This window comes from Schistocerca piceifrons, chromosome 1 (genome assembly GCF_021461385.2).
Source record: "Schistocerca piceifrons isolate TAMUIC-IGC-003096 chromosome 1, iqSchPice1.1, whole genome shotgun sequence".
In the NCBI taxonomy this organism is placed as follows: domain Eukaryota; kingdom Metazoa; phylum Arthropoda; class Insecta; order Orthoptera; family Acrididae; genus Schistocerca; species Schistocerca piceifrons.
Genome location: NC_060138.1, coordinates 529,788,618 through 529,932,796, shown reverse-complemented (window position 1 = coordinate 529,932,796; position 144,179 = coordinate 529,788,618). Strand labels below are relative to the sequence as shown.

The window sequence follows — 144,179 nt, the reverse complement described above, 5'->3', positions numbered from 1 at the left end:
TTTTTATCGAGATGTTCGTTTCTATATAATGTCATCATTGACTGTCCGTTTGATGATTGATTCTATACTGCACTATACCGACACCTAGCGAGACTCTAATAAATTATTACCAATGTACTCGCCAACGTAAGTGCTACTTGCGTTATTTTTTTCATTTTTTTTACAAATTTGCAGCTACCATTTGTTTCACTTTTATATCAGAAAAATACACAAGCAATGTCCCTCTTAAAGTAGTATGCATACTACCACTAGTTTGACATCTTCAATTTTTTTTTTTTTGGTCCTGTCCTCCTCAGTTGCGCGTAATACTACGGTATGTTGATGATTTTCACTTATGGACCGTCTGACAGCAACTGAATAAAACACAATTTTAGTGCCATACGCGTTTCGCCTTTATTTTCTGCAAGGCATCATCAGTGGCAGGTTGCGTAGACAGTTTCTTACATATTACGCTCCTGTTGCATTTTTGGTCTTGTTCTTCTTCCTATGAGCGCCAATTTGCTGCTTTTTCCTGCATTCCACAGCACTATGCACTGAATGCTTTTTTTAATGCATTAAATGCATTAAAAAAAAGCGTTCAGTGCATAGTGCTGTGGAATGCAGGAAAAAGCAGCAAATTGGCGCTCATAGGAAGAAGAACAAGACCAAAAATGCAACAGGAGCGTAATATGTAAGAAACTGTCTACGCAACCTGCCACTGATGATGCCTTGCAGAAAATAAAGGCGAAACGCGTATGGCACTAAAATTGTGTTTTATTCAGTTGCTGTCAGACGGTCCATAAGTGAAAATCATCAACATACCGTAGTACCACTAGTTTCTTAACCAGAAAGTTCGCGTAAAAGTGTAGGAGGTACTTTCTGTTCGCCACCTTCTCTGACGCTAGAATATCGCCCGTTGAAAGTTGTAGTTTCGATGGAACAATAAAAAAAATGGCGTTCTTACTTCTCTTGGTGAAATATATTTCCCTGTTATCCCTAAGCCACAGTGTTGTCGAACGCAAATTAATTAGAGGCTTACGTCTTCGCTGCGAGTTCAAGCGACAACAGTCGCTCACGTCGACGTGAGTGGGGCACTCAGCTAATTGAAAAAAATGTTGCCCGCCCAGGAAACTAGGCTGTCGGGCTGTTGTGACACCTACTCAATCAATAGAAGTGCCGATAAACAGCTCTACCGTTGCCCTACATAACAACCGGAACGCTGATACGTCGAGCACGAAGACACTAAGGCCACAATTACTTTGACATGGCGAAAGAGTGTCTCACACAAGCCGCCTGCTAACACTGAAAATTCTATGCTTTAGATTCAAAACTATGCAAGTGGTTAGAACCCTGAACTGAGTACTACAAGATTTATTGACATAAATAAGTTACACCTTGTAACAACCACTTGAATACATAGAAACTATTCAAATTGACCACCGCCCCTCTCAGTGAATGAGTTAAGTCGTTACCCATCGGCAGAAATAAATTATGCGTTCAAAATCATTCGCCCCGTTTGCTTGCACAACATTCGGAGTATGATGATGCATTAGCTCCATACTTAAGAATCATATACAACCGTTCGTTCGACGAAATATCCGCACCAAAAGTCTGGAAAGTTGCACAGGTCACATCAATATTCAAGAAAGGTAGTAGTTCAAGATTTTAAACATGGCTGCAGCAGCAACTGTTAAAATTCTTCACAATAAAGGATGGCAGCCAAAAACAGTTGCAGGATAGAATTTTTTTATTAAAATTCTTGACCAAGGTTTCGGTACATATAAATATACCTTCATCAGAAGTAAAACTTCTAAAATTACATCATGCACTGGAGAATAATAAAACAATTATGCCAAAAGGCGTCGTCAGTAATTAAAATATCATCTCCATTTGTACAACATATGTAATGGGCACAGGTACAAAGCGAACAGTTTAACAATGTTACTTCGCCTATGAGCTATGAGCAGCTCATAGGCGAAGTAACATTGTTAAACTGTTCGCTTTGTACCTGTGCCCATTACATATGTTGTACAAATGGAGATGATATTTTAATTACTGACGACGCCTTTTGGCATAATTGTTTTATTATTCTCCAGTGCATGATGTAATTTTAGAAGTTTTACTTCTGATGAAGGTATATTTATATGTACCGAAACCTTGGTCAAGAATTTTAATAAAAAATTTCTATCCTGCAACTGTTTTTGGCTGCCATCCTTTATTGTGAAAGGTAGTAGTAGTAATCCACTAAATTACAGGCCCATATCGTTAACGTCGATATGCAGCAGGATTTATTGTGTTCGAACATTATGAATTCCATCGAAGAAAACGGTCTATTGACACACAGTCAACATGGGTTCAGAAAACATCGTTTCTGTAAAACACAACTAGCTCTTTATTCACATGAAGTGTTGAGTGCTATTGACAAAGGATTTCAGATCGATTCCGTATTTCTGGATTTCCGGAAGGCTTCTGACATTTTACCAAACAAGCTGCTCGTAGTGAAATTGCGTGCTTATGAAATATCGTCTCAGTTATGTGACTGGATTTGTGATTTCCTGTCAGAGAGGTCACAGTTCGTAGTAATTGATGGAAACTCATTGAGTAAAACAGAAGTGATTTCTGAAACTTCCTGGCAGATTAAAACTGTGTGCCGGACCGAGACTCGATGGTAGAGCACTTGCCCGCGAAAGGCAAGGTCCCGAGTTCGAGTCTCGGTCCGGCACACAGTTTTAATCTGCCAGGAAGTTTCATATCAGCGCACACTCCGCTGCAGAGTGAAAATCTCATTCTGGAAACATCCCCCATCTGTGGCTAAGCCATGTCTCCGCAATATCCTTTCTTTCAGGAGTGCTAGTTCTGCAGGGTTTCGCAGAAGAGCTTCTGTAAAGTTTGGAAGGTAGGAGACGAGGTACTGGCAGAAGTAAAGCTGTGAGGACGGGGCGTGAGTCGTGCTTGGGTAGCTCAGTTGGTAGAGCACTTGCCCGCGAAAAGCGAAGGTCCCGAGTTCGAGTCTCGGTCCGGCACACAGTTTTAATCTGCCAGGAAGTTTCATATCAGCGCACACTCCGCTGCAGAGTGAAAATCTCATTCTAGAAGTGATTTCTGTCGTTCCCCGAGGTTGTGATATAGGCCCATTGCTGTTCCTTATCTATATAAACGATTTGGGAGACAATCTGAGCAGCCGTCCTCGGTTGTTTGCAGATGACGCTGTCGTTTATCGACTAATAAAGCCATCAGATCATAACAAACTGCAAAACGATTTAGAAAAGATATCTGAATGGTGCGAAAAGTGGCAGTTGACCCTAAATAACGAAAATTGTGAGGTCATCCACATGATTGCTAAAAGGAACTCGTTAAACTTCGGTTAGACGATAAATCAGTCTAACTAAAAGCCGTAAATTCTGCTGAACACCTAGGTATTACAATTACGAACAAGTTAAATTGGAAGGAACACATAGAAAATGTTGTGGGGAAGGCTAACCAAAGACTGCGTTTTATTGGCAGAACACTTAGAAAATGTAACAGTCCTACTAAGGAGATTGCCTACGCTACACTTGTCCGTCCTCATTTAGAATACTGCTGCGCGGTGTGGGTTCCTCACCAGATAGGACTGACGGAGTACATCGAAAAAGTTCAAAGAAAGGCAACACGTTTTGTATTATCGCGGAATAGGGGAGAGAATGTCACAGAAATGGTACAGGATTTGGGCTGGACATCATTAAATGAAAGGCGTTTTTCTTTGCGACGGAATCTTCTCACGAAATTCCAATCACCAACTTTCTCCTCCGGATGCGAAAATATTTTGTTGACACCGACCTACATAGGGAGGAACGATCACCACGATTAAATAAGGGAAATCAGAGCTCCTACGGATAGGTATAGGTGTTCATTCTTTTCGCGCGCTATATTGTAATAATAGAGAATTGTGACGGTGGTTCGATGAACCCTCTGCCAGGCACCTAAATGTGATTTGCAGAGCATCCATGTAGATGTAGATGTGGAGGTAGATGTAGATGTAGATGTAGATGTCACAGCTGTCACTGCAGCTGCACCACTTACCTCCACATTAGACCATCTGGTCAAAAGACATTAACATGCAGTGCATCTACCCATCTCCTCTCTGTCAGCTTGAATTCTGCTGGGGCACTTTCAGTGATATGCCTGAGCATGGCAGCCTATTATTCCTCAAAAGCCAAAACCAGAGACGTTAGTGACGTTAGACGCAGAAGACTGGTGCGAAATCGGTGTTCTATCTCATCATAAAAGTGGATTCAGTGTGGACTATGGAGACGCCAGTCCATCTCACAGGAATGCTACTGTCTACAAAGCATTGCCTCACAGATGTTGCTTCATGATAAGGTGCACTGCAGAGCTGATACCGACTATCATCATGTCTGGACTGTACACAATGCTATAAAACGTGTTCATATCCTTTCACATTTTGCGTTTTCTCCGGAGCAATAAGATGACCACAGCCCAACCATGAAAAACATCCCGACACCATAACAATATCCTCTTCACTGTTGGCACTACATATGACAGCAGGTAACGTTCTGGAGGCATCCGCCAAACCCAGATCCTTCCATCCAGTTGCCACAGGGTACAGCGTAATTCCTCACTCCAAACCACTCGTTTGAATTCAACCACTGGCCACTGGCGTCACTCTTTGCACCACCTCAAACGTCGCTCGGCACTGACAACAGAAAATAAAACGTCTACAGCCGTCCTTATGCTCTTATTTATTGCGTAGCTATCAGTTTCGGTGCTTCAACGCACCATTTTCAGGCTTTATTTGATGTTGAAGGGGTTATCACGAGCCATAATATGAAGCATCACTGACCAACAGTTGATGGCTGGAGAGACGACATCTCAGTTACAGATAGTCTGCGTAAACAATTATATTGGTCACTTGTGCATCGCATATATGGGTTGTGATAGACCCTTCAGCATGAACTAAGGCCGCCTGAAGATGGCGCATTGAAGCCCTGAATCTGGTAGCTGCACCGTAAACAAGATCATAACGACGGCTGTAGGCGATTCATTTTCTTACAACAGTGAATGGCCGTGGTGCCCCAGGCCTCCAGTCGAAAGGATGGACATACAAAAACAGAAACATGTTTCTTATGACGAGCTGCTCAACCATTGTTCCCCATTCTTTTGAACTCCCTAGACGTAGTTAACGTGCTAGCTGATCTATTGGCAGCACTTTGGAACTTAGTTCCTTCAGATGATTTCACGCTCGACGGTCCCTGCCTAACGGTACATGAGATCTTCTTGGTCTGATCTTAATTGTGATCGTTCCTCCCGGTTTTCACTTCACAACCATATCGCAAAAATTGAACTTAGAGAGCTGTAGAAGTTTTGAAATGTCCCTCATCGATTTGTTAGATTTGTGCTCAGGTGACTTCCAATGAGTAGTCCACGTTCGAAGTCCCTGAGCTCTCCTGAGAGACCCTTTCTGCTTTCACTGCTTCTCGACAGACAACACGCTACTCCCTGCCTCCCTTTACGAGGGATGTTCAATAAAGAATGATCATAATTTTTTTGACAACATTACTCATCCTCATAATTTTGATGGTCCTTCTCAAAGTAGTCTCCCATGAATGCGATGCACTTGTCCCAGCGTTGCTGCCAGTCTTCAAATATATGCTGGAAACCATTTTTTTGAGAGGTCCTTCAAAATCGCCTGCGTAGCCATCACCGCTGCTTCTGATGATTGATAATGCCTCCCACGAAGGTGTTTCTTCGTGTTAGGGAATATAAAAAAGTTACATGGGGCTAAATCCGGACTATAGGGATGGTGAGGGATGCACTTCACGTTTATTTTTGCAAGATATTCAGCGGCAACGTTGGCAATATGCGGCAGCGCATTATCGTGGTACAGCATCAGGCTTGCTTCACGGAAATGTGGTCTTTTGCGCCTGATATGGGCTTGCAATGCTTTCAGGACATCCCTGTAGTATTTTCCAGTTACTGATGTGTCTGCAGGTACAACATGCTGATGAACCATTCCATGACTATCAGAGAATGAGATAACCATAACTTTCCCAGCAGAAGCAACCACTTTTGCATTTTTGGGGGTTGGTGATGAAGGGGATTTCCACACTGAGTTTTGCTGTTTCCTCTCAGGATCAAAATGATGTAGCCAAGTTTCATCAGCAGTGATTAAATTTGAAAGAAACTCCAGACCTTCCTCTAACATCAACTTAAACTGCATGCAGATCTGGACGCGAATGTCCTTTTGTTCGGGAATCAACAGTCTTGGAACCCATCCCGCAGAAACACGTTCATGTCTAATTTTTCTTCACCAACGTATGGTTGGCACCCAGTGAAATGTTCAGTATTTCAGGAAGTGATCTTACGGTAATTCGTCAATCCTCTCTCACAATGACAGGAGCAGTGTTGATGTTTCCTTCCGTAAGAGTTGTAACTGGAGCACCGGGTCCACCTTCCTTTGAAATTGGTTGTCTCCCCTCTTTAAACTTTTTAAACCACCTTAGAGCTGTGCTGTAGGGCAGAACAGACTCTCCATAGGCCTCCTGTAACATTGTATAGGCCTCAGCTGAAGACTGGTTGAGACGAAAGCAGAACTTCAAAGCCGCATATTGTTACTCGCATGTTACTCCCACTGCAGCGATAGGCCATACTGAACATGTCTGACTTTGCCTGCCTCTCACAGGCGGGAACCGGGAGTTTGATGTGTGCGCCTCTGGTGAGTAGTTCCGCATTACATAAGGGTTCTGGATATTTTTGATCAGACATTGAATATTCTTTGAAGTATGCACTCCGTAGAGAATTTGACGGATACGTACTGACGAATCTTCGACCACACACCCCACATTTTCTCCTCGAATCCCTCTGTGTGAACAGTTTCATCGAGAATATTAGTCTTACGTCTGTGGCTTGAAACACCGAGTTTCTAGTAACTTTCTATTCACGATGATATTTTTTTTCTGCATAGGTGATACCTGTCTCGAAACTTTTCTCTGTACTTTTCAGCTCCCCAGCTACAACATCGTGCTGCACTATACATCAATTAAACGTCTTCAAGTATCCGTAAATAATAATTCTAAATCTTCGAGAATCTGTCATGAACTGAGTTTTATGCATCCTCGGTTGAAACAAAGGGAGCGTTGGTACTGTAATACACTTCAGTACAACATCTTTGCTTCGCTGTGCGTCTCATGACGTTACGTCAGAGGACTTCCACTTTTCGTACAGGGATGAACAGAAAGCGTTTATACAGGCCACTCTAGCGTGAGCTTCTGTCGGATCCAGTTGCAGACAGTCGTGTGAAGTAAACAACACATGTCGCTGGATCGGTAATCTTCGTCGCTCAGTTTCAGCTATGTAACTCTTTGAACTAAGTTCAACTCATTTCACACTTGATTGAGGTGATTTCATTTGTTGCAGTTTGACTAAAAATTGCGATTTTCACACCCACGCTATCTCACGACGTGCGCGAGTTCATTGCGTTGGTTGTCCTTACACGGTTTCTCGTGCGATGTGTTTCTTAAAAGTAGCAACATTTGGTCAAATGCCATCGCCTGTATCCACTTGCAAGTTCGATAATTCTTGCAACTCATAGTATAAGGGACAATCAGATGAAAGTAGTACGGATGAAAAAAAGCAAGTAAACTATTTATTATTTCAAAACTGCCAATACATTTATCCCACTATGGGATAAATGTTCACGGAAAAATGTTTACCGGTACTTACGGAACCATGATTGTATCCAGGTGTGCACCTCTTCGTTCAAAGCAAATCTACGGTCATAAATGTCTTTCTTCAAGACTCTAAGAATATGGAAACCGCATGGGGAGAGGTCGGAAACTGTGCGGAGGTTGTGTAAGGCTTCCCAGCGAAACTTCTGCAGCCTAGTCGAAACAACAGGCACGCCAGCTCCAGGAAGACGTTTTCTTTGAAATTCTGGAACACGGTGACACAGTTTATGCACAGCGGCAAGTAGGAATCGTGCAAAAATTGAAGGGAGCCATCAAGTCTAATCCGAAAGAATGTTTACGCACGGCATAATTCTTTTGAGGGTAATGCCCATCTACATTCGTCAAGGTTCTGTCTTCGTTTTCGTTTGACTGCCCCTTATATTTCTTGTGATTATGTTGCTGTGAACTGTGTAATTTGGATGAAAAACCCGCAGTCTCCGAGTCACAGCGATCTTGCGTTAGAACCCATGTGACGTAAACAGCTTTACCTACATTGGTAACAATTTCATTTCTATTTCTTAAACGTTTAATATTTGTTTTATGTGCTTATGGGATTGAACGAGTGAACTTTCAGTTGATTTAGTTGTCGATTTAGGGCCCCAACACGTGGTGTTTGATGTGAGCCGTCAGCTGCTGACTACACATACTTGGATTTTGTCTTATGCATTTTAGTTGGATATCTCGGTACACCAAGATTTTCTTTGAATATACGCTTATTAAAAGAAAGTGCCAGATTTTGGTATAACATTAACCAGAGATTACTGTGCTTCCAGGTTCCCAAAGTAACTACTTCTCTTATTTCATCTCCTTTCTTTTATTTGAAGATTCATATATACTCAGCTATCAGATAGGCACATGTCTCTGAATAGATTCGCAGATGGATCCGTTACGCAACTATTTGATTTAAAATGATCTAGGCAAAACATCATTCACGTGACATTTTGTGTTAGTGTATTATGCAGGAGAAATTTTACTGTTGGTCACAAATGAATGGTGCTCAATTTCAGGTATGTACAATAGTTGTCCATGCTAAAAGTGAGATTCTAGACCCAAACATTCTGTTTTACTCTAATACATACATTTCGTGTAACTTAGTATGTGCTTCATCCTTAATCCATAGAAGTAATTTTGATGATAGTAGACTGGTATGGGTGAACGAGTGTTCACCATTAATGACACACATGCATATTGCACATGATAATGAGCTCAGGATTGAGTGCACACAATCACCGTGCACATCACCACCCGATTATTAGTAGAAGAAGTAAGAAAAGAGGTAATAGACGAATATCAGTGTGTAAGGAACGAAACTGACAGAAAGTGCAAAAGGGAAAAGTGACTATGGCTAGAGGTGAAATGAAAAGCCATAAAATATGCTTGAGCATAGGAAAGGAAGCTGCTACATTCAAGAAAATTAAAGAACCTTTGGATAAAAGTGAAGCAGCTACGCAAATATCAAGAGCTCAGGTGGCAAGGCACCGCCGGCCGAAGTGCCCGTGCGGTTCTAGGCGCTGCAGTCTGGAACCGCGAGACCGCTACGGTCGCAGGTTCGAATCCTGCCTCGGGCATGGGTGTGTGTGAGGTTGGTTAGGTTTAACTAGTTCTAAGTTCTAGGGGACTAATGACCTCAGAAGTTGAGTCCCATAGTGCTCAAAGCCATTTGAGCCATTTTTGGCAAGGCACCATAAACGACTACAGAAGAGGATGTATATGAAGAGGGGTAATGGATGCGTCACTTCGAGATGAATTGCAGAACACTGAAAGACCTAAGTTGACGACATTGCCTCAGAATTATAATGGTCCTTGGGAGAACTAAACATGACCAACCTATTCCTCCTGCTCCTGGTAGAGGCGTTCACGAGACTTAGGTGGCTGTTTGTATCATATTCAAAAAGAAAACCTGTGAAGGGATCGTAACGCCATTGCCTATGGAAGAATATGTGGGTTCCGTAAGAGTGTTGAGGCCCCAAACTCACCACTAGAGGGACACGATCGCACGCCCACGTGATCACAGAGTGAGCACCTGCACACGTCGACTGTCCACTACACTCAGTCGAGCTGGAAACAGAAAAATGAGGGCTTCGGAAGAAGATCAAACGGGTGTAGTTGGTTTCCAGTGAGCCGTAAAAGTGTTGGGAACGGAAATTCATCAAAGACTGACACAACTGTACAAGGAGCACTCGTGTCCGTTGCTAGGGCCAAGGCGTGGTACAAGCGATTCAATGAAGGACGGATGCCGTTAATAATGATGCACGATCTGGCACGCCATACTGCATTACCAACATCATTGTACCACAGGTGGATGCCTTCAATAATGGTGAGCTACAATGGGAGCCATGGGTCGCACTGACTTGCAACGGACATCCACTGCTCTCCGCACACTTGTGCCATTCTTCGATGGATTTCCGTTATCAGCACTCCTTCGGCTGTAAGCAAATGCACTACATCCCTTTCCACTTCTTTTGAAGTCTCCATTTCTCTGTTTTCAACACGTGCAATGCAGGGGACGGTCGAGATGTCCACGTGCTCCCTCTGTCGTCATGTGGATGTACGCCCGTGTCTCTCTAGCGGCGAGTTTGCTACCTCAGCGCTTTTGTAGGGATCACATCTTCTGTCGTAGACAATGGGATTAGAGTCCCTTTAACGGTTTTAATTTTACACACTCCGGCTCGTTTCTTTATGAATGCACCTTACGTTTTGTAGGTACATGCTGCTGTCTTATAGTCAACATTTCCAAAGTGATTCACTTTCCTTTCCAATTGGTAAGTCTTGTGTATTGCTTATGGTTGAAGCTCACTTTTAGTCTGTGTTCGCTCTCAAATGTATATTTCCCGAAATACGGTTCTTCTTTGAGCAAACAACTTCTAAACAAATTTCGGTAGAGTTTATAACAAATGGTTCAAATGGGTCTGAGCACTATGGGACTTAACATCTGTGGTCATCAGTCCCCTAGAACTTAGAACTACTTAAACCTAACTAACCTAAGGACATCACACACATCCATGCCCGAGGCAGGATTCGAACCTGCGACCGTAGCGGTCACGCGGCTCCGGACTGAAGCGCCTAGAACCGTACGGCCACATCGGCCGGCAGAGTTTATAACAGTGAGATCATTTATTTTCTTAGTACCACATATCGATGTTTATGTGTCAGCCTGTCATTTGCAGTACAGCTCATATTTTGCTACAGTTTGTTTTTTTCGTGGCCTCCATTTTTTCGTGCAAAAAGTACCACCTAACATGCACTATGTCACTGCTTATTGGGTATTAACCCGTTCCTGTTTTGATGCTGACGACTAAGAATTTGTTGTAAAAATCTGGGCAGAAGAAACAGTTGAAAAAAAGATGCTAAGTATGCTACGTTTATTTACTACATTGCGCAGCCCCAATCTCAATAAATGGGGGCGGGTACCGCCTAGGTTATTGGTGAAGTGGGGAGTCTTAGAGGATCTCTGCCCTTCATTTGCCGTTTTATGCACCCACATGTTAACGTAGCAACTTCCCCCCTCCCCCTTCCCGCGATCACAACACATGAAGGCGCGAAAAAGAAGCGCTTAAAAAGACACAATACCTCTCTGGTCCTTCGGATCACATTAAAATTTCGTCGAATCCTTTTGAACGTCTCATAGTTTTCCCACCATGAATACAAGTGCAAAGATTGCGGTCGCGCAACCCTCCAAAAGGGTCAGATCACGTTTAATGGCTTTGAAACCCTGTGCTGTTCTTGCACTACGTTGTTCTTAGAGTAAGGCTGAAATACCCATACCCAGGGGATGGCTGCAGTCCCGAACATCGTCAAGAACCTTGTAGAGGGGGCAACCACAGCTATGAGTATTCATCTTGAGTATTAATAACCGGTTCAGCTGTATTTTGGTCTTTTATTACCGTAACACTAGTGGTTTCGTGGCGTTAAAGCCACGTCTTCAGGTGACATATAATTAAAACATTGGAATTTGGCACTTTTTAATCCTTGACATACCGTCTTTTAGCGGTGTCTTGTATTTGATGGGCAGCGAATGTTGGAAAAAAGGTTCCTAGCTATTCCGCCCTAATGTTTTGATCATATATCATCAGAAGAAGTGGCTTTAACGCCTCGAAAACGGTAGTGGTAAGTAATAAAGGACCAAAATACAGTTCAAGCGGCTATTAATACCCAATATGTCTTCAAGAACGTTGTTCTGTTGCTTATCGCACTGCGAACAGTCGTTTTCCACCGCGAATTGCGTGGGAATCAACACACCAAGTGAAGGGGTGGTTTCATTTACTCCATTTATGCCACACCACTAGGCACTTTCGTGTCGATTCTGAGCATCGGTGAGTCCGAAATGTTTTCCTCGGATACCCACAAGAAAACCTCGTGATTTCAGTGCTGCGTGTCACAGTTCTGATCTCCATCGCAGAGGCGGCGAAAGAAAGGATGAAATGTGGGTAAGAGGGGGTGTGATGATTATCCCATAGTCCACGCTGTCGCTGGGAATAACTTACGCGCCATCATTTGTGACCTCCTAATTTTTATTAATGATATGTTGTGTTACCTACAGTACTGATTACAGGTGCATTACATGTAACGGCATATTAGCAACCAAATGCTTCACAGTCACTTCTCAACACGCAGTAAAATCTCCATTTAGCTCAGAGGCTGCCACTGGGCCATTCCAAAGCACGTTAAGTAATACGTTGCGAAAAAGAATGCCACTCAATCACTCATATGTGCTTCAATAGTACTGTGTGACTGCCAGTCCCACCATCAAAAGGACTATCTAAGTTGCTGGAGGAAGTGTCGAAAGTAGCAAGAGACCTCTATATGAACTTAGTGGGAGCTTACTTAGAACGTAGAGGCTGCGATAATGTACGGTGACTCAAAACGACTCATCCAGTACGGTAAGACTATAGCCCTTCAGTCCAACAGCTTTGAAATTGGATTTAAAAAAAAATTAAAAAATTAAAAAAAGAGAGATAGAGAGAGAGAGAGAGAGAGAGAGGAACTTTAAGATGGTGTATTTAATGCTTCATGTGTTCAACATAGTCATCCCTAACTTCAGTATAACGCACAGAACGTTCAGAATCGTCTGAAAAGTGCTCCAAAGTCCTCCTTCTGGATACTGTTCAACTCGTACGTCACAGTGGTTTAAGTTTCGGCTACGACGTCAAAGCTTTGACCATTTATGTGGATGCTGCACTCCCTCGTTTTGTGGTAGGTCGGTATTGACAACAGTCACTCGTAACGATTTTTTTGAAGGAAAGAAATGTGCGCACTTTGCATTTAAAGCAAGTCCACTACTTAGCGATGTCTGCTTAGAAGTGACTGGTCGAATGGACATATGTTGGCTACAGTTATTAGTCCAAGCTGCCAACGTAATTACTTGCGCTGACGTCGCTTGTATGCGAAAAGTAAAAGCATTCTCACAACTTTTGGAACGGATGGTCTATCTTCTAAATCAGGGATCCAAAGACCGCGTCACGCCATTGATCTCATGGCGGGCCGCCTTTTTTTTCTTTTTCGCTCGTCTTTTCATTTCCTCCCGGAAAGGAGATGGCGTTCCCTTGAAGAGCTTAGTTCTTTCGTCCCACGCGAGTATATCTGGGGCATTGGGCTAGCGTGATTCCAACGCGGAATAATAACTTGTGTCACGGCACGTTATTTTTCATCTTGCACACTTGCTCAATAATGCACTCGCGGCAACCAGAGCCGGGTGTCAGCCTGCAGGAAACAATATTGATAGTTGTCAGTGCTTTGTGTGTTCTGCAGTGCATAACTTACGTCAGTGAGTTTATTAGCCTACACATTTGTGTGTTGAACTTTCTGCGACGAAGGTAAGAAACAGTTTCATGTATCTCTGTTAAACAGCATTTACTTCACAATCATCGATCAACAACATATAAGAAAGTTTTATGCAGTAACTTAGGTTTGGGTACGAACATTTTTATTTCTCTCTTCATAGGCTCCTTTGCGGAGATTTACTACCGTCCCTTCGAGAGGGTCTAAAATTAAACCTATAATGGATAAACCAGGACCGAGCAGGAAGCGCGAATTACAGGCAGTGTGTTCCAGGACAGCAGGACTGAAAAATTTTTTATTTTCTGTATATTCGCTGAGTAATACAGTCTAAGAAAAAAAATATGCACCACGTAGGTCGGAATGATGTGATGTATATATACGGACAAACAAATGATTACAGTTTCAGAAAAATTGGATGATTATTCAACAGAAAGAGCTACACAAAGGGCTTTCAGCATTTGAACCCTGTGTGGTTTGAGATAGAAACGGCGTTGCAGAACAAGGGAGACAGACATGTGAGGAACAGCTATCTCTCTTCTGCCACAACCAGATTATTTCTGAGGACTACTCACAAAACGATGTCGAATGCGCTTCTGCGTCTTGAAAGAGCACACGATGTAGATAACCAGTGCCTTGACACCGCCGATGCCATCGTCGAATGCTTTGAGCTGTGGTAAGCGCAGGGCCATATTCCAGCCGAAAATCACCGAGTACAATTGTAAAAGAACTGGGTTTGTTGAAACGGAGATTCCAAAACATCTTACGTTGGTGAGTTATCGCCATCTGAATTCGCGTACTTCGTATAATGAACGAGTGAGCGCCTTATGTGCATCAGGCAGACACCTGTCGGCAACAAGAACTTACAACTGGTGCTAATCTAAGCTTGTACTTTTGACAAGTTTCTATCTTCATTCATGTAGAACATATAGTTTCATGAAATTGTATGGATCTTTTTGAAGCACACTGTTTTGAAGGAAGTTCCGTATTATACTGACATTGTAACACTCTAAATGTAAAACTTTTCTGTAATATACTGCCTTTCAGCACGTTGGTTGTATGAAGCGGTAACACGCAGTCACCCGATCACGATGATAGGATTACTGTAACGCGTGTGCTTGCGTGTCTATGTAGATACCTTTACTTGAACATTTCCTGCAAAACAATCTCTTTAAAATAAAAAGAATAAAACTGTCAAGTGTTTAGCACACTAAGCATTTGACATATCGAAAGTGGATTATTTGTAATTATGAAGTTATAATTGTGAAAATACATAGGAGCGAAAGGTTATCAATAACTTCTATTGGTAGCTGACTTTAGCTACACATGCGTTGGACAAAAATATGGAAACATGGTGTACCCAAGCTGTTGACATTCAAAACAATTTCCAGTCGTCTCAGAATGGATAAATACAGATCCGGTATGATTTTCGAGGGAATCTTATTCGATTCTTTCGCAAAATATTGTTAAGTTCAGGTAACGATGATTGAAGTGAATATAGACCTGTAAAAATACCGTAGGCTACCGTAGATTATCACAAGTAAGCGTGGACTACGGCAGTTTCCCTAATAGAAAAAATACCGTAGGCTACCGCAGATTATCACAAGTAAGCGTGGACTACGGCAGTTTCCCTAATAGCTCTGGTCAGTTAAGACCACAACCGTATTACCTGCACATTGGGTTTGTTGCATACCTATTATGCGGTACATCATTTCCATCGCTGTTTGCGTTAGGTTAGGTTAGGTTCAGTGTCTTACTAGGTTCCCCTAGAAACCGGAAGCAGTGAACAGTCTAGCAACTGAGCAAAGATATTTGAAGCACCGCTTAACCAACAGACCATATTTGTTCTACATAGTCATCCTCCTGCCTGTTACTTAAAAATGAACAGTGTTTATAGCAAAATTGCAACTACCAATATTTAATTCAGCTTTCATTCGAAAGTTATCAATTTGCAATGTGAAAGACAAGAATGCTGTACCAAAGATAAAAAACCAAAACAGGTTTGTCACAAAGTGCTAGAAAATGCAATTACCTCAAAAAAGCATGATATATAAACAAATCAAACACCTTTTCAGTACTTTGTCAGGCTTACATAAAAAAAGTTTATATGAAAGAGGTTTTTCATGTTCATAAACAAGTTTTGCACTCATCGCTAATAACTGGAAACTCTTGACTTCAGTCATCATCAAGAACTTTCTAAGGACAACAAAAATATACTGCCCATGTGAACTGTATGTGGATCGAAATTAATTCCTTTGATTACATAAGAGCACAGAAGTTATATGATCAGCTAATTGTCATTGGTTATAACATGCAATTTCAGTTTTGTGTGGATATAGAATACACAAAGCAAAAAAAAGAAGGACTAATAGAAGTCTCCAGCTCCAAGTTTTTCTCACACAATCATTTCTGTTTCTTTCTCTACCAATCGCTTATGTCTCGAACCAAAATTTCCAAACCGCAGCTTTTGTAGAGTGCAACTCTAACTGGACAGCTATCACACACACTTTTCTCGAAAGTAGACCACTGAGGTTCAACAGCATTCTGATGTGCTGTTTGCAGTGCCAAGGGGAGATGTGACAATTCATCCTCATGCTCACAAAAACCAGGCCTGGCTGATGCGAGCTGTGTGAACAGGGACGCTGTTGTCTTAGAACACAGCATCACCATTGGGGAGCAAACATGGTACCATGAGATGGACCTGACAGCCAAAATAGTCACATAATATTGAAAGTAACTCGACCATACAAAGCAGCCATGGGATCCATGGAATACCATGATGTGGCTGCCCAAATCATCACTGAATTCCTGCCATGTTTCACTCTTGAGATGTAAACTCGGCCAGAAGTTGGAAACAGTGTGCAACAAGACTTATCTGACCAAACAATTTTTTCCATTGGTCCATAGTCAAGGTTTGAGGGCACAAAGAAAAAAATTACAGAAACAGTTATACAGAATGAAGATAGAGATCCAATTTGTGAAGAAGTGTTAAGACTTAATTACATTTCTAAAACAGTAAATTTATACCAAAGAATGTAGGAAACTTCAAGAATTATTTGTTGGCATGATTATTTACATATTTTAAATGACTGTATGCAAGAACAATTGATAAATGCTGTAATAACTCTTCACCAAAATTGAGTTTATATTTCATTATTTTCCTCTAACCATTCATCAACACATTCTCTATGAAAAAAGTGATTACGTTTCATTTTTATAAATTGATGATTTTCGTTGTTTAAGCACATAGAACAACATCAAATACATTCCGAGGGATCTATTAGATGTCATTACATCTTGTATGAAAGATTCTGATAAACTTTGACAACTTAAAATACATTCCCAATGAACTTTATTTTTAAATTCTCCAATAAAATCGTCGAATAAGTTTTGATTACTTGATATTCCATCCCAACTAATTTTGTCTTGAAATTTTCTTATAAAAACCTCAGATAATTTCAGACAGATTGAAATAAGATCACAATTCAATTATCTTTGAACTCTCTAAGAAAATATTCAGACAATACTTAATCACTTGATATTCCATCCCAACCTACTATATCTCGAAATTCTCGTATAATATATTCAGTCAACTCTTGATAACTTGATATTTCTTCCAAATCTGTTTTGTCTCGAAATTCTTTTTTAAAATTTTCAGACAATTTTTATCTATGTGGTATTCTATACAAGCTTACTTTATACTTAAATTCTCTTATTAAATCCTTAGATAATTTTTGGATCACAGATATGTAATACCAGTTTACATTATCCTGGAATTCTCTCATAACATCTTGACATAATTTTTTGATACCTTGATGTAATATTCCAATCTAGTGGATGCTGAAATTCGCCTATAAAATCTTTAGATATTTCACGACTTTTTAGTATATATTGCCAATTTAATTTATCACAAAGTAAACTAATAATTTTTTCAGGTATATTATAATATATTGAAATTGAATCTTTCCATTCATATTCAAAAATTAGATTTTCCTTTATTATATAATCAAAAACAATTTCATTGTATGTTTCATTAAAACTTTACTTTTTATACATAAGATGAATCACTTGAATAATTTGTCATTGTTTGGTTTTTAATTCACTCAGTTCATCATTAATATTATTGTTAACTTCTTTGTTTATCTTATTGATCACTTCTTTGTTAATATTATGGTTATCAATAAGATCAATAAGTTGTTGTTCTCTTGGTTTCAAATAGCCTTTAAGCCCTAAATCTTTTGCTCCAGTTTTTAATTTGTTTACTTTTAAACTATTTATTACAAATATTTTTATTAGATTTGTAAAAAGTGAAAATTCAAAAATCTGTGTAAACCGAGTTTCAATCTGACTGTATGTTAAATAGTAAAACAGGATATAAAAATATAGAACAAATTATGATGTGTTCAATCACTGACAGCTAGTTTTATAAAATTAAATTAAGTTAAAAAATCTAATAAAGATTATTTTTCTTTAAATGAAGGCTATTTTAAGTACATCTAATGCTGAATCTCCTATGATGAAGCGACTGCTTCAGCAGCCTTTTTGAATGAACACACTGCTATTTGACTGTATTGTTGTTTATTTAATTACATAAATTCAATCACTTGAAAATGGCATAAAAGGCTGAAACCTGGATTATAATGAAATAAAAAACAATACAGTAAAATGGTGGTTTGTTCATTTAACAATTATTATATGACAGTTGCTCAGTTGAACCAAAATCAACTTCAGCGGTCTTCAGACTGTGTCAATATTTTTGAATTTATTCAGAAAAACTAGTATTAATTAACATCAGGCACTTGGTTTAAAATGTGTGACAAATAAAAACTGGAACTTCATTTTGTTAGGAGTGATGGAATGCACATTTGAATATTGTATAAACACCAAAAGATTATTTTATTTGGGGCCATTATACATTGTGATTTGTCACCTACTAATTTTAAAATAGAGATAAAAAGATGTAATGTTGATGAATTGGACAGTTTATATCCAACCAATTCAATAATCCATGACTTGAAATGAAAATAAAAGATAAAATATATATAAGTGTAAATTAGTGTGTTAAAACTATTCTTGTTTCAGGCGAATTACTTATTTTTGGTGAACGTATTTTAGAATCGAATATTGATCAAAGATTGGAACAATAATTTAAAACATATCAAATTTTTATCAATATAAGTGGAAAATCATATCTACTGTTTGAAGGGTAAAAAGTTTCATAAACACACAATCATCACAGAGTAGAAACAAAAAATCGAAGACAAAGAATCGAAGTTCTTTGCACAAATGTAAAATTAAAAAAAGCGAGTCAATTAAAATAATTTTAAAGGTTAAGGTTATAAAGAAATAATTAATGAATTACATAAAATGATGAGAAAAATTTCTTTTGGTATAGATTCTAGTATAAATTTTGGTATATATTTTGGTATAGATTCATTCTTTCCTGAAGATTATTCAACTGATGTTTGGGTTATTCTCCCTATCAGAAGTAATCTGAAAAAGCTTTAGCTACCTCCTTTTTTGTAAAGTATTTAGTTGGATTAGTTTAATTAAGTTGATTAATATTTTCAATAAAATGTAATGTACTGACATAGTTACTGAGCCATGTTAGATTACTTATGTATTCAGGTTTTGTAGAAAGGTTGGTCATCTGATTTCCTGTAACTGCATCATAACCACTTATAGGATCTTATAGATCTACTAATCTTCTACATTTAAAATAAATACATCCCTCACTTAGTTTTAAAAAAAGTTACATAATTTCTTATGAACCTGTTTATTTTGGGATCAATTTTTTCTTCTAATTACTTTTTTATGTTTTCTAATTTTAGACAGATGTAGTTTATTTCCAAGAACCTCCACTTGTTAAACTTAAAATGTCATTAACATTCGATTTATTGGACAACAGTTATAAAACAAATAAACATAAAGGACCACAAATAAATTAGTTGAAATCTTGTAGCTCTCAATGTTCTAATGTAAGTCATTTTTCCTAAATAATTTACTGTTCTTTTCATATATTATCATCAAGAATTATTTTTTATTTTATCAAACATTTCTGTTTCATCAAATCTTTATACTTTTTACCTCTACTTGATTTTGTTTTATTAGAATTATTATCAGAATATAATGCTCCTAATTGTACAAAATATCTGCATACTTACGTAAATCAGCACCATCAAATTTTCCATCCACATCATCTATAGTAATACGTTTTTTAGTTAAAAGATTCATTAATTCATCTATAGCTTCAGGTTATTTATGGCCTATAGTTATTTTACCATAACTGAATTTAAGTAGTAAACTACTAACAGATTTAAACTGGTCAACAACTCTTAATCCAAAAGTTGTATCTTCAGAAATGTTGATAGATTATAACAGTATCTTGTGTATATTTATCCTTTTAGAATAATCATCATCCTTTATTTTTTCAAACATCACTCTCCTTTATTTTTTCACTGCATCCTGAGTTTGGGCTATCTTTTTTCTTTCTTCTTCTTACTTATTCAATGCATCTTGTATTCCTGATTCAGTTAATCTATAGTCATACTTACCAATACCATCTTCAGACCAATTGCGCAGTTGTCTGATTGGTGATAAACCTCCAAAATCTTGTGTATGATGACAATAGGAAATCATCTATTTATCAGCTTCTTTATGTTCTTCAATAGCTTTCAGAATATTATCTCCTAAACCCTTGATTTCTTGTTTGATTGCAATGATAACATGTTGACCTTCTTCTTTATATTTTTAATATTCTGTTCTTCGCTGTTTTTTCCATTTTTTATACTCTTAATTGTTCTTTTACTCTTCTATTTCATCTGGCTTTTTCAAAAACCTCTGGGTCATAGTTTGTACACAATAACTAGGCATTAATAAATTATTTTTAAATGTTTGCCATTCTTGTTTAACGTTTATGTCACTTTTGACCTTCTTGTTCAATATTTTTGAAATGTCGTATTTTATTTCTGAAGTTGCCTTCATTTGGTTTCCTAGTCATACCTGTTGTAAAATATCCAAACTGATCATTCCAGCATTTACTACATGTTTTTTTAAATTTGTCTAACTTCTATAAAACTCCACCAACAATCTCACAATGAATATGATTTAAATTTGTGTCATTTTGTCTGAAAATATTTTAAAAATTAAGATTTTTTTCAAACTAATTGGTTTGGTATTTTAGAATAGGGCTGAGCTAAGTAAAAACAATCTATTGCTTTATAGCTATCTCTAGAAAAATAGTCTTTAACTACACCTCCAAGAAGGAAGTCATCAAAAACTACAACTGAATTATTTTGATAGTTATCTCAAGAATAATTTCTTCATTGTTTCTGATAAAAGTAGCAATTTTTCGTTATGTTTGTCTTCAGTTTTTCAAACATTTTTTTATAAATTCTCAGCATTTTGATTGATCTAAGCTTTTAGAATAAATGTAGAAATCATTAATTTTAATGTTAATTTCCTTAATAAATCATGAACAAAATCGAGAGTTATCAGTTTCAGTCATTCCCTGTGAATGAGAAAAGTAAAATTAATTTCAATGTAACCAACAAGAATACAGAAATTAATGTAAATATAGGTGATAGGAGGTTACATCCTCACCATGCACAATTACACATGAGTTTCAGTATTACTGGTGTTAATGGCACAGATTATCGACCAATGTTGAAAAATCCAATAAAAATTAATCGATAATCATGTGGCAAAACTTATATTATAACCATACAGAAAGGAAATTATATTTTATCTAGAATTGAACATAATTTTATTTCTTCATAGTTCTATTGAATTTGACTTCAACTGTTACTGATAAGTATGGAAGGTCATATTCTTAATAATGGGAAAATACATAGTAAGAAAAATAAAATACTTTATCCACTTGGAATACTTGAGGGATTTTTTAAGGATTATAAGGGAATTATGTAGGAAGGTGATTTGATTGTATTTTTTATTTGGAGTTCAAGTGTTGGAAATGCTATTTCATGAAGGTCTGATTTCAACCAAGCTGAATTGAAAAACGAGAAAATATACTGAAAAATCCGAAAATTCTAATACCTTGTTATGAACTTCAAACTGTAAAAGTTGCAGGATTAAGTGCTAAGAAGGTTATTGAGTTAGATACAAATTTCTATAACTCTACAGATTTTGATATTTCATATTTGCTAAATTTCAGATAAATCGTAAAAATAATCAGTTACTTGACTCTTCATTATTCAATCACATTAAGTTACAGAATATATACCTGAAAATGGAAGAAACGAAATTTTCCCATAGGAAATGTGTAATACTAATCGTCCAAATAATTTTCTGAAAGCTTGTGATGCATTTCCCGATTTTAAATGAGTTACATTACTTAAAGCAGACGCAGACATAATTCCACATAATTTCATAACGAACTATTCTATATGATTAACATGACTCATATAAAAATGTTGTTACAGCTCAGAAGGCAATTATGAAAATTTTACAACTTTTAATGATAAAATTCCGAATGACACACTTGTATATATAGTAAAAAAATGGTTCAAATGGCTCTGAGCACTATGGGACTTAACATCTGAGGTCATCAGTCCCCTAGAACATAAAACTACTTAAACCTAACAAACCTAAGGACATCACACACAACCATGCCCAAGGCAGGATTCGAACCTGCGACCGCAGTGGTTGCGCGGTTCCAGACTGAAGCGCCTAGAACCGCTGGGCCACGTTGGCTGGCTATATATAGTAATGTATACACTTTTTAATGATAAAATTCCGATGATATACTTGCATATATAGTATTGTGAAAAGAATTTGATTCATGATGTAAAGAACAGAATTTTAACTGAGAGTTTTTAATAGATTATGACAGCATTTTGAATTTTTAAAATCGGTTAGTTAGTTATTGCATGAATTAGCAGTTTCCTCAGCATGAGCAGTAAAGGAAGTTAAAACCCATCTATTGGCTCAAGGCCAAGGCTGTGTGAGGCAAGATAGTAGCTCTGCTTCTGCAAAGACTGACGATACACTAAGCACAGCGCAAGTTGACCGAGCTCAATGTGAGTTCATCCTGCGGCACTTCATCAAACCATAGTTTCCTGTTTACTCCATCTCTCTCATGCAAACACAAATGTATCTCTCTCTTCTCTCTCTCTCATGTGCCATTTCTTTACTGAATAACAGATCGCTCTGATGTAAGTTCCATTGACTTTAATATGGGAGCATACTTCGTTTTGAAACGAAAATTATTCTCTTTGAATAACAATTTATTTGTTGTCATTGATATTTCTGTGTTGTTCACAACTCGCCTCTCCAAATAAATGTAATAATGTGAAGAAAATAATTTATTTTACATGTGAAATAAACAGATGAAAATGGGTGAATTAGAGTCGACTTCATTGCTCGAATACCAACTATACATACAAATTAATGACCTATGTGTTCTGTCGAACTCTGCAGGAGTACTTAGACTGAAGGACGGTGGTCATAGATCCGATGAAATCATAAGTGCTTCAAATGTGGGAAGAGCTCGCCATTTGACAAAGTGTTATCTATCCACGCATGTGGACTTGATGACTACCTACAAAATGAAGCGGTTCAGTTAATTCTGAACTTAGTCTTCGTGACACGTCGTGTGTACTGGGTTAGAGGCCTGAAACTTGGAAATAGTGGAAGGTGTTCAACAGGAAATGTTTTTTTTATAATAAGTGAACAAAATAAGAAAAATCATTCATTACTATTAATTTTGTATGTATTTATAATAAAATATGCGTTTTTCAATGAAAATAAGTGGGTTAGACATGAAATTTTTACGACAGCATATAAAATCAGCAGGACCTAGAACCTAGATAATTTATGTACTCATAAATATTGCGGAAATATAAGGGATTATTGATCCCCTGAGGTTTTCATAGAATGGAATGGTAGTCAGGGGCTTGTACTGTTGGCCATTGCTGTTATATTTGCTTACAGTATGCTTGTGTGTTCGTTGAGTGCACTGCAAGTTGGTAGTCAGTATAGTATGTGACAGTCCAAACAGTAAGTCGTGAATGGACGATGGGATTTACCAATGCAGAAAAAGCCGCCATGCTCATGGTGGATGGAGAGTGTAGGAAGAATACAGTTCGATAGAATGTGGAGTAAGTGATGAGATATCCCAACAGACGTCAACCATCTCGGCAGTTATTTATCAGCCTCTTCTGCCAGTTACGTGAGAGTGGTAGTGTAACGCCTAGACAACGTAACAGAAGGAAACAAGAGACGACAGAAGAGGGGGCAATTAATGCTCTTTCTGCTGTTGCAGTTGATCTGCACCTTAACTCGCATGAGCCAGGCAAGTGACGTACACAATCTCCATCGACGTAGGTTATATCCCTATCACATCTCTCTCCATCAAACTCTACATGCAAACCATTCGGAAAATCGTATTAGCTTCTGTACATGGGCATGAAGACCGGATACTCCAGATGGATCATGTATCTTGTTTAGTGATCAACCCACATTTACCAACCATGACCAGGTAAACCACCGAAACATACACTGTTGATCTGTTGACAATCCTCATTGGCTTCGCCAGGTGGAACATCAGCATCCGTGGAGCTTAAACGTGTCGTGTGGGATTGCGAAGCATCAGCTCATAGGCCCATTTTACGTAGACGGAACACTGATCACGCAGAAGTATCACAGCGTTCTAACAGACCATCTACCACAGATCCTAGAAGACGTTCCTCTGCAGAATAGGAGGAACCTGTGGTACCAACTTGATGGCTGTCCAGCCTATAGTGCACGAAATATTATTTATAGCATGTCTTCCCGAAATTTTTCAAAATTGTTGAATTGGTTACAGAAAGTACAACCTTAACCAGCTCGTTCCCCGGATTGGACACCTGTGGACTTTTTCCTGTGAGGAATGCTGAAAGACGCTGGCTACAATCATACACCAATTACACTCGATGATATACAACGACATGTTACTGCAGCCTGCTCGGACATCTCCACTGAAATACTACCACATTTGCAGCGGTCGTTCCATACCGGAATGGAAGCACGTACTGTCGCTATTGGTGGTTATTTTGAATACAAACTGTGATTGTCTCACTACTAGTCAGAATCCACATAACTAGTGTATGTACTTGTGTTGTTCTTTACTGTGTGTTGCCACAGATATTGTACAAGGATCGGTGCAGGAACTTTTCAAAATAGCGCTTCCCCATTTCACAATATTTGCAGAGCAAGTTTTAGGTGATTCATTCTATATAAGGGTCAATACACGGGACAGGAAGTCGAAGTCAACATTATAGATGTAGAAGAGAACGTAGATGAAGGTGATATGGGAGATATGGTACTGCGAGAAGAATTTGACAGAGTACTAAAAGACCTAAGTCGAATCAAGACCCCTGAAGTAGATAACACTCCGTTAGAACTGCTGATAATCATGATACAACCAGCCATGACAAAACTCTTTCATCTGGTGTGCGAGATGTATAAGACAGGCGAAATACCCTCAGACTTCACGAAGAATCTAATAATTATAATTCCAAAGAAAAAAGGTACTGATAAATGTGAATATTGCCGAACTATCGGTTTAACAAGTCATGGATGTGAAACACTGACAGGAATTCTGTACAGAGGAATGGAAAAACCTGTAGAAGGTGAACTTCGAAGGAGGTCAATTTGACTTAGAGAAAGCTTTTGTTGATGTTAAATGAAAGATTCTCCTTGGAATTCTGTAGGTACCTGGGGTAAAATACAGGACTCGAAAGGCTATTTACAAGTTGTAAAGTAATCAGATGCTAATTGTAACAGTCGATGGTCAGGAAAGGGAAGCATTAATTGAGAAGGGGGTGAGACAGGGTTGTAGCCTATCTCTAGTGCTATTCAGACTGTACAAGTTCTATGAGTTAGGGCGTGGAATGTCAGAAGTTTGAACGTTGTAGGGAAGATAAAACATCTGGAAAGGGACATGCTATGGCCCACGCTGGGTACAGTGGGCGTCAGTGAAGTGAAAGGATTTCTGGTCAGACGAGTATGGGGCAATATCAGAAGCAGTATAAAATGCTGTAAAGGGAATAGGATCTGTTGTAAATAGCGAGGTAGGACAGAGATTGGGTGAGTTAATGTGAACAGTTCAGGGATTGCCTTGTTTCCACCAAATTGACAGCTAAACAGCACCGACAACAGAAGTTCAGATATACATGCCGTCGTCTTAAGCAGAAGATGAAGAGACAGAGAAAGCATATGAGGATGTTTAACGGGTATTTCAGTAACTAAAGGGAGATGGAAATTTAATAGTCATGGGGGAACTGGAATGCGGTTGTAGGTGAAAGAGTAGTAGAAATGGTACAGGAGAGTAAGGGCTCTGTAGTAGGAATGCGGGAGGAGAAAGACTAATTGAGTTCTGCGGTAAATTTCAGATGGTAATAGCAAATACTCTGCCGAAGAATTACAAGACGAACAGGTATACTTGGAAATGGCAGGGAGAGACAGGAAGATTTCAGTTAGCTTACTACATGGTCAGAAAGAGATTCCGAAATCAGATATTGAATTGTAAGGCGTACCCAGGTGTAGATATTGACTCGGATTACAATTTGGTAATGATGAAGATTACGCTGAAAGTTAAGGGATGACTCATGAAGAATCAGTATGCACAAAAGTGGGATATGGAAGTACTAGGGAATGAAGTTACTGAGATAATAAGTAGCTCAGTAGGCACTCCAGTTGAAGAGGCAGTGCAGTTGAAGAGGGATGAATATCTCTAAAAAAAGTTTCTGCAGTTGGAGAGAAATACATAGGTACAAGGAAGGTAATTGCGGAGAACCCATGGGTAACAGAAGAAATACTTCAGCTGATCAACGAAAGAAAGAAGTACAAAAAAGTTCAGGAAAATTTAGGAATACAGAAATACAAATTACTTAGGAAAGAAGTGCAGGGAAGCTGAGGCGAAATGGCTACATGAAAAATGTGAAAAAATCAAAAATGAAATGATAAATGAAAAGCACCAGTTTGCTTTTGTTCTACAATATTACTTTTATTGCTAACCGGTTTTCGGCTTACAAGGCCATCTTCAGACACGTAAATGTCTGAAGATGGCATTGTAAGCCGAAAACCGGTTAGCAATAAAAGTAATATTGTAGAACAAAAGCAAACTGGTGCTTTTCATTTATTATAGTGTTGTTCTACCAAAAACCGACGGAAGATTCTGTTAATATGAAAATGAAATGATTGTCGGAAGGACTGTCTCAGCATATAGACAGTCAACACAGACTTCAGTGAATTTAAAAGTAACGACAGTAACATTATCCAGGTGGGAGGAAGCGCCGCTCCCCGGTGGATTTGTGTTGGGGTCCAGTGAGCTGGCCAGTCTGTGGATGGTTTTTAGGCGGTTTACCACCTACCTCGGCGAATGCGGACTGGTTCCCCTTATTCCGCCTCAGCTACACTATGTCGGCGATTTCTGTGTAAAGTTCTCTGAGTACGGGAACACCACCATTACTGTACCAACCAAACATAGGGGTTACACTCATCTGGTGTGAGACGTTCCCTGGGTGGTCCACAGGGGGCCGAACCGCACAATAACCCTGGGTTCGTTGTGGGGCGACGGAGGGGTGAAGTGGACTGCGGTAGTCGTTATGGGGTTGTGGAGCACTGTGGCTGCGGCGGGGACGGAGCCTCTCAGTCGTTTCTAGGTACCCGGTTAACATAACATAACATAACATAACAGTAACATTACGAGCGTTATGGAATTTCACGAGCGCCTGTATGAAGATCACTTAACGGATGAAGTGATAAAAGAAGAAACAAGACTTGATAGGGAAGTTCTAGGGAATTCAGTATTAGAATCAAAATTTAGAAGAGCTTTGGAAGACTTAAAATCAAATAAAACAATAGGGATAACTTTCCATCGGAATATCATCAGGGGAAGTGGCAAACGAACGATTATCCACGTTGGAGTGTAGAATAAATGAAGACATGCGCGGAAAAATGAGCTAATGTAAAAGCTTAGAGATAAGTGTTTCCAGCTGTTAGTCGGTACGGTAACTATCAAAATTGACGTTGGTCTCACCCCAAAATATCATTTAGGGATGAGACCAACGTCAATTTTGATAGTTCCAACACCCTGCAACAAATGGCAACACTTATCTCTAAGTTCTTACATTTCAGGTTTAGCCCATTTTCCTCTCACGTCTTCATATGACTCTGGGGATATACTAACAGATTTCCGGGAAAAAAACAACCACACAATTCCCAAGATGGCAACAGCCAACAACTGCAAGAATTATGGCAGATTCACTTAATAGTTCTTCCATCCAAGTTGCTGCCAAGAGTAATACGCAAGGAGAATGGAAAACGACAGTGAGAATCTTAACATCGGTGATGACGAAGTAGATGAAGTTAAGGAATTTTATTATCTAGGCAACAAAATAAGCCATGACGGACGGAGCAAAGAGGATATAAATAACAAACTAACACTGGGAGAAAGCGCATTCCTGGCCAAGAGAAGTCTACTGGTGTCAAACGTAGGCCTCACTGTGATGAAGAAATTTCTGAGAATGTACGTATGGTGCACGGAATTGTATGGTAAGGAGACATGGACTTCGAGGAAACTGGAACAGAGGAGAATAGAAGAGTTTTAGATGTAGTGCTACAGAAAAATGTTGATAATTGTGTGGGCTAATAAGGTAAGTAATGAGGAAGTTCGCTGTAGAATCGGAGAGAAAAGGAATATAGGAAAACACTGACAATAAGAAGTGAGAGGAAGATCGGGTATCTGTTAAGACATCAGGAAATAACAGCAATTGAATCAGAGCGGCAGATAGAGAGTACAAAACGTAGAGAAAGACAGAGATTGGTATACATCCGGAAAATAACTGAGTACATAGTTTGCAAGTGCTATTGTGAGATAAAAGAAAAAGAGATCACAAAAACAAAACAAGAATAATGGAACGTAGTCGAATTAAATAAAGTGATACTGAAGGGATTATATTAGAAAATGACACATGTAAAGTGGTTTATGGGTTTTGCTATTTGGGTAGCAAAATAACTGATGGCCGAAGTAGAAAGGATATAAAGTGTAAACTAGCAATGGCAAGAAAAGTGTTTCTGAAGACAAGGAATTTACTAAGATCGACTGTAGATGTAAGTATTAGGAAGTATTTGCCTGGGGTGAGGCCAGGCATGAAAATGAGAATGCAACTTGGACGATAAACGGTTTAGACACAAAGAGAATAGAAACTTTTGAAATGTTGTGCTACATAAGAATGGTGAACATTAGATGGGTAGATCATGTAACTAACGAGGAGAAACTGAACAGAAATGGGGAGAAAAGAAATTTATGGCACAACCTGAGTAGAATCGGTTGATAGGATGCATTCCAAGACATTGAGGGATCACCAGTTTAATACTGAAGGGAAGTGTGGAGGATATAAATCATAGAGGAAGACCAAGAGATGAATACAGTAAGTAGATTCAGAAGGATGTAGGTTTTTCGGATATGGAGAGGCTTGCAGAAGATACAGTAGTATTGAGAGCTGCATCAGGAAAGTCTTCACAATGTACGAAGAGCACGAATGAACTCTTACTCTAACAAGTATATTAAATCAGTGTGGAGTAAGACAATGGTGAAAAAAAGAAATTGTTTCTCAACTCTCAATTTTTTTACTGCGATACTTGAAATCCCCTGCTCCAACATCGCTTAGTTGACGTCTCGAACACAGCAGTACATTAACTGGACAAACCACTCTCCTGGACACATCCAAACACGTTCGCTGACGATACAAACTTCCACCCACTCGTCTCTGATTGGCCATCATTTTACAGCTACAGCTGCACAGCGATGAATTTCCGAACGTAGCCTATCTGAGTAGTTTTTTTTCTCCACCCGGTATATTAGTGACAGGAAACCTTTTCTGAAAGTATCTTTGTGTAACGTAGTTTCATAAGAAAGAGAAATGTGAAAGATAAACAATACAGACAAGGAGAGAAAAGATAGTTTCAAAATTTGATAACTAGAGAAGAGAGCTGAAGATTAGACGAGTAAACTGAGTAATTAACGTGGATGTACCGAATCGCACTGGGGAGATATGAGCTTAATGGCGCAATGTGACTAAAAGAAGGGATAGAGTGACAGCACACATCCCAATACATAAAGAAATAGAAGGGAGGAACCAAGGTATGGAAACAGTAAGTAGGTTCCAACGGTTGCAGGGTATCGTAGTTATGATAGACATGGGAAAGGTTACACAGGATATACTTGTATGGTGAGCATCAATCTGACTTTCGGACTGATGACTATGTCAACAAGTTAATAAAAACTTAAGAATTTTATTCAAAATTTTTATTTGTGGAAAGAAACTGTACAAATTAATTAAAGGCATATTTTCATTGTATCTTAAATAAATAAGGATCAGAAAAACGTCTCTGACCACTTTTAATCTCTGGTGTATGGAACCTTGTAATACATGGGGAGTTGGCTCGTTCTGTGCAGGGAACACAGCGTGTTGGCAAGCAGGAGTCCGTCACGAACGATCGTCACAGGGAGAAGAGCAGTGCGACGGTGGTGGCCAGCATGAGTGTGACCGCAGGACCCAGTGCAGCGGCGCCATCGTCGCTGTCCTCTTCAACTTGGCAGCCGTTGGAGTCCTGAGGCGTGTCTGTGTACCGGCTGCGAGGGAGTCCTAGTTCCTCCAGCTTCGCATCCACTTGCTGCGTCAGCTCCGCAGACATGTCACTCGTCCGTGAGAGCAGCCACGAGTTTTCTGAAAAAGTGTACGAGGTGGCGTTACGACAATCACTTGAAAACTTTAGCATATCAGGTGTGTAATTACCAGTGGCATAGCTGTGAAGTAACCTGTGTAAGGGGCTGTGCAAGGGGGTGTGGGGTTCCCAAGCCTATAATGCTCAGAACAGTGTGTACTGTTTATAAACCTCAATAAGTCACTACTGACAGAGAAACAGGGTACCCCAACGCTGAAATTGGTCTGTGATGTCTAAAAAGAACAGTAAATCACAGTATTCCAATTATGGTAAGAGCAATGTATAAGTCCTGTTAGGCACATCAGGGGGAGTAATGTGAAACCTTCATACATACCTGTATTCATAGCAGTGCATGGAGAGAAGGGTCACTAAGAGACACTAGGTAATGAAATGGGGACTCCATGTTGATGACATTGGTATGTACAGTCTAAAAACCTCAGTAAGGCACACCAGTTGGAGCAATGGGGGAGTCTCATGCTGAGAGTGGTATCCGCAGTCCAGAAATCTTAGTGACACATTTGAGATGGAGGAATGAGGGCGCCCATAGTGAGAATGGTATACACAGGGGCTGAGTAAGGCACACTAAATGGAGAAATAGGGGCCGTCCATGCTAAGAGTAGCATAGATTGATCGGAAAGGTCAGTAAATTACATTAAGCCAACAGTGGTAAGCACAGTGCATAGTCTTAATAAGGAGGCACATTAAAGGGAGCAATCAGGGATCCTCATACATACTCAGCGTGTTATGTAGAGGGCTAGCACATCAACATACACCAGATAAATCAATGGAGACCTACCATGTCAAGAGTGGATTATGAACCTCAGTAAGTCATGCCAGGAAATGAGTTTTGTAGGGACTCAAAAGCTCGACCTGAATTACTTCAGAAATAACACCCAGTCGTAGAGGAATGATATCTGTTCACTGGTTTCAGTGAATTCCCTTCTCTCTTAGCGGACATGTAGCAAAAAGGCTACAGTTAATGGATTGCCTATACCTTCACAGCAGGTCACTTTCTAGAAATGAAAAAGAGTGCATCACCATGCTTTTGAGGAGGCTAGAGACGTGGCCTACTGCCTAATAGGTCTTGGGGGATACTATGTGTTGATGTGTTGTAAATAACGACTAAAGACAGAGATGCAATCCGAAAAATAGCCTCAAAAAGTAGTATCAGGTCAGATGAACTGTCGTGGCACACCTGAAGGCCGAAAACTGCATAGCATCAAGGCCTACTAGTGCTTCAAAAATGGTTCAAATGGCTCTGAACACTATGGGACTTAACATCTGTGGTCATCAGTCCCCTAGAACTTAGAACTACTTAAACCCACCTAACCTAAGGACATCACACACATCCATGCCCGAGGCAGGATTCGAACCTGCGACCGTAGCAGTCGCGTGGTGCCTACTAGTGAAACTGTCCCATACCACCTTTCATGCACATTACATACTAGTCTTGGCATGGTGGTCACTCATTCATTCAACTGTATGCCTTACTGAGCATACCCACTACTCCAAGCATGCAGACACCATTTCATCATATGATGTACCTTATTAATGTTTATAGACTGTATGTACGAGTCTCGGAATGGACACCCACATTGCTATAACCCATGCCCGCTACTGAGCTTGTACACTGTGCGTACTTCACTTAGGATGGCGTTCCCTGTGCCTTACTGAGATTTATAGACTGTATGTACCACTGTCCGTATGGGCTGCCTAGGGCTACACCTCATGTGTGTTATTGGGCATGTACACAGTGCAATGTGAATACCAATCTAGGCATGAGGATCATCAAGTGCTCCTTCTGATGTGCCTTAATGAGCTTTGTAGGATGTGCATACTCTCAGAATGGGGCTTCCCCATTGCTCCATCTGGTGAGCCTGGGGTGATTTATAAATTGCATATACTAACATCAGTACAGGGCATGTTCTAGTGTTCTCATTTCATACTATCGCAAGTAACTTCTCCATAGAATTCTTGTTATTTTCTTTTCACTGGTCTGAGTGAAGATAGCGAGATCGTCTGCAGAAGCTAGGCACTTTACTTTGAATCTCTGTCCTAAGCTCCCAATTCCTTTCTCCCATTCTTTGATGTCTTGATTTAAAACTATATTAAACAGAAGTGGTGAGAGGGAATCTTCTTGTCGAACTTTTGTGCGTACTTCAAAAGCCCCAAGTATTTCACCAAGGAACTTCACTTGAGATGATGCGTCCATGAGAGTCCGTCACATCATTCGCCTAGTCTTGCTGTCTACTCTGAGTTCTTCTGAAGTGTGCAGAATGGTTTGTCCGTCAACAGAGCCATATGCCTTCTTAAAGCCCACAAAGGTGACAAACGTGTCGCACTTCCACATATCCATAACATTGTCTTCAGATACCAAATCTGCTCAGCACACCATCTACCTTCACTGAAATTTGCTCGGTCTTCACCAATCAAATTATTTGCTTGCTGTTCAACCATGTTACAGAGAGCTTTGGATAAAATCCTTTACTTAAATGGTAGAGGAGATAGGCCTCTTGTTGAGGTCTGCCCTATCACCTCTTTTATAAAACGGACGTATAATAGCTTCCTTCCAGTCCTTTGCAATCGTTTCAGTTTTCCATATTTCTTTTAAGAGTGCATAAATTCTTCTTATAAGGTCACGTCCTCCTACTTTTAACGTTCCTGAAGTCATGCCATCCCGTCCAGGAAAGATGTGTCTCTGGCTTGTGATTAGACTATTACTACAGAATATGAATTAACAATAAAAATAAACTCCACTCAGGGCCAAGAGGGAGGATAGCAGATCGACAGAGGGGTGGGAGGAAATGGACATAGAGAGGGGAAAGAAGGAGATGGACCTGAAGACCTGAAGAGATAGAGAGAGAGAGGGGGGGGGGGGGGAGGGCAGGGAGTTGGAGAAGATGGTCAAAGAGATGGGGAGGAGATGATGGAGAGAGAGGAAGAAGAAGGAGGAGACAAGCATAGAGAGAGGGAGGAGGAGACAGAGACAGGACGGAGAAGGAGATCAGGATGTATATACAATTTCCATATATATTAGAAGCCTGTATTTTCTCTTTTATTTATTTTCCATTAAGCTAGACTGAGCCACAGTAACACGTGGCTGCATACAGCTAGTGTATACACGATCCAGTCACATTAGTGCGACTACAGCCTAACGTCAACGTGGAATAAGGTATCACAGACACATGTGACAGTGACAGCAGTGGAGGCTATATTAGGAATGTCGGAAGGACGCAGAAAACACTGCATTAGTTATCGTAATGCGGAAATGGAGCCATTTCTCTGACGTCCAAAAGGGCATGATTATTGGCCTTGAGGCGAAGGGTCGAATCGTTTTGGAAGCGGAAAAGTTAGTAAACTATTCGTGTGCCGCCATGATTAAGGTATATCTTGCATGACAAAATGGTGCTACCCAGAGCTGGCGCTGAGGCAACTGTGGTGGGCCACGGGTAATAGATTACAGTGGTGACTAATGGCTGCAGAAATGTGTAAGAGTGAATAGATGTTAACTGTTGGGCAATCCCAGATGAACCTATGGGCTACCAACAGTGTCTCCTCAACGACCGTTCAGCGAACATTACTGTGCATGGGTCTCCTTAGTGTAGGAGATCATGCAACCACACTGACTGCTGTTCATCAGCGACAAGGACTGGAATTTGTACGTCAGTACTGAAAATGGACGGCCACTGAGTGGCGACAGGTGACCTTTCCATATGATTCACATTTTATGCTCATCAGACAGATAGTCAGTCGTTGGTGTACACGGCCCTGTAACAATCGTCGGAAGTGTCCAGGCCAGAGGAGGGAGCATTTTGGTCTGGGGAACGTTTCCATGGCATTCACTGCATGATCTGGTCATTCAGGAAGGCACAGTGGGTCAACATAAGTATGTATCTATCTTTGGGGACCACGTCTATTCAGTACATGCAGTTTGATTTGTCCTCGGCATGATGGCATCGACCAGCAGGACAATGTAGCACGTTGCACAGCTCGCAGTGTACGTACTTGAGTCTAAGAGCACCGGGATGAGTTTAGTATACTCCCATGACCACCAAACTCCCCGGATTTAAACCGAATGGAGAATCTTTGGGACCACCTCGATTGGGCTGTTCCTGCTTCTTATCTGAACCGAGAAACCTATCGCAGTTGGCCACAGTCGGCATGGCTCCACATCCATAGCGGTACCTTCCAGAACTTTACTGAGTCTCTTTGTGCTCAACTGCACTGCAAAATATGGTTATTCAGGCTTTTTTCAGGTGGTCTTATTTATGTGACTGGAACATGAATATCAATATTGTGAAAATTAACTACCCTCTAACATTCCGTTGTGTTATACTCTACGTTAGTTTTATGTCTAAAGATTTCTATCCGTTAAGAATGACATACTCTGCTCTGTTTGCTATGAAATCATCAGTGCAGTCACGTAGCTAGTTTGATGCGCTAGCACTTTGTTCATTTGGCAGCAATGCGCAACTGTATTAAAGTCCGGGGACATGATATCTCCCAGAGCATCGGTATATACGGTTTTCAGGAACATGAAGACAAACACGGCAATCTGATTTCACACTATCGCTGTTTTCGGAAAGCATGTTGATCCCTTCAGGGGAGACAGTCAGTGTTCAGAAAAGTCATAAAACAACAGCATGAAACATCCGAAACTCTACTGCAGAACGACGTCAGAGCAGTAGGCGTGAAGTCAACCACCATCCTTGAAAACGGGACTGATTTGTTTTTCCTATCACAGGGAATACTTTGGGTCTCCAGCGATCTACTCGACACTACTGCTAGAAGAGAAGCAACTTGTTTCATATGTAAACAGCACTGGATAATAAAGGATAAACACTTACCCGTTATGTTGGAGGTTTCATCTGTAGGCTCCCTGCAGGCCCAGACAATTGAGTAGCTGTCGTAGTCAGTATCCAGTACCCAATACGGACCTGTCACTGTCAACACACATGAAATAAGCAAGTCTGGACACAAAAATACAGGGTGTTACAAAAAGATACTACCAAACTTTCAGGAAACATTCCTCACACACAAATAAAGAAAAGATGTTATGTGGATATGTGTCCGGAAATGCTTAATTTCCATGTTAGAGCTCATTTTAGTTTCGTCAGTATGTGCTGTACTTCCTCGATTCACCGCCAGTTGGCCCAATTGAAGGAAGGTAATGTTGACTTCGGTGCTTGTGTTGACATGCGACTCATTGCTCTACAGTACTAGCATCAAGCACATCAGTACGTAGCATCAACAGGTTAGTGTTCATCACGAACGTGGTTTTGCAGTCAGTGCAATGTTTACAAATGTGGAGTTGGCAGATACCCATTTGATGTATGGATTAGCACGGGGCAATAGCCGTGGCGCGGTACGTTTGTATCGAGACATATTTCCAGAACGAAGGTGTCCCGACAGGAAGACGTTCGAATCAACTGATCGGCGTCTTAGGGAGCCCGGAACATTCCAGCCTATGACTCGCGACTGGGGAAGCCCTAGAACGACGAGGACACCTGAATTGAACGAGGAAATTCTTCGTGCAGTTCACGATAACCATAATGTCAGCGTCAGAGAAGTTGCTGCTGTACAAGGTAACACTGACCACGTCACTGTATGGAGAGTGCTACAGGAGAACCAGTTCTTTCCGTACCATGTACAGTGTGTGCAGGCACTATCAGCAGCTGATTGGCCTCCACGGGTACACTTCTGCGAGTGGTTCATCCAACAATGTGTCAATCCTCATTTCAGTGCAAATGTTCTCTTTACGGATGAGGCTTCATTCCAACGTGATCAAATTGTAACTTTTCACAATCAACATGTGTGGACTGACGAGAATCCGCACGCAATTGTGCAATCACGTCATCAACACAGATTTTCTGTGAACGTTTGGGCAGGCATTGTAGGTGATGTCTTGATTGGGCCCCATGTTCTTCCACCTACGCTCAATGGAGCACGTTATCATGATTTCATACGGGATACTCTACCTGTGCTGCTAGAACATGTGCCATTACATGTGGTTCACGCACGATGGAGCTCCTGCACATTTCCATCCTCCACGCTCTCCTGACCTCAACCCTCTTGACTTTCATTTATGGGGGCATTTGTAAGCTTTTGTCTACGCAACCTCGGTACCAAATGTAGAGACTCTTCGTGCTCGTATTGTGGACGGCTGTGACACAATACGCCATTGTCCAGGGCTGCATCAGCGCATCAGTGATTCCATGCGACGTAGGGTGGATGCATGTATCCTCGCTAACGGAGGACATTTTGAACATTTCCTGTAACAAAGTGTTTGAAGTCACTCTGGTACGTTCTGTTGCTGTGTGTTCCATTCCATGATTAATGTGATTTGAAGAGAAGTAATAAATGAGCTCTAACATGGAAAGTAAGCGTTTCTGGACACATGTCCACATAACATATTTTCTTTCTTTGTGTGTGAGGAATGTTTCCTGAAAGTTTGGCCGCACCTTTTTGTAACACCCTGTATACATGTAAGTTTTCTACATCTTCCAGTGTAAAAAGAAATTTCTTTGGTGTACACTTTAATCGAATGGTATTTAGAAATAGTGTACCATTTCATCTTTTAAACAATATTATATGCTCACTGCCACTTCCGTTATACATCCACTAGTGGAATCAATACCTTCTTGAGGTTGCTGGTGTATGTAGCAGACGTCACATGCAAATTACATGATACTGACCTGTCACACCTGGGAAGTGCACCGTGAATTTGGCCTCTCCGGAGTCAGGGTCGTCCAACTCGGCCCAGCCGATGATGTCGTTAAAGGTCCCAGTAGATGCGCTGAACAGTCTGTTGTGTACGGTCACGTTGTTCTCGCCAGCCACTGTGTACTCCGCAGTGATGCACTGGCCGCCCTCCTCGAACGGAGCCTCTCCCAACCTGGCGATCTCGTACCACACGCCCTGATACTGCGCAAACATACAGGAGGCAAAGTGGTCAGTAGCATGTCAGTAGTCAGAAGTTCACAGCTGCAACCGCCATAACTACATCGGGAGTTACCTTAGAAGTGTCAAATTCCGTGGCAGCCGGCTTGTCGCATGTGCTGACTCTGACAGTGCACTGTTGTGGATCCTGTGGGGTGTCTGTGTAGCGGCTCCGTGGCAGATCCAGCGCCTCCAGCCTGTCATTCACCTGCTGCTCCTGCTCTTCTGTCAGCTGGGCTCTCCGTGACAGGATCCAGGAGTTCTCTGCAAAACATACCGTACGGCTTGTTAGCATTTGCCAATTTTGCTACTTTCAAATTCAGATTCGCAGATTTCGACAGTCACTTTCGACTGTCTATTCTTTCTTGTCGAACGACATATAGCTGACTAATTGATGAATACTGTGTGCTCTAGCATATTTTGTTCACTCATCTGGCCCTGAGAGAAATTCAATAAACATAGTTATTGCATTACACTTGATTCACATACGGACGATGTACGAAGATGGTTCGTTAAGTGAAAATAAATTTCTTGAGTGGACATTTCCCTACTATGATATTTACGTCTAGCCCCCTTCAGTTGAAACATAGTGCAATACATTACAATGTGTGATGATTTACAGTCATGGTTTGCACATATAAATGTGGATATAGCTTCGATAAAGACTCTGGCCATTCCTCACCGAGTAGTGTAGCAGTCTCGTGAGAGCTTTAGGAGGAACACGTTGGTACTGAATCCCGTGCAGAATCACGACATTGCTCCATCAGTCTGTCGTTGTGACGGTCAGTCATTGTAGTAATATTTTATCAATATATATTGTAACCCTGTTGACGTTAACGATCGGTGCCGCCTTGTGATTCTGCTATAGAAATTGGTCGATCCAACACTATTCTCGTTAATCAATAGAACTGTTATCAAAGTATCTCCAAATCACGCAGTTATTCACTTTTTTAAATAAAATATACGCGTCAGAAGCTATTTCATGCTTAAACAAGTTATCATTTTTCTTGTACTGCGCAAAAATTTCGCTGATAACAGCGCTTTTTACGTATGTTGACTGGATATTACCTGAGTTATTTAATTTGTGTAAAAGAATTCTATAGCATATAGATGGTAATAGCGTAGTCAAGTCGCGTCTGAAATAGATTGCATACAATTTTTATTTGCTAGGACAAGCAAGAACACGCATTCTAATAGATTTATATCAATTATTCGTTTGTAGGGAGTCCTTGACATAAATGCTGCAATATTTATGTTCCGACCTAAATCCTCAGACTGTATGCAAAGGGCATAAGCGAGTTAGCAATAAATTGTACTTCTTCAAAATAAAATCCAATGTTACCGTTCTATCAGGTTGGTGTGTATATTCGTTGCGTTTTCCCAAAAGTTCACAACAGATACGAATAAAAAGGTACTCTGGTCATGAATAATCTATTTTTCTTCAGTATTTACAACAGTTTGTCAACGCTAGGGTAACTCTTCGATTCCGCGACCGTAGGAATCACGTGGTTTTCAGGCTAAGAACTCATCCAGTCATGTTCGGAGCATATTTTCATCTGGCATGATGTTCGTTGGAGGTTGTTCGACAGAGAGCGGAAAAGATGAAAATCTGATGGCGCAAGATTAGGTGAATAAGGTGGGTGCGGAACGACTTCCCAACGCAGTTTCAGTATAGTGTCTTTCTTGACAGTCTAGCAGAATGCAAGTGGGCATTATCATGGAGTACCATGACTTTACGCAGGCTTCCTGGTCATTGTTCTTTGACTGAGTCTGCAAGACGTCTCAATGGTTGACAGTACGTATCAGCAGCGATGGCTACATCTCGGGGAAGCAATTCGTAGTACAACATACCGTCGCCGTTCCATGTTATCTTTTGTGGATGTGCGAAGGTCTTTGTAAGTGGAATTTCTGCTTTGCTTGGGCTCATCGATTCCTTTCTTTTCCTTCTGTTGGCGTAAAGACACCACGCCTCGTCACCAGTAACGAAACAGGATAGGAATGGCAGGTATTGTTCACAAGCCAACTGAGGACGAGAAAGCAGAGATGCACATACAGCTGAGCCGTGGCTATTTTTATCTTGGCGGCATGCAATTTCACTGGCGTCACTAACGACTTTGGTTGCCAATGTCGATTTGATCGTGTGCCGCGAGCTAAGGTCTTTGGTCGAAGTGTGTATGTTGTTGGTTTGGTGGGGCCTGGAGAGGGAGTTGGCTGAAGGGCACGTGATTGGAAGCGGCGAATGGTTAAATTGGTCAGGGACAAGCCATGCCGGACCGCTTAAGGATTGGTAGCGGCGAGCTGTGGCAAGACCTACGGACGTCACACGCAAGCTGTTCAGTAACTTCCAGGCATACTCTGCAAGCTCAAATGTTATGGCACCTCGACGACCACTTGTACCTATTGGAGGCAATAACACCCTGGCTGGACGCTTGCCAAGTCACGGCTCCTTCGAACATGAGTGAAGTTAAGTGTTGTTTTCTTATTTCTGAGTAGTTGATATTGTAAGGCCACGTCTGTGTTATGTATGAAGATGGTATCTGTTCTTTTGGACATGTTCGAAAGAAACAGATACCATCTTCATATATAGTTAAGGCTAACAGGCCATTGACCTTCTCCTTCTGTGCTGGATGCACACACATTGCCCGAACTCTTACGAGACTCGGTAAAATTGTCTGCCTTGAGTAATGAGTGTAATGGGCAGGGGCACTACGAATGTAGTGTGTGGACATTAAGTTGGAATGTGGGTTTCACGTGGAGCGTGCAAGGGATAAATCCCTGCAGTCGCACTATCCTTTGTACCCTCAGTGACTCAGACTGATAGAGCATCAGCCATGTAAGCAGGAGGTCCTGGGGTCGATTCCCGGTCAGGGTACACATTTCCAACTGTTCCCATTCATGTATGTCCGCAGCTCGTGGTCGTGCGGTAGCGTTCTCGCTTCCCACGCCCGGGTTCCCGGGTTCGATTCCCGGCGAGGTCAGGGATTTTCTCTGCCTCGTGATGACTGGGTGTTGTGTGATGTCCTTAGGTTAGCTAGGTTTAAGTAGTTCTAAGTTCTAGGGGACTGATGACCATAGATGTTAAGTCCCATAGTGCTCAGAGCCATTAGAGCCCCCATTCATGTATATCAACGCCTGTCGACAGCTTAGGGTCTTGATTTAATTATCATTTCATTTTGTGTTATGTAGAACTGGATCAGTTATGTAAACACAACTATGAGTGACTGAGTGCATGATCATTGGTGAGTGTTACTGATTGCAATTTGTGTTCCGGGCTATATGCCATGCAAGTGTATGAGTGTTCCCTGTTATAAGTTCCACAGATGGAATTGCATTATAACATAATCTGTGTGGGAGGCAAAGCAACCTTTGTAGATGAGTATGCTTGAGTTATTGCATCAGCAGGCGCTGGTATTTTCACTTCTGAATAATAGTAATTTTAAGGAGAGGTAAACTTGTATCGGTAGTCGCTTGTGCGATTATTTCAAATTTTCTGCGCCTCAGGTATTTTTGTGTGTAGCCTTATTTGTGCAGATTTCTGCACAACCTCATGAATCCATGGACCCTGCATGTCATGAGGGAACTGTTCAAGCTAGTGGAGGCTCTGTAATGACGTAGGGCGTGTGCAGTTGGTATGATATGGGACACCTGATACGTCGAGATACGGCTCTGGCAGGTGACACGTACATAAGCATCCTGTCTGATCACCTGCATCCATTCAACTCCATTGTTCATTTCGAAGGACTTGGACAATTCCAGCAGAATAATGCGAAACCTCACACGTCCAGAATTGCTACAGACTGGCTGCAGCAACATTCTTCTGAGTTTAAATGCTTCCGATGACCATCAAATTTACCAGACATGAACATTAAAGCATATCTGCGATGCATTGCAACGTGCTGTTCAGAAGAGATCTCCAACCCCTCGTCGCCTCCGGATTTATGGGGAGCCTTGCAGGATTCGAGGTGTCAATCCCTCAAACACTACTTCAGACATTGTTCGAGTCCATGTAACGGCGTGTTGCGGCACTTCTGCACGTTCGCTGGGGCCCTACACGATTAGGCAAGTGTACCAGTTTCTTTGGCCCTTCAGTGTAAATTCAAATAGTCGCAGCCCTTAGGCTCCTTAATTGTATTGGTAAATAAATGTTTGTAATGTGTTTTCTGACATCAAATATCTTAAAGTAGTAGGGAGGTGAATCTCTGTAAAAACATTATACAGGGACATCAGGAGTGACTTGAAAAAGCAAATGCGTTATTTCTTACTCTTTTGGGTTTGTGAAAATAAATACGCGTAAAAGCCAAGTTAAGGAACATTGGTTTAACATTCTGAAACAAGGACGTAACTTTATTAGCTACGACGACTGTCAAGAAGCCTAAAAGGCAAAATCATTAATGATCAGCAATGGGGATCTACAGCGTGTCACTTTTAACTCAGAAGTGAATATTGGTGCAATAGCGATATTTTCTTATCAGTTTGTATTAGTCTGTCACAGTAAGACCGCTGAGCTTAGGAAACGCGGCATGTTGAAGTGTCACTGCGCGAAATGTTCTGCACAGTCTTTCACCACAATGAAACTGAACTTACACAAGTGCAGACATGTAACTCCTAAAGTGAAATAGTGGAATTATTTGAAAAGAACTTCAATTGTGCGTACAATCATTCCCTGCATGAACAACTACGCTGAAGAGCCAAAGAAAGTGGTACGCCAGCCTAGTATCATATAGGGCCCCCGCGGGCACATAGGAGTGCCACAACAAGACGTGGCATGGACTCAAGTAATGTCTGAAGTAGTGCTCGAGGGAACTGACACCATGAATCCTGCAGGGCTGTCGATAAGTCCGTAAGAGTACCAGGAGGTGGAGACCCCTTCTGAAGAGCACGTTGCAAGGCATCCCAGATATGCTCAATAATGTCCATGTCTGGGGAGTTTGGTAGCCAGTGGAAGTGGTGAAGTGGCGCCCTCCGTCGGTAATGCTGGAATTCAATATGGTTTTGGCCCACCCTTAGCCTTGATGACAGCTTCCACTCTCGCAGGCATACGTTCAATCAGGTGCAGGAAGGTTTCTTGGAGAATGACAGCCCATTCTTCACAGAGTGCTGCACTGACGAGAAGTATCGATGTCGGTCGGTGAGGCCTGGCACCAAGTCGGCGTTCCAAAACATCCCAAAGATGTTCTATAGGATTCAGGGATTCAGGTCAGGACTCTGTGCGGGCCAATCAATTACAGGGATGCTATTGTCATGTAACCATTCCGCCACTGACGTGCATTATGAACAGCAGCTCTATCGTGTTGAAAGATGCAGTCGCCATCCCCCAATTGCTCTTCAACAGTGGGAAGCAAGAAGTTAAGTAAAACTCAATGTAGGCCTGTGGTGGAATTTTTTTTTGGAAATATGTGGTAAGGTCTTATGGGACAAAACTGCTGAGGTCATCGGTCCCTGAGCTTACAAACCACTTAATCTAACGTAAACTAACTTACGCTAAGGACAACACACACTCGAACCTCCGACGGGTGAGCCGCGCGGACAGTGGCAAGGGGCCTAATACCGCTCGGCTACCCCGCACTGTTCCTGTGCTGAGACAATGCGATGGGAAACAAGGAGTGCAAGCCCACTTCATGAAAAACACGACCACACCATAACACCATCGCCTCCGAATTTTACTGTTGACACTGCACGCGCTGGCAGATGACGTTCACAGGGCATTCGCCATACACACACCCTGTGATCGGATCGCCACATTGTGTATCGTGGTTCTTCACTCTACCCAACGCTTTTCCGCAGTTCAATCGTCCAATGTTTATTCTCCTTACACCTAGCGAGGCGAAGTTTGGCACTTACCGGCGTGAAGTGTGGCTTATGAGCAGCCACTCGACCACGAAATCCAAATTTTCTCACCTCCCGCCTAACTGTCATAGTACTTGCAGTGGATCCTGGTGCAGTTTGGAACTCCTTTTTGATAGTCTGGATAGATGTCTGCCTATTAGACATCACGACCCTCTTCAACTGTCGGCGGTCTCTGTCAGTCAACAGACGAGATCGGCCTGTACGCTTTTGTGCTGTACGTGTCCCTTCACGTTTCCACTTCACTATCACATCGGAAATAGTCGGCCTAAGGATGTTTAGGAGTGTGGAAATCTCGCGTACAGACGTATGGCACAAGTGACACCCGATCACCTGACCAAGTTCGAAGTCTGTTAGTTCCGCGGAGCGCCCCATTCTGCTCTCTCACGATGTCTAATGACTACTGCGGTCGCTGATATGGAGTACCTGGCAGTAGGTGGCAGCACCAGGCACCTAATATGAAAAACGTATGTTTTTTGGGGGTGTCCGGATCATTTTTATCACATAGTGTATATAGGCGTTGCCGACCACAGTGCCGTATTCTGCCTGTTTGTACATCTCTGTATTTGAATGCACATCCCTATACCAGTTTCTTTGGCGGTTCAGTGAACATCTACATACGTACTCCGCAAGCCACTTTATGGAGGGTACTTTGTGCACCACAAACAATTGCAACACTTCCCGTTCCAATCGCGAATGGTGTGCGGAAAGAAATTTTGTTGGTCACCTTCCGTGCGATCTAGAACGTTTCTAATTTCATATTCATAACCCTTTCCTATAAAAACGTAGGACGATCCAAGATGTTGATTTACGCTTCCAATAACATTATCTCTCGAAAATTTGATAGAAAAATGCACAGCGCCTACTTTTAGCGTCTGCCTCTAAAGTTGGCTCCGCATCTCCGTGAAATCTTCGTATTTACTGAATAAACCTGTAATGACACACGCTGCTCTTCTTTAGATCTTTCGTAGTTTGTGTATCAGTTCGGTCTAGTACGGATTTCGGAAGGAAGAGCAATATTTAACTTCAGGATCACGGCATCTACTTGGGCGGCAGTACTTAGTGCTTTCTCGATGTCATGGAGAAATAGATCTGTTTTCGGAATCCATACTGATCCCTACAGAGCAGATTATCGATCCGCAGAAGTGCCATATTACTCGAGCATGAAACTTCAAAAATTCTTCAATAGGCTTGGTTTTCTTTGTCAAATCTAAACACCCTTGAAGCAAGGACTGGCCTGAACTTTTTTCTTATCACTAGGAATGCTGCAGGTTTCCTGCGACCAAAGCTACGCTTCTGCTAGAAGAGGAGTAAGTTATTTCGCCTACATATAGCAATGGACACCAAAAGAGAAATACTTACCCGTAATGTTTGAGGTTTCATCTGTAGGCTCCCTGCAGGCCCAGACAATTGAGTAGCTCTCGTAATCAGTATCCAGAACCCAATATGGACCCGTCACTGACAACACACGAAAAAACAACGATTTTTGAACACTGAAATGAGCATATAAGTAACTGTACAAAAAAAAATTAATTTCGTTCTTTACATTTAAATAGAGTGATCCTCAGAAATAATGTATGTTAGATCCTATCAGCGTTATTCAATACTTTATGCTCACAGTTACTTCTGTTACAGATCTAGTAGTGGAATCAATAGCTTGTTCAGGTGGTTAATGGATGTAGCCATTGTAACTTAAAAACCACGCCATACTGACCTGGTACGCCTGGGAAGTGCACCGTGAATTTGGCCTCTCCGGATTCAGGGTCGTCCCACTCGGCCCAGCCGATGATGTCGTTGAAGGCCCCCGCAGCCGTGCTGAACAGTCTGTTGTGTACGGTCACGTTGTTCTCGCCAGCCACTGTGTACTCCGCCGTGATGCACTGGCCGCCCTCCTCGAACGGAGCCTCTCCCAACCTGGCGATCTCGTACCACACGCCCTGATACTGTACAGACGCACGGGAGGTATAATGGTCAGTAGCTGTTCACAGCCACAATCACAACTGCCATAACTACATCCGGTGTTACCTGAGAAGTATCAAATTCGGTGACTACAGCCTTGTCGCACGTGCTGACTCTGACACTGCACTGTTGTGGGTCCTGTGGGGTGTCTGTGTAGCGGCTCCGTGTCAGACCCAGGGCCTCCAGCTTGTCATTCACTTGCTGCTCCAACTCATCTGTCAGCTGGGCACTCCGTGACAGGATCCACGAGTTCTCTGCAAAACGTACGAAAGGGCTGTGTTAACGTTTGCCAATTTTGCTACTTTCTAATGCAGAATTTGGAGATTTTGACGGCCACTATCGACTATCTGTTCTTTCTCGTGGAAGGATATATCTCTGACGACATGATGAATACCGGAGTGTTCTAGCGCACTTGGTTCGCTCGTTTGTCGAGCTGAATGAAATTCTGAAGGTAAAGTTTTTCCATTACTCCCATTTCGCATATGGAAGAAATACGAAAACGTTTCGTCATGTTACATTTAATTTTGTTATCGATATTACCCTGCAATGATATTTACATCTAGTTCCTTCAGTTGCAATATATTTCTTTTTGTAAACTCTCATCGCCAGTTTTGTAAAGGCCTCGTCGCTACGGCTGTGGAGGTCGAATTTGTGAGTTCGTTGAACGGCTTCTGGTTCAGTACACAGCTAAGACAATTTCTCTCTGCCACTATTACACACCTATGTCCCAGGGTCAGGTAACAGGATAGGAGAACGAAGGTTCTACAACACTCCAACCAATCAGTAACAAAGTCACAGAAATGAGTTAGAAGGGTTACTTATTTTTGTGACTGGTTGAAATATGAAGTCTGTAACACTGCTGGTAATATAACAAAATAAATGCTCTCAGTGCTTAAGTGCAAATAATCGTGGGCAGACTTCAATTTACAACAACTGTCTGTTCACTTCTAACAGTTCACTTAACCACGTTCCCAGTCTCAGTCACCTCTGGACGATGACCTATAACCAAGTGGGCGAGAGCTGCTCGTCTATCTTCCGAGTATGCTTCTGTCCGTTGCGGTCCGGTCGTTGGCGGATTGTACTCGGCTGGCAATTGACCGAGGCGAAGTCGATATCTTCATTGTTAGCGCCGCCCTTGGCGCTGGTGGAACTCGCGCAAGTGGCGAGTCTCTATGGCACTGGCACCAGCTCTCATCTCTGCACCTGTGGTGCTATTTCTCTGGCTGTGTCTTGTTCGGACGATACAGCAATTTTTGTGATGGCTACAAATGGAATTTGTCAAATAGTATGGTGACTATAGTTTGAATAAAGTGTGTCAACATTCTCAAAATGTTCAAATATGTGTGAAATCTTATGGGACTTAACTGCTAAGGTCATCAGTCCCTAAGCTTACACACTACTTAACCTAAATTATCCTAAGGACAAACACACACACCCATGCCCGAGGGAGGACTCGAACCTCACCACTCTCCGTTATTAGTATACCATACCTGTGGGAGCTTTAGGACTGAACACCTTTGTTCCGAATCCAGAGCTGAATTACAACCTTGCAGCATCAGTTGGACTGTCTGCGCTGTAACATTTTATCAAGATATTTTGTGAAGCTGTTGAAGATCAGTGGTTTCTCCTTGTGATTCCGCTATACAAATTTTATAGGTGTAAAGCTATTCTCTCTCGCTAGTCAAATGGACTGTTATAGGAGTATCTCAGCTTCAAGGACTCGCTCACTCTTCTTCAGTACAATGTATGCATCATTAATTACTTCATGTTTCTCACTGTTATGATAGTGCTCTTACTGCGGCAAAATTTCTAGAATAACGGCGCTTTTTCTTCCTTAAGTTGAGTGGACAGCGCGTGAGTTATTTGTTGAGAAGGGATGCGTAGCTTCGAAATAGATTAGCGTATTCAGGTCGCGACTGAAACATACCAAATGAAATTTATCCAATTAAAATTATCGACATAAAGGTTGCAGGAAATTGTATTCGAATTTAGATTCTCGGAGACTGTGCCAGATGTGTAAGAAATACAGGCTATTCAAAAAGAGGGAACAGATTTCAAACATTTAAATCCTCCAAATTACAAAAGGTAGCACCATAATTCCAATGTTCCTGGACAGATAACTGTTTAAAATTGGGACAGTGCGGGTAGACGTTCCAGTGTTGGCCGCATTGGCGCTGTCGTTTTCGTCTTCATGGAGAAAACTGTGACAGAACTAACCTATTAGGCACACTTCAAAACTGATTATTTCCTCACTTAAAGACGATTCAGATGACTTCATTTTCATACTAGATGGTGCTGCGCTTCATTTCTCTAAGCGCGTCCGACGTTACCTGAATGACATCTTTCCGGAACTTTAGACTGGAGGAGGAGGAGCAGAAAATGTACTTCATCGCCGGCCGCCTCCCATCGCCCCCCATGTCTCCAGAGCTCACACCTTCTGACTTTTGTGTGTGGCGTTACGTAGACGAACCCATATTTATCCCCCCCCCCCCCACCCCCCTCACCCTATGCCTGACGCTCTTTAAAGTTTGCGACCTCGCATTGTTGAAGCTGCTTGGTGTGTGGCAGGAAATGAGCCACTGTTTTGATATATGTCGTGTAACACATGGTGCTCACATTGAATGCATAAATAATAACTTTTTTCTTTCCAGGAACGTTGGAATTGTGTTTCTATCTTTTGTAATTTGGAAGCAATAAATGTTTGAAGTCTGTTCCTTATTTTTTAATGGGCCTGTATTACAATAAATCGTACATTTTTTTGCCATTTCTAGTTATAAAACCCCCAGAAAACGAAATATGTGAGCAACTGACGAAATTCTTGGTCTATTTGAATAAATTGTCAGTTGAATGGTTTAAAATGATTAAATGACAGTTTTCATAAGCTAAAAAAGGATATGGAAATTAATTATTCCTAGGAATAAATAAGAAAATTAAATGAGAAGCAGGAGAAAAGAATAAAAAAAGAAACCACCCCTCAAATTCGGAAAAAATATGTTATTTGAGTGTATGATGCAATTTCATAACAGATTATCTAAGCAGCGTCGTTCACGACACCTAACACCAAACCATTTGGCCGTAACCAAAACTTACATCAAGAGAGTCCACTTTTTTCTTATAGACAAGACATATTTGTGACAATAGGACAACGTTAATGATTGTTCCCTGATTCAATTGTAACCACCCAATCGTTCTGAAATTATTGTATGATTATTGTAAATAATCCATATTTCACATCTAGTAAACACTTTAATTCGTTATCCCATATGAAACAGGCATCGGTTACTGCTACAGACCTTAGTATCACAACAGGTCACATGGGAGACCTACTCGTTTGGCTAATTCCAAAATTATGTCTCAAATGAATGAAGAGAGTTGTTACATAGGTTTCGCACTGAATTAAAAGATTGTTTTGCAAAGTGACATTTATTGAACAGATTTTGGATGAGAAGATATCATATTATATACGCACACGTCCTGTGACGGTCTAGCTGATAGCTGACTAGACTCTGGTCGAAAAGATCTCGTCTTCAGTTCCAGGAACTGTTGGGGATTTGCCAATGTTCAGTCCCACGAGCAAAGCCCAGTTCCATTCAACCTGCTATCAAACTGAGTAGTGGAGGTCTTTCCTGGGGATACAAGGGGGCCAAGAGGATGGTATCGCCACCCTACCCCTCTTTGTGTCGTGGCAAATGGAAAGCTGCAGTGAGGCATGAAGTCCGTTCACAGATACAGTGCCACAGATTTTAGCGTTACGTTTTACACATTCAGCTGTAATCCACAAGCATCAGCTGAATACCAAATTCTAGAGTACTTTGGAAATATTACATGCTAGCAAAATCTATGACCTGTTTTGAAATCAGTTCGAAAATTAATTTAACATGAGACAAATTGTACATAAATTGTCAGTCGTTTTTATTTTGGGTAAAAATGTCCTTAATATCATTTTCGTACACCGGTGGACAGGTTTGCCGAACGACTGTGAACTCAAGTGTGGTTTCTAACACATTAATATACATTATAACCAATTCAGTGTGCAACAGAAAAAACTTTTATGTTATGGGTTATGTATTTATTAAGATAGTGCAGGCAGCGTAATTCTATTATTAAGTACATGTTTATACTTTACTTTGTGACATCATATTCCTTAAGGTTGGAGGGGAGATGAATGACTTTAAATACATTTTAGAGGGACGTCAAACGTCACTTAAGAAGGAGTTGACGTTGTTGTAGGTCACGTAGACCTGCAACAGTTCTAATTTTACAGTATGTCAAAGAAACTTAGGTTCGCAACACTGCAAACACATGTCAGCTGCCGGTCGTGAGTATCTATCGTTTCTTTTTTTAATTTTTTTTTTACAGATCCCTATCTATGACGATCTGCATTATTTACATTGCACATAGTTACAAAAATTGGCCCGATTCGAGAGGGCAACAGGGCTCTGTACAAACTTGGTTATGCGTATAGACAGTGCAGCCATTCCCAGTATGCAAGATCTCGACGGTTTTTTAACACTGGCGAGATATCAGCCACGGAGATTTCAAGACTTCGGGGGATATTTTAATTTCAAGTCTGAAATCACATAACAAATTAAGAAGGAAGTATATTTTTCGTATCATATAAGTACAGATTAACAATTTTCGGATTTTTTCCTTTATGTATACTGTGACACCTTGCTTGTTGCAAAATTTCATGAATCTAGATCAATGGAAAGTACTCTTTCGTTTTGATGAGTGAGTTTGCGAGTATCGAAATATGCCCCATTAAATGGCCGAATATTTTGACTGCAATAGTTGTAATGGAGAGTATTTTGAAGGGAATAACGTTCTTTTATAAAAAATTTGAAAAATATAGCTAACAACCAATAATTCCATTTCTTTGGGTACCCCTCGTATTATAACTTATTATGGTTGCATATGTGTTAACTTCCTGTTACAAACTACACACTTGCAGCGTTATCCATGTTTGGGGTCGTAAAAAGTAATATCTGAGCCCGAATTCAATGCAGCAAGCCCCAAATGCTACTTGATTATTCCATGTGATGAATTTAATAGGTGCACCCGATTACAGTTCCTTCGTTTCGAAGTTCACTAGCGCTGTCAGTATTTAGGGCTCCGTACCAAAGTCGGTGAAAACGGAACTCTTATGAGATCATTCTGTTGTCTGCCTGTCATTCTGTCCGACGATTCAGAACCCTTTTTTTCAGAAACGAGCAGACGTATCAAGCTGAAATTTATGTCACATACTAACTTCTATTGTCCCTTGGCGGTGTAATAAATGTGTGCAGGTGCGTTGTCCTGGTGGAAGAATCAGTCTCCTGTCTCTCATAAATCGGGTCCTTTTCGACGAACACTTGCGTAATCTATGACAGTTGTGTGTCATTGGTCTGTGAGCACAAGCTCTTAAAATTTTTCAATGTTTTCGTCGATTCGGGCAGTTGATGAACGTCCTGAATGATGTTTGTCAGCAATCTACATGTCGCCACTTTTAAATCGAGCAAAACACTTGGACACTTGAGTTTCTTCCATAGCGTCATCTTGGTAAGCTGTTTTCAACATTAAAACAGTATCAGCAGCATTTTTAACGAATAGAAAACAAAACTTCACAGCAGCACGTTGTTCACTTAAACTTACCGTCATGAAAAACGAAACAAGAACAAAACAGCCCTAGCAAAAACAATCATTGCAGATGAACAGAACAAGCCAAGTCGACAACACAGCCGGCTCTCAACTGGCAATGAGTTACGGTACTCCCGCCTAGCGTCAGAAATGCGTACTACACAAGCTCTCCCACGGCAATGTTATTCCGAATTTTTTTCTTTTATTTTTGTATCCCCACGTAACGCACTCTACCAGAAACAATTTTGTTTTTCTTAGCAGGAAGTTTACATGATAATTTTCATTCTCGAAATTCAGTCAGATGCATTGTTTTTAGACTCTTTCGGGTTTATGAAAATATGTATACGAAAAAGGGAGAGTCAGGTTTGGGATTGCTGATTTAACATTCTGAAACACGTATGTAGCGTGTAGCAATTTGATCCCAGTCCGCGTAATAATTCTCGTTTGCCCGCTCGCCAGATGAATTCTGGTTCGTAACAAATTTATGCTGTACTAGCTACGACGACTGTCAAGAAATGTAGAAGCCAAAATAATTTTTGACAAATACTGGTTACTTTGAGTCTATAACTGTTAACAAGGTAGATAATATTGGTGCAGTAGCGGTATTTTGTTATTAGGTTACATAGATAGGTATGTCGTAATAAACCCACTGAGCTTAGGATCATCACTGCGGAAGTTTAACTTCCACAAGTCCGTATTAGTTTTTTTTCGTGTAACTGCTAAAGTAAAATAGTGTAATTATTTAACTAGAACTTTAATGTAGACACAACTCATCCACGGATGAACAACCATTACAACTAAGTCTTCCTGTTACAGTTGCGAAAGGTATGCAGAAAGAACACTTGTTGATAAGCGTCCGTGTGAATTCCAATGTGTCTAGTTTTATATTCATGACTTTTTTCTAAAAATACATAAGAGGAAACAAGATGTTGGGTGACGCTCCCAGAAACATAAGCTCTCGGAAATTTAATAGCAAAGTACACCACGGTGCACAACGATTATCTTACAGCGTGTGCCACTGAAGTTGGCTTCGCATCTTCGAGGCTTTTGACATTTACTGAATAAATTTATGACAACACATGCTGCTGTTCTTTGTATCTTCCGTGTTTACTCTAACCTGCCCAGTTTGGGTTTCAGGCTCAAGAGCTATATTTAAGCATTGATAGAAGGAGGTTTTGTAAACTACCTCCTTTGTTTATGGATAACACATCCCGAAAATTCTCTCACGAAATCGCAGTCTCTCATTTGCCTTAGCTGAGATAATTTTATGTGCTCGTCTCACATTAGATTGATCTGTCTAAACAGTCTTAGATCACAACATACTGTATTGGATTGTAAATATGTAATGATCTTCTGCCTCTATGTAAGTTCAACCACAGGTACTAGTTTAGGCTTATTATACAGTTTTCAGTGATAGGTAGACTGATTTACGTGGAAGGTTTGTGCTTATAGTTTATCAATATCCCGTGCAACTTGGCGGAATTTCTATGATCTTTGTCGATATCATTGTGCCTCCTGAGAATTTGGAGTTAGTACGCAATTACTTACGGTTGTTCTCTGAATTTTAATCAAACTCAACACAGTAACCCGTAAACAAAATTACCGTTATTCGATGCAAGTTTTCCGGCTATGATTACGTAGTACTGCCGGTGCAAATACAGGCAGACCACTGGTACTCCATAAATGTGCCTACGAAGCCCTATAATCATAAAATAACGGCTCGTTCTGCATATTCATGAGCAATCGTTTAACTTTGGATACTTCGAGACAGCTGCCAATGCCTACACCAAGTGTGGATCTTACGTACATCAACCTCCATTTCGCTAGAATTTTCTCGCATTGTGACTTCACTATACACCTCAGCATCATCTGCGAAAATATAATTCAACTTCCGACGTTGTCCATTAGGACACGTAAATAGAGAAACTCTCCTTTTCTTTATGCTCTAAGTTACTTTCGCGTCTGAAGATGTCAGTAAATTGTTCCTGACACATTCAGCAATGGACACTAAAAGAGAAATACTTGCCAGTAATGTTGGAGGTTTCATTTGTAGGCTCCCTGCAGGCCCAGACAATTGAGTAGCTGCCATAGTCAGTATCCAGGACCCAATAAGGACCCGTCACTGTCAACACACAGAAAAACAAGCATGTGTGACACTAAAATGAACATATGGGTTTCCTGCAACATGTAATGTAAAATGCAGTTTCTCTGGTGTATATTTCAACAGAAAGATTCTCAGAAATAATGTGGATTATGTTTTTTCATCGCTTATCCAAGATCCTGTGCTGACAGTCACTTCTGTTAGATTTCAAAAAATACCTTGTTGATATCGTTAATGTATGTAGCCATTGACACGTACAAAATACACGATACTGACCTGGTATACCTGGGAAGTGCACTGTCAATTTTGCCTCTCCAGAGTCAGGGTCGTCCAACTCGGCCCAGCCGATGATGTCGTTGAAGGCCCCCGCAGCCGTGCTGAACAGTCTGTTGTGTACGGTCACATTGTTCTCGCCAGCCACTGTGTACTCCGCCGTGATGCACTGGCCGCCCTCCTCGAACGGAGCCTCTCCCATCCTGGCGATCTCGTACCACACGCCCTGATACTGTACAGACGCACATACATCATGGTCAGCAGCAGCTCAACAGTCATAAGTTCGCTGCAGCTGCCGTAGCCACACCGTCTTACCTTAGAAGTGTCAAATTCTGTGACAGCCGACTTGTCGCATGTGCTGACTCTGACAGTGCACTGTTGTGGGTCCTGTGGGGTGTCTGTGTAGCGGCTCCGTGTCAGACCCAGTGTCTCCAGCCTGTCATTCACCTGCTGCTCCTGCTCTGCTGTCAGCGGGGCACTCCGTGACAGGATCCATGAGTTCTCTGCAAAACGTTCAATATGGCTGCGTTAGCGTTTGCTATCTCTGATATCACCTAGTTCATAATTCGGAAATTTCAACGGCCACCTTAGGCTTTCCGTTCTTTCTGAAGGAATGACATAAAGCTGATGACGTGAAGTATTCTACACTGCTCTAGCACGCTGGTTCACTCATCTGTACAAACAGCTACTGCATTACCCTTTTTTACGTGTGGAATAAATACGTAGATTGCTAATCACGTTAAACTTAATGGTCGTATTTACGTCTAGACCTCTTCAGTTGCAATACAGTATACTAAATTTACAGATACTTCTCAGATAGGATAATGGCTGTATTTTGAATAAAATCTTTCGCTATTATGCTTTGAGTAGCGTACCAGTTTTGTTAGAGCTTTAAGAGGGAACACATTTTTTACGGAATCCAGAGCCGAATTAAGACTTCGCTGTATCAGTTGGTTGATGGGACAGATAATCTTTGCAGTAATGTTTTATCAAGCTGCAATGTAAATCTTCTGAAAATTATCATCGGTGCCGCCTTGTAGTTAAGCTATAAAAATTAGATCTATTGAACTCTGTTCCCGCTAATCAAGTGAACTGTTCGTGAAGTGTCTCCGAATTACGCACTTACACAGTTTTCTTAATACAATATGCTCATCAGAAATTTCTTCATGCTTACAGAGGTTATGAGTTTTTTGTACTGCGGTAAAATTTCGTGAATAAGAGCACTCCTTTTTCTCTAAGTTAAGTGGGTAGCGTCAAACATGTTTAATTTATAGAGAAGAGTTGCGTAGCTTTGAGATGGGTTAATGTAGTGATGTGGCGCCTGCAATGCATTTCATGAAATTTGATTATTGTGTCTTAGGGAACCATTGATAAAAAGGTTGCAGGTAATTATTTTCTAACTTAGTACTTTTGACACTATGCCATAGGTATAGCAGATAGTACAAAATGTTATAAATATTTTTGAAGCAAATCTCGTGATGGTATTGTAGTTAGAAGCCCCCCCTCCCCCACCCCCCCCCCCCCCAACAAAATATAAAATGTGTGGATTTTTGACGACATCCTGGACCTGTCCGAACAATTAATGAGTTGAATGTTTTAAGATGTTTTATCCAGAGACTTTCATAAACTAAACAAATGGTAGTTAAATTTATTATCTCCATGTATGAATACTGAGCAGAATGAATGACTAAATGAAGAAACCACCCCTATATTACTCAAATGCGTGATATAATTTTCTAATAGATTATCAAAGCCGACTGTTTTAGGATGCCTAGCACCAAACACATTAATCCCAACCAAAATTTACATTAAGAGAGTCCATATTTTTGTTATACATAAGGCGCAATTATGAGAATAGAACAAAACAGGTAATCGCTCATTGATTACATTGATACCGTCCAGACCTTCTCAAATTGTATGATACGATGAATGTAAACAACCCATATTCATATCTTAATATCACTATAACATGATATGGCATATTTTGTTATCATGGAATGACGATTGGTTACTACCACAGACATTAGTAGTATAATAGATTTCATGGGAGACACTCATTTGGAGGTTTCCAAAATTTTATTCAAATTGAACAAAGGTAGATGTTGCTTCAATTTCATATTGAACTAAGAGACTGTTTTGCAAATTAACATGCATTTAGCAGATGCTGGAAGATGAAAGATTATCTTTTACACAGACACGTAGCAATGGTGAACTAGCAATTTGGTTTTTATGGAAATATTTCACTAAGAATGCTTCTTTGAACGTAAATCTATGAAAATTTGTATCTGGCTCCTCGATTAGAAAAAAATATGTGTTTCAGTGTTTTGAAAATTCAACCCCTAATGGTCTGAAATGGAGGATGAAAATTTTTGTGAAAGTGTTTCATTATATTAAAACATTTTGAATCTAAATCTATGAAAATTGCTATTTGACTTCTCGGTTAGAAATAAAGAAATGTGTGTTAGGAGTGATAGTTTCTGTGGAAATATCATCGCGAGAATTAAACAGGCAGGATTAGTAAAAACCTTCGACTCCGGCTGCCAGAATCGCTTTTGGTGAGAAATACATTTGGAAAAGATCATGCTCCTATGGCCTTAATTAGCGTAATAAGTTTAGAAGGTGTTACGACTTGTGAACTAAATCAAAGAAAGCTATGTAAAAGACACCAAGACAAATGGGCGCTGTCAGAATTCCATAAAAAAAGAATTGGATCTTTAACACATTAAGTTTCCATCAGGCCTAATATATGTTCATCAAGTAACTTTTCTGTGATTACTGCGCAAACTAATCGTTACTGATAATGAGATAGATACAACAATTAAACGCAATTAAATGATAAGGAATATCTTTTTGAGTTAACTAGGCACACTGTTCCTAGGTTGTCGATTTGGCCATAAACAATGTGCATAAGAGTATATAAATTCAATCCAATTTTCAACGAAAGTGCAAATCTCGTATGAAAAAATGCTTTCTTACATCTAAAAACTTTGTCTGCAACTTAGTTTGCGCAGACAAGATACATCGTTTTCACAGTGTGTAGATTAAAAGTGCAAATCTCGTATGAAAAAATGCTTTCTTACATCTAAAAACTTTGTCTGCAACTTAGTTTGTGCAGACAAGATACATCGTTTTCACAGTGTGTAGATTTACACGTGACCTGTGGATATAACAATACACAATTTCGATTAAGGAAAAACGACATAAATCTGTGGAGTCCACAGAATCTACGCGGACGAAGCAGCAGGCATTAAGCTGTTTTTTATATGTAGTGAAATTTAATTACACTATGTGATAAAAAGTATCCTGACACTCCCAAAGACATTCGTTTTTCATATTAGGTGGCTCTCGGCGGAACTCACGGACTTCGAACGTCGTCAGGTGATTGAGTGTCACTTATTTACACTTTTGTATGCCGGGTTTCCACACTCGTAAACATTCCTAGGTCCACTGTTACCGATGTAATAGTGAAATAGAAACGTGAAGGGACAAGTACACCATAAAAAACGTACAGGCCAATCTAGTCTGTTGACTGGCAGAGACCGCCGACAGTTGAAGAGGTTCGTAATGTGTAATGGGCAGATATCTATCCAGACCATCACATCAATCCAGACCATAACATCCATCAGGATCCGCCGCAAGCAATATGACAGTTAGGCGTGAGGTGAGAAAACTTGGATTTCATAGTCGAGCGGCTGCTCATAAGCCACACATCACGCTGGGTAATGCTAAACGACACTTCGCTTGGTGTAAGGAGCGTAAACATTGGACGATTGAACAATGGAAAAACGTTGTGTGGAGTGACGAATCACGGTACACAATGTGGGCGATCCCATGGCAGGGTATGGGTATGGCGAATTCCCGGTGAACTTCATCTGCCAGCGTGTGTAGTGCCAACAATAAAATTTGAAGGCGGTGGCGTCATGGTGTGGTCGTGTTTATCATGGAGGGGGCTTGCACCCCTTGTTTTTTTGCGTGGCACTATCACAGCACAGGCCTACATTGATGTTTAAAGCACCTTCTTGCTTCTCACTGTTGAAGAGAAATTCGGAGATGGCGACTGTATCCTGCAACACGATCGATCACTTGTTCATAATGACCGGTCTATGGCTGAGTGGTTACACGACAATATCGTCCCTGTAATGGACTGGCCTGCACAGAGTCCTGCTCTGAATCCTGTAGAACACCTTTGGGATGTTTTAGAACGCCGACTTCGTGCCAGGCCTCACCGACCGACATCGATTCCTCTCCTCAGTGCAACACTCCGTGAAGTATGGGCTGCCATTCCCCAAGAAACCTTCGAGCACCTGTTTGAACGCATGCCTGCGAGAGTGGAAGCAAGGCTAAGGGTGGGCCAACACCATATTGAATTCCAGCATTACTGATGGAGGGCGCCACGAACTTGTAAGTCATTTTTAGCTAGGTGTCCTGATACATTCGATCACATAGTGTATATAGCGGTTCTTCGTGGTGTGTACGAAATTACTTACGTCTCTAAAGATTTCTGTCCCTAAAGAATGACATGCTGTATTTTGTTTCATAGAAAATTTTCGATGTAGTAACACAGTTTTACATTTTGTTCATTAGGCTACAGTTCGGAACTGTAACGAATGCTTTGCGGAGGTCCAGGAACAGGCCATGATCTGCTGCTTTTTCGATCTCTTGGAGAGTCAGAGCGAAATTTTTTCATATGTCACTGTTTTCGGAATCAATGTAGATCGCTACAGATGAGACTATCGATCTTCAGAAACGCTATAATACATCACCATGAAATATCCAAATATCCATCGTCGGGTTAGTAAGCCTAGTGTTTTGCGCATCAAATCGACAACCTTTCTTGAAAACTTGAGAGATCTCAACGTTTCCCAAGTACTAGGAACGCTTTATGTCACGAGCGACCGATGATACAATACTGTTAGAAGAGGAACAAGTTGCTTCGGATACATGCAGCAATGGACACTAAAGGGGAAATACTTACCCGTAATGTTAGAGGTTTCATCTGTAGGCTCCCTGCAGGCCCAGACAACCGAATAGGTCTCGTAGTCTGTATCCAGGACCCAATAGGGACCCGTCACTGTCAACACACGAAGAAACAGTCATGTATGAACACGGAAATAGGCATATCAGTTTTCTACAACTTACAACCCAAAAAGGCATATCTTGAATTACATCTAACAAGGGAAACTCCACACCACAACCCCATAATATTTAGTGGTAAGATGGTCCATTGGATAGCCCGTCTAAAACTGAACACAGATCACACATGAAAACAGGAAGAAGGCGTACTGAACTGTGAAAGATCAAGCAAAATAGAAACAATGAACGATCCACGTTCAGGATGCGCAACATCGAGCCAACTTCGGTAGCCACGGCGTCGTGGAAAAATTTGGAAATTTGTGGTAAGTTACTATGGGACCAACTGCTGAGGTCATCGGTCCCTAGGCTTACACACTGCTTAATCCAAATCAAACTAACTTACGCTAAGGACAACACACTCATCCATGCCCGAGGGAGGACTCGAACCTCTGACGGCGGAGCCGCGCGGCTCGTGGCAAGCGCCTAAGACCGCGCGGCTACCCCGATCGCCTCGGCGTCATGGTTCTGTGGTCATACTCCTGAACTAGAAGGGGGAATCTGTGTTCAAATCTCACTCTTGCCACGTATCTGCTTTTGTTTAGAAAATCTTGAATTTTCCGTACAGTCATTTCACTATATTCGAATTTGTGTCTGTGCCGTGGTGTCACGCCCGTTTGGAAAAGCGAAAGGCAGGAACCTCCACTCGTGCGTGCCTCCTATTTGTTCTACACAAGTATCACATGTTATGACCCATGCATTATGTTTTTGACTCTTGAAGTTCTTTGTTGTAATGCAGTTCACAACCGTTTATTTGTTGTTTTCACTTCTGTGAGAGGTCTATCCGATGTCTCGCCTGCTGTCACCATTCATCATATTTACGTCCGATGCAAAAAAATTATTACCGCATGACTCGTTTTTATAACCAATATATAATAGGACAACTGCCAAGACTGTAGAAGGAGAACAGATACGTCAATGACTGAACAGAAAGTACTAATTTTTGTGGAAGAAAAGGGCATGCATGTGATTTGAACGCGGATCTCCCGCTTTGCAGTCCAACACCAGGACCACACAACCACGAAGCCGCGGTTCTCGCAATTTGCTCGAAGTTATACATCTTGAGCTTGGACTGTTCACTGTTCCTATTTTGTTTCTTTCTTCACAATTCAGTACACTTCCTTCTTGTTTTCATGCATGATCTGTGCCCAGTTCTTGATGGGCCATCCACTGGGCAACTTTATGAGTAAATCTGAGGGGCCTAGGATGGGAAGTTTCCCTTGTAAGTAGAAACATTCTTAGAATTATTGTATTTTAAGCTATTTCATCATTAATATTATATGCTGTTAACTACTTCTGTTACACATCCAATAATGGATTCAATACTTCGTTGAGGTCGTTAACGGATTTAGTCAGTATCCCGTACAAAATACACGATACTGACCTGGTACGCCTGGGAAGTGAACCGTGAATTTGGCCTCTCCGGAGTCAGGGTCGTCCCACTCGGCCCAGCCAATGATGTCGTTGAAGGCCCCCGCAGCCGTGCTGAACAGTCTGTTGTGTACGGTCACGTTGTTGTCGCCAGCCACTGTGTACTCCGCCGTGATGCACTGGCCGCCCTCCTCGAACGGAGCCTCTCCCAACCTGGCGATCTCGTACCACACGCCCTGATACTGCACAGACATACAGGAGGCACAGTGGTCAGCAGTAGCTCAACAGTCTGAAGTACACGGCTGCAGCTGCCACATCGGGTGCTACCTTAGAAATGTCAAATTCCTTGGCAGCCGGCTTGTCGCATGTGCTGACTCTGACAGTGCACTGTTGCGGATCCTGTGGGGTGTCTATGTAGCGGTTCCTCAGCAGACCCAGGGCCTCCAGCTTGTCATTCACCTGCTGCTCCTGCTCTGCTGTCAGCTGGGCACTCCGTGACAGGATCCACGAGTTCTCTGCAAAACGTTCGATATGGCTGTGTTAGCATTTGAAATCTTTGGTAGCAGCTAGTTCAAAATTCGGAAATTTCTATGGCCACCTTAGACTGTCTTTTCTTTCTGGAGGAACGACGTGATGAAGTCTACAGTGCTCTAACACACTTGGTTCGCCCACCTGTATACATTGTTATTGCAGTACGCCTGTTTTATGTGTGTAAGAAAAACCGAAGATTATCCATCAGGTTAAATTTAATGATGATATCTACCTGCGTCAGCAATGATCTACGGCATCAGGATGTAAAAGGCAACGGAAAGCACCGCATTAAAGACATATAACATGTATCCACAGGACATGTAGCCTGCAAGTGAAAAACTGTCGTGATTATCCCTCCATTTCAAAAGATTCCGGAATATTCCCGCATTCGGATCTCTGGGAAGGGGATGCCAAAAGGTGGGTGACCATAAGAAAAAGATTGAATAACCAACGAAAGCATAACGTTTTATGAGTTGGGGCGTGCAATGTCAGAAGCTTGAGCTTGGTAGGGAAGCTAGAAAATCTGAAGAGGGAAATAAAAAGGCTCAATTTAGATATGGTAGGGATCATCGACCTGAGATGGAAAAAAGACAAGAATTTCTGGTCAGATGAGTCAAGAGTAATAACAACAGCTCCAGAAAATGGTATAACAGGAGTAGGATTCGTTATGAATAAAAAGGTAGGGCAGAGAGTGTACTACTGTGAACAGATCAATGACAGGGTTATTCTTATCAAATCAACAGCAAACTAACGACGACAACAATAGTTTAGATATACATGCCGACGTCGTAAGCTGAAGATGAGATAGAGAAATTATATGAGGATATTGAAAGAGACATACAGTATGTAAACTGAGATGAAAATCTAACAGCCATGGGGAACTGGAATGCAGTTTAAGGGGAAGGAGTACAAGAAAAAGTTACATTGGAGTCTGAGCTTGGGACATTGAATGAGAGAGGAGAAAAACTAATTGAGTTCTGTAATAAATTTCAGCGAATATTCTGTTCGAGAATCACAAGAGGAGGAGGCGTACTTGGACAAGGCTGGCTGATAAGCGAAGATCTCAGTTAGATTACATTATGATCAGACAGAGATTGCAAAAGATACTTTAATGTAAGGTGTACCGAGGAGCAGATGTGGACAGATCACAATGTAGTAGAACGAAGAGCAGGCTGAAGTTTAAGAGATTAGTCAGGAAGAATCAATACGCAAAGAGGTACGACGTAGAAGTACTATGGAATGGCGAGATGCACTTGAAGTTCTCTAAGGCTATAGATGCAGTAATAAGGAATAGCTCAGTAGGCGCTACAGTTCAAGATGAATGGATATTTCTAAAACGGATAATCACAGAAGTTGCGAAGAAAAACATTGGTACAAAGATGGTAATGCGATGAAGCCATGGGCAACAGAAGAAATATTTCAGCTGATCAATGAAAGAAGGAAGTACAAAAATGTTCATGGAAATTCAGGTATATAGAAATAAAAGTCGGTGAGAAATAAAATAAATAGGAAGAGCAAGGAAGCTAAGACCGAAATGGCTGCATGAAAAATGTGAAGTAATCGATAAAGAAATGATGGTCGGAAGAACTGACTCAACATACAGGAGAGTCAAAACAACTTTCGTGAAATTAAAAGCAAGGTCGGTAACATTAATAGTGCAGTGGGAATTCCACTGTTAAATGCAGAGGAGAGAGCGAGTAGATGGAAAGACAACACTGAAGGCCTCTATGAGGTTCAAATGGCTCTGAGCACTATGGGACTCAACATCTGTGATCATCAGTCCCCTAGAACTTAGAACTACTTAAACCTAACTAACCTAAGGACATCATATACATCCATGCCCGAGGCAGGATTCGAACCTGCGACCGTAGCAGTCGCACGATTCCGGACTGAGCGCCTAGAACCGCTAGACCACCGCGGCCGGCGCCTCTATGAGGGTAAAGGTTTGTCTGATGTGATGGAAGGAGAAGCAGGAGTCGATTTAGAGGAGATAAGGGAGCTAGTATTAGAATCAGAATTTAAGAGAGCTTTGAAGGAGTTAAGATCAAATAAGGCAGAAGGGATAGATAACATTCCATCATAATTTCTAAAATTATTGGGGGAAGTGGCAACAAAAAGACTATTCACTTTGTTGTAGAATGTATGGCTCTGGCGACATATCATCTGACTTTCGGAAAAATAACATCCACACAATTCCAAAGACTGCGAGAGCTGACAAGTGCGAGAGTTATCGCACAATCAGCTTAACACCTCATGCACCCAAGTTACGGACAGGAAGAATGGAAAAGAAAATTGAGGACGTGTTAGATGACGATCAATTTGGCTCTAGGAAAGGTACAGGCACCAGAGAGGCAATTATGACGTTGCGGTTGATAATGGAAGCAAGACTAGGGGAAAATGAAGACACGTTCATAGGCTTTGTCGACCTGGAAAAGAGTACGACAGTGTAAAATATGTTCGAAATTTTGAGAAAAATAGGGATAAGTTATAGGGGGAGGCGGGTAATATACAATATTTAAAAGTGCCAAGAGGGAATAATAAGAGTGGACGATCAAGAACGAGGTGCCCATATTAAAAACGTTGTAAGACGAGGATACAGTCTTTCACCCCTGCTGTTCAATCTGTACATCGAAGAGGCAATCATGGAAATAAAAGAAATGTTCAGGAGTGGAATTAAAATTCAAAGTGAAAGGATATCAGTGACACGATTCGCTGACGACATTGCTATCCCGAGTGAAAGTGAAGAAGAATTATATGATCTGCTGAATGGAATGAACAGTCTAATGACTAAAGAATATGGATTGAGAGTAAATCGAAGAAAGACGAAAGTAACGAGAGCTAGCAGAAATTAGTACAGCGAGCAACTTAACATCAAAACTGATGATCACAAAGCAAATGAAGTTAAGGAATTCCTGCTACCTAGGCAGCAAGATAACCAAAGACGAACGGAGCAAGGAGGACATGAAATGTTTTCCAAGCAGCCTAACATGACTGTTTCCAGTCAATGGTCGTCTCAGTTGAACCAGAGGACCCATTCTAATCCAAGTAAAGACAGTGCACACTATTATGGAGCCACCACCAGTTTGCACAGTGCCTTGTTGAGAACTTGGGTCCATGGCTTCGTGGATGAGCGCCACACCCGCGGCCTCCCATCAGCTCTTACCAACTGAAATAGTGACTCATCTGACCAGGTCACGTTTACCAGTCGTGTAGCGTCCAACCGACATGGTGATGAGTCAAGGAGAGGCGCTGCAAGCGATGTCGTGCTGTTAGCAAAGACACTCCCGTCGGTCATCTGCCGCCATAGCCCGCTAACGTCACATTTCGCCGCACTGTCTTAGCGGATACATTCGTCGTACGTCCCAAATCGGTTTCTGCGGTTATTTCACGCAGTGTTGCTGTGCTATTAACATGTAAACGCCTCTGCTCAGGGTCGTTAAGTGAAGGCCTTCGGCCACTGTTTTGTCCGTGATGAGAGGTAATACCTGAAATGGGGTATTCTCGGCACACTCTTGATACCGTGAATCTCAGAATATTGCAATCCCTGGAGATTTCTGAAATGGAATGTCCCATGCTTGTAGCTCCAACTACCATTCCGCAGCTGGCCGCTGTGGCCGAGCGGTTCTTGGCACTTCAGTCTGGAAACGCGCGGTCGCTACGGTCGCAGGTTCGAATCGTGTCTCGGGCATGGATGTGTGTGATGTCTTTAGGTTAGTTAGGTTTAAGTAGTTCGAAGTTCTAGGGGACTGATGATCTCAGATGTTAAGTCCCATACTGCTCACAGCCATTTGAACCATTCCGCGTTCAAAATCTGTTGATTCCTGACGTGGGGCCATAATGACGTAGGAAACTTTCTTACATGGATCACCTGAGTACAAATTACATCTCCGTCTGTACACTGTCCTTTTATACCTTGTGTGTGCGATACTACTGTCATCTGCATGTGTGCAATCCCACGGCTTTTGTCACCTCAGTGTACGTGTATCGACAGTATTTTCCGATAAGCTTTAATCGGTTTATCGTACTAAGCTTACTGAGCTTAGGAAACGCAGCTTGTTGAATTGCCGTTGCTCAAAAAGATGGGACCCAATAGCTGCCAGTTCTTCATTGCCTTTCACCACAGTTAAACTTAATTTACGGAGGTACAAATCGAGTTTTTCCCTTGCAACTGCTACAATTAAAAAGGTGGAATATTGATTAGAACTTTAAATGTGCATACAACACTTTCGTGGATGAACAACAACTACATCTAGGTCTGTTCTCCACAAGCTACTTTGTGGTCTGTGGCGAAGCATACTTTTTGGATCGCTGTCACGTCCCCCTTTCCTTTCCCAGCCGCGAACGGTCCGCGGGAAGAACTATTGTTCAAATGTGTGTAAATTCTTCAGGGACCAAACTGCTGAGGTCATTGGTCGCTACTTAAATTAACTTAGACTAACTTACGCTAAGAACAACACACACACCCATGTCCGAGGGAGGACTCGAATCTCCAGCGGGAGGGGCCGCGCAATCCGTACATGGCACCTAAAAACCGCGCGGCCACTCCACGCGGCGAAGAACTATTGGTTGACACATAACTTTCTGGTCGCGCAGTGGCTAGCACACTTGACTCGCATGCGCGAGGACGGCTGTTTAAATCCATTTCCGGACATCCAGATTTAAGTTTTTCACGATTTCGCTACAGGCAAATGCACGGACGGTTCCTTGGAAGGCGCATGGACGATATCCCTCCCCCAATCTCAAACAAACCTATTCGAAATTCTGCTCCGTCTCTACTAGCCTTGACGTCGACAGACCGTTGAACCCTATCTTCTTTCCTTCGATTCCCCCTAATTTTACCTTCATGGTCTATCTGTCGTACGTAGGAGGAGGCACTACATTGGATGACTCCTCTAGGAATGGAAGCTCTCCGAATTTTAAGCGTAAACTGCAGCATGATTCACAAAGCCTCTCTTGTAGCGTCTAGCTCTGGAGTGGAATAAACCTGTAACGAAACACTCTGCTGTTCTTTGGACCTTCTCTGTTTTACCAATCAATTATCAATTCTGTCTCCAGAAATTGCGCTTGCCAGACTGGTGAGCAATATTACAGTCCTGGTCTAACGAGCGTTTTCTAAGCTGCCTCCTTTGTGGATGGACTACATGTGCTGACAATTCTCTCAATCTCGCATCTGCCTTATCTGCGATAAGTTATATGTGGTCGTATCACATTAAATCACATTGTACGCAAATTTCCAGACTGCTAGGCCTTGGCGGGCCCGTCAGTATCGACTGACCGTCATGTCATCCTCTGCCAATGGCGTCATTGGATGCGGTGTGGAGGGCCGTATGGTCAGCACACCACTCCCCACCCGTTGTCAGTTCATGTGATCTGGAGCCGCAACTACTTGGTTAACTACCTCCACAACTGGCATCGGAAGGCTGAGTATAGCCTGTTCCAGTCTTCCACCTAGGAAAAATCCCTGACAGTTGGAGGAATCGAACCCATGTCCTCCGGATGCCAGTCAGCTGCACCAAGCCCTCAGCTATGGGGGCAGACACATGTTGTAAATATGCTGTCATTTTTTGTTTGTATGTAAAGGGTTCTCATAGGAACTAATGAAAGAATGTTGGCACAGTTTTCAGAAACAGATAGACAGAGTCACAAGAAAGGTTTGTGTATAAATTTTATAAACAAAACGGCTGAACTACTAGGCCTCATCGGAAACTAGGATCTGATTTGGCGCAAAATGGAAACCACAATGAAAATCCAATGAAGCTTTGCATATATCTGTTGGACAGTGTCTCTAGTAGGCCCATCGATCGTGTCAAGTTGCTCTTTTTAGTTCTGGGCGCGTAGTGAGCACTTAAAGATGCCTAGGTAAATATAGCCTCCCACCAAATATGACAAGGTGGTGAGAGATTTCCCCTGCTGTCATGCAGCCCACATAACACAACTGTCATGCGTTTCCTTCTTCATTAGACTTCTCGACCGCACTCTGAAGGGGCAATGAAGATGCTCCGTCAGTGTTTTCAATGCGAAGTGTTTGGTCACGCACAATATAGCCCGCAATTGGCTACCCTGCGTTTCATCTCTGCTCAAATGAGCCGCCTCCCGTGAAGACAACATTCTGACACGGGTAACGAGTTGTAGACCAGCGTAAAGAATTGGCGGAAAATACAAGCGGTTGCCTTCTATGACGAGGGTACTGGAAAGTTGCCGCAACGCTACGACAGACGTACAACTCGGAGCGGCGACTGCGTAGGGAAGTAGCTGAAGGGTTATTTGTCTTTTTTTTATGGCGCTGAAAAACTAAGATCATACGCGCTCATGTCCGAACCTTCGAACACTAAGACAAAAAAGGAATTAAAAGTGGCTACCCTTTAATCCCGATAGATGGAAGGAAAAACAGCTAAAAATTAAGACTTCCTCTTGGAGAAAAGGCCTCAAAATACGCAGTAGAGACAATGGAGGTCCTGAACTAAAGACTAAGATCTCCTTCACCATATTGCTACGACGGATGAAATATAAAACGCCGTCGACAGCCCGCGTGTCGTTCGCTAAAACGGCAGATACTCAGACGGCAACCGTACAGTAGAACGTAAGTGGTTAAGAAAAGGGCATATGGTCAGTAAATGGCGAACCGTCAAAGGTCGATGACAATGAGAACAAAGTAGTGGGGGAACACCACTTAACAAACGGCAATGCCTAAAAGACAGTAGCCAATACGTAGCCTAGCTGAAATGATCTCCTCGCGGCGAGAGGGCCAAGAGGAGGTCACCCAAGCCAGGAGAACAGGTTTAACTCCCCGGAGCTTATTCCCATGAAGAGAAGACCATTGGTGATGACAAAGCGACACCACCTGCTGACAGACTTTACCAATAGCTCACCTACAGTATGTTAACGTTTTTTGATGAAGTCGTGTCTCCCGAGAATTTTCGTGCCGTGCACTGTTTCAATCGTTTAAGTTATACTAGGATAATCTGTTACTCAACGTTCGTCTCTGAACCACAACGCTATGCAGTGACTCGTGAACCAAATTGCCGTTATGCCAGACAAGACTTCAGGCCATAGATACATAGTGCTTCCCCTGTGAAGTCGCAGTAGGCCGCTAGTATTTTATGAAAGTGACTGCTTGTAGCGACTGTTCTGGAATCCTGTAATCATAAAATAATGACACTTTCAGTTTATCCAGGTCCCATCTTCTTAAATTTCCACATTTTTGCAGTTTCTTCGCTTTTAATCTACTGTTGATAAACAATAGATTGTGGTCAGAGTCCATATCTTCTCCTGGACATGTCCTACAATTTAAAACTTGATTTCTAAATCTCTGTCTTACCATTATATAATCTATCTCAACCCTTCCATTGTCTCCAGGCCTCTTACACGAATATAGCCTTCTTTCTTGAGTCTTAAACCAAGTGTTAGCCATGATTAAGTTATTCTTTGTGCAAAATTCTACCAGGCGGCTTTATCTTTCGTTCCTTACCCCCATTCCATATTCACCTACTACTTTTCCTTCTCTTCGTTTTCATACTATCGAATTCCAGTCCCCCATGACTATTAAATTTTGGTCTCCATTCACTATCTGAATAATTTATTGTATCTCATCATACATTTCCTCGATCTCTTCATCATCTGCGGATCTATTTGGCATATAAATTTGTACCACTGTGGTAGGCGTGGGCTTCGTGTCTATCTTGGCTACAATAATGCGTTCACTATGCTGTTCGTAGTAGCTTACCCGCGCTCCTATTTTTTATTCATTATTAAACCTACTCCTGCATTACCACTATTTGATTTTGTATTTATAACCCTGTATTCACCTGACCAGAAGTCCTGTTCCTCCTGCCACCGAACTTCACTAGTTCCCATTATATCTAACTTTAACCCATCCATTTCCCTTTTTAAATTTTCTATCCTACCTACACAATTAAGGGATCTGACATTCCACGCTCCGATCCGTAGAACGCCAGTTTTGTTTTTCCTGATAACGACGTCCTCCTGAGTAGTCCCTGCCCGGAGATTCGAATGGGAGACTACTTTACCTCCGGAATATTTTACCCAAGAGGACACCTACATCATTTAACCATACAGTAAAGTTGCATGCCCTCGGTAAAACTTACGCGTGTAGTTTCCCCTTGCTTTCAGCCGTTCGCACTACCCCTCCGTTATGATTGCACCTACGGTACGGCTATCTTTATTCTTTATCGCTGAGGAACGGAAGCCTCCACACCAACGGCAAGGTCCATAGTTCATGGGGGGGGGGGGGGGGGGGAGGGGGGGGAGGGGAACTCAACCAGTAATAGAGTGAATGTGGTATGAAAGTTTTTATGAAAATATTTAACTAAAAAGCATTTTTGAACCTAAATCGATGAAAATTTGTATATTTCTCTCAATTAGAGATAAAAAAATACATATTTCAGTGTTCTTGAAATTAAGCTCCTAAGGGGGTAAAATCGGGAATTAAAATTTTTTCGAATTACTTCGTCGTATTGAAACATTATTGAAGCAAAATCTACGAAATAAAAGAAATATATGTTAGTGGATGAAAGTATCTATGGAAATATCACCACAAGAACTCAAATGCAGGGTTAGCGAAATCGTCCACTCCAGTTACCAGAATCGCCTTTTGGTCAGGAGCGCATTCGCAAAAGACCATGCTTCCATAACCTCAATTAGCATGAAAAGTTTAGGTGTTACAGTTTATGAACTACGTCAGAGAAAGCTATTAACAATCACCACAACAAACGGGCTCTGTCAGAAGTGCATGGAAAACTGAAACGGATCTTAAATACAGTTGTATTCAGTAGGCATAATATGTGATAATAAAATAGTTTTGTTGTGATTAGTACGCAAACCAATCAATGCTGATGATAAAATAGATATCATTTTTAAATGTGATTCGATGTTAAAGAATATGCTTTTGAGACGACAAGGTACACTGTTTTTAGATTGTTGATTTGTACATGATCAATGTGTGTAAGAACGCACAAGGAGAATCACCTAAAACTTGCACCACAGCTATTGCAGGAATGGTAAGTGCTACTGAAGTGCAGTTTTCACAGAATGGATTGGTAGTCATGGGCTCGTATTGTAAGCCAATAAGCTGAGTGTAATGATAATTACATATTTTGTTCAGACATATGGTTTTTTTTTTAAATGGAACAATTCCTGTTGACAGTAACAAACCAAAAGAGGGGTAAATTAGAACCTCAGTGGTGTTTGATGCAGGATTCTAGTGCGAGTCTTTTACAAGGTATCTCATTTTTAAAAGTTCCTGCACTTGTACAACAGCTGTGGTAGCGCCCACTAAAGAACAAGACAAGAGCGTACACCAGTTAGGTTCAAAATGACCACCGGCAGCGGCAATACGCGCTTCCAGTCTGGTATTGAATGACTACTGCACACGTGCTATCTTTTAAGCGGAGATGTCCGAGTAGGCTACAGGAATACGTCGTTACATATAATCCAGTGCAGTTGATGCGTCGTTTTAGACAGCGTCTTTCAGCTTTTCCCTCAAAAAAAATCTACAGCCGTACGGGAACGAGCTGACAAGGTAAAAGCTTCTGCGTCCAATCCGCCGATTTGGAAACGAGTCGTGAGGACAGGCTGTAGAATTTCGTGCGCTATGGGCAGGGCAGCTATCATGTTGATACCACAGGTTCCTCATAGTCTGCAGAGGAACGTCTTCTAGCATCCATGGAAGATGGCGTGTTAGGAGGCTGCAATAATTGTGCATGTTCTGTGTTGCATCTACGAAAGTCGGGCCTATGAGCTGATGGTTCACTGTCACACGCCACACATTTACACTCCATGGACGCTGACATTTCACCTAACGAAGCAAATGGCGATTTTCTACGATCAGTAGAACATGTTTCGATGGTTTACCTTCCCGTGATTGGTAAAAGTGGTTTCATTACTGAACAGGATACATAATACATGTGGAGTATTCTGTCTTAATGCCCATCACTATCGCTTAGTAGCGGGAAGGTGTCAGGACCAGATGAGGTACCTATAAGATTTTACAAAGATTATGCGCAAGAACTTGTTCCCCTTCTAGCAGTAACTTACTGTAGAACGCTTGTAGACTTGTAGACCTATATTGCTGGCGTCAATCTGTTGTAGAATTACGGAACATGTTTTATACTCAAGTATTATGACGTTCTTGGAGAAGGAAAATCTCCTCTGTAAAAATTAACAAGGGTTCCGCAAACAGAGATACTGCGAAACATCTCGCTATGTTTCTCCGTAGACAAAGGCGCTCAGGTTGATGGCATGTTCCTTGACTTCAGGAAACCGCACTGCCATTTAGTGAAAAAAATAGTGTGTTTTAGAGTATAGAAGCAGATTTCTGACTGGATACAAGAATTCCTCGGGGACAGAATTCAACACGTCACTCTTAATGGAACTAAATCGTCATATGTTAAGGCAATTTCCGGTGTACCCCAAGAAAATATGATACCAAAGTGACAACGCCAGAAGATAGTAACTATTGCCGGTTCACCTTCAGAAAAATGATGAATGGTGCAGGCTCTGGCAGTTAACCCTGAACGTAAATAAGTGTAACATATTGCGTATACATAGGAAAAGAAATCCACTACTGTACAGTAACACTATTGATGAGAAAACGTTGGAAACATCATCTTCCATAAAATATGTGGGAATAAGTACCCGGAGCGACCGTGAGTGGGATGACCATATAAAAGAAATAGTGAGAAAAGCAGGTGCGAGACGAAGATTCATAGGAAGAATCTTAAGGAAACGTTTATTCATCCACAAAGGAAGTGGCTTATAAGGCGCTTGTTCGACCCATTCTTGAGTATTGTTCATCTGTCTGGGAGCCCTACCAGATAGGACTGACTGAGGTGATGGAGAACATCCAACTAAAAGCGGCACGTTTCGTCACGGGTCGTTTAGTCTGCACGAGACCGTTACGGAGGTGTTCATCAAATTCCAGTGGCAGACGTTACAAGAGAGGCATTGTGCATCATGGAGAGATTTACTATTGGATTCGAGAGAGCACTTTCCAGGAAGAGTCGGACAATACATTAATTCCCTCTGCATACGTCTCGAGAAATTAGAATCAATACAGAGGCTTACCGACAGTCTTTCTTCCGCAACGTTGTTCACGAGTGGAACAGGGTTGGAGAGATCATTTAGTAGCAGAAAAAGTACCCTCCGCCACACACCATTAGGTGGCTTGCGGAGTATGATGTAGAAGCAGATGTGCATAAGTTCTCATAGGCGTTCCCATACAGCTCTTTATGGAGAGAGATGTGAAAGGGATAGAACCTATGTCAATGGAGAATGCGCTGGCCTCTTGCCTGACTCATGCCGCTTAATTGTGCGATTGCGCGGTAGTCAACTTTAACAGCAGCAAGAACATTAATTTCCCCCTCTTCTCTCATCATTTATTTCCTTCTGTTACGTTGTCTAGGTGTTACACTACCATCTTCAAGTAACTGGTTAAAGAGTTTGATAAATAACTGCCGATGTGGTTGACATCTATTGCAATATCATGCCGCATACACCGTGCGAGAACGAACTGCATTCTGTCTACACTGTTCACACACTATGAGCATGTCGGCTTTTTCTACACTGGTAAATCCTATCGTTCACTCGCGACCTACTGCTTGGGCTGTTACACACAAACTGACTAGCTTGTCTGAATGCGCTCAAGGAACACACATGCTTACAGAAGCAAATATAAGAACATCGTACCTAGCAAATGTGCAGGTTGAATGGCACAAACAAGTGTCGATGTGGGAAATCTTCAAAATATGATATCTCGTAAACGACCCGCACTAAAATCCTGCAAAAAATACTACTGACGTACTAGTTTACCCTAATTTTAGTCTGTTATTGTTCATAGGCATAAACCATTTAAAAAGTGTATGTTGCACAAAAAATACACTTTAAAACTGTTACTACAACTGTTTATTGGCTGACAATACAACCCCTGACTACCAATCCATTCTCTGAAAACGGTACATTAATAGCACTTCCAATTTCCGCAATATTTGCGGTGCAAGTTTTAGGTGATTCTCCCTGCATAAATTCAATTAAATCTTTAAAAAATGTGTCCAAATGTTATACAAAAATTTGCTTTATTAAATTTAAAAACCCTGTCTGCAATTTATTTTGCGTAGACAAGAGACACTGATTGGACCATGTGTAGCTTTACACATGAGCAGTGGGTGTAACAACAATTGTGGAACATCACTGCTGTGTATTCAAAATATTAATATGTCTATGTTCCTCAAATAACCGACGGAAATTCCATAAATACATACAAATACAGCTAAAGGAAAAAAAAGGGATCCCTGCAGCTAATACAGTCCACAACATTACTTAAAAGTTACGACGTTACTTATGCCTCTAAAGATCACTCTCCCTCAAGAATGACATGCTGTATTCAATTTGCTAGAAAATTTTCAATATAATCAGGCAATGCTTCCTTGACGTCCAGAAACACAGCGTACACCTGGGTGCCGGCATCTACTGCTTTCTCAATCTCGTGGAGAAGCAGGGCAAAATGTTTTCACATGATCATTGTTTTCGGAATCCATGTTGATCTCTACAGAAGAGACTGTCGGTCATCAGAAATTATATGATTCACCAACGCGAAATTTCTAAAATTCTACTATATTTCAACGACACATGCATAGGCATGAAATCGACGACCGTTGTTGAAAACGTGAAAGATCTCAACCTATCCCGAATCACTGAGAAGGCTTTGCATCTCTAGTGACCTGCAGCACAATAACGCTATTAGAGGAGCAAGGTGTTCCACAAACATGTAGCAATGGACGCTAAAAGAGAAATATTTACCCGTAATGTTGGAGGTTTCATCTGTAGGCTCCCTGCAGGCCCAGACAATCGAGTAGCTGTCGTAGTCAGTGTCCAAGACCCAATAGGGACCCGTCACTGTCAACACATAAAGAAAGAAGCATATGTGAACACTGAAACGTACTTGTAAGTTTCCTACAACTTACAACCCAAAAGAAATATACACGCATCAATAAAGGTTTTGCATCACCCCGGTTCCCAAAACTTCTGAAGATAGACGTTGACTCTGGATATTGTATTACAGACACAGTCTATTTGACTGTTCAGTGATGTCGCTAAACCCACCCAAAGATGTAAACAACCATGCATTACCAGCACCTATTAGACGGTGGAGTCCGATCTGTTCCAGTGTTGTTTGGATATGAAGCAGATACACAGAGACAGGAACTGTCGATGACGGGCCTCGCTCAGGCCGTTCAAGGGCTACTACTTCAGTGGATGACCGCTACCTTCGGATCATGGCTCGCAGGAACCCTGACAACAACAACACCACCATGTTGAATAATGCTTTTCGTACAGCCACAGGACGTCGTTGTACGACTCAAACTGTGCGCAATAGGCTGCATGATGTGGAACTTCACTCCCGACGTCCATGGTGAGGCCAATCTTCGCAACCACAACACCATGCAGAGCGGTACAGATGGGAAAAACAACATTTTGAACTGACCGCTCATGACTGGCATCACGTTCTATCCACCGATGAATATCGCATATGCCTTCAATTAGACAATCGTCGGAAACATGTTTGGAGGCAATCCGGTAAGGCTGAACGCATTAGACACGCTGTCCAGCGAGTGCAGAAAGGTGGATGTTCCTTGATTTTTTGGGGTGGCATTATGTGGGGCCGACGAACGCCGCTTGTGGTCATGGAAGGCGCCTTAACGGCTGTACGATACGTGAATGCCATCCTCCGACCGATAGAGCAACCATATCGGCAGCATATTGGCGAGGCATTCGTCTTCATGGACGACAGTTCGCGCCCCCATCGTGCACATCTTGTGAATGACTTCCTTCAGGATAAGGACATCGCTCGACTAGAGTGCCAGCATTTTCTCCTGACATGAACCCTACCGAACATGCCTAGGATAGATTGAAAAGGGCTATTTATGGACGGCGTGACCTACTAACCATTCTGAGGGATCTACACCGAATCGCCGTTGAGGAGTGGGACAATCTGGACCAACAGTGCCTTGATGTGCTTGTGGATAGTATGCCACGACGAATACAGGCATGCATCAATGCAAGAGTACGTGCTACTGGGTATTAGAGGTACCGGTGTGTACAGCAATTGGGACCACCACCTCTGGAGGTTTAGCTGTATGGTGGTACAACATGTAATGTGTGGTTTTCAAGAGCAATAAAAAGTGTGGAAATGATGTTTATGTTGATCTCTAGTCCAATTTTCTGTACAGGTTCCGGAACTCACGGAACCGAGGTGATGCAAAACTTTTTTGTGCATTTGGTGTATATTTATGTAGCATGGGCCTTAGATATAAAATCCTTTAAGATATTTCGCCGGTTTTCAAATATTATATACGCTCGCAGTCAGTTATTTTGCACATGAAATAGTGAGACCAATACTTTCTTGGGGTCACGTGCGAATTACGCTATGCTGACCTGGTACACCTGGAAAGTGCACCGTGAATTTGGCCTCTCCAGAGTCAGGGTCGTCCCACTCGGCCCAGCCGATGATGTCGTTGAAGGCCCCCGCAGCCGTGCTGAACAGTCTGTTGTGTACGGTCACGTTGTTGTCGCCAGCCACTGTGTACTCCGCCGTGATGCACTGGCCGCCCTCCTCGAAGGGAGCCTCTCCCAACCTGGCGATCTCGTACCACACGCCCTGATACTGTACGGACGCACAGGAGGCACAATGGTCAGTAGCTGTTCACAGCCACAATCGCAACTGCCATAACTACATCTGGTGTTACCTGAGAAGTATCAAATTCGGTGACAACAGCCTTGTCGCACGTGCTGACTCTGACAGTGCACTGTTGTGGGTCCTGTGGGGTGTCTGTGTAGCGGCTCCGTATCAGACCCAGCGCCTCCAGCTTGTCATTCACCTGCTGCTCCAGCTCATCTGTCAGCTGGGCACTCCGTGACAGGATCCATGAGTTCTCTGAAAAACAAAAGATATGGCTATGTTTGCATTTGCCATTTTTGCTACTTTCTAGTCCAGAATTCAGTGATTCACTTTCGACCGTCGATTCTTCCTATGGGAACGACATATGACTGATGACACGTTGAGTTCTACAGTGCTACAGCACATTTGGTTCACTCATCTGTATACAGTTACTGCACTGCACCTTTTCCACATGTGGACGAAATACGGAAATGGTTCGTCATGATAAATTTAATTTTATAATTGGTTATTTTCCTGCTGTGATACTTACATCTAGTTGTATGTTTGTTTGATGGTTTACAGTGGGAAATTGTCAGATTGAATAGTGGCCATAGTATGGATACTGTCTCACGCCGTTCTGCAGCGACAAGTGCAGCAACAATGTGATAGCTGTAGGAAAGAAGATTTTTATCCAATCCAGAGCGAAATTACGACAATGCTGCATTGGTTGGTCGTTTGGACAGTGATTACGTGCAGTAAAATTTTGTCAAGACGTCTTGTACGCCTATTGTAGATGGTCATCGGTTTCGCCTTGTAGTTTGTCGCAACACTGTTCTCGCTAGTCGAATGCACTGTTACCGGAGTATATCGTATTATGCTCTTTGTCACTTTTTCAGTACCGTATTCACATCAGCAATTTCTTCATGCTTACACAATCTATTATTTTGATTGTGTTGCAGAAAAATTTCTTAACAGCTCTTTTCCTTCTCTAATTTGAATATATAGGATCTAATTTATTTAATTTGTAGAGTAGAGTGATGTAGCTTCTATATGGGAACGGAGTAGCCATGTCGCGCCTGGAACAGATTACAGACAATTTTTATTTTTTATGCGGGAAAAAAGAAACGCATTCAGATAGATTTGTTTTAATTATTGTTTTGAAGGGAATCATCGACGTATAGACTTGATGTAATAATATTCCGACTCACAGCCTTGGTTACTATGCTACAGATCTAAGCGATGTGTAGAATAACTCATAAATTTTTTTAAACAAAATCCTTGTTTTGATAGAAGTCCCCAGAAAGCATAAAGTTTATGAGCAATTAGCGATATCCTTGTGCCACTTGAAATATTGGTAGTTGCTTGTTACACAGCAGTTAACTGTATATTCTTTCTTTTTGTGAATTGCGATACATATTTCACTTTCTACTGGGAGTTGTTGCTCTAAACCTGTTCTCGTATGTCGATAAAAGCTTTTATGCAATCCCTTTGCTAAGCCACTATGTCATTCCGAACTCTTTGAAGAGTTGGTTTGTTCTAGACAAATAGTGATTGTTCGTCGGTTACAAACCATGTGGATCTCTGTTTTTGAAGAGTATTAGCTATTCTAGTTTGTTCCAGTTCTGAGTTTCATTCAAGGCTAGGCAGTGTTGAGATGGCCTTCATGTGTTGGAGATACGTGCTGTTAAGCAGAAATTATCATGTGCAAGGAATCATGTAAGATCAGTCCAACTTATGTTCGCTGGCCAAGTTTAATTTTTCAGGCGAGATTAGCTTGGGAATGTTTATTGGTATGATTCCACGCTCAGGTATTCGATTACGTGTTTCCGCGCATTTAAATAGGTGACGATAAGCTGCTAATTCAGGGTAACCTGGAAGCTGGCGATAGCAAGATATATTACTTTATCCACTTCCTGGTATGATAAACTAAAAGATGTGACCCCTCTTCTGAAATAGGTAGGTTTGTTTCCTTGAATAGTTATAATTGCAAGTTTGTAGTCCTCAGCTGTAAACAATGTTAAGGGGCACTGGATGGGAAGGGAATCTATTGCATATGTGAGAGATAGTCAAGTGAAAACCGGAGGCCCGCCAGAACGAGACCATGGAACGGTTCCATTCAAAAGTAATCACCACATGCGTTAGGACATTTATGCCACCGGGATACTAGACGATCCGTTCCCGTTTCGTAGAATGCGGTCGACCGCTGATGCATTTATAGCTTTACTCCTGCACTTCCTCGTCATATTGAAATTTACGTCTACGCCTGTCTTTCATCACGTCGCCTAAGATGTGAACATCATACGGTGAAAGATCCGGCTACACAGAGGATGTCGCAGTGTTTCACAAGCAAATAGCTGAAGCGTAGCCTTCGTCCTACTGAAAGTGGGCGGATGGACGTTATCAAGCAACAGGATGATTACGTCCGACAGCATTCCTGGGCGTTTCGACTTAATGGCACGTCGCAGTTTCTGCAAAGTGTCTTGACATCGCTGTTCATTGATAGTGTTTCCATGCTCAACTAACTCTACGCGGAGAGGGTGATGATGATGATGTTTGGTTTGTGGGTTGCGCGGTTATCAGCGCGCGGTTATCAGCTCAGTCCAATCTCGCCACTTCCATGAAAGATAATGAAATGACAGGGACAACACAAACACCCAGTCATCCTCTTGCACGATAACGCCCGTCCCCAGACTGCCAATCGGACGATGGGTACGATTCAGCGATTTGGTTGGGAAACACTGCAACATCTTCCATACTGTCCGAATCTTTCACCGTGTGATTTGCACATCATTGGCGACCTGAACAAAGGTATTCGTAGACGTCGGTTTCAGTCGGACGTGGAAGTGAAGGTGTCAGCGTCCGATCGCTTCCTAAACAGGGATTGATCGTCTTGTCTCCCAGTCGCACAAATGTCTTCACACGTATAGTGATTACGTTTGTTTAGAACAATTCAATGGTCCCTTTGTGGTGGGTGTTCGGTTTTCCTTTGACTGGTAACTTATAAAACATGGTAGTTGGTGTGCTTAATTCACGTTAGTTGATAGTTCCATGATAAAGTGAGATATGTTAATCAGTTTCTAATTTCAGATTCTCACTAATGGTAACTTTATCAAGAAATGTGCATGTAAAGAGTGGTGAGTACCAAAAACACGGCTGCTAGTAGCAATAACACACGCGATTTTCGTGCTAACAAAATGCTTCTCAGGAATGATTTGTACTAATCTATGATTGATGTAGGTAACTGTGATTAAGATAAAGTTCTTAAACAAGTGCCTGAACGCAAATGAGCGTCAAATGTTGTTGCAAGTAAACCGTGTTAGGTCGTGTCTATCACCATTGCTTACATGAGTGATCGTAGTAGTTTACGTGGCGTCAACAAAACTGATTTTATATTGTACTGTACTATAGATTAACTTTTGAGGTTGTCGTGCTTAATTGTTTCAAAAAAATCGCATGGTCAAGTTTTAGTAACATAAACTGAACAGTTCAGATTTCTTAAATCTGCATTTCTGAACGGCTTCATAGTAACATTCCATTAATTCTCCCAGCAAGTAAACAGTGGTAAATAAATGGTAAGTGACGTTAAGTGGACAGAGTTTGCAGGTAAATGAAGTTAAGTAACCAGCGGGATATTTTTAACAATCAAATTTTGGGTAGAATTTACGATTTTAAAAATGTGCCATTACTCTAGGAGTATAGGAAAACAATTCTCACCTGAATAAAAACTCACATTGCATTTACTGAAATCTCTTATTTATGAGATTTCATAGAAATTTTACTGCGCTGTTTCCCAAAACATTCTACTGAACCCTTAAAATTTTGTTACAGCTGATGACGTCATTTCATGACTGATGTTACATACGCTTATGAATCTAATACTTGGAACTGTAGGTTTAAATATCCTTACAAGGTTGTAAAGTTTATTTTTGCGTACCTTTGATAATACAAATTGACTCAACTCAATTCTCACCATTTCATTTTACCAAGAACCTTATCATTCTTTGTATCCTAACCATTGGAACACGCGATGCTGGTTGGCTCCCATCTTGTTTTGTCTCGTACAGGGTGTTACAAAACGGTACGGCCAAACTTTCAGCAAACATTCCTCACAAACAAAGAAAGAAAATATGTTATGTGGACATGTGTCCGAAAACGCTTACTTTCCAAGTTAGAGCTCATTTTATTGTTTCTCTTCAAATCACATTAATCATGGAATGGAAACACACAGCAACAGAACGTACCAGCGTGACTTCAAACATGTTAAAGGAAATGTTCAAAATGTCCTCCGTTAGTGAGGATACATGCATCGACCCTCCGTCGCATGGAATCCCTGATGCGCTGATGCAGCCCTGGAGAATGGCGTATTGTATCACAGCCGTCCACAAAACGAGCACGAAGAGTCTCTACATTTGGTACCGGGGTTGCGTAGACAAGAGCTTTCAAATGCCCCCATAAATGAAAGTCAAGAGGGTTGAGGTCAGGAGAGCGTGGAGGCCATGGAATTGGTCCGCCTCTACCAATCCATCGGTCACCGAATCTGTTGTTGAGAAGCGTACGAACACTTCGACTGAAATGTGCAGGAGCTCCATCGTGCATGAACCACATGTTGTGTCGTACTTGTAAAGGCACATGTTCTAGCAGCACAGGTAGAGTATCCCGCATGAAATCATGATAACGTGCTCCATTGAGCGTAGGTGGAAGAACATGGGGCACAATCAAGACATCACCAATAATGCCTGCCCAAACGTTCACGGAAAATCTGTGTTGATGACGTGATTGCACAATTGCGTGCGAATTCTCGTCAGCCCACACATGTTGACTGTGAAAATTTACAATTTGATCACGTTGGAATGAAGCGTCATCCATAAAGAGAACATTTGCACTGAAATGAGGATTGACACATTGTTCGATGAACCATTCGCAGACGTGTACCCGTGGAGGCCAATCAGCTGCTGATAGTGCCTGCACACGCTGTACATGGTACGGAAAGAGCTGGTTCTCCCGTAGCACTCTCCATACAGTGACATGGTCAACGTTACCTTGTACAGCAGCAACTTCTCTGACGCTGACATTAGGGTTATCTTTAACTGCACGAAGAGTTTCCTCGTCCATTTCAGGTGTCCTCGTCGTTCTAGGACTTCCCCAGTCGCGAGTCATAGGCTGGAATGTTCCGTGCTCCATAAGACACCGATCAATTGCTTCGAACGTCTTCCTGTCGGGACACCTTCGTTCTGGAAATCTGTCTCGATACAAACGTACCGCGCCACGGCTATTGCCCCGTGCTAATCCATACATCAAATGGGCATCTGCCAACTCCGCATTTGTGAACATTGCACTGACTGCAAAACCACGGTCGTGATGAACACTAACCTGTTGATGCTACGTACTGATGAGCTTGATGCTAGTACTGTAGAGCAATGAGTCGCATGTCAACACAAGCACCGAAGTCAACATTACCTTCCTTCAATTGGGCCAACTGGCGGTGAATCGAAGAAGTACAGTACATACTGATGAAACTAAAATGAGCTCTAACATGGAAATTAAGCGTTTCCGGAGACATGTCCACATAACATCTTTTCTTTATTTGTGTGTGAGGAATGTTTCCTGAAAGTTTGGCCGTACGTTTTCGTAACACCCTGTATAAAGTAACTGTGGTAGTCACGGTCACTGTGATAACTAAGTATAAGTTTACTGAGTATGCTTGAGACACAATAGTAATAAGTAGAAATTTTATGCATGTTAGGTAAGCTTACAGGAACCGAAAGTGGTATGGCTACGTATGATTTAATGCTGGACACTATTACGAGACTTGTGGTTGTGCTGCCTCGCTGAACTGGTACAGTAGTATGTATGCCGGGAAGTTGGGCTTTTTTAAATGATTTTTGGCTACAGGATGAACTATATTCTGGATTACCCATTTATGTAGTGGCCGACTTACATATAGGCCCACTAGGCTCGGGCCTAAGGGCGGCACCTTAAGGGGGGCGGCATTTATTGCTCTGCACTCATTTTACCCTTTTCCGTTTTAAAATAACTGCGCTTACAAACTACAAAATTTTTTAATATTGTTAAAGAACTTGCTAGTTTAAATAAGCATTAAGAAAGCAATTCGGCAATACAAGCTTGGAAATATACATAGTTTAATTGGTGACTGAGTGGAAATTTAACAGTGGGTTTCTGTCTGGCATCATCTTCATGATGGTTCAAAATATTTTTAAGTAAGCTGTAAGGACGGCAATCTACATTACAATGTTTGAAACGTTATTATTCCGAGAATGTTGTCGGCTTCTACTTAACCCTACCATATTTTCCCCATGAAAATATTGGGACCCCTGAAAAGCAGTGATAAACTAATCAGCAGTTTCTTAAATACTGTAACAAGTGTGGGACTCAGTACGTAAAACCGGACTCTACTTAAATTTCTTGGAGAAATTACGGGTAAGTATCGAGTCAACCCACTATTACTGCAATTAATGTGAAAGCTCTGTGGTCTTCAATATCTGAGCTTTGGTTTAATGACACCCGTTTAACAGAACATGTTGATACTGAGAATGTCTTATATTTTTAAACACATGTTTATGCGAAACGAACATAAGCAGAATATCTAATAATGTGTGAAATACACTCCACAACAGTTTAAAAATTTTATTTATTTATTTAGTTACTTTTTTTGACGAAAAAAGAAGAAACCAACTTTCCTTTGTCTCATTTATTGTGCTGCACCCTTCACGATATAAAAGTTCCCACTCTGTGCAATCAAATAGCACGTGGCATTGTAAATTTTATATTAAATTTTTTAACTAAGCTTTTTTATCTTCGAGGTAAGGTCATTTTTATTTTATGTTGGAACAAATGGTGCATTTGCATGTAGACATGACAGCACTGTTCACGCAAAATGACAACACATCACATCAACTGCCAACAATACTACTTAAAGTTTATACTCTGTCTTCTCTGCCCACAGAAACCGCTAAAATTTTATAAGAATAAGTGGGATAAGAGTCGATCCAGCACATCCCATTGCAAAAAATTATTCGTTTTTTAAATTAGAAAGTCAGTGTCAAGAACATTCAGAATATATTTGCGTCCCAGCTAAAATTCCGGCGACGCAGGAACCAGAAGCCAAAAATGGCACAGTCCCATTTTCTTTACGATACGAATTCCAGCCGACAAGTGTGCTTCTACTGCTCACTGACAACAGAGAAACAGGCGACAATGAAACTAAACTATTCTGCACTGTCTTTCTTTCATAGCACAGCTACGTCGAATAGTCCGAGTTGGTCAGTTGATCGCTCCATGTTTAAAGGAAAAATCTTTGTACTCGTTTGCCGTGTTTAAAGTAAAATGTTTTGTGCTCGTGTGCGGTGTAGTTCGACTGGAACTGGATACTGTCTTTCTTTCTTTCCTTTTACAATTTTTTTTTTTTTGTTTGACTGTGGTTTGACTCTTTTGGAAGTGCCTTAACACGAATAACAGTGAAAAAAGCAAACGTGCAAAATTTAATGGGGCGGCATTTCGGAAATTATCGAAGGAAAGGCGAGAACGAGAAGCCAGTGTTCTAAAAACGCTTGGCAGAGGAAATAAATTTTTCGCAAAAAATGTTGCTGGTTCGACTTCAGGTAGTACGGATGATATTTCTGGCACTGCAGCTGTTGTAAAACAAGTAAATACAGACGAAACGAAAGTTAAAAATGAAAAAAAAGCGAATTGTTCCTGATTTCGAGCTCCGTAAAATACTAAGTGTCGAGTCAGACATAACAAGAAGAAATAACCTCGTTAGTGATGATCCTACAGAATGGTGTATAACGAATTAACAATCGCCATTCTCTTACAACGTGGCATTAATCAAAATTGTAACAGTGATTTTTCTAATTTAAGAAGATCAATAGCCGATAAAACCAGATATTTGAACAAAAATGTATTTTATCATAAACTTTAAAGTGGTGAATCAACTTTGCGTGATTTCCTAGTATACTCCTTCCGGTAGCACCGGTTTTTTGTGCATCATGTAAATTGTTCGGAGGTAAGGCAGTGATTGCTGAAAATGGTGTTGCAGACTGGAAAAATATTTCTAATATTTTACCTCATTATGAGAATTCACTTGAACACAAAAATTCTGAGTTATCACTCTTAACGAGAAAAGTCACTTGGAAAAATAGATAACCACTTCGAGTCATATGTTGAGACAGAAAAAAATGTACTAGTGCAGTGTGTTGATTAGGGTGTTTGCAGTAGTGAAGAACCAAACAAGTCGTAGACTTCCCCTACGTGGACACGTTGAGAGATTCCATTCATTACCTATTGGTCAACTTTAAAAATGGTTCAAATGGCTCTGAGCACTATGGGACTTAACGTCTGAGGTCATCAGTCCCCTAGAACTTAGAACTACTTAAACCTAACCTAAGGGCGTCACACACATCCATGCCCGAGGCAGGATTCGAACCTGCGACCGTAGCGGTCGCGAGGTTCCAGACTGTAGCGCATAGAACCGCTCGGCCACTCTGGCCGGCTTATTGGTCAATTTATGATGTCTCTTGAACTTACAGCCGAGTTTGATCTTTTTCTCGCAGATCTCATTGAACGATATGGAAATCCAGGGCAGGAACATACAATTTAGCTTTCTTCAACAATCTGTGACGAAATAAGAGGGCTTCTTTCTGAATGAATAAAAATAATTATCATAAGTGAAATAAAACAGGTCAAATATTGCTCTATAATAGTAAATTCTACTGGGGACATTTCACATATTGATCAATTGTCTTTCGAATTAAGATATGTGAACGAGAATGGCTAACCTGTTGAACGTTTCCATTCCTTTTTACCAAACACGGGTCCGAAAACTTTGCTGAGGTCGTACCAAAAGTCCTGTCTACAAATTCCATCGACATTACTGACTGTTGAGGCTAGTCATATGACAATGCAAGCAATATTCAGGAACCTACACTGATTTGCAGGCACGCATTAAAGAACGCAATCTGAAAACGCATCATGTACCTTGTGCAGCACATTCTTTGTATTTAGTGTAGTGCAAAACCTTAACAATTTTTTCTCTGCTTCTACGCAGCGCTGGGATAAACGTCTTTCATGAAACAAGGAAGCAAAACGGTCAAAGGTTTATCAAAAACACGTTGGTCAGAAAGAGAGGAAGCGTGTGTAAGTCTATATGAAAACTAGGGGAGGGGGGCGTTATCAAAGCCTTCACACATATGGCCAATAATACGTTTGAAAAACCATTTGTGCGAAATGGGGCTGCAGCTTTAATAAATCAACTCAGCAGACTAGAAACAATATTCATGATGACAGTTTGGAAGGACGTACTCCAGAGATTTAATAGTGTAAATCTGAAACTTCAAAGTGTAAGTATTGAAATTGAAATAGTAAATGAATTATATGAATCACTTATTGCATCTATTCGTAGCATGTTCGACTATTACGAAAATAAATCCATGGAGATTGTGAGATATATAGGCTATGAAAGCATCTATCTATAAAAGATCACGAAAACGCAAACTTCATGATGACGAAGAAGCGGACTCTGAAGAAGTTTTTCTGACTAGAAGGGAAATATTTAGAGTCGAAACGTTTCTCCCAGTACTCCACAACTTTTACGCCGAATTATTGAGGAGGAAGGAAAGCTATACAACACTGTTGCACTCCTTCACAGTTTTCAGTAACCTTAAAAACAGTTCACCTGACGATATTGCTGAAAGTGCAGCAAAACTCCAAGCGTCATACGACACACATTTAGACACACCCTTCCCTAGTGAATGTGTACATTTCGCTGAACTTCTGAAATCTTCTGAGATTAATGATATACCAGTCGAAATGAGTATATTTTTTCGAAAAGAGGGGTTACAGTCTGTGTTTCCGAATGTTGACATTGCTCTTAGGATATTTTAATGTATGGCACTTACAAATTGTTCAGTAGAACGCTCGTTTTCGGCTCTTAAAAGACCTGCGTTCTACGTTGTCTGAGGAGAGACTGAACGCCTTGTCCACTCTTCACATGGAAGCCGACCTCCTAACTGATAACCGTTTGAACTATGAAGATATGATCAACGAGTTTTCTGCCGTCAAAGCCAGACGCAAACTTTGCTGAATGGTGAGTTTGTTTATTTATTCATATTAGTTTTAAAAATTTAAGATTATAATGTGATTTTTATTATAACTTAGAGCACATTCATTTGATTTACAAACTACGTATTAATTACCTGTTTATTTTACAATTGTCGATGGCAGAACGCGGAACTAAACCTCGTTTACATGCAGACGTGACCGAAGACGCCCGACAATAATAAACAATAACCGAATGACCCAGGCCGTTCGGCACTGTACAGTCAAGTCATACTGATAATGTAGTATATTATAACTGATGCGTATTCTTGGCGTCTGCTGAAATGTGTAGTTATCGCGGAAATATACGTTATCGGACAGTACTCTCAGATGAAAAAGTGTTAGTAAATAACGCAGTTCAGATCTGTCGATAAATACGTAAACGCTTTGCTAATACCATTAGAAAGAGCTATAGTGAGAGCAGTAGCTGCAGTACGAAACTGTTCAGCCCATACATGTATTATAGGTAGTGTGTACACTTATTATGCAGCATCTGGTTACACAGACCCTAATGCTTTACACGTTAATTATTAGATTATAAAACAAATTTGATTTTTCCACACTAGTCTATAAAATTATGTAATAGCAAATCCAGTTTGGTTTGTTCGTCTGTATTTAGTTATTAGTTCATGCACCAATATCTATTTTATTTTTTATTTTCATTTCTTGCGCTTACCTATAGATTCACGTATTAATACCGAAAGTGTTTTTTTTTTTATTTTTTTTATATCCTACACATTCAAGTTAATAGATCGTAAAACGACATTTTAATTTTAATTTTGAACGCATCTCTCTAAAAGTACGTATTAATTCCTAATGTATGACATGTTCGCTTCAATTTTTAGATCATAATACAACTTTTTTATTTTCAGTTTCAACGGTTTCGTGTAAAAGAACGTATTAAAAGTGAATGTATAACAAAAATCTGTCGTCTCCTACAAGCTCTGCTGAATTTTTAGGCCTTTATGGTTATTTTCCTTGTGTTTGTTCTTTTTCGACAGTAGAATGTGTTAACACAGTGCAGTTTTAAGTTTGTTTTATCCGCTGCCGTACACCAAGTACAGTTCAGGAAGCATATTACTTTTTGACTGAGCGCGATTAGACCGTTGATGCGTCCTTCAGAAAAACGAATAGCAGAGTGCGGAAACAGCTCACAGCGCTACCACCCAAAACGGCAATTGTGAAGTGATCGGGTAATAGTTATTATTTAAAACATATTTTTTGGTGGCGCATAGAATATTGTGTGCCTAGGGACGTAAAACTTTTAAATCCGCCACTGCATTTATGTACGTACAGTTGGTGACACTACCTCATTGCACAGCTGGACACTACAAGCAAAAGAGTGGCACATGCTCAAATGGTGCATATCACTTACGAAGTAACTCATTCGTGTTCTACATGCAATGTCTAGATATCCAGGCCCTTAATTCCATCTGTTGTGCTAATTTAATCAAAGTGTGGTCCGTGTGATAATTTTCTGTACGGTTTTCGAGTCAGTTTGGGTTACTAAGTTGTTCTCCGGGTCTTTAGAATAATACATTCTGCTTATCGCAATACCACTGCTCAATAATCACTATGTATTGGTAGTAGCCTGTGCTTTTTGAAACGCCCACACCACTTTGAACACTAATGAATTGAGTAGCTTAAAATGTTAAATTGAGAGAATAAGTTGGTAACTTAACACATCACATGCAAATTAATTACTCCACGACTGAATGCTCATAAGAACTAAAGAATAAAAGAAAAATCCACCTCTTTGACTTCAGAAATAGAATTCAGTTGAATCTATTACATAATCTCATAATCGATTACCGATTATCAAAGCTAATTCGATCGCCTTACCTGCACTCTTTGACCGTAACCAAAATTTGCCTCAGGAGAATTTCATTTTTTCCCTTACGTATAAGACATATTTATGACAATAGCATAACGTTCCCGATCGCTTACTGATTTCATTGATACCATCCAATTCCTCTGAATCTGTATTTTAGGATCCCATTAAAAAAATCCATATATTATATGTTGACACCACTTCAGTATTTTATCCCATGTTTTGCTACCGTGAACAGAGGATCGATTGCTACTATAGATATCACATCGATAATAGATTTCATGAGTGACATATTCATATGGCAAATTCCAAAATTGCAAAATTAAATCGCGTTCGAACGAAGGAAGCTTTTGGGTAATACTCATACTGAACTAAAAGACTATTTTGGAAGCTATCACTCATTCACACAGGTGCTGGAGGAGAAAAGGTCAAGTTCTGCACTTACACATGATTGTGTGGCTTTGCTGGTGCAGTGCTAGATTTTGGCTGTGGAAGTCTCGGGTTTAGTTCCGGATACGAGTGATGGCTTTTCCTTGTTTCATACACACTGGGACAGCCTAAGATCCTTTCAATTTGCTATCAAATCGAGTACAGGGAATGTTACCTGACCATGGGCCCGCCACACTCCAACTCTTACAAGTAAACGTACCCTAGACATACACCTCGATTTTGATTGGCTGTGAATATGTTGTAGTGCAGACAAACATATCTTTTATACATGCCGTATACGGTCTTTAAAGGGGTGAAACCACCTCTTGAAAAAAGTTGATTTAATGTCTCTGCAATGAATATTGCTGAAACGATAACAGATATAAAAATATTCAAATATAAGTTCTATGGATTTAATAGATTTGTCGAAGAAATAATTTTTTTAAATACCCTCCCGCCCACTATTTTGCAGTTTGTTCGGGCATTTGAGAAATAGTAAAACTTATAGCATCGTTAATACCAAATTCAACCATATATGATGAAATGGCATTCCAAAGAATGACTGTGCCGTGAAACTGCAGTTGTCCAAAGAGCTTGGTACGCAAAATCAAAGTGCATTCAGCACTTTTCTGACCCAAACAGTTCTGCACTTCTCTGTTATTGCGCAGATTTACAATACTGTTACAACAAAAATGCACACTTATTTTCAAATATAGCATAATTAAATCCGAAAAACACCAAAGTACAAAGAAAATACCAATAAAACACAAGATCTTTTATATTACATAAAATTAAAATGGGTTTACCTCTTGTAACTGCAAACAGTAAGGTAGTGGAATTGTTTGAGTAGGACTGTAAATGAGCATACAACACTTCCGTGGATGAACAACAGCCACATCTACAACTGTACCCCGCAAGCCACTTTGTAGTGAGTCGCGAAGGGTTCTTTCTCTATAACTGTCACCTGACACTTTACTGTTCCTGCCGCAAAATGTATGTGAGAAGAACATTTGTTGGCAAGTTTCCATGAGAGCTCTAATCCTTGTAATTTTACCTTCGTGGTCTTTTTGTGCAATATACGTAGAAGGAAACAATGTATATCTTGACTCTTCTGGTACCGTAGTCTCTCGGAATACCCTGTATAAACAGCGCCACTTGTTCAGAGTTTGCCATTGAAGTTGGCTTCGAATCCCCGTAAAGCTTTCACGTTTACTGAATAAACCTATGAAGACACTCGCTGCTCTTCTTTGAACTTCTCTACGTAATTCATCAATTCTCTCTAGTACGGTTCCCAGACTGACGAGCAATATTCAAGTGCTGATCGATCGAATGTTTTGTAAACAAACTTCTCTTTGGATGGACTTCGCATACTGAGAATTCTGTCCTGATTCTCAATCTCGCATCTGCATTATCTGCGATGAGTTTCATGTGGTCGTATCACATCAGATCGCTCCGTACACATACTTCTATATCATACACATCAAAAATATATAGTGCTTTTCTGTCTGTGCGTAAAGACTAATTTCAGAAACTATTGTAGAGATTTTGAAATAGTTCTCACTAAGAGGTACACTAATTCACAAGCAAGAGTGATGTATATATTTTATGAAGTTTTCCTGCAAATTGATAGAACTATGATATTATTTGTTAATCAAGTCATGCTTCATAAGAACATTCCTGGAGTCTGATGCCTCCGTCGTTTAAGCTATACTAGAACTTGGAGTTGATACTCAGTTACTTAACGTTATTTATGTGCTGAATTTTCTTGATAGCTCTACAGTGACCAGTGTACAAAATAACCCTCAAGCCAGACAAATCGTCTGGCCTTTGATACTTAGTGGTACGCATGCTAAGATAGTCTGTCTGCTAGTGCTTTATGAGTGCAGCTGCATATAGTTGTTATTGTGGAATGGGGTAATCATACGATACTGGCTCTTTCTGCCTATTCGTTCGAAATATTTGACATGCCTTTATGTTCAATGTTAAATGACAGTCCGTACACAAAGAGTCAATCTTCTGCATAGCTTCTTGCATTTCGACTTCTCTGCATACTGCAGAATCATTCACAGGGACCGAGCGAAGTGGCGCAGTGGTTAGCACACTGGACTCGCATTCGGAAGGACGACGGTTCAATCCCGCGTCCGGCCATCCTGATTTAGGTTTTCCGTGATTTCCCTAAATCTCTTCAGGCAAATGCCGGGATGGTTCCTTTGAAAAGGGCACGGCCGACTTCCTTCCCTAATCCGATGAGACCGATGACCTCGCAGTTTGGTCTCCTCCCCCAACACAACCCAACCCCATTCACAGGGCTGTTTATTTTTATAGTGTAATTAATGATGACGTAGCGCTCCCTTGGGGTAATCTCAAACTTAAGGATTTCTCTCCTTTAAGAGTGACCTGCTGTACCCTGTTTTCCAGGAAACCTTCGATATTATTACACAGTTAGGCAGATATTGCGTATGCTTGCATGTAACTCATTATGCGGCTGTGTCGGATTGAATCTAGAAGTTTCTGGAGGTCCAGGAACACATATACCTGCCTGCCGGTAATTACTGCTTTCCAGACCTTGTGGAAAGACACAGCGAACTGGTTCTGCGTGACTGATTCCTACACAGGAGACTGTCGGATTTCAGAAATACCACTATAAACGAGCACGAAACGTACGAAACTCTATCAGAGATCTACAGAAATGTATGCCTAAAGCGTTATACGTTAAATCGAAGAACCTTCTGGTGAACTGGAGTGTCACGACCTTTCTTCAATCACCGAGAATGCTTTTCATTTCCAACGACCTATGATCTAATGCTGTTAAAAGATGAGCAACTTGTATCGGATATATTCAACAGTAGACACTACAGGAGAAATACTTACCGGTAATGTTGGAGGTTTCATCTGTAGGCTCCCTGCAGGCCCAGACAATTGAGTAGCTCTCGTAGTCAGTGTCCAGAACCCAATAAGGACCCGTCACTGTTAAAACATAAAAAAGCAAACCTGTGTGAACACCGAAATGTACATATCACACTTTCAGTCAAAAAATACGATCCTTCACTCTACATTTAAAAATGTTCCTAAAAACAATGAAGCTGCTTCGTCCGTAGTAGCCATTGTCGTGTGCAAAATACGCCAAACTGACCTGTTACGCCTGGGAAGTGCACGGTGAATTTGGCCTCTCCGGAGTCAGGGTCGTCCCACTCGGCCCAGCCGATGATGTCGTTGAAGGCCCCCGCAGCCGTGCTGAACAGTCTGTTGTGTACGGTCACGTTGTTCTCGCCAGCCACTGTGTACTCCGCCGTGATGCACTGGCCGCCCTCCTCGAACGGAGCCTCTCCCAACCTGGCGATCTCGTACCACACACCCTGATACTGTACAGACGCACAGGAGGTATAATAGTCTGTAGCTGTTCACAGCCACAATCACAACTGCCATAACTACATCGGGTGTTACCTGAGAAGTATCAAACTCGGTGACAACGGCCTTGTCGCATGTGCTGACTCTGACACTGCACTGTTGTGGGTCCTGTGGGGTGTCTGTGTAGCGGCTCCGAGGCAGACCCAGGGCCTCCAGCTTGTCATTCACCTGCTGCTCCAGCTCTGCTGTCAGCTGGGCACTCCGTGACAGGATCCATGAGTTCTCTACAAAACATACGATATGGATGAATTAGCATTTTCGTTTGTTGCTGCTTTGTGTTGTTGTGGTATTCAGTCAAAAGATTGGTTTGATGCAGATCTCCATGCTACCCTATCCTGTGGAAGTCTCTTCATCTCCGAGTAACTACTGCAACCTACAGCCGGCCGGAGTGACCGTGCGGTTCTAGGCACTACAGTCTGGAACCGAGCGACCGGTACGGTCGCAGGTTCGAATCCTGCCACGGGTATGGATGTGTGTGATGTCTTTAGGTTAGTTAGGTTTAATTAGTTCTAAGTTCTAGGCGACTGATGACCTCAGAAGTTAAGTCGCATAGTGCTCAGAGCCATTTGAACCATTTTTGAACTGCAACCTACATCCCTCTGAACCTGCTTACTGTATTCATCTCTTGGTATCCCTCTACGACTTTAACACCCATGCTTCCCTCCAGTCTAAATTTGTTATACCTTGATGGCTCAGAATGTGTCCTATCAACTCATCCCTTCTTTTAGTCAGGCTGCTCTTCCCAATTCTATTCGGTATCTCCTCATTCATTATTAGATCTACCCATCCAATCTTCAGCATTCTTCTTCAGCACCATTTTTCAAAAGCTTCCATTCTCTTATTTTCAACACTGTTTATCGTTCATGTTTCACTTCTATACATAGCTTCACTCTTTACAAATACTGTCAGGAAGGACTTCCTGACACTTAACTCTATACTCGTTGTTAATATATTTCTCTTCTTCAAAAACGCTTTTCTTGCCATTGCCAGTTTATGTTTTAACTCCTCCCTACTTCGACCATCATCAGTCACTTTGCTTCCTAAACAGCAAAATTCATTTCTTCATTTACTATGTTAAGTGCCTCATTTCCTAATCTAGTCCCCTCAGCATCATCTAATTTAAGTCGACTCCATTCCATTATCCTTGTTTTGATTTGCTGATGTTCATCTTATATCTGCCTTGCAAGATATAGTCCATTCCGTTCAACTGCTCCTCCATGTCCTTTGTTGTCTCTGAGAGAATCACAATGTCATCGGCAAACCTGGAAGCTTTTTTTTCTTCTCCCTGGACTTTAATTCCTACTCCAAATATTTCTTTTGTTGGCGTTACTGCTCGCTCAATTTACAGACCGAATAACGTAGGGGATAGACTACAACCTTATTTCACTCTCTTCTGAACCACTGCTTCCCTTTCGTGACCCTCGACTCCGGTAACTGCCATCTTGTTTCCGTACACATTGTAAACAGCCTTTCGCTCCCTATATTTTATCGCTGTCTCTTTAAGAATTTGAATATTTCGATGGCCACTTTCGACCATTCATTCTTTCTGGAGGAACGACATATAGCTTAATGGATTATGAATACTGCAGTGCTCTAAGACACTTGGTTCACTCATCTGCCGAGCTGAATGAAATTCGGCAGATACAGTTTTAGCTATTTTACTTGTAGGAGAAATACCAATTTGATTCGTCGTGTTAAAATTATATTTGCCTACTATTATATTTTTCGTTAGACCCCTTTAGTTGAAAATAGTCTAATACCTTATATGTGTGCGATGGTTAAAGCTGGGAATCGTCTGATTGAAAAGAGGCTATAGCTGGGATAGAGACTTCGCCGTTATGCACCGAGTAGTGTGCGAGTCTCATGCGACCTTTAGGAGGGCCGAATCGCGATCATGCTGCGCCAATTGGTCGATGGGCTGGGCAGTTTGTGTTGTAAAACTGAAGATGATCATCGATTCAGCCTTCTAGTTCAGCTACAAAAATTTGATCTATGACACTTCGTCCTGCCTAATCAACTGAACTGTTAGTGGAGTATCTTCGAATCACAAATTTAACGAGTTACTAATACAATGTACGCATCAGAAATTACTTCATGCATACGTAAGTTATCATTTTGCTTGTATTACGGTAATATTTCGCGAACACAACGCTGTATTCTCCGGAAGTTCAGTGGACGTTGTCTCAATTATTTAATTTGGAAAAAAATATTCAGCTTCGAGAAGTGTATAGAGTAGCCAGGATCATTTTACTAACGCCAGATTTGTGAATGAGAGTATTAGAAAAATATTTCCGGAATCTTCTGTAGGTGAAATGGTGTTTGTGTTTATTGCAGATGCTGGTCCCTATAAGAGCAAAGCAGGAAAAGCGCTCCTAGTATTTTATCCCAATTTTATTCATGTGACGTACTTTGCTCGTGGAGTACATAGCCTTGTTGAAGCAGTACGTTGCACGTTTGTGAATGTAAATAAACTGATTTCTTACACAAAAAAGGGTTTCTAAAGGCTCCTGCTGGCATCAAGACCTACAAAGAAAAACTAACAAATGTGCCTTTTCCTCCAGAACCACTAGTAACTCGTTGGAGTACGTGGGTCCAACTGTGTTCTTTTTCAGTAAACATTTTGACGCCATTGGAGGGGTAGTAAACGACTTCGATAGTGCAGAGGCTTCGGCAGTTTGCCAGTGCAAGGAAGCTTTTAATGATTCCGGTATTAAAGAAGACATTGCCATGATTAGCACTCATATTTCCCATACACCTGCAAGTATTAAAAAGCTTGAAACTCAAGGTTTGGCGTTGAAAGAAACTATTCAGTCAATGAATAAAATTATTCCAGTGAACCCCTCATTGCTGGCGGTATTCGCAAGAGAACTTAAAGAAAAGTTTGAAAATATTTCAAACAATAACCCAGGCTTTGAACCCTTGTGCCAACTTGACAGTTTTATTAATGGAACAGGTGAGCTTTACCAGAAACAGTAAGTACCAGCATAGCACCCCAATTCAAATACTGCCCAGTTTTATCTCAGTTGATGTCCTTTTCTACTTATAAAAATGTGTTGATTGACCGAAGACACAGTCTTACTACCGAACATTTGGAACATTACTTGGTCATTTCTGTTTGCAATAGGAGAAAAATGTAAAATAAATTGTAAATGATGCTTTGGTCCAGTAGTATTAATTAAAAGTTAATGCTGTTCAAAAAATTCGTGATTGTACGTTGTTTTTTAAATAAAGTATTACGGAATTTCTGAGCGTGCTTCTCTGTGTGCGATATATCTCGAAGTTGGTCCTGTACATTTCGATTGTTTCGCTGCGACTAAATCGCATCGCGTCCGCTTGTTACCCTCAACAATAGCAAAGAAGGAACAATTCTTGAAACACAGTAAGCATCCCCATTTTCCAAATTTTTAGAAAATAATCCCAGAAAGGTCCCTTTCCTAACCTCTACCAGAAAGTATTCAGAAAATGATATCAGCGTTGTTAGTGTACCGATTTTTCGCGTGGCCAGCGGTCTTCCTCGTAACTGATATGCACAGGTTCGACTCTGAGATATATGCACGCAGTAACTACCATGTTTTTTTAATTACTTGATCTTGCATATTTCGATACCTCTCAAGCATTTTTAAGCATTTTTCATGCACATTTGCGAGCATATTTGAAAGTTTTTATGATGCATATAATCCGGTGTCTAGTGATAACCTTTGCTATCGTTTAACTAGATTCATATAGGGCCGGCCGAACTTGTTCCTTTTCCAGTCACGATTCGCTTCGTGTTTCGTGATTCTGATTAATTCTATGTTTCTTTTTGCTGCGAGTCCCTAGACAACGCTGATAATTCTATTTCTGCTAGAAATTGGTGTATATTACCTTCTATTACCCTTTGAGTATTTTGAGTTTTTGGTGTGAGCACATGAGTGTCCAAAAATTGTCGCTGAGTAACAGTGATTAATACAGTTTAACGTCACAGAACCATAGTGTTAGGATTTTGTAGGTGTTTCACGTGTAATGACGTACATGAGTACGCTCCATTTTGTGAACAAATGTCCTTCAAGTCTCAAATTAGTTCGTTAAACTTTCACCAGTGTGCAAACCAGCACACCTTCTCTCTGCTGGTAATAACTAGCCTCGTGTATTTTGTAAGAGAAAGATACTAACAAGCATTTAGTGAAGTCTAAAGGAACGAATCGTGGAGGGACATGTTAAAAAAAAAAAAACCCCTCACTTAGGTAAGGTCCCATCGGATAATTTGGTGCCTCAAGTCATAGGACGATCTGAACTCCGCTGGGTGGATTTCCATTGCGGGTTTTCTTTGTGATACAACCTTGGACTAAATTAAGTTAATATTCCTAGCACTTCAAACAAGTTGGCATCCAGTGGAGGTTAGAGAATGTTAAGCACTCTTTTGTACAATACCAGTTCTTGCCTGAGGAGAGTTTTTTTAACACAGGAAATGTGCCGCCCAGCGGACATAGTTTACAATATATGTCGTTTTGGACAGTCAGTAAACAGTGAACGTCTTTTAGCGTTATTTTTCTGAAAATATATTTACGTAAATGAATGTCAAGTTTAGGTAAGCTGGATGAACATTATGAAATACGATGTAGGGTGTAGTAACTTCGTTCCCAGTCCGCTCAATATTCTCGTTTGCAAGCACGCCAGAAAAAGTCTGCTTTCGTAACAAATTTATTCCTATTAGCTACGACAACTACGAAGAACTCTAGAAGTAAAATTACCAATCACTAACACTGTTCACTTTGAGCCTACCATGGTTAACCCAGCGAGTAATATTGGTGCTTTAGCGGCATTTTGTTGTGTTGGATTGTCATTGCGCAAAAAGGAGGTGGGACCGAATAGTCGCTCGTTACCCACTGCCTTTCACAACTGTTGTATAATTTGCCCAAGTACAGATTGGTTTTTCCCTTATAACTGCAAAAGGAAAATGCAAGAATTAATTGAATGGAGCTTTGTATGAACGCACAACACTTCCGTGCATGAATAAGGACTACATCCTAATTTGTACTCCGCAAGCCACGTTATAGTGTGTGGCAGAAGTTTCTTTGTGTACTATCGCTTACTGCTTTTCTTGTTTCAGGCGCGAATGATTGTGCGGGAAGAACAATGGTTGTTGGTAAGCCCCCTTGTGAACTAGAATCTCTCTAATTTTACGTCCGTGGTTTTTTTGCGAGACTCCAATGTATTGGTTGACTCTTCTAGTAACGTTCGCTCGCCCGCCCGGTTAGCCGTTCGGTCTAAAGCACTGCTTTCTGGGTGGGAAGGCGTGCCGGTCCCCCGCACGAATCCGCCCGGCGAATCAGTGTCGAGGTCCGGTGTGCCGGCCAGCTTTTAAGGCGGTTTTCCATCTGCCTCGTCGAATTCCGCCTCAGTTACACTATGTCGGCGATTGCTCTACGTACGCGTGAACCATAATTACTTTAGCACGCGAACATTGTGGTTACACTCGTCTGGTGTGAGGCGTTCCCGGGGGGTCCACTGGGGGCCGAACCGCACAGTAACCATGGGTTCGGTGTGGGGCGGCGGTGGAGTGAGTGGACTGCTGTAGCCTGTTGTGGGGTTGTGAACCACTGAGGGCTACGGCGGGGACGAATCCTCTCCGTCGTTTCTAGGTCTCCAGTTCCATACAGTACAATACAATACAACGCACGCTCTCGGAATTTTAACATTTAACAACTCTGCGACGTACAGCGCCTCTGTTGTACCGTCTGCACCTGTAGTTGGCTTCGCATCTCTATGACGCTTTCACATTTACTGCAGAAACGGAACATACGGCTCCTGTTTGGTACTCTATCAATCCTGTTTGGTACCGATCCCAGACTTGCGACGAGTATGGAAATGCTTATCGAAGGGTAGTTTCATAAGTTACCTCCTTTGTGAATGGATTACAAAACAAGAGAATTCCTCCACTGATTCTATCTTATATCTGTCTACATATCGTAAACATAAACATCAATATTTCGTGCAGATGTTTTAATTTATTGACCTTTATCGATCAAGTTGTGCCTCATGGGAACTCTTCTGACGTGTGCTTCATCAGTCGCTTAAGGTATACTATAATCTGGAGTTAATTTTCAGTTACTTAACTATGTTATCTATACTTTAATCACAACGCTTTGCAGTGACACCAGACAAGTCGTCAGGCCATAGATACGTAGTTACCACTGTGCTAGAAAAACGTTCCGGCTGTAGATAATCAGTGCTTTCCCTCCGAAGTCGGGGCAGGCCGCTAGCATTTTATGAATGCGACTGCATCTGGTGGTTGTTCTGGAATCGATTTATCTGACCAAGATAGCTCTTTCTCCACATTCATGCATAGTGCGTTACATCTGTTTCTGCTGAGAGTCAACGGCCAATTCCTGCACCAAGTGTCGATCTTATATATGTTGTGTGTGTGTCCATAAAAAAAGAGAACTCCATGAACGACTTGAGATAGGACGTTCATATTCACAGGAAATGTACATTAGTATGTTCTGCAGAAATGATTAGCATCTGAACCATGCCGGCTCTCGGGCTCAAGGTCAACACTGATATCATGGCTTTGTCGTTATGAACCGAAGGTAATGGATCAGTGGGAATGTTAGAAGACGCACAGGATGCCTCGCAGACGTATGCACGAACTGTACTGTCCAACCAGTGGCTTTGAAAGACTGAGCAATATTGGCATGAGAAAAAGTGATGCATCGATCCGGGAAACTGCTGCTCGTGTGGGACGAAATGTGTCGGCAGTGCAGCCGGTATGTGCAGAATGGTTCGCGGAAGGCCGTAGAACACGAAGAGATAGTCAGGTCGCACCACCAACACCACCCATCCGAATGGCACTGCAGGGCAGATCTGCGTCCTCCTAAACTCTGGCGTAACGGTGAAACAGTGTAACATATATATATATATATATATATATATATATATATATATATATATATATATATATATATACAGTGAAATTAATGATGGTATAACGCTCACTTGTGATACACTTCAAGTTACTATTATGCCTACAAATTTTTGTCCATTAACAATCTCAAGCTACGTTCTGTGAATTAGGAAATCTTCAGTACAATCATACAGCTAGTCTGATATTTGCATCTCTCACGTTTTGGTGGCAGTGAATAACTCTACGGAAACCATTATGTACTTCCAGGAACACGGAACAGCCAGGGTTCCAGTATCTACTGCTTCCTACATCTCTTGGACAAACAGAATGAATTGGTTTTACTCGATCACTGTTGCAGCACTCCGTGTTGATCACTACAAAGGCGATTGTCAGTCACTATAAATATCAGAGTAAAACAGCAAGAAAAATTCAAAATTCTACAACAGACCGACATAGGAATACAGGCCAATAGTTTAATACTTTTATCGATCAGAATGACGAACCTGAATTTTTTCCCCAACACTGGGAATGCTTCTTGTGTCCAGCGACCTACGATACACTGATAACAGAAGAGGAACAAGTTCTCGCACAGACACATAACAACAGACGCTACACGAGAAACTCTTACCTGTAATGTTGGAGGTTTCATCTGTAGGCTCCCTGCAGGCCCAAACAATTGAGTAGCTGTCGTAGTCAGTATCCAGGACCCAGTAGGGACCCGTCACTGGCAACACACAAAGAAACAAGCTAGGGTGAGCACTGAAATGTACAAATAAGTTTCCTACAATTTAAAATCCAAATAAACATTTCTTGAATTACACCTAAGTAGAGAGCTCCTTATAAATAATGTATTTTAATATATGTTATCACTAATGTAATATTATATACTCATAGTAACTTCTGTTACACATCCTATAATGGAATCAATACTTTGTTGAGGTCCCTAACCTACATATCCATTGTGACACGCACATATGCCACACTGACCTGGCACGCCTGGGAAATGCACCGTGAGTTTGGCCTCTCCGGAGTCAGGGTCATCAAATTCGGCCCAGCCGATGATGTCGTTGAAGGCCCCAGAAGCCGCGCTGAACAATCTGTTGTGTACAGTCACGTTGTTGTCACCAGCCACTGTGTACTCCGCAGTGGTACATTGCCCGCCTTCCTCGAAGGGAGCTTCTCCGAACCTGGCGATCTCGTACCACACACCCTGGTACTACACACACACATTTACACGATGGTCAGAAGCAGCTCTACAATCAGAAGTTCACTCCTGCAGCTGCCGTAACTACATTAGGTGTTACCTTAGAAGTGTCAAATTCGGTGACAGTGGCCTTGTCGCATGTGCTGACTCTGACAGTGCACTGTTGTGGGTCCTGTGGGGTGTTTGTGTAGCGACTCCGTGTCAGACCCAGGGCCTCCAGCTTGTCATTCACCTGCTGCTCCTGCTCTGCTGTCAGCGGGGCACTCCGTGACAGGATCCATGAGTTCTCTACAAAACAAACGATATGGCTATGTTTGCATTTTGCCATTTTTGCAAATTTCCAGTTCAGAATCGAAAATGTAGATGGCCAATTTCCACTATCCGTTCGTTCTGGAGGAGCGACTTACAGCTAAATAGACGACGAATAGTACATTGCTCTAGCACGCTCGGTTCACTCATCTTACGACCGGAATGAAATTAGCATTACACCCATTTTACATGTGGCAGAAATACTATCTTGGTTCGTCATGTTAAAATGAATTTTATGATCGGATATTTGCATACTATCATTTTCTTGTTAACCCACTCAGTTAAAACATAGTCTAATGTATCATTAACGTGACAACCTCTCAAAAGCCGGAATGAGCAGATTTTGCAGAGTAGACTGCTGTGAGTCATGCAGGAAGTTTCATTAGAGTTGTGGAAGGTACCAAGAGAGAGGTGCAGATAAACCGACTGCAGAACCGCCGCCAGCTGCACTATGTTTCTCGGTTGAGGATCCACGATGCGAACTGTTCCATAGAGGTGGTCCCACAGATCTTTTGCTGAGTTTAAATCCTGAGAGTTTGGTGGCAGAGGACTACAGTAAACCACAGACGTACACTGCAGGCCGTGTGACATGTTGCATTGTCCTGCTGGTGGATGGTATCGTACCGAGGAAGAACGCAATGCATGTACTGGTGGACACCGTTCCCAATGGCAGATGCATACTTGTGTTGTTCCATTTTACCTTCCAGGGTACACCACGAAAACGTTCCCCAGACCATAACACTCCCTCCTCTGGACATGACGCCTTCCTTCGATGGTTGGTGCAGGGTGTTTGCCATCTTCCCGATCGAACATGAAACGTAATTCGTCTGAAAAGGCCAACTGCAACGACGCAATAGACGTCCAGTTGCGATATGGGCGTGCGGATTCCAGCCTTCGTCGCTGATGAACAGCAGTCAGTATGAGAGAGGGTACCAGGCGCCTGTTGTGGAGTCCCACACGCAGCAACGTTCTGCGCACTATCTTTGAGTAGACACTGTTAGTAGTCGGCCGGTTCACCTGGGCGGTTAGTTGTTCAACAGTTACACGTTTATACGTTCGTACATATCTCTGGAGCCGCAGTTCACTCTCGTCATCTGTGGCAAGTGATGCACCACAGTTGCCTCTGTTCTGGTTTTGGATAACACCATATTGCCATGCTCTGTATACATTCACCATGGCGGCCCGTGAACTGTTTACAGTACGCCCCCCCCTGCCGCTCCCCCCTCCCAGCTGACACACTTTATATATCCATCACAGATAATGCTGGCACCTATCGTCTGTCTTTGGTTGTTGCACGTTGAGTTCGAACATAGGCGACGGTCACTGGACCGTGTATTTGATTTGTGTGATGAGACTCGTGCAATTCTGCAACGAGTAGTATGGCAGTCTTATGAGATCTTTAGAAGGGAACTTATTTGTATCGAATCCAGAGCCGAATTGCGAGCATGTTGCATCAGTTGGTCGATGAGAGAACAGTTCGTACAGCAATATTTTATCCGTTTTATCAAAATCACTTGTAAGCCCCTTGAGGATGAGCATCAGTTCTGCCTTGTGGTTTTTCCATAAAACTTCGGTCGACGCAACACTGTTATCCCTAATCAAACAGAGTGTTAGCGGAATATCTTCGAATCAGACCCTTATTCACATTTTCTATAGAATATACAGATCTGAAATTACTTCATGGACATACAAGTCACCATTTTGTTTCTATTGTAGTAAAATTTCGAAAATAACTGTTCTTTTTCCCGTAAGATGACTAGATAGCGCCTGAGTTATTTATCTGCAGAGAAGAGTTCTGTAGCCTGGAGAAGGAGTAGAGCAGCCAGGTCGTACCTGCAATGGACTAAACGTAATTTTTGTCCTACAGGACAAAAGAATCCTTTCATATAGAGTTCTTTTAATTATTCTTTTCAAGGTAATCATCGATGTACAGGTTGCAGGTAATTGTATTCCAATTTAGAACCTCGGAGACTATGCCACAGGTGTAAGCGATATTTACAATAAATTATACATCGTTCAAGTGTGGAGGTTATTTACAGTAATATGTAAAATAGAAGTAAAAACGTTAACAGCCAAGTTCACCAATTATAATTTTATTTTTGATTACCAGTTTCGGCAATTCTAAGTTGCCATAATTGGATCATACATATTTTCCCAAAATGGATGTATACTACATGCCTTATGCAAATACATCTCCACCATATATACAATATATCTTGTCAGGCAATGACACGTCATTACAGGGACATGCAGAAATTGAAACCTCAACATGCCTAATATTTAATGTAAATCTTGTATTATTATTTACATGCCCATGCATCACTTTCTGCATGTTCGTAGAATGTCGTGCCATGACTTGACACGATATATTGTACATATGATGGAATATATTGAGAGGTATTTGTATGAGGTATGTAGCATACATCAATTTTATGAAAATATGCGCCCCACCTTATCGTATCTGATATGGTTATGTTGTAATTTGCGATCTATATGCTTTAAAGATCCGATGATAGTAATTTAGAATTGCCGAAACAGGTAATCGAAACTAAAATTGTAATTATCGATCTCGGTTACTGAAGTTTTTACTTCTATATTTCACTTTTTTTTTCAGCGAATATCTCGTGCTGCCATTGAAACTACAAGGCCCCCAAAAAACATGTGGTTCGTGAGCAGTTAACGATATTATGATTATATTTGAAATATTGATGAGAGTCTGTTACCCAGCATTTACAGTATATTCTTTCTCTTTTTGAATTGCGATACATATTTTACTATTTTCTGTGTGTTGTTGCTCTAAACCAGTTTCAATATATCGATACAAGCCCTTTAGCAACCCCTTGGCAAAGTCACGGTATCTACATCTACATCTATACTCCGCGAGCCACCTTACGGTGTGTGGCGGAGGGTACTTATTGTACCACTATCTGATCCCCCCTTCCCTGTTCCATTCACGAATTGTGCGTGGGAAGAACGACTGCTTGTAAGTCTCCGTATTTGCTCTAATTTCTCGGATCTTTTCGTTGTGATCATTACGCGAGATATATGTAGGCGGTAGTAATATGTTGCCCATCTCTTCCCGGAATGTGCTCTCTCGTAATTTCGATAATAAACCTCTCCGTATTGCGTAACGCCTTTCTTGAAGTGTCCGCCACTGGAGCTTGTTCAGCATCTCCGTAACGCTCTCGCGCTGACTAAATGTCCCCATGACGAATCGCGCTGCTTTTCGCTGGATCATGTCTATCTCTTCTATTAATCCAACCTGGTAAGGGTCCCATACTGATGAGCAATACTCAAGAATCGGACGAACAAGCGTTTTGTAAGCTACTTCTTTCGTCGATGAGTCACATTTTCTTAGAATTCTTCCTATGAATCTCAACCTGGCACCTGCTTTTCCCACTATTTGTTTTATGTGATCATTCCACTTCAGATCGCTCCGGATAGTAACTCCTAAGTATTTTACGGTCGTTACCGCTTCCAATGATTTACCACCTATGGCATAATCGTACTGGAATGGATTTCTGCCCCTATGTATGCGCATTATATTACATTTATCTACGTTTAGGGAAAGCTGCCAGCTGTCGCACCATGCATTAATCCTCTGCAGGTCCTCCTGGAGTACGTACGAGTCTTCTGATGTTGCTACTTTCTTGTAGACAACCGTGTCATCTGCAAATAGCCTCACGGAGCTACCGATGTTGTCAACTAAGTCATTTATGTATATTGTAAACAATAAAGGTCCTATCACGCTTCCCTGCGGTACTCCCGAAATTACCTCTACATCTGCAGATTTTGAACCGTTAAGAATGACATGTTGTGTTCTTTCTTCTAGGAAATCCTGAATCCAATCACAAACCTGGTCCGATATTCCGTAAGCTCGTATTTTTTTCACTAAACGTAAGTGCGGAACCGTATCAAATGCCTTCCTGAAGTCCAGGAATACGGCATCAATCTGCTCGCCAGTGTCTACGGCACTGTGAATTTCTTGGGCAAATAGGGCGAGCTGAGTTTCACGTGATCTCTGTTTGCGGAATCCATGTTGGTTATGATGAAGGAGATTTGTATTATCTAAGAACGTCATAATACGAGAACACAAAACATGTTCCATTATTCTACAACAGATTGACGTAAGCGAAATAGGCCTGTAATTATTCGCATCTGATTTATGACCCTTCTTGAAAATGGGAACGACCTGCGCTTTCTTCCAGTCGCTAGGTACTTTACGTTCTTCCAGCGATCTACGATAAATTGCTGATAGAAAGGGGGCAAGTTCTTTAGCATAATCACTGTAGAATCTTAAGGGTATCTCGTCTTGTCCGGATGCTTTTCCGCTACTAAGTGATAGCAGTTGTTTTTCAATTCCGATATCGTTTATTTCAATATTTTCCATTTTGGCATCCGTGCGACGGCTGAAGTCAGGGACCGTGTTACGATTTTCCGCAGTGAAACAGTTTCGGAACACTGAATTCAGTATTTCTGCCTTTCTTCGGTCGTCCTCTGTTTCGGTGCCATCGTGGTCAACGAGTGACTGAATAGGGGATTTAGATCCGCTTACCGATTTTACATATGACCAAAACTTTTTAGGGTTCTTGTTTAGATTGTTTGCCAATGTTTTATGTTCGAATTCGTTGAATGCTTCTCTCATTGCTCTCTTTACGCTCTTTTTCGCTTCGTTCAGCTTTTCCTTATCAGCTATGATTCGACTACTCTTAAACCTATGATGAAGCTTTCTTTGTTTCCGTAGTACCTTTCGTACATGATTGTTATACCACGGTGGATCTTTCCCCTCGCTTTGGACCTTAGTCGGTACGAACTTATCTAAGGCGTACTGGACGATGTTTCTGAATTTTTTCCATTTTTGTTCCACATCCTCTTCCTCAGAAATGAACGTTTGATGGTGGTCACTCAGATATTCTGCGATTTGTGCCCTATCACTCTTGTTAAGCAAATATATTTTCCTTCCTTTCTTGGCATTTCTTATTACACTTGTAGTCATTGATGCAACCACTGACTTATGATCACTGATACCCTCTTCTACATTCACGGAGTCGAAAAGTTCCGGTCTATTTGTTGCTATGAGGTCTAAAACGTTAGCTTCACGAGTTGGTTCTCTAACTATCTGCTCGAAGTAATTCTCGGACAAGGCAGTCAGGACAATGTCACAAGAGTCTCTGTCCCTGGCTCCAGTTCTGATTGTGTGACTATCCCATTCTATACCTGGTAGATTGAAGTCTCCCCCTATTACAATAGTATGATCACGAAACTTCTTCACGACGTTCTGCAGGTTCTCTCTGAGGCGCTCAACTACTACGGTTGCTGATGCAGGTGGTCTATAGAAGCATCCGACTATCATATCTGACCCACCTTTGATACTTAACTTAACCCAGATTATTTCACATTCGCATTCGCTAATAACTTCACTGGATATTATTGAATTCTTTACTGCTATAAATACTCCTCCACCATTGGCGTTTATCCTATCCTTGCGGTATATATTCCATTCTGTGTCTAGGATTTCGTTACTGTTCACTTCCGGTTTTAACCAACTTTCCGTTCCTAATACTATATGCGCACTATTTCCTTCAATAAGAGATACTAATTCAGGAACCTTGCCCTGGATACTCCTGCAGTTTACCAATATTACGTTAACTTTTTCTGTTTTTGGTCTCTGAGGACGGACGTTCTTTATCAACGATGATAATGTCCTCTCTGGTAAGCCGTCAGGTATTTTATCGTTTCGCCCAAGGGGGGGGGGGTCCCTCTAACCTAAAAAACCCCCGTGTGCACGCCACACGTACTCTGCTACCCTAGTAGCTGCTTCCGGTGTGTAGTGCACGCCTGACCTGTCTAGGGGGGCCCTACAGTTCTCCACCCAATAACGGAGGTCGATGAATTTGTAACCATTATAGTCGCAGAGTCGTCTGAGCCTCTGGTTTAGACCCTCCACACGGCTCCAAACCAGAGGACCGCGATCGACTCTGGGCACTATGCTGCAGATATTAAGCTCAGCTTGCACTCCGCGTGCGATGCTGGTTGTCTTCACCAAATCAGCCAGCCGCCGGAAGGAACCAAGGATGGCCTCAGAACCCAAGCGGCAGGCGTCATTCGTTCCGACATGTGCTACTATCTGCAGCCGGTCACACCCAGTGCGTTCAATAGCTGCCGGAAGGGCCTCCTCCACATTACGGACGAGACCCCCCGGCAAGCACACCGAGTGCACACTGGCATTCTTCCCCGACCTACCCGCTATTTTCCTGAGGGGCTCCATAACCCGCCTAACGTTGGAGCTCCCTATAACTAATAGGCCCGCCCTCTGTGACTGTCGGGACCTTGCCGGAGAATCGGCCACTGGCCCAACAGGCGAGGCATCCTGTGGTGGCTCGGAAACGATGTCATCACCACTAGGAAGCACCCCGTACCTGTTGGAAAGGGGTAAGGCAGCTGCCACGCGGCCAGATACCACCTTCGCCTTTCGGCCAGGCACGCGCGAGCCCACCACTGTCCGCCATTCACCCTGGAGTGATGGCTGACCGGTAAGATGCTCACTGCCGGAAGACGCAGCGACATCAGGGGTTCCATGTGATTCCAAGGCCACCGAAGTAGGCATAAGTCTCACCACAGTTGCCCCAACGCCACTACGAGCCGACGCCTGCGCCTCGAGCTCGATGAGCCTAACAGACAAAGCCTCCACCTGCCCCCGAAGAGTGGCCAATTCTCCTTGCGTCCGCTCACAACAACCACAGTCCCTACACATGACTATGTTTACCCTACTCTATACGGTGACAAATTCCCAAGATAATCTTCTGATGAGCTACTCTGATAATCAAGAAACACTCACTGAAATACGAGACGCGAAAACTACGCTAGGTTTTCCCAGAAAAACTATTTAAAAGCTAAGCGCAGCAAATAAGTACAAAAACGCTTTATACAAACAGTACTCGCTGCTGCTGGTGCTCTCGCTCTGGCTGTCACAAGACAACTGCTGATTCAAGTGACTAGTGGCTAACGGCCGCGAAACAAACAAAAGACGGTTTTAGGGCGCTTTCTGTTCTAAACGATCAAGAAAACACTAAGAAATCTAACACGAAAACTACGTAAAGTTTTATCAAGAACTGTTAGTTACTATGCAGAGCAGATAAACACAAATAGAATCCCTTCCTTAGTGGATGGTCGTAAACAAAATGCAAAATAAACGCTTTATACAAACAGTACTCGCTGCTGCTGGTGCTCTCGCTCTGGCTGTCACAAGACAACTCACTTTAGCTCTTTGTAAAGTCGGTTTGCCCTCGACCAATAGCAGTCGTTCGCAGATTGCAGGCCATAAGGTTTTCTGTGTTTAAGAGTGTTAACTATTCTAGTTTGGTTGCAGTTCTGAATTACATTCGTGGCTACGCAATACTGAGAAGACCTTTATCTGTTGGAGATACTAGCCGCTCAGCAAACATTATCGTGTACAAGGACGCAAGTAAGATCAACCCGAATTATGTTCAATGACGATGTTTAACTTTGCGGGTGGGGTTAACTTTGTAAGGCTTTTTGGTGTGGTTCCGCGCGTAGGTATTCGATCGCGTATTTTCGCGTACTTCAATAGGTGCAGATGCTTTGCGAATTAACGATTGCTTGGAAGCTTGTGATAGCATTATATATTACTTTATTCATTTCCTGGTGTGGTAAATTGAAAGATGCTACCCTCCTCAGAAGCGTAGAGGTAATTATCCTAAAGAGTTAGAACTGGGTATTTTATTAATTATCTCACATGTGATTGTCAAAGCAACAGCTGCAATTATAGGTTGGTTCTAAAGGGTTGAAAATGTAAGCTGATTAAACACAATTCTCACCATTCAATTTTACCGAGAACCATATAATTATTTGTATCCCGTCCATTGGAACATGCGATGCTGGTTGGCTCTAATTTTGTTTTCTCTTATGAAAAATAACAATGGTAGTCACCGTCACTGTGATAGCTAACTCTATGGCTACTATGCTATGCTTGAGGCACAATAGTAGAAAACAGAAATTGTATGCATGTTAGTTAATGTTACAGTAACCGAGAGTAGTATGGTTTCGTGTGATTTAATGCTGGGCGTTCTTACGACACTTGTTGTTGTGCTGCCTCGCTGATCTGTTACAGTAATATGTACAATGGAAGGTAGACTCTTGTTAAAAGATTTTTTGGCTACAGTAATTAACTATTTTCTACATTTCACATTTATGTACACACGGCTGTGGGCACTACCCCACTGCTCAGCTAGACCCTGCAAGCGAAAGGGTAACACATGCTCAAAGTGTTCAATATCACTTACAAAGTAATCCATTCATGTACTACCAGCAACGTCCAGATATCCAGGCCCTCAAGTCCTTCTGTTTTCCTGAAGTTATGAAAGTGTGGTACGTGTGATTATTTTCTATACAATTTTTTTTAGAATAATTCATTCTGCTTGTCAGTATCAGTGCTTAATAATCATTACTTACTGTGTGCAGTCTGTGATTTTGAAACACACATGCCACTTTGAACATAAATGAGCTCAATGGTTTAAAATGGTTCTTTGAGAGAATAAGTCATAAACTTTGCATATCACATGCAAATTAATTATCTCCACGAAATATTGTTGAGCAGAAGAAAAGAATGTAAGAAGAAACCACAACTTTAACTTCAGAAAAAAAAAGAATTTGACTATGTTCAATAACTTCGTAATCGATTATTAAAGCTAAGACGATCGCAGTACCTGAAATCTTTGGTCATAACCAAAATTCTCATCAAGTGAATCCCATTTTTTATTACACATAACACACATTTATGACAAAAGCCTAAGATTGCTGATCACTCACTGCTCCAGTTGATACCATCTAATTCCTCTGAAACTTTGTTTTAGGAATCCTGTAAAAATACATATTTCTTATGTTGAAACCACTTCAGTACCTTATCCCACATTTTTGTATCATGAACTGAGTATCAATCAGACTTGAGTTGGATAATAGGCTTCATGAGAGACCAGCTCACGTTGTAAATTCAAAAATTGTATCACATTTGAACAAACGAAGATGTTGTGAAACATTTGAAGGGAATTGAAATAGTGTTTCGAAAACTAACACATACTCAGCAGGTGCTGAATGAGAAAACTTCATGTTTTACTGACAGGTAGAGCGCTACACTTAGAAACTGGAGGTCCCGGTTTCAATTCCTGGATAGGAGATAGGATTTACCTTTGATTCAGTCCTTTCAGGATGGCCCCAGGTCCAGTTAGCCCGCTATCTAACTGAGTAGGTACTGGGTATGTTTCCCGGGGTACAAGTGGGACGGGGCGATGTCATCGCCAGCTTTCCGCTTCCCCCTCATAGTGTCGTGGCAGCTGAAAGGTTGCACTTAACCCTTAGCCAGACCTGACTCCTGTTCACGAGTTCAGAGCCACATGCTTTACGTTTACTTTTTGAACATACTATTAGAACCGAAATGCATCTACTGAATTAGTATTACTAATATATAAATCGTAATAGTAAATTCTTAACAACTTCGTAAATACAACATATTCGCCAAATCTAAGACCAGTTTTGGAATCAATACGAAAATTCCTTTAAAATGAGAACATTACACATAACCGGTCAGTCGTTTTAGATTTCTTACAAATTTCAATTATTTTATTTAACTAAGATGGTATACAGGTTTATGCTCCCAAGCGTTAATATATATTCAAAAAAGTTTAGTGTGCAACAGAAAGACTGTTTAAGTAGTAATATAAATGAAAACAGCACTAGCTTTCAGGCAGCTCATTATGTTTATATGAGGGTCATTTAATAAGTAATGCCCCAAATTTTTTCTCTGAACATATCTATTGTTAAGAGACAGAATTTGGAGACGATATACATTAACATGTCTTGTCCATGTCCTATTTTTCTACGTTGCCTCCATCACTTTCTATGGCTGTACGCCATCGTTGCGGAAGAGCATGTATTCGCTGCTGATAAAAGCTCTTGTCCTGTAGGCGTAGCCATGTTTTCACTGATTGACTGACACTCTCATCGTCTTCAAAGTATGTTCCCTGTAGAGAATCTTTAAGCGGCACAGTCGGAGAGTGCCAGGTCTGGACTGTAGGGCGGATGAGGCAATGATGCCGGCCGCTGTGGCCGAGCGGTTCTAGGCACTTCAGTCTGGAACTGCGCTACCGCTACGGTCGCAGGTTTGAATCCTGCCTAGGGCATGGTTGTGTGTGACGTCCTTAGGTTAGTTACGTTTAAGTAGTTCTAAGTTCTAGGGGACTGATGACCTCAGATGTTAAGTCCCATAGTGTCAGAGCCATTTGAACCATTTTTTTGAGGCAATGATGTCCAACCCAATTTGGCGACTTGTTCCTGGGTTCTCAGACTTGTGTGTGGGCGTGCATTATCGTGTTGGAGAAAGATTTCTGCTGGAATCTTGTCCGATCGAACACGTCGGAAACGGTTCTTGAGTTTATTCAAACTCTTCAGGTATGCGTCTGAAGTGATGGTTGACCCTCTTGGCATCACATACACGAGAATGACGCCATCTCAGTCCCAGAAGACTGTCACCATGACGTTTCTGGCAGAGGGGGTTGTCTTGAATTTCTTCTTTTGTGGTGACTCAGGATAATGCCACTCCATGGACTGACTTTTCTTTCCGGCGCAAAGTGGTACACCCAGCTTTCGTCCCCGTAACGATCCGTCACAGAAAGGCCCCTTCGTCGGTCTCAAAAACGCTCCAACAATTCAGATGAAATGGCCTTTCTTTGAATCCCCACTGTGAGCATTCGTGGACCTCATCGTGAGCACCTCTTTGAATATCCGAGAGTCTCGATCGTTGCAGACTCACTTCCAATGCTGACCGACAACTGTAGAGCCAATTGTCGGGTTGGGATGCGCCGGTGGACACGAATAATGGCACCCACACGATTCAGCATGTGTGGAGCAGTGGCTGTGACTGGACGTCCCGAGCGTGGCTGATCGTGGAGCTCTGTTTCTGCATTTCCTGAGGCTGTCACTTTCTTTACCCGTCGTCCAACTGTACTATAAACTGCATCATCGCCACACACTGAACACAAATGTTTGTGGATGTTCACCACGGTTTCTTTCTCTGCACACAAGAATTCAATAATAGTACGCTCCTTGTAACGTGAGTCGTATGTAGGCGCCAGTTTGGTGCTTTACTACAACTCTGTCACCCGCGAGAGCGGTTCGAAACTTCACAGGGGCACAGAACAATCACCAAATGTGAAGCACCAAAAAGGACGTTTGTCTATGTATATTAATGTGGGGCATTACTTACCGAACGACCCTCGTACTTCGTGTTTCGGCATCACATACCTTAAACTGGTGACGAGATGAATGTCTTGAAATACGTTTTGGAGAGTGGCGAGACATCAATTGATGAGAGTTAGGTGATGACATCTCGTAGCCACACAATACTTTTAATTTTTCTAAATGGCATCCAGATGCCAACAAAAGCAGAGGTAAAACTACAAGAGTTTAGTTTGTACCTAGAGGAGCGTAAAGTCAGGACGTTCGCAGTCAGAATAACTGATAGTGATGCAATCCACCAAGTGAAAATTACTAAGCAGCACAATAAATTCCATCTTTCAATGGGGATATTATGATTGATAATTTTCATTTTCTAATCTGAGTTAGAGACATTATTTTTAGATTCCTTCTGGTTTATGAAAATGAAGATATGTAAAAACGAAAGTCAAGTTTAGAATCGTGTCTTAACATCCTGAAACATAAACTTAGTAATTCGGCTGCCAGTCGGCTCAGTATTGTCGTTCTCGCATGGGCCAGAAAAAGTCTGGTTTGTAAAAAATTTATACAGTACTAGCTAAGTGGATAACGAGCACCACTGGTCACCTTGAGTTTATCACTGTTAGCTCTCAGAGTAATACTTGTGCAGTAGCGGTCTTTTGCTATTAGTTTACGTTGGTGTGTCGTGTAAGCCCACTGATCTTAAGAAGCACTGGGAATTGGATCGTCATTGCGCAAAAAGAAGGTGGAACCCACAGTCCCCAGTTCTCTGCTATCTCCACAATGAATGCTGGAATTAACGGAGGGACGGATTATTGTTTCTATTGAAACTGCGCGAATGGCGCGAGGAAAGAACAATTGCTGATAAGATTGTGTGTGAAGTCTAATATCTCTGATTTTACTCTCTTATTAATCTTGCGATATATACGTAGAAGGAAGCTACGTAGTTACTGACTGTACTGGAAAAGTGCGCTCTCGGTATGTTCACAGTAAACTACACGGTGGTGCACAACGCCTTTTTTGTAGCGTTTGCCACTTTGTATGTCCATGACGTTTTCGCGCTTACTGAGTAAACCTGTAACGAAAGATGCTGCTCTTCATCCAGTCCTATTTATTACGGATCCCAGATTAGCGAACAATACTCAAGTAGTGATCAGCACTGCGTCAATGTGAGGCTGAACCCATTTCGCTATATTACGAGGTTAACAGCGGTCTCAAATTTAACTAAAGTAGGCTGAAATTATGTAGGTGGGAGTAAAGAACTCATATTCATATGAATAATGGAACTGAGGCAGTGTGTCTAGCACCTATCCTGAATCTCTGTTTCAGTTTTAAAACAGCTTGATTTGGGGGGATGCACTCTGAAGAAGCACACTTGTAGTTGTGGTCACCTTTTATTGGACAGTAATTTCAACCTAACAATGCTTGCTCACACTCCTCATTACCTTTACATTACTGTTTCATTTAATTGGTGCCATTCTAGAAATCTTACCACAAAATTAACAAATGATGGAAGCCGAAGAAATGAATTAAAATTTGTGTCATGGCCGGGGCTCCTTGCTTACTAGGCAAGTGTACTAGCCATTACAGCACCATAGCAGTATAGGTAATAGATTTGCACTGACTACCCTAGTCCAATGCCATCCGTAACAGAAACTTCAATTCATGTCTTCAGCTTATTCTCCCCTTCTTAAATCGTCACAGTTGCCGAAGTTCTACGGTGTTGAATTAGCACCCCAGTTTTGGACGTAATGGGGAAATCCTGCCTGTACTTCAGGCGTAGGTGACCTATAGGTCTGATATAATTAATTTTCCTTGAGAAAGGGAAAATAAGCTGAAGTCATGATTTGAAGTTTATGTAAGGAAAGACACTGGAGTAGGGTAGTCCGGGCAGCTGTGTAATATATACTGCTATGGTGGTGTAATGGCTAGAATACCTGCCTAGCAAGCAAGGAGACATGGGTTCAAGTCCTGACCATGGCACTAATTGTCCATAGATCTTGAATACGACATTTAAATTCATTTCTTTAGTTGTGATCAATATGGTAATAAAGTTAAGGATCACACATCTCAAAGAAAATTAATTATATCAGATCCATAGAAATTAACAAAGTTAAGACGCTACACAATAATTGCTGTTGCTCATAAAAAACACTTGATTGTTAAACCTATGTACTTGATCCACTAAATCCAGCCGAAACTTTTTTAATGACTTTGTAAAATTCTCTTTTTCCCTGATTTATTTAATTAAAATGCTTTCTTTTAGGCGAGTTCAACTTCTTCGCCCTCTTCGGCGTTCGTCTCAATTTCAATGTTCACTAGTCCTTAATACAGCTTCGTTTAGCTAAATTTCTGTATACCTTCCCTGGATCGAAAAGCACACGAACGTCAGAATCAAAAAGTCGCCTTTTCAGCAATGAAACGCACCCAGCAGATATTGGTACGCTTACAATAAATCGCTATTATTTGTAATCTGTCTCTGATTTTATATTAAAAATGGCGTGCAGAATTTAGCCTATTATAAAACAATAACATGGTGAAATGGAGAGAAAACAAATCTTGTACTCAAGACATTAAAGATTTAGGAGATATTTTCTTAGCTGCAACATTTGAATGACCTGTACACTACTGTCCTGCGGAGGTGCTTCATGCCAAACAGCGTCCACGCTGATAGTGTTTTGAGAGAGGAACGTCTTCTGATTTTCAGCAGTTCCTATTTGAGTTCACGGAGCATTTACATAACACTTGGGTGTCGATCGAACGAACTGGTAACAAACCTAGCAACAAGGCCTTGAATTTCACGAAAGTTTTCCTTTAATCAGATCCACGGAGGCCCACAAATCCCGCACAGTGCTTGAGAATGTTTGCACAATTGTCCTGCACAAAGTCTTCTCCACAGTTCCCAACTGAAACACGGTTACGTTGCAAGTCGCTTTGTAACACTGCATCTAAATATTTAATCGGCGTTACTGAGTCACGCAGCACCCACTAACACTGTATTCGAACAGTACCGGATTGCTTTTCTTATTCGTCTGGCTTAAATTATACTCTGCCGGGAAAAAACGTTCGTACTCTCTTTTAGAGGTTTCCAATTCACTCAAAATTTATTGTTGCAACAGTGCATATGGAGTGCATGAAATTATTATATTTGCAGATCAGTAGCACAAGCGGTTCTGCGGTACCAGGTATCGGATCATGTTGAAATACCTGTAAGTGGTTTAGCCTCGGTGGGCAGCAATGCAGGCGCTGCCTCTGATAGCCAGCATTCGCACAGATAGTGAATATAGTCCTGGGGTACGTTATGCCACGCCTGCTCCACCTGTTCACGTACTTCTGTAAGAGTTGGTGCCTGACGAGTCACAAGATTCACACCTCGTTCCATTATATCCCACATGTGCTGGATTGCAGGTCGTGCTGGCCAGGGAAGTTGCTGCAAGTCTTGCAGAGCGCGTTCAGTTTATCGTCCCCTCCGGAAAGATGAGCGAGAATTATAACTTATCGCACCCCAGAATCTGCTTTTATCGCTGAAGACCAAGGCGCATCATTCCATCTTCTAAGTGATCCTATCTCGGCACCAGTAGGGCCGTGCACGTCGATGTTGTGGTGTGAATGGAATACGGGCTAGAGGTGAGCATACCCGTAGCCCCACTAATAATAACTGGTTGGCAACAATTTGTGTTGGTACGTCTGGGCTCACAACCTTTCTTATCTGTGCTCTGGTATCTGTACGATCTGCCACTGCTGCCATTACAATACGACGAGCCTGGCGGGGATCTGTGCTGCTTGGATTTCCATAATCTCGTCTACGGGTGTGAGAATTTTTACATGTCCACTGACAACTGATAACTGATTTCAGGTGTGCCGCAGGGGAGTGTCGTAGGACCGTTGCTATTCACAATATACATAAATGACATTGTGGATAACATCGGAAGTTCACTGAGGCTTTTTGCAGATGATATCGAGAGGTTGTAACAATGAAAAATTGTACTGAAATTCGGGAGGATCTGCAACGAATTGACGCATGGTGCAGGGAATGGCAACTGAATCTCATTGTAGACAAGTGTAATGTGCTGCGAATACATAGAGAGAAAGATACTTTATCATTTAGCTACAATATAGCAGGTCAGCAACTGGAAGCACTTAATTCCATAAATTATCTGGGAGTAGGCATTAGAAGTGATTTAAAATGGAATGACCAAATAAAGTTGATCGTCGGTAAAGCAGATGCCAGACTGAGATTCATTGGAAGAATCCTAAGGAAATTCAATCCGAAAACAAAGGAAGTAGGTTACAGTACGCTTGTTCGCCCACTGCTTGAATACTGCTCAGCAGTGTGGGATCCGTACCAGATAGGGTTGGTAGAAGATATAGAGAAGATCCAACGGAAAGCAGCGCGCTTCGTTACAGGTTCATTTAGTAATCGCGATTGCGTTACGGAGATGATAGATAAACTTCGTTGGAAGACTCTGCAGGAGAGACGCTCGGTAGCTCGGTACGGGCTTTTGTTGAAGTTTCGAGAAAATACCTTCACCGAGGAGTCAAGCAGTATATTGCTCCCTTCTACGTATATCTCGCGAAGAGACCATGAGGATAAAATCAGAGAGATTAGAGCCCACACAGAAGCATACCGACAATCTTTCTTCCCACGAACAATACGAGACTGGTATAGAAGGGAGAACCGATAGAGGTACACAAAGTATTCTCCGCCACACACCATCAGGTGGCTTGCAGGGTATGGATGTAGATGTAGATGTAGATAACAGCATCGTTGCACAAATGACGCAACCCCACCAGTTTGTGTGGCAGTTCTCCGGAAGGGCCATCCCACCCCTTTCAAAGTCACCGAGTTCGCCGTAGGAAGTACGAGAGCGACTCTGTAGCATAGTTGCCTTGTTTGCTTCACACGTTTGCACCACACTGGACCATCTGGCTGTGAGCATCCCCTATCGAAAGGTAGACACATATGGCACTCTGGTAGCAATGCCGCTACGCTACGTATTGGGCCGGCCTTGTGGCCGAGCGGTTCTAGGCGCTTCAGTCCGGAACCTCGCTGCTGCCACGGTGGCAGGTTAGAATCCTGCCTCGTGCATGGATATGTGTGACGTCCTTAGGTTAGTTAGGTTTAAGTAGTTCTAAGTCTAGGGGACTGGTGACCTCTGATGTTAAGTCCCATAGTGCTTAGAGCCATTTGAACCATTTGAACTACCTGTTGGGGGACGACGGTGAAACCATTATCAGTACGTCTACTAAACCCCAGGCGGCATATGCTGTCATCGGATTGAAATCGACTTAGTGTTTCCAGATGTACTAATTTTTTTTCCGGCAGTGCATATGTCACCTTTAGAACAAGCAGAAATTCATCTCGCAAAATAGAAATTGTATCACAGTATTTCTCCACTATTCTACAGTCACTCACATCCACACAGTTGGAAACAGGCGCTGACCCCATGTCTCAGCTTGTTCATATACACAGGGCGCTTCCCTGTGGCACTCATGTCCCATTAATCCAAGAGATAGACATGTCCGAAGAAGAGCAGGGTTACTCACCTACAACAGTTTAAAGGGACAGCACTGAAGTTGCTTATTATGGAGTCAGTAACACACTTCGAGATTACTGGGGAAAGAAGCTGCGGTGTGCGGCATCAGAAGCAATTTGCATACCTGTCTGAAAATATATACAGAGCCAACGGACATCCCATACAAGGGCGGTTGTATGTGCAATTGAATCCCGCTCCTGATATGGTCTCGTAAACTGTGCAGTCTCTAATGTTAGAAAATATTTAACCTCGAAGCGTCGATGTGTGTCAGATAGCGTTTCACTGTAATGGCGAAATGTATCAAAGCATCTGCTTACCCGTAATGTCGGAGGATCCGTCTGCAGGCTCTCTGCAAGCCCAGACAATTGAATAGCTTTCGTAGTCAGTATCCAGGACCCAATACGGACCCGTTCCTGTCAACAAACAAAGAACCAAGCACGTGTGAACACTGAAATGTGCATATTTTTCCTACAACTTACAATACTGAAATAAACTTCATTGGCGCCAGTTTAAATTGAAGGGTTCTTGGAGGTAATATCTATTAAGTTATTTCATCGTTTATAAAATATCGTGTGCTCATAGTCTCTTCTGTAACACATCAAATAGTGGAATTAATAATTTCTTAATGTCCCTAATGAACATAGCCATTGACATTTTAAACAAGACATCAAATTATAGCTGTAATTATAAATGTCTTCTACAAAGAAGTACTTCATCTTCTTCATTACTTCATTTATTTGATGTCGTCTAGCTGCAGCATACTTGCTTCTCAATGACGTAACTCAGTCGTGTCTTTAGAGTAAAATTCGCCATACTGACCTGTTACGCCTGGGAAGTGCATCGTGAATTTGGCCTCTCCAGAGTCAGGGTCGTCCCACTCGGCCCATCCGATGATGTCGTTGAAGGCCCCCGCAGCCGTGCTGAACAGTCTGTTGTGTACGGTCACGTTGTTGTCGCCAGCCACTGTGTACTCCGCCGTGATGCACTGGCCACCCTCTTCGAAGGGAGCCTCTCCCAACCTGGCGATCTCGTACCACACGCCCTGATACTGCACACACACATACACGCACACACACAGAAGGTATAATGATTAGTAGCAGCTCAGCAGCCACAATCCTACGGCCGCCACTGCCATAACTACATTGGTGTTACCTTAGAAGCGTCAAAATCGGTCACAGCAGGCTTGTCGCATCTGTGGACTACGCAAACGCACTGTTGTTGATCCTGCGGCGTGTCTTTGAATAGTATTGTTTTGAAAATATAGGGCGAATCAAAATGAATATAGTGATTACAAACGACTGTATTTTCTTCGCTTAGCGATTCATCGATAATAATTACATAGAGTGCAAAAGAAAGTTCGCAATTTCGATCATTATTCATGACGAGTAATTCGAAAACTTCTCGTTTCGGGCCACACAAAAGTTGAATGCCCGCCGGAACAAATGGATCTCAATGGGCGATAGACGGCAGTGCCGCCGCAGCGCTACACCCGGACACCCGGATAGAGACTGCGCCACCGTCTTGCCACGAGAATACGCCGGCCAAGAGTGTCCCCCGCGGCCGGCATAAACACCACCGTGTCTCGATTGCTCAGTCAGTCGTGTACTTCGTCCGTTTGGATCACGGGGTTCCGGGTTCGATTCCCAGCCGGGTTGAGCTTTTTCGCTGCCCCAGGGCCTAGGTGTTTGTGTTGTCCTCATCATTTCATCATCATCATCCTCATTCGTGACAGTGGTTAGACTGGTGTGTGTAAAAACTGGACTGTGTACAAATTGGGACTTTGTACGGGCGCTGATGACCGCGCAGTTGAGCACCCCACAGATAAAAAAAAATACATCGTCCGATAGCGTTCACTTTGAAACTTCCTGGCAGATTAAAACTGTGTGCCGAACCGAGTCTCGAACTCGGGATCTTTGCCTTTCGCGGGCAAGTGCTCTACCGACTGAGCTACCCAAGCACGACTCACGCCCCGTCCTCACAGTTTTTAATTCGGCCAGTACCTCGTCTCCTACCTTCCAAACCTCACAGAAGCTCTTCTGCTAACCTTGCAGGAACTAGCATTCCTGGAAGAAAGGATATTGCGGAGACATGGCTTAGCCACAGCCTGGTTGATGTTTCCAGAGTTCGAGTCTCGGTCCGGCGCTCAGTTTCAATCTGACAGGAAGTTTCATGTCAGCGCACACTCCGTTGCAGAGTGAAAATCTCATTCTGGAGCGTTCACTTTGTATCTCCACCGTGCTACTGGCTACCCGCCGACGACTTCGCTTTGACTTTGGTTTTTCCGCTGGTCTCGTTTTGGATTGTGATTGTACTTGATCTGTTGACAGCGTTGTGCCGAAGGTCCGTCGCACTTCTTTGTACCCTAGATTGCCTTGCTCTTGTTGTTTAGGGTCTGCGTTCGTCTCCCCTGTTGCTCGCCTCTGGCCTGGATTTGAGACCGCAGGTGGTGTTCCCGCTTTGCGCCGTCATCGTTTTTCATCTGTTCACTGAGGTGGCAACGGTATCCGATGACTCGCAGATTAGCAAAACTGAACTATGCTACGGCAATGCTGGAACCCACATGAGGGGAAACTTTGCTGCACCTCTCTTCTTTAGTGATGCGCCAAGTGACGGGGATTATCGGCACAACTTAAAAATAGAAGGTACTTCCTATGGAGCTGAATCGCGGCGAGAATCACCGAAAGATAATGCGTTCTGTGCAATGTGACCACAAAAAGTGTAGAGTCCATTTCTTTCATTAACTAAGTGCTTGAACAACAATTTATCCGGACATGTCTGAGCAATAGCTCATGCCCGAGCTTCATTAAGGCTTACATCTTTCAGCAAGATGGAGAACCCGCACACTGAGATGGTTCATTTCTAATTAACATCTTTCAAATCGCTTGATCGATCGTGCTGAAAATGATGACTCTGTATTCTGTCCTTGGCCACCGAGATCTCTCGGCCTGACACCCACAGACAGATTTTCTGTCACCTGTAAAGTAAGTAAACATTTTTCAACTTTACTTACTTTAACAATGCAACAGCCGTTTCTAATCTCTACAATCATTTTCAGTTGCCCTGGTTATTAATAGATGCTGCAGTATCATAAGAGATGTGGATTCCCGGTTTTCTGACCTATGAGTAATTTCAATTTTGTAATCTGCTATACTATGTTTAGATCTGATATACACTGACGGAGAAAAGCAGCACACCGAAAAATAATTACTGTAGTGTAATGAAATTTCGAAAATACATTAGTCTACGTAACATACTAAAGTGATTAACATTGTAATATGACAGGTTAAAGTAAGGAGGAGATAAGCCATTAGAAATGTGAAACGGTTCAAATGGTTCAAATGGCTCTAAGCAGAATGGGACTTGCCATCTGAAGTCATCAGTCCCATAGACTTAGAACTAATTAAACCTAACTAACCTAAGGACATCACACACATCCATGCTCGAGGCAGGATTCGAACCTGCGACCGTAGCAGCAGCGCGGTTCTGGACTAATGCGCCTAGAACCGCTCGGTCACAGCAGCAGACAAATGTGAAATGTTGGTACATTAATAATCGGTGTAAACACCAGAATGTTGAATGCTAGCATGCAAAAGTGCACGCATTGTGTTGTAGAGGTGCTGGATGTCAGTTTGTGGGATGGAGTTCCATGCTTGGTTGCACTTCGTGGGCCAATACAGGGACGTTTAGTGCTGTTCGTTGATGACGCTGGAGTTGTCATCCGATGACGTCCAAAATGTGCTCGATTGGAGACAGTTCTGGTGATGGAGCAGGTCTAGGCAACATGTCGACAACCCATAAACCATGTTGAGTTATAACAGCGGTAGGTAGGCGGGCGTTATACTGTTGTTAAACACTCCCTGGAATGCTGTTCATGAATGGCAGCACAACAGGTCGAATCGCCAGATCGATGTACAGATTTGTAGTCAGGCTGCGTGGGATAACCACGAGAGAGGTCTTACTGAGATACGAAGTCGCACCCCGGACCATAACTCCAGGTGTAAGTCCAGTGAGTCCAGCACGCAGACAGGTTGGTTGCAGGCCCTCAACTGGCCTCCTTCTAACCAACACGTGGCCAACACTGGCGTCGAGGCAGAAACCAGCTTTCATCAGAAAACACAACAGACTTCCAGAACGCCGTCAAATAAGCTCTTGCTTAACACTACTGAAGTTGCAAATGGCGGTGGTTTGGAGTCTGTGGCATGCACACTACGGGGCATCTATCTCAGTGCTGTCCTTGAAGTATCCGATTTGAAACAGTTCACTGCGTCACTGTGATGCCAAGTACTGCTCAAATTGGTGCTGCAGATGTAATACAATGCGCTGGAGCGATTAGTCGAACGCGATGGTGTTCCCTCTCGGTAGAGCCACGTGGCCGTATGCAGCCCTGTCTTCTTGCGACCGTACATTCTCGTGACTATCGCTGAAAGCAGTCATGTACAGTGGCTGCATTCCTGCCAAGTCTTTGTACAACACTACAGAAGGAACATTCAACTTTTCGTGGCCCTATAGAACGATCTCTGTCAAACTCGCTGAGGTGTAGATAATGGTGCCCTTCTTTCCTTAAAGGCATTCTTGAGAAACATCAGCTCACCAAATCCGAGACATAACTAATACTCACGATCATTACAGCGCGTATTTAAAGCAAATTTGAATTGCATCCTCTCAGTGGCGCTACTATGAGGATCGACAGGAAGTGCAAAATGGCTAAGCAGGGATGGCTAGAGGACAAATGTAAGGATGTAGAAGCGAGTATCACTATGGGTAAGATAGATACTGCCTACAGGAAAATTAAAGAGACCTTTGGAGATAAGAGAACCACTTGCATGAACATCAAGAGCTCAGATGGAAACCCAGTTCTAAGCAAAGAAGGGAAAGCAGAAAGGTGGAAGGAGTATGTAGAGGGTCTATACAAGGGTGATGTACTTGAGGACAATATTAAGGATATGGAAGAGGATGTAGATGAAGATGAAATGGGAGATACGATACTGCGTGAAGAGTTTGACAGAGCACTGAAAGACCTGAGTCGAAACAAGGCCCCCGGAGTAGACAACATTCCATTAGAACTACTGACGACCTTGCGAGAGCCAGTCCTGATAAAACTCTGCTATCTGGTGAGCAAGATGTATGAAACAGGCGAAATACCCTCAGACTTCAAGAAGAATATAGTAATTCCAATCCCAAAAAAAGCAGGTGTTGACAGATGTGAAAATTACCGAACTATCAGTTTAATAAGTCACAGCTGCAAAATACTAGCGCGAATTCTTTACAGACGAATGGAAAAACTAGTAGAAGCCGACCTCGGGGAAGATCAGTTTGGATTCCGTAGAAATGTTGGAACACGTGAGGCAATACTGACCCTACGGCTTATCTTAGAAGCTAGATTAAGGAAGGGCAAACCTACATTTCTAGCATTTGTAGACGTAGAGAAAGCTTTTGACAATGTTGACTGGAATACTCTCTTTCAAATTCTGAAGGTGGCAGGGGTAAAATACAGGTAGCGAAAGGCTATTTACAATTTGTACAGAAACCGGATGACAGTTATAAGAGTCGAGGGGCATGAAAGGGAAGCAGTGGTTGGGAAGGGAGTGAGACAGGGTTGTAGCCTCTCCCCGATATTATTCAATCTGTATATTGAGCAACCAGTGAAGGAAACAAAAGAAAAATTCGGTGTAGGTATTAAAATCCATGGAGAAGAAATAAAAACTTTGAGGTTCGCTGATGACATTGTAATTCTGTCAGAGACAGCAAAGGACTTGGAAGAGCAGTTAAACGGAATGGATAGTGTCTTGAAAGGAGGATATAAGATGAACATCAACAAAAGCAAAAAGAGGATAATGGAATGTAGTCGAATTAAGTCGGGTGATGCTGAGGGAATTAGATTAGAAAATGAGACACTTAAAGTAGTAAAGGAGTTTTGCTATTTGGGGAGCAAAATAACTGATGATGGTCAAAGTAGAGAGGATATAAAATGTAGACTGGCAATGGCGAGGAAAGCGTTTCTGAAGAAGAGAAATTTGTTATCATCGAGTATAGATTTAAGTGTCAGGAAGTCATTTTTGAAAGTATTTGTATGGAGTGTAGCCATGTATGGAAGTGAAACATGGACGATAAATAGTTCGGACACGAAGAGAATAGAAGCTTTTGAAATGTGGTGCTACAGAAGAATGATGAAGATTAGATGGGTAGATCACATAACTAATGAGGAAGTATTGAATAGGATTGGGGAGAAGAGAAGTTTGTGGCACAACTTGACTAGAAGAAGGGATCGGTTGGTAGGACATGTTCTGAGGCATCAAGGGATGACCAATTTAGTATTGGAGGGCAGTGTGGAGGGTAAAAATCGTAGATGGAGACCAAGAGATGAATACACTAAGCAGATTCAGAAGGATGTAGGTTGCGGTAGGTACTGGGAGATGAAGAGGCTTGCACGGGATAGAGTAGCGTGGAGAGCAGCATCAAACCAGTCTCAGGAGTGAAGACCACAACAGCAACAGTGGCGCTACTAGCGCCACTCTTATGCGACTGGTGTTGCTTTTTTTTCTTCTTTTCTTTTTCCTTGAGCGTATTTTACTCTACGTAGTTTTCTACTTCTGCTAGGGCACCCAAAGACCATGTGCTCTGCATCCATTTCTCCTCCACCATACGCACAATGGAAACGACCTGACATTGTTCTTCGAAAAGTGATTCTTAAACAAAGCGTGGTTAAGCCTTACACTCTGATTTAAATGACTTTGCATTGGGCGTTTAAGGTCCAAAGCTGCGGCGTTGCCACAGTAATTAAGTACTAGCTGCAAGCAGCAATAGAAAATTGCCTTCAGTCCCACATAAATAATAGTGTGGTATCCAACTAAGCATGCTAAAGCTGTGTTCATAGAGCTATGTTATTTTTTCGAAACAGGTGATATGTTCTCGGCCGGAAACTTCTCACGGCATATTTCTTTTGTGTTAATTACCAATCTTCTCCGCTCGACAACCGATCTTTAGAAAGTGGTGTAACACATTAGAAATGTAGTGTAACGCATTGTGGTTGCTATGCTTCGGAAAACAACTTTTCTTGCAATTTTTTCAAAGTTTAAAATTTAAAATATATGAAGTTTAAAGTCTCTGGATCCTATGAAAGTTACTAAATAATCTCTGAAGTTCTCGTGTAGTACAGATCTCACTAATGTCTCAGAGCGTCTCAGAAGCTGTTCTCAATTTTAATTGGGTCTGAAGTTCCGTTTTTACTTGAAATATGCGAAATTTTCGCTTTCGGACATATTTCCTACTTGCAAATTGGCAGGCACAGTATTTGGAGCAACGCAAGTGGCAATACAGTGGGAGCTGACAATACCATATAACTCCCATTGGGTAATTTCTGACAGGAGGAGTCAAACGCCTAATACTTTAAATCTGACCGTATCAGCAAGGTTCGAATTGCTCGAGTTACCTGATAACATAGCCAGAGACAGTTTATCTGTACAGCACATGTAGCCCATGACACAGGCGCTGTGTAATGAGGGACTCAACGTTGCGGTGCCTATTTTTTCGGGTGAAAACTAACCGTTAACAGTTTTAAAAAGAAAACAATAACACTGTTCAGGATTGTGTGCATAATATTGTACAGTGTTTTTCAAGCATTAGAAACAATAGCCAACGTAGAAACGCGTGTAATTTCGAACGTTTCTAGAATACATTCGCCGTAATCACATTTCATGAAACCATAGTTTATGTATTACACGCTTGCACAGGAGCTTTATTTTGTTGCTCCCTTCCACTGTGATCAACTGCGAATTATTACGAAATTGCACCCAATGTTATCGATAGTGATTACATGCCCTAAGCTGGGGCAGCATGTACCTTGAAAGCGATGAAAATATGAATTTTTTATTGGATATTATGATGATTTGAAGTCTGTTTTGTGCGAATATGAAGGAATTTTAGAGCAAATCCATATTTGAAGTTTTTTTAATGTCACTTTTAATGGCAGTTTGCAGATTGAGGTATGGTCACCTTTTGCTCCCTGACTTCTCTTGTTATGATATTTGAATTCATAAGGCTAGAGACATTTTTCCGTTGCTCAGAGCTGTTGGGTACACTGTTCCTTGCCTTCCATTCCGTTGTTTCCAATAGCAATAACGTAACACGTGCGTTTTTATTTATGAGCAGAGAAATGTTGAGATCAACAAATGAGTTGGTCCCTAGGCGCTTGTGTTTGGTGTTGTGTGACCTTCGATTCATAGCTAGTAAATTTTTCTCTACGTTTCCATGTATCCATGGCTTTGCATTCCACACTCAGAGTAACTTAATGTGTATTTCGTTCATCGCTTCCTGCGTACTTTGTCTCCAGGTAGAACCACCTCTGGCGGTCCACCAAGCACAGCAGCATCCGCTCGGTGGCTTCCAAAGCGCAGTCGGAGTGTGTTGTCTGTAGTAATTAGACTACAGATGTGGCGTCAAGTTATAAGTGGAAATGGAGGTCATATAGCGGGAACACAGCGGGAAGCTTACTTACTGCTGGAAAAAAATCAGCATACCTGGATAGACGACGTCGATTTTGATCCGATGGTGGCGTATGCCACCCGGAGGATTGTAAGTGTACTGATAATGGTTTCAGCGTCGTCCGCCAACTCGTAGAGCTACCAAAGCGCATCTCTGTCTACCCTTTATTAGAGAATGCTCACAGCCAAAACGCTCAGTGTGATCCAACGTGAGAAGCGAGCAGGCAACCATGCCATGGAGACCCACTCGTGCTTCCTACAGCCAACTGAGCCTGTTTGAAAGGGAAAAATTGTGGCCTTCCGAGTGACAGAATGGTCCTTTCGGAGAACTGCCACATAAGTTTGACGTGCTGTGTCGGTTGTGCAACCGTGCTGGTATCACGTGTCAAGTGAACATTCTAACAACTGTAGACGAGATCCACACAGCACAGGCGCCCGCCACGATAGTCATATTGTACGGGCACCAGTGGTACATCGTACAGCAACCACAGCACAGATAAAAGGGCATGTCAACACGAACTGTTGCGAACCGGTAATTAACAGTGGGACAGTAGGGCTACGGGCACGCACGTGTGTAGCCCGTGCTCCACTCACGCCACATCGTGGACGTATCACGGATCGATTTGTGCCGTGAGAGTATCACTTATAATGGTGCACGTGGTCTACAGCAATGAAGAGTGGATTGACTGTGTCCAGACTAAGCGCCTGCAACACTCGCTTCCCGCGAAGCAGACCGGTACAGCGGGCCCCGGACCAAGTAGGGGTCAGCCTGACCGGTCGTCCCGGAAGCACAGACGCTTCCCAGAGACCACCAGGAGGCGTCCACGGCGCCGCAAGAGGTCGCTACAGCCGCGGACATCTTTCCTTCCCCTCGACACGTGACTACAAATAGAGCCAGCCATATCCATACCAAGCAGTATTTAGGCTGGCGCAGGAGCCTGGAGAGGCAGTTCGCATCGAGCGAGCCCACTGGTGTCATCGTAGCCGCCGCGTCATCGTCCACCGCCGCCAGCGTACCGGAGCCATCCTCGCAGGGCCCCTACTCGTCTTCTGACTCAGGTGACGGCAACGTGGACTCTGCACCGCTCTTCACGAGACGCCCGGGGCTTGGTTTGGTGAAGTTTTATGGTTACTACAGACAGTTTATGTTTGGAAGAATCTCTGATTTAGTTATTGGTAGGCTTTGAGGATCAGTCCTACCTCACGAATATTGTTTTGTAAATATTGAAGAAAGACTTTAGTTTAAATAAAACCGCTATAACTCACACTCTGAGATTTTCCTATCCGCGGACGGCGGATATATCAGGATTCGTCCAAGACACACTGGCCCACCCCAAGCCTTTGTGGTCTGGGGTGCGATAAGCTACAATTCTCGTTCACCTTTGGTGTTTCTGGAGGAGACGATAACCAGCACTCGGTGCATGCATAATGTTGTTAGACACGTTCTCTTGCCGTTCTTGCAACAAGTAGGTGATGCGTTGTTCTAACAGGATAATTCTCGCCCACACACTGTCAGCGAAATTCACCGTGCTCTGAGCCGACCGCTGTGGCCGGGCGGTTCTAGGCGCTTCAGTCCGGACCCGCTCTGCTGCTACGGTGGCGGGTTGGAATCCTGCCTCGGGCGTGGATGTGTGTGCTGTCCTTAGGTTAGTTAGGTTTAAGTAGTTCTAAGTTCTAGGGGACTGATAACCGCAGAAGTTAAGTCCCATAGTGCTCAGAGCCATTTGAACCATCAAAGTGCTCTGAAAGATGTGCAGCAACTTCCCTGGCCAGCACGGTCTCCAGACTTTTCTCCAATCGAGCGCGTGTGGGATGTGATGGATGAGAAGGGACTCGTGCCACTCATCAACCATCAACTCTTACAGATCTACCTAAACAGGTCGAGCAGACTTGGCATAACGTATCGCAGTGCAATCTGCTAGCTGTACGATCGACTGGGTGTTAGAGTCAGCGCTTTCATTGCCACTCTTGGAGGCTACACCACGTACTAATATGTGAGCTTCGGAATGGATCGATACCTGGTATCTCAGAACCGCTTGTGCTATTGTTCTGTAAGTGTAATCATTTCATGTACTTCCTGTTGCAACAATAAATCTTGAGTGAATTGGAAACCTCTAAACGGGTGTACTATTTTTTTTCTGGCAGTGTTCATTCAAGCGTGGGATCCACATGAAGACTATCCAACATGGAACGCAAACTGAGGATGTCCCAAAGTTACAACAGACATCGGCAGGAATGCAGGAATGCATGCTGACATGCTTCCAGAATGAAAGGTCTAGGAATTCATCAAGGAAATAACACGCTGTAAATTTTCAGGGAAATGGACCGGTACTGCATCGTGAAGTCTGATTTGGAGGCAGATGATCTCTACAAGAAGGATAAACGGATCTCTAGAGGCGAGAAGCGAAGTATGGAGATGAAAAGAGTGAGGATATAGCAGGAGCGTATTAACCCTTTCGAGTCGGCCTCGAGTTGCTCTCGGGGACTGGCAGGTAGCCGTGGACGTCGTATCTCCCGATCTAAGTTTCACACAATGATAATAATTTTGCAGTTACATTCAGTAGTGTATGTGAATACTGTCTGCAAAATATGTTGCGCATAGAGCTGGTAATAAAGAAGCAGTAAATTAAAATGTTGTGTTTGTGAGACTCGACTTTCGTTTCAAAAGCGTTACAAACACTGTAAGTACAATAACACTATAAACTCAATATCCCGGAACTTTTGTTTTCTAGACTGATGTACCTTTCCTCTGAAAAAATTTACACCAGAGCATTGAAATTGTAAGTCAGTTGTGTTATTACACGTGCATGAAGTACATTTTTTTAGCTTTCTAGCTACATTATGGTGGACGACGCGACCCTTTTTATGGTAGAAATTTACCCGAAAAAGGGTCGTTATAAAATATTTTTCAAATTTTACTCTGAAAAAAAAAATCTGCTAGTTTGCAAATGGTGCAAGTGTCTGTGAAAAAAATTTCAGTGTTCTACTGTTTACGCTTCCTGAGGAAAGGTCAGTTTAACATGATGGCGCTACATGGTATCCTTTCTTCTTATGAAAAATAATCTGTCGCGCACAACCCGTGACCGGGCAACATGCCTGACTATGAGCAGAGTACAGCCTTTCTTCCCCGTGGCACTAGGAGTAGGAGTATGGTGAAACAATTGCTACAGTCATCTTTTTAACCCACATAAAAGTCCGCAGTACTTATTTGACAGCAGGCTGAGTGGGCTTGGGACCGTGATGGAGATCTAAAACAGAAAAATACCTATATCTACCTACAATTGAATCTGTGACCTGCAGGGCTGGAGTCTAGTGTACTGTCCATTCTTTTATTATTGTAAAGACCATACTAACTAGGTAAAAGAAAGCTTCCAGCAACTGACGATGCAGATTTCCCAGGTCGTCTTCTCGTATGAGTACACAAGATGAGATGAATCTTGAATCGTGGAATATCGTCATCTACCGCTACTGTTACCTGGAACACGCCAGCCAGCTGGAATGTTCCTGAACAACAAACCTAAATAGCTGAGTAGTTGGCAAAGTAGAGCCGGTATTTCACACGCATTATATGTCCATCAGTTTGTCCATTAGAAAGGACCACTGCGAAACAGAAGTTTGAATTTTGGCCAAACGTGTGCCTTCCTCTGTGCAATAGTGTGGCGCCCTTCGACGTCACCATCAGGCTCGACGACGCTTTAAGCAGCAAGGTGTTGGGTGACGACACATCCGGAAAAAAGGCCAGAGCTCAGAAGTTCATGTGACGTGTAAAGTGGGTTAATGATGTCCCATCGGCACCAAATATCACCACAGTTCTGCCCAATGCCACCGTGGTCGTGTCACACGATCGGAAGGTCGTCTCAGCCCCCTCTTAACCACATTTTATTTACCCCTTTCGTTTGACGGCTCTGCGATGGAGGTCAGAACAGCGACTCCCAGCATTGAAGTCACGCGGGACGCATCTCCGATCATAATCGCACGAAGAGGCCTCTGGAGTGGCATAAAGAGTGTCAATGAAACGACTTCTTCCACTGAGACGTTGATTCCCACACATTTGGTAGTGCGATGCGATGAGCAACAGGATGACGTACTTGACAACTATAGACGCTGCTGCCACTTCCTAGGCGTTTCAACCCTACTCTAAGGACAACATGAGGCTGCAACTGCATTGAACGTAATCCCTTCGAACGATTGTGTGACTGCAATTTTTGCTCCGGCTTGTACCTCTACATACCGTTCAAAACAATTGGGCGAAATATGACTGTGGTCCAAAGCACCAGGGAGGTTTTTCAGCGCTTCTGTTCGCCTCCGCCTGTGGCGTGACCACGGTTGGGGGGGGGGGGGCGAGGAGGAGGAGGGAGTGCTACATTGTCATGTGCGTGAATAAAACAGCAAAGACCCCCTCAAAGACCTTCGAGTTTGGCAATAACCTCAGTGGCACCAGTTTCCATTTATTGAGAATTTTAAGAATGTGCCTTTGCAGAGAAAACCTTAGAAGTAGTGCTAGACGCCTGTAGGTACGCAACCACTTGGTACACCAACAGTGCCAGTTGCCTTCCTTCAGGCGCTTATCACTACTTCGAGGTTTTTCTCTGTAAAGGCACGTCTTCACACACATACACTCATTCACTTAGTCAGTCACTCACTCACTCACATATATACATGCGTATATAGCTCTTCACAAAATGTTTTTTCTCGTTTTTTTTACTACATATTTATTTATTGTTTGACATTTAGAATTAAGTTACTGTCATACTCGCTAAAATGATATTTAATCTGTGTCTGTACCTCTTTGTGTGTAATATCTTTTGCAGTGTTGTTTACCAGTCCTGCAACCCCTTCAACAATTACAGCCAACAAAGTCTGATGATGGCGATGCAAGCCGATAACCACTTAAAGAAATAAAGTACTACTGTAGAGCTTGCACAATTTTGAATTTTTCTTTTATAATTATTATTACCAATTCGAAACTGCTGAAGATTAATTTTTCACAAGCTGCGACATTGTCGCGAATAAAACAGTGGCCCATATATAGAATAAATTTCCTTTAATTTACGTCTATGGTCACAAACTTTTTGTTCAGAGATTACCTCGGTACTGATTTGCTGCTTCACGTTACAGAGCCTTTTGACTGTGTTGTAGGCCAGGCATGGCACTACTTTCACAAAGTAGAGCAGCAAATCAGTACCGAGGTAATCTCTGAACAAAAAGTTTGTGACCATAGATGTAAATTAAAGGAAATTTGTTATGTAAACGGGTCATAGTTTTATTCGCGACAGTGTCGCAGCTTGCAATAGGTTTTGTGTTTTTGTTCTTATAAATCTCAAGACCAGATATAGATCCTGAGATCATGACTTAGTTTAACTTCTGTTGTGTACATAGTTCCATGTAGTCAGCACATACACAACTTTCCCACTAGAGCACGCCCTGCTAAGCACAACAGCGCAGGCGCAGCGCTCGTCCGTCTCCGCACTACGAGATGGCGCTGCCTTAGAGACGGACCAAATTCTGCTTCCGCTGATCCACGTATTAATATGTAACGCAGCCAATGAGATTGCTGCTAACGTAGAACCTTCTTTCCTCACAGATCACACTCGCACAGTGATACCTGAACGCTCAAGGTATTATAATGAGTGGACAGACCTCCGATTAGTCAGTCTGCATTAGTCTGTACCAGTCTGCATTAGTCTGTACCAGTCTGCATTAGTCTGTACCAGTCTATAGTCAAGTTTCAGTCTGCGACTAACAGGATTACCATATTCCTGTACATAGCCATGAAGATTAAATGTATAGACACTTTGTCAAGTATCAGAGATATGTGAGAATAAGATTAACGTACGAAGACCAAAAGAACTTCAGATTGTCAATTGTGAATAGCATCCAGAATCAAGTTAAGTAATTTTATGCTTTTTATTATTTTAATAAATGTGTGTGAAAATTAATCATGTTCTGTTTAAAGTTGGTCACCATCACTCTGCTACTCTAAGCGTGCAAGTGGCATTTCTATCGTCTGACCTAACGGCAGAAGATAAACATGCCACGATAAGACCACGAGACATATTGCTGACACTCGCCTACATCGTTAGAGCGACAAGTCAAATAATCTGATGGTGTGTGTACCGAAGGTCTTACAGTACGCACACCACAACTTCATTCCTCGCAATATGTTTTAAACCTACAGTACTGTGATCACATTTGATATTTCTGCCAAAATGTATGTTAGTGTAGAACATTGTGTAAAAGAACGAACCTTACGAAACGGTAAGCAAGGTCGGCGCTCTCACCTTATTATCGTCGAAAGACTGCACGGCTGCTCTGTCGCATCCGGCGGCACTGCCGCCACCAACCAAGAGGACTATGCCGACCGCCACCAGCAGCAGCATCGTCGACCCTGAGGATCGCATGGCGCCGATGAACTTGTTGATTCCTCCTGTGGCAGTATGAGTCAATAAAATTCATGTACTAGGGTGTTACTCCCGTGAAGTAAGTTCAAGCAACATGTCATCTGATAACAGAACGTTACAGATTTTCTTTTACAGTTTGGGGGCATGTGTGTTAACTGTGCTTCAAACCGCCCTGTGAATGTGCAGGAATAAATGATGTACTGGGAAGAATGGATGAATTCCGGTACAGGAACTGAGAAACTGCGTACCAAAATTAAAAGTTTCCGCATGAACAATCGAGGCAACAACAAAAACTTGCTGGATTTTCGTCTCACGTCCATAAACGAAAAGAAATAGATTTCTTTCAAAAATGTGATGACATTTTTGACACAGAACAAGTTAATGTGCTAAGTATCATTGCTGCTGAAGAAAATCAACAATTTTTGATTAGGTAATGGCTGAAAGGACGATCAGCGTGGGTAACATGCACCCGATTACCAGAGAAGAATACCCGAACGAGCAGAAGCAGCTGTGAAAAGGCATAGATATGAAAACCAAAAATCCGGCAAACATATTTATTTGTGCATTCATAACATAAATGTTACATGACACATTTGAAGATGAAAGAAAAGATAAACACAATACTCATTCAGTGCTATTAATTTTACATACATTTCGATAGTTTACGTTGCTGCCGTTGAGATATTTCCTATCATTTTTCTCACACCGTGTTCCCGAAATAGTGACATCAAGTTCAAGTAGTGCTGAATGGCAGATACTTTATTTCGAGCAACATCAGTTCGTAACACTGCCTCAAAAATACCATCGTCACTATCAAAATAAAGAGACGCCGTCTAGCGTCAACGACTCCCAAGTATCTTTCCGTGTTCTTGGGGTCTATCCAGCTCCCAATGTCAATGACAAAATAAATTTACGCTTCCAATTGTTTGTGCTTCGTGATGAACTTAAATTATCACCACAAGAAGATAAAGCGATCTGTGATATTCGTATTTTCCCTGTCAATATACGTACATGTCGAAAAGAGGAGGAGGAGATTAGTGTTTAACGTCCCGTCGACAACGAGGTCATTAGAGACAGAGCGCAAGCTCGGGTGAGGGAAGGATGGGGAAGAAAATCGGCCGTGCCCTTTCAAAGGAACCATCCCGGCATTTGCCTGAAGCGATTTAGGGAAATCACGGAAAACCTAAATCAGGATGGCCGGAGACGGGATTGAACCGTCGTCCTCCCGAATGCGAGTCCAGTGTGCTAACCACTGCGCCACCTCGCTCGGTATACATGTCGAAGTGTGCTTCTCTGCCCCTTATACAGACAAAGCACCCGATATAGATTTCAGCATTCTTCCCAACCTTCATAAATATTAGGCTGTCGAATGTTGTATTCATCGTGACTTTGCACAAATAAAAAAAAAAGAATATGGTACTTGTCTCACAATATGTCCTTTTGCGATTTTTGTTTCTGATACATTTGATTAGGAAATGACAATGGTAAGTGAACGGAATCATAAGATGGAACCATTAGACGAAAACACTAAAAGGTTTAATGAAGAAATCCATCAAATTCGAGAAATTATGAATAAATGGACTGAGCAGTCCGTTTCGTATAAAACAAGACTATATTTTACCATATCGGACTTGAGTGACAAGTTCCTTAAAACTGATGTTGATTTATAATTCAAGTAATATTCTTCTAACTTTTAAATTCCTGACGACTATAAAGCAATGAAAAAACTAGAATGAAAATTTCACTCTACAGCGGAGTGTGCGCTGATATGAAACTTCCTGGCAGATTAAAACTGTGTGCCGGGCCGAAACTCGAACTCGGGACCTTTGCCTTTCGCGGGCAAGGAGAGCTTCTGTGAAGTCTGGAAGGTAGGAGACGAGGTACTGGCGGAATTAAAGCTGTGAGGACGGGGCGTGAGTCGTGCTTGGATAGCTCAGTCGGTAGAGCACTTTCCCGCGAAAGGCAAAGGTCCCGAGTTCGAGTCTCGGTCTGGCACACAGTTTTAATCTGCCAGGAAGTTTCAATGAAAAAACTGATTTATACTCCATACGATGTTTTAAGCGTCATTTAAAAACGGAAATAAAACAGTTTCTTGTGTCAGTCACTTATTTATTTTGCCACTGCGCATTTCGCTGATTCATAACAACATCTTTGGGTGGATAATTGTTTGGCTACATAACTTGCGTCAGGGAAGAACACAGACTCCTTTCACAGCAGACCAAGTGCAACGGAGGTTTTGTTTTGTCTATTACAATAACCTGAAAGGTCTTTTAAGTTACATGTAAACATAATGTACGGTAGAGAGTATACGCAACAGGCAGCGGCATGCAGACTGTTTTCGTCTCTACTTCACTTCAAAAGACGCAACGTAACTTGTCCTGTACTTGGTCTGTTGCTATGGAAAGGCGTATGTGCTGTTCACTAATGCCAGCCTTGTAACTGAGCAGTTATCCAACGGAAGATGATGACGTGAACCATAGAAACACATAGAGGTAAAATGAATACGCGACTGACGTAGAAAACGGTTTTATTTGTGTTTATCAAGAGCCGCATCCCTCGTGATGCCGTCCTTTCTAGACGAAATATTAACTTTGAAATGGCTATAATGTCGAAATCAATCAACAGTGATTTAAAAATATTCTTTCAATTACACAATCTTGGGGGAAATGATGACGTCTGTGAAGAAATTACAAAAGACTCGCAAAAATTTCGAATCAATAACAAGGGACTATTCCCAGGTGTAAATAAACGAACTTGAAACGCGTCGGGTATGTAGAGAGGTCAAAATAACGCATTACGTATTTCTACGTTATTGCTAAATTTCAATTGTAAGGGGCAAAACGCACCCCGGAAAGTAATTTGCCATATTAAGATTACAGGATATATCTTCGGAACTGTAATGTATAAATACGTTTCATATAAAAGTTGAAATGTAATTTACTTTCTTAAAAACTGTGTAATAAATTTTTGCAGTACTTTTTAATTTTTCAGAATACCCAACCACCATTAACTTATACAGTTAAAAACTTTCTTTGCATCGTAAAGAGGATTTCACGCCACGTCCAAGTATGTGTAATAATCCAGGTTTCTGAAATACCATTTTTGGAAAATAGCCTGTACGCATTGTGCTGTTAGAGTATTTTCAATATACCTATTTAAATTATATAATCATTCGCTATTATTCCTGAAAATCTTCTCATAAAGTTCTTCTAACATTGAAAGCCAATACTTCCGACGGATGTACCTGTCACTTTCAGCCTTTTGGGACCATCAGATGAACAAACCCCTTGTACTCAGGTGCGACACTCAAAACAGTTTCTTCACACGCCCATATTCTAAAAAACTAAGTAACAATAACACCGTCCGAACAGACTTTGAAGCCCCAACGGTACCGACCGCCCGCCGTGTCATCCTCAGACCTTAGGTGTTACCGGTTGCGTATACGGAGGGGCATGTGGTCAGCACAACGCTCTCCAGGACGTTGCCAGTTTTCGTGATCAGTGTCACTACTTCTGTCAAGTAGCTCCTTAATTCGCCTCCTAAGGGCTGAGTGCACTCCACTTGCCAATAGCACTCGGCAGACCCAGACGTTGACCCATGCAAGTGCTTGCCAAGCCCGAAAGCGTTTCACTTCGGTAGTCTGACGGGAATGCAAGACTAAGAACAACAAGTAATGAGAATAATAACGAACTTTTAGATATTTTAATTAGGTCTGTTGAAACTACTCCGACAGCACATTGTGTACAGCTTATTTACCTAAAATGGTATTTCATGAAATAGCATCATTAGACATGGCTGGATTGGTTTGAGAACATCTTTACTCTATGTTCTAACAGAACAGTTTTCATTTTCCAAAATTAATTACACACGCTGCTTGTATTTTGCAAAATTTCAAATTTATCGAGAAGTTGATTATATAGTTTTCATGAAAGTTAATTACATTTTAACTTTTATATGAAACACATCACTTATATATCATCGTTTCGAAGAATTCCCTCTAAGCTTATTATGCCAAATTGTCTTTCGGGATGTGCTTTTCCGCTTAGAAATGAAACTGAGCAAAAAAAGAAAAACATTGTTTTGACCAGTCTATATACCTGCCAAATTTCATCAAGATCGTTTCTTTTTACGGCTGGGATCGTTCCTTTATATATGGCGTGAGTCGGTTTGCCGCTGGATTCGATTTGCGCACATCTACTTTGAGAAACGTAACTGAAAAACGTAGTTTTCAGAGTGGCTGCCCTCGATTAGGTCAACAGTAACATAATGGATAGAGCAGTGTGGCGTTCTTTGACTTACCTTGAGACGGAAGCGGGGGTGGTACCACGCAATGGCGACCCGCGGACAATGATAGCGGGTGCTGGTTACAACGGCTATATGAAGGCGCCATTATCGCAGATAAGCCTAACGCCTCTCAGCCTCAACATTACGCATGGTTCACACTTGGAGGGTGTATGAGAGGGAACCCGTCGCAGATAACAGGAAATTCATATCTCACTCATCGGTATTCCCTCCTCAGTTCATTGTTAAATTACGTGCAGATGGAAATCAGCTTTTGCCAAACGTACTGTACACTATCAGATAGACATAGACTAATGAGCTCAGCTACTGCACCACACGTCTTGCTCATTTTATGAAAATCGGCGCTACGTTTCATGGCAGACAAATATGAGATTAAGTGCCAGAGAATCTCTAGGGGATATGGAGCAGAAGACAAGTCAAAATTATATGCTCTGCTAGACCAGAAAATTAATCACCTGTCTATCGAAGCAGTGTTTATCTATCAGAAGAAAGTCATGCACATACGCAAAACAGAGCTACTATTTACATTGTTGGCTGGCTAATTTCTGGTGTAACGATTTTTCAGAATCCACTTAATGCATCTACAAAACTGTGGGTAATTTCTTGTGGACAACTGTTCTTCTGTGACCACACATCTGACCCGTGTAATACTGATTATGTAGAATTACCTTACCAAAAAAATAATAATAATTGGAGCTTGCAGCCGGTCGTCCTTATACTTCGACCGGGCAAGTGCCAATCATCTTCAGGTGAGTCATCGAAGTCTGACCGAAACTTCTCGTGTTCCGCAATTTACTTAATGACAGACTGACCACACTATACTGTGGGATTACGGAACTCAACAATCCTCTGGGTTTCCGGCCATGGACGTGCTCTGTCGTCTAGATCTTACTTGGCGCCACCAGACCCAGAGGACTGCGTGACGACACAATTAGGGCTCTCTCTGCCTGCTTTTGTCTTCTGCTGCTTGTCTCCAGTTCTCCAAGTCTTCCAGCTGCAGCAGGTCTTGTCTTAGCCCATCCGTACATCTCTTCCTAGGTCTTCCCACTGGTCTGCTGCCTGATGGGACCCAGCACATTGCAATTTTGGGCCCCCTCGTCTCTCCCTTTCTCATTCCGTGTCCAGCCATTGTAATCTTTTTGGTTATTATCACTCCAACTATGTTAGGCTCGTTGCATAGTTCTTCTATTTCCGTATTGCAGTGCCTTTTCCATTCTCCAGTAGTTTGGCCCTAGACCGGTCCAAATATTTTCTTGAGGATCTTTCCTTGAAATGAATGGCTGAGAGTACAATTGACATAAGCACTTGCTGAAACAAACAGAGCAAATGACTGCCAAAATTAAATGGCCATTTATTACTTATACGATTAACTATCGAAACATTAGATACTTTTTCCTAATTGTCAGTTATCCTGTGTATGTTTGTAGCTATGGTTGGAGATTATAATGCCAAAGCATTATTTTTTATAATACGGGGTGCATCAAAAAGAATCATCTGATTTAAAAAAATCACAACTATTATGTTATTTGAGATATGTGCGTGAATAACTTACTATTGGAAAGAGAAAATTCTCGAGTTTTACATGGTACAACATGAGACGGTCTCTCCAAAATTTACTATGTTTTGTGCAGTTTCACTGGGAAAGGTGTATGGTCCATTTTCCTTTTCCGAGAACACTGTTACAGGATGCACATATCTCGATCCGCCTGAGAACTTTATTTTCCCACAGTTGGAGACTGATTCGAAAGACTTCATTTACCAATAGGATGGGGCACCGCCACACTGGCGTCTGGAAGTGCGGGAATTTTTAAGTCAAAGGGTTACTGAACGATAGATCGGTCTCGCTGGACGAAATCATTCAACCTTACATTACTGGCCTCCAAGGTCACCAGACCTGACTGTGCGTGATTATTTCCTCTAATAGTTTATAAAAGGCTCTGTTTATGTGCGTTCATAACCAATAATAATGAATGAACTGAGAAATCGCATAACAGCAGTAATGGAAGCTGTAACTCAAGACATGCTCGCTGCAGTATGGGAACAATTTAAATACCGCATTGACATCTGCCGTGCACCTCAGAGGGGGGGGGGTGGGGGGGGGGGGGGCATATTAAACACCTATGAAAATGTGTGAAACAAAACTTTTTGAATATCCCGTTCATCAAAAAACAAAATTTATCGTAGGCCTATATGTGTATTTGTTTCAGAAATATAGACGTGCCAAATCGGATGCTTCTTTTTGATACACCCTGTATATTAAATATACTTATAGTCTTCAGCCTACACCTATTTAGAGTAAAATAGGTGAAAATGCAAAAATATTTTATTTATTGTGCTGTATTTTGGAGATTTTCTGGTGCAACACATATGACGTACAAAGTACAGTAATGTTCACTATAAAACAAGGATATGTGAGCAATTAAAGTGAAGTTAATACAACAAGCTGAAAAAAGCGACAAATAACAAATAAAATTAAAATACTAAAACGAAAATATATTGGTGTTGGTCCAACACTACGAGAGATTATTCATAGTCACTTCCTATAACCCCTGCACAGTTAATGTCTATAGAATCATAATCATTTCCTTGTGCAGTATCTTTTGAAGAATGTCCTTCCTGGGCAATACTCGTTGTTGTGCATCTTTCTCGATGTTTTGTACATTCTTCTGTTTTCCTCGTCCCTTTTCTTGACCAAATCCTCTTCTTTCTCCACTCCCTCTTCTTATACACAGAGTAACTGCCGTTTGGGAATGGGATATATTGTTACATATCCCATGAGAAAGTGAAGGGATGCCGGTCTTCATTTCCTGGAAATTTTTCCATTTCTCAAATTTTATTTCAAACTCATCTTGATGCAAAGGTTGCAGAAGAGGTGTTGGTGCGGGACAGATATTGGGTCCCCTAAAATCCGCTTCTATAAACTCAAGATCACGGTTTAGTGAGTACCTCAACTGCTTTGTCAAAGGATTTTCTTTACTGATTTATATCCACCTGGGATTCCTTCGTTGTATTTTGTTTCCTTACGTGTATTTAGTAAGTTTATTCGTTGTTATGGCATGCATTACTTTATCTGAAAGAAAGTTTTCTGTTTTCATCTCCACTACGGAAAACGTTCATCTGACCCGATTCACAGCTTCCATTCTGCCTTGGGGAACACATACATGTTTGAAGTGTTTCTTTGTCTTTTCAGAGAGACCAAAATCTTTATCACATTCGATATATGTATGGCTAGATTCAAAAATCCTATTATGTATTCTGCCAATATATGGATTTTGCCTCAAGATATACCAAAGCTGTTCCAAAACATGATCTATTTAAACATGGATTACACATTACATCAGTGCTCTTAAAGATGTGCATAGTAGTCTATCCTTCAGTCAAGATATCAACAATTCTCATCATGTCGGCCCTTTCATTTATACCTGTTGTATTCTAAATGCAGTCCATGGATTGGCTTATAGTTTAAACAATATGCACTTAGATCTTTTTATTGTGAAATATCACTTGTACCACTTGTACTGTGAGGCCTTCATATGTAAGCAGTCGGTTGAGGTCTTCTTTTCGTGTGCTCCAGCATAGTCTCAATTTCAGTTGTTGTGATATGCTTCTGCGTTTTAACACCGCATTTAGCGATTAATAGCTTCTGTTTCCATCCTGCAGTCTTGTCTTACCCTCTCATTCAGTTGGTGTTGCTGCAGTAAATATCGTTCCATGATGCATGGATTCTTTCACACGTCTGTAACTGGTACACTTGCAAACTTGGGAGTTATGGTGATTTCTTACTATCATCATGTACTCATTCTTCAGGTACAAACATCGCTACCACTGATTCCAGCGTCTGAATACTTCTTTTTAGTTCTTCTTGTGTGCTTGCATCTGCATGGGCCAGATAGGTAATCTTTTCGTTTTTGGTTTGAATACTCTGATGGTTCTCTCTGTTGAACACTTGCATTAACTTTTCGAGTGCAAAACTGAAAAGAACTTGTGATAATCCATCTCCTTGTCTTAACCTTATATCCACTAGCCAGCTTTGTCATTTTATAGCCTACTTTAACCTTAGCTTTCGCGTCGTTTAAGCATAGATTGAGATGAAGAAAGTCATAGGATACCTCCTAATATCGTGTCGGACCTTCTTTTGCCCAGTCTAGTGCAGCAACTGAACGTGGCATGAACTCAACAAATCGTTGGAAGTCCCCTGCAGAAATAATGAGCCATGATACATCTATAGCTCCCATAACTGGGAAAGTGTTGCCGATGCAAGATTTTGTGCCAAAGTGACCTCTCGATTACGTCCCATAGATGATCGATGGGATTCATGTCGGGCGATCTGGGTGCCCAAATCATTCGCTCGCATTGTCCAGAATGTTCTGGAATCAAACCGCTAATAGTTCCGACCCGGTGACGTGGAGCGTTCTCGAACATAAAAATTCCATCTTTGTTTGAGAACATAAAGTCCACGAATAGCTGCAAATAATGTCCAAGTAGCCGACCATAACCGTTTATAGTCAATGGTATGCTCAGCTGGACCAGAGAGCGCAGTCCATTCCATGTAAATACACCCCTCCCTCCCCCCCCCCCCCCCCCCAACCATTTATAGGCCGCCACTTGCTTGCAAAGTGCCTTGTGTTGACAATTTGGGTTTCGTTGGGTCTGTGCCACATTCGAACCCTACCATCAGCACTTACCAACTGAAATCGGGACTTATGTGACCAGACTATGGTTTTCCAGTGGCCCAGGGTCCAACCTATATATGGTCACGAGCAAACGAGAGGAACTACAGGCAGTATCGTGCTGTTAGCCAGGGCATTCGCGTCGGTCGTTTTATTTATTTATTTATTTACACGTCAAGTTCCGTAGGACCAAATTGAGGAGCAAATCTCCAAGGTCATGGAACGTGTCAGTACATGAACTTACAACGTAGAAGTAATAAGACATAAAAATAAATGTTCATGAACCTGAAAAAAAGTCTGTTCATAAGTTTAAGTAAACGCTATCGGCAATACAAGAAACTCCTCGACAGAATAGAAGGAGTGATCCATGAGGAAACTCTTCAGTTTCGATTTGAAAGCGCGTGGATTGCTGCTAAGATTTTTGAATTCGAGTGGCAGTTTATTGAAAATGGATGCAGCAGTATACTGCACACCTTTTTGCACTAGAGTTAAGGAAGTCCGATCCAAATGGAGGTTTGATTTCTGCCGAGTATTAACCGAGTGAAAGCTGCTTATTCTTGGGAATAAACTAATATTGGTAACAAGAAACGACAATAAGGAATATACATATTGAGAGGCCAATGTCAAAATACCCAGACTCGTGAACAGAGGTCGACAAGAGGTTCGTGAACTCATACCACTTATTGCCCGAACCGCCCGTTTCTGAGCCAGAAATATCGTTCTAATATGGGAAGAGTTAGCCCAAAACATAATACCATACAAGTGAATGAAAATAAGAAAAGTAGACTAATTTACGTGTCGAAGTATCACTCACTTTTGATACCGTTCGAATAGTAAAAGTGGCAGTATTAAGTCTTTGAACAAGATCCTGAACGTGGGCTTTCCACGACAGCTTACTATCTATCTGAACACCTAGTAATTTGAACTGTTCAGTTTCACTAATCATATGCCCGTTATGTGAGATTAGAACGTCAGGTTTTGTTGAATTGTGTGTTAGAAACCGTAAAAACTGAGTCTTACTGTGATTTAACGTTAGTTTATTTTCTACAAGCCATGAACTGAGGTCATGTACTGCACTATTTGAAACCGAATCAGTGTTGCACACAACATCCTTTACTACCAAGCTAGTGTCATCAGTAAAGAGAAATATTTTAGAGTTAGCCATAATACTAGAGGGCATATCATTTATATAAATAACTCATTAAATAATATAAATAGCCCATTAACGCCAAAGTTTGCAGCACTGTTCTAAAGGATACGTTCGCCGTACGTTCCACATTGATTTCTGCGGTTATTTCACGCAGTGTTGGTTGTCTGCTAGCCCTAATAGCTCTACGCAAACGCCGCTGCTCTAGATCGTTAAGTGAAGGCCGTCGGCCACTGTGTTGCCCGAAAGATAATGCCTGGTGTGGTATTCTCTGCACACTCTTGACGTTGTATATTCCGGAACTGAATTTCCCCACGACTTCCGAAATGGACTGTACCATGCTCTAGCTCCAACTACCATTCTACGTTCAAAGTCTGTTTATTCCCGTCGTGCGACCACAATTATTTGAGTACAAATGACAGCTCTGCCATACACTGCCCTTTTACACCTTATGTAAGTGATACCGCCATCTGTGTATGTACAATTGCTATCACAAGATATCTAACCTCCGTGTGTCTCTACAAGTTTCACCAATGTCTTTGGTATGCCAAATTCTGTGATGGCTTTAATCAGACTGTCTGTGGATACTATCACAAGCCATCTTCAAGTGTACGAAGAGAAGATGTAATTCTCTGCAGTATTCGTACATTTTCTCACGTACCTTTTTTTAAGACAAAACTCTGGTGAGTGGTTGATTATCCTTTTTTGAGAATTACTTGTACCCTCCAATTATTTCTGTTGCCAAGGATTTGACTCGTTCTAGTAGATAGTTGGAGAACATCTTGTAGCAGATGTTGAGTAGCCCTTATAGCTGTCACATTAATTGAAGGACTTATTTCAATAGTGGTACAAATCCAATTTTGTTCATTCCATATTCAAGTATATATACTTGAATATTTCTGGTATCTCAACTGCAGATTTTTCAGCGCTCTTTTAACTTTAGGACTCTGTATCTCAGAATGAACAAAAATGGATTTGTACCATTATTGAAATAAGTCCTTCAATTTATCTTCGTTTTTGGTTATGGGGCACATCACAGCCATCTTCCATTCCTATGGTATTGCATGTTTTGTCCAGGTTTACTCGATTGGAGCAAATCATGGAAATGATTATGCAACTGGTAATCGCTATCACGGTTTTCATGGATTCGTTAACAATAGAATCCCAAAAATCGTTGCTTCTTCTTGTCGCTAGGATCCTACAGCTGTCGCCGCATCCCGCATGTCTGTCGTCAAACGACTCGATCTCACCATTCTTCCACATCCCCTTCACTACTAATTCGCTTCTTGGATTACCCTTAACCATCCTTTTCGTGGTCTTCCTCTTCGCTTCCAGGAGGTTGCCATAAAAGTGCTTTCTTTAGCCATTATTTTCTTCCATTCTGTTGGCATCCCCTAACTATCCAAACTGTCTTCCTTCTATCCTGTCCGTAAAACATCCCACTCAGCAAGCCATCTAGTGGTGTGTGGTGGAGGGTAGTTCGGGTATCACTAACTGATCGCCCCTACCCTGTTCCATTCGCCAGTGTCGCGTGGGAAGAATGACTGCCGGCTAACCTTTGTATTGGCTCTAATTTCTCTTATTTTCTCTTCGTAGTCATCATGCGAGATGTATGTGGTAGGAAGTAATACGTTGGCCAACTCTTCCTGGAAAGCACCCACTCGAAGCTTCAGTATCAAATCTATCAGTGATGCACAACGCCTCTCTTCTAAAAATTCCGACTGGAATTTGTTGAGCATTACTGTAACGCTCTCGCGCCAACTAAACGATCCCTTGACGAAACGCGTCGCTCTTCGTTGGATCTTCTCTATCTCTTACATCAGTCCTACATAGTAAGGATCCCATATTGATGAATAATACTCAATAATCGGTCGAACAAGCACCTTATAATCACTTCCTTCGTGGATGAAATACATTTTCTTATGATTATTTCTAAGAATCTCAGTTTGGCATTTGCTTCTCCTGCTATTTGTCTTCTGTGGTCATTCCACGTAAGGTCGCTCCGGATAGTTACTCCTGGATATTCTACTTCAGATGCTGCTTACAGCAGTGTCCATCAACATTGGGGTTCTACGAAAGTAAAGTGGCTTTCTTTTCCTGTGTATGGGCAATAGGTTACTTTAGTTAAGTTGAGGGCCAACTGCCAGAGCCAGCGCTATTCATCAATCCTGTGCAAGTCATTGTGTAAATCGATACTTTCTTCTGGCGTTGCTATTTTGTTACAGATAACCGCATCATCTGTGAACAATCTTAAAGAGCATCCGACGCTCTCTGCTAGATCATTTGCATACATCGTGAATAATAAAGGGCCTGTCACACTTCTTTAGGGAACTGGGCAAATTACCTTGTATCTGCAGATTTTGTTACGTCAAGAGCGACGTGTTCAATCTTATATGGAAAGAAGTCTTGAATCCAGTCGCAAATCTGGTCCGATACTCAATACGCTCTTTTTTTTTCATTATATGGCAGTGCGGGACGGTGTCAGATACCTTCCTGAAGTCAAGGAACATCGCATCGTCCTAAGCGCCGTTGTCTACAGTGCTGTGGATCTCATGGAGGAAGGAAAGAGCGGAGTTTCGCAGAATCTCTGTTTATGGAATCCATGTTGATTTTTATAAAGAAGATTTTCATTCTCCATAAACGTCATAATTCTTGAGTACAAAGCATGTTCCATACTTCTATCAGCCTACAATAGTGTAATGGGGGCGTCCTTTTATTTCCTCATGTCTTATGTGATCAGGCCGAGAAATTCTAGATGCTCTTCACGTGTGGTGCATTCGTAAAGCTGTCTCTTTATTTATTTTGTATCGCTAAAGGCAACATTATTGTTTTATAGTGCTCTCAGAGTTCGCTCGTTTTTCTTGAGCTGGAAGCTGATTACGGAATCGAGTGTATTCATTCTCTCCATTGTTTTATAAAACCCTTGTGAGGCAAACTGAGGAATTACTTGTTTGAGAAGTAGCGGCTCCGGTCCCATAAACTGACATGCAGCCGGGAATGTGACGTGCTGACCACGTGCACCTCCATATCCGTATATAATGACCCCCGTGGGTTGACGACGACTCGGCGGCCGGTCGGTGCGGTTGGGCCTTCAAGGCCTGTTCGAGAACAGTTATTTTATTCTTTTATACACTCATTCGTGTGATCCTATTCTTTCATTCATTCATTCATATCATTTTTGCCCTCATAGACAGTGTTTGAACTCTAATATCTCATGATGACACAATTTTCACATCTTTCCTTTCTTTCTTTTCTCTTCCCAAAATCTCTTCATCCTTTGACTATGCACTTGTTTCCTTTGTTCCATCCATAATGCTACCGTCTTCGCCGGCCGTGTGGCCGAGCGGTCGATGGTTCGAATCCTGCCTCGGGCATGGATGTATGTGATGTCCTTAGCTTAGTTAGGTTTAAGTAGTTCTAAGTTCTAGGAGACTGATGACCTAAGATGTTAAGTCCCATAGTGCTCAGAGCCATTTGTGAGCTCCCGTCTTCCGCTTCTCATTTACCATAATGTTTGCGTGCCTAATTTTGTTCCTGAATTCCTTTCTGTCTTCTATCATTTGTTTTTTGATCC

The 144,179-nt window shown here is 41.8% G+C and overlaps 1 protein-coding gene across 1 annotated transcript; it reads right to left on the bottom strand.

The window, feature by feature from the left end:
• Nucleotides 1-29,984: 29,984 nt before the first annotated feature.
• On the bottom strand, nt 29,985-135,816 carry LOC124746904. The gene is made up of 24 exons (XM_047248948.1): nt 135,681-135,816; nt 130,367-130,512; nt 116,425-116,653; nt 98,613-98,800; nt 98,296-98,524; nt 97,937-98,089; nt 90,462-90,649; nt 90,151-90,379; nt 89,889-90,008; nt 74,733-74,920; nt 74,422-74,650; nt 59,770-59,957; nt 59,456-59,684; nt 57,917-58,012; nt 53,257-53,444; nt 52,945-53,173; nt 52,594-52,689; nt 45,018-45,205; nt 44,707-44,935; nt 44,355-44,450; nt 37,225-37,412; nt 36,905-37,133; nt 35,057-35,179; nt 29,985-30,211 (listed from the first exon to the last, which is right to left on the bottom strand). The coding sequence occupies exons 1-24, from the start codon at nt 135,814-135,816 to the stop codon at nt 29,985-29,987; spliced, it is 4,341 nt and encodes a 1,446-aa protein (XP_047104904.1).
• Between the last annotated feature and the right edge of the window lie 8,363 nt (nt 135,817-144,179).

Excerpts from the sequence above, each read along its gene's own strand:
- LOC124746904 (XM_047248948.1), bottom strand. The coding sequence starts at position 135,816 with ATGTACGGATGGGCTAAGACAAGACCTGCTGCAGCTGGAAGACTTGGA. Across the intron at positions 98,090-98,295 it reads GCATTTCCCAGGCGTGCCAG|GAAACTTATTTGTACATTTC; the intron begins GTCAGTGTGGCA and ends TTTAAATTGTAG. Across the intron at positions 90,009-90,150 it reads GCACTTCCCAGGCGTAACAG|GTTTGCTTTTTTATGTTTTA; the intron begins GTCAGTTTGGCG and ends GTGTTCACACAG.